At 42.7% G+C, this 102500-nt stretch overlaps 6 protein-coding genes and 1 long non-coding RNA gene across 7 annotated transcripts in view; 2 read left to right on the top strand and 5 right to left on the bottom strand.

The window, feature by feature from the left end:
- Positions 1-3693: 3693 nt before the first annotated feature.
- LOC140951216 (uncharacterized) lies at positions 3694-6691 on the bottom strand. The gene is made up of 3 exons (XR_012167265.1): positions 6578-6691; positions 4788-5009; positions 3694-3788 (listed from the first exon to the last, which is right to left on the bottom strand). It is a non-coding gene; the product is annotated as an uncharacterized lncRNA (long non-coding RNA).
- Positions 6692-9628: 2937 nt separating this feature from the next.
- Positions 9629-12433, bottom strand: LOC140949585 (uncharacterized). The gene has a single exon (XM_073398744.1). The coding sequence runs from the start codon at positions 12431-12433 to the stop codon at positions 9629-9631; it is 2805 nt and encodes a 934-aa protein (XP_073254845.1).
- Positions 12434-12439: 6 nt separating this feature from the next.
- LOC140949584 (uncharacterized) lies at positions 12440-15238 on the bottom strand. The gene has a single exon (XM_073398742.1). It carries the CDS (start codon positions 15236-15238, stop codon positions 12440-12442), a length of 2799 nt encoding a protein of 932 aa, XP_073254843.1.
- A 4270-nt stretch (positions 15239-19508) lies between these two features.
- Positions 19509-50152, bottom strand: LOC140950392 (BOS complex subunit NOMO3-like). Its single transcript, XM_073399608.1, has 38 exons — positions 49968-50152; positions 47065-47154; positions 46596-46641; positions 46240-46340; positions 46050-46113; positions 45840-45879; positions 45005-45077; positions 44597-44674; positions 44262-44336; positions 43506-43652; positions 42854-42943; positions 42047-42100; positions 41409-41522; positions 39718-39803; positions 39547-39601; positions 38079-38204; positions 36821-36962; positions 35982-36055; positions 35288-35339; positions 33866-34002; positions 33494-33578; positions 32795-32858; positions 32208-32306; positions 30812-30952; positions 30348-30427; positions 29901-30063; positions 29373-29409; positions 28625-28714; positions 27886-27999; positions 27720-27782; positions 26630-26694; positions 25522-25579; positions 25344-25427; positions 24045-24131; positions 23228-23338; positions 22379-22600; positions 20652-20744; positions 19509-20211 (listed from the first exon to the last, which is right to left on the bottom strand). The coding sequence occupies exons 1-38, from the start codon at positions 50106-50108 to the stop codon at positions 20089-20091; spliced, it is 3564 nt and encodes a 1187-aa protein (XP_073255709.1). The 5' UTR covers positions 50109-50152; the 3' UTR covers positions 19509-20088.
- Positions 50153-66408: 16256 nt separating this feature from the next.
- LOC140951047 (uncharacterized) lies at positions 66409-66996 on the top strand. Its single transcript, XM_073400268.1, has one exon. It carries the CDS (start codon positions 66409-66411, stop codon positions 66994-66996), a length of 588 nt encoding a protein of 195 aa, XP_073256369.1.
- An 11775-nt stretch (positions 66997-78771) lies between these two features.
- LOC140949583 (uncharacterized protein F54H12.2-like) lies at positions 78772-80148 on the top strand. The gene has a single exon (XM_073398741.1). The coding sequence runs from the start codon at positions 78772-78774 to the stop codon at positions 80146-80148; it is 1377 nt and encodes a 458-aa protein (XP_073254842.1).
- Positions 80149-98440: 18292 nt separating this feature from the next.
- Positions 98441-102500, bottom strand: part of LOC140950128 (histone H4 transcription factor-like) — a 12926-nt gene continuing 8866 nt past the window's right edge. Inside the window, exons 3-7 of the mRNA XM_073399309.1 lie at positions 102263-102340; positions 101925-102045; positions 101076-101214; positions 99526-99650; positions 98441-99106 (exon numbers count right to left, since the gene is read on the bottom strand). Of these exons, the coding sequence (XP_073255410.1) occupies positions 98674-99106; positions 99526-99650; positions 101076-101214; positions 101925-102045; positions 102263-102340 (896 nt within the window). The 3' untranslated portion in view covers positions 98441-98673. The remainder of the gene's footprint in view (positions 99107-99525; positions 99651-101075; positions 101215-101924; positions 102046-102262; positions 102341-102500) is intronic.

Raw genomic sequence — 102500 nt, 5'->3', positions numbered from 1 at the left:
AGGAAATTACATGCAGTTACTTTTCTGAAATTCGGTAAATAGCTTTGGTAAGTCTACTATAATTACAGGCTTACGCAATTTTTGTTCATCGATACTTGGCGCTCGTGTTGACTACTGATACTTTACATTTCTTTCTCTATGACCCAGATCTTATGTGCATCAAATTAAATAGCGCTGCGTTCAAGCATAGCATGGATAAAACAAAATAACACTGGGTCCTGTTTTGATTTCACAAAATAAAAATCCCTGTAACAAAACACTAAGGTCTAGGAACTCACCAGTAAGTTGTAAATTCGGCGTGGCCGGCCGTGTTCACGCAGAGACTCACTGCAAGATCCAAAACTGAAATAAACTCTGAATTTACTTAAGGTGTTGCTCAAGTTATGACCGGTTATTAATTCCCTTTATGACAGTAAAGAAAAGACGTCAAGCGCAAAAGCATCCTCGGAAACACAGGGGCAGTCAGTCGGGCCGGGTGAAAAGGCGCGACGAAAGTTTTCAAGTACAGGCGGAAAAGCCCCTGGGTACCGACTCTCACCGGACCATTTCCAAACGGTCAAGCGAATGCTGGCTCCTGATTTGGCACAAAAAAGGCTTTGTATTATTGTGCCCAATCGGCGAACAGCATCTCCTGAGTTCTTTTCGTGAGTTCGTACACGACTGCTATTGACTCGATCACAACTTGTTTACGTCCTTCACAAAACCTGAAATTAGGCATTTTCACGTGGTAGTCGTGCAGTGACGGCCAAGAAATATATGCAAAGAAGCGTGATGCACGTGCAAAGTTGTTGTTTTCAGTGTGTTTTGCCTTGTCAAGCTATTGCTTTTTTTACTTTCTCGTCGCCGCTTCATCTTAAACTTCCTGTTATTTACGATACATTGTGATCCGTCAGAAACTGAATTTTCTCAGTGCAAATCGGCTCCTGCTGATAGCATCTGAAACGTTTTTCGACTCATCGGTAGTTCCTTCGTTTCAGGTGAACGAACCGGGCAACTGTGGCGAGATAATAACCGTCGTGTACGAACTCACGAAATGAACTCATGAGATGCTGTTCGCCGATTGGGCACAATAATACAAAGCATTTTTTGTGCCCAATCAGGAGCCAGCATTCTCTTGATTGTTTGGAAATGGTCCGGTGAGAGACGGTACCCAGGGGCTCTTCCGCCCATGCTTAAAAACTTTCGTCGCGCCTTTTAACCCGCCCCGACTGACTGCCCCTGGGTCTCCGAGGATGGCGCAAAAGAAAACAAACATTAAAAAGAGCCTTAAGTCCATGTAAACATTCAACTGGGTATGACGTTTATGGTATGAACGATATTCCATTTTCAATGATGATGTATTGATTTCGGGTTTGCAGTGTTTGAATTTGACATGTCCAAAGGATTAGGATGTCACATATCTCTTATTTATATCCAAATATCATATAAAGGCTAACAAATTTTCGTTTAGTCACTAACCTTATTGAGACCTGGGGCTTCAAACCGTTAAAGCTAAGACATGACCGCCAAACTTATCGACTTAAAATTTATCGGGGAGCATTTTCAAGTCGTCATGACATGTACTTCAACATTGATCTTACCATGGCAACCAAGTTTTAACATCCACGTTTTTCCCAATTCGCATTTTATTGTATGAAAAATAAATAAATAAATAAATGAAAAAAATGACCAAACGACAGATGCTGGGTTTAATTTTCAACAGTGTTTATTATTCTCGAAATTTCACAACTTGAAGATTTCTTTGTTTCCCAAGCATCCATGTATCCACAGATCAAAGGTCATTGACCTCGATTTACTGTATACGGGTCTCAAGTAAAATAGAATACATTATTTAATTCAAAATGGCAGATCTAAGATGGCGGATGGTTCCAATTCCCCCTCCTTCTTTAATAACAAATGACGTCATCATGACATCACTGCTATTGTTAAAGAGTATATTTTATATGTTAGTCAACTTAATAATTCTATCAGACACCTAACAGTTGAGGTATTTTGAGTACTGGTTTATTTGCACTGGTACATGTTCAAGGATTTCATGCACACTTAAAGATAACAACAAAATTGTGCGGTGTACTAAACTGTACTACAGTAAAGTACTGCCCATCCACAGAAACGTCTTTCTATAATACACTAAACGGACCTACAGAGGAAAAGCGAAGGCAAGCGCGAAGCACACGTGGAGCGCGAGACATGCGTGAGGGGGGAAGGCACGCCTTCAACCGTCATGCGTGTTTCACGCTCCACGCCCTCTAAGTGCTCTCTGAAAAACGCTAAAAATACTGCTTGTTCTGCAGGCTACCAGAAACTTTCACAATAACTGACGATCTGGCCTTCTAGGCAGGCGCGAACTTCCAAAACAACAAACAAGCAAATGGCGTCAATGTAAGAACAATACATTCTACTGTGGAGATCATGTTCACTTTCATTTACTTGCTACAGATAGTTTGTATCAGCAATTCCGAGGAGTATCCCGCACGGTTGCGGGGATGTCACTCGGTTTTCCAAATCCTGACCCTATTTCAGACCAGACATACATTTTCCACACCCGTTTTAAGACATGCCCTCTAAGGCGCTGTTTCCACGTGGGGAATAAGACCTTGACGGCAGGAAGATCCTTAGTTCAGTATCCAGTTTACATGCAAAGAGTTGTAGTTATCCCTAGTGCTAGGATCTTCCTAGCTGAGAGGTAGGAAGATCCTTTCATGAGGAAGATCCTAACACCATGTAAACTGCTTTCGCTTGGATTAGATCCTAGTACTAGGGACAAACCAGACAAATATAGCGACGGGTCATTCAGTGGTAATTGAGGAAATAAAGGCCGTTTGGCGTTACTACAAGCTGATTATAGATAGTTTTCATATGACGTCACGGCGCCATATTTGTAAAACTAAACCTCACTAGGTCCTATTACAATTATTAACTACTTAACGACATCTTGATGCAAAAAGAATGCAGGACTATCAATCCATCATGCACCTAGTTTTTCATGATGGTCCCCACTAATTTCTATTGGTGTGGTGGTTCATGCATCCGAACTTTTCATCTTAAGTCATAGCTCCGAGTTCTGTTTGGCGAACTTGATCTCTTTAAATGATAAGTTTATAGCAATGGATCAATACAAAATTCTGAGAAGGTGTCCACCAGCCCCTCCCCTAACCAACATTTTTCCGTAAGTGAGAAATAACTGATAATATTGGTCTAGGGGAGGGGTAGGTACGGAGGGGAATTTCCCAGAATCTTATACTCCATCCAGAGCAGTGATGTTTCACATTAAACAGCTAAGTTTCTTTAAAAATAAGGTTATGTATAGATCAATTTTACTTGTTACCATCCCCCGTAGGGTAACCCCCAGAACAACGTGCTGCCACTGTGACACGGGTGGGGGAAATTGAATTGCTTTACGTGTTCTTGTCTCGGGGGTAAGGGGATGGGGAAATAAAAAACACAACTGTTCAGTGTGTAGTGTTCTAGCGTAAAATCACTTATAAAAACATGGCGCCTGGCTGCGCGGTCTGCGAACTTTTGTGGATGTCTCGAAATCTAAAACAGATGCATTTAAATCGGCGATAGACCCCAAAATGAGAAAAAAATAAAATAAAATAATCATAAAAAAAAGGAAAAAAGGGAAATCTTTGGCAGTGTGACCGGGGGATTGGTAAAAAATAGAATCGGAGCATACGTCAATAATGTCATACCTTATTATGATTCACCACTAGTAAAATGAGAACGACAAGCAGGGGTAAGGTGAGGAAAGATCCTTGGGAGGGTTCCGGTTCAGCTTTACGTGGCTGAGGAAAAAAAAAAAGGATTAAATTTAGAAACATTTTTTAATTCCCCAAAGGCTCAAAACCTAACTTGAGCATACCACTGGAAACAGTCGTCGAAGAGAACAATATCAGTAAAGGCAAGCTGCCTACGTGTACCCCAAATTCCATTGTACCATTTTAACTAATACCACTTGAATAAGTACGTCCAAGAAAGGCCGAACTCGCACAGTTAACCGCAGCAGGATTAGCTCAGTCGGTAGATCGTTTGACTGCAGAGCATGAGGTTGCGGGCTCGATTCCCGGGGTCGAACCAAAACTAACGGTCTTGAAATAGCTGAGAAATGAAGGTACTCCCATTTACTCTGCAAGTGGCTAGACCTTCGCATGGCTTGAAGGACCACGTAAAATGGCGGTCCAGTCTCCAATTGGAGAAGGAAAAACAGGGCGCTCTCCATTCAACCCAAAATTCCGGAAATTTCGGTTGGTACATCAAATGGAACGGATCATTTCGGTTTGGTCCGACCGGAATATTCGAGACCAGCTTTGAGGGCGGTCCACTTTGACTGGTCCGGTTATCTCGGTCGGTAGGACCAAAATGTCCCTTTCCATTTGACAAAATTGTTGTTCCCAGTACCACTCATTTTGCTCTATCCTACTTACAACAAAAATAACCAAAAACGCGGTGGCTTGGGTCGCGTCTGTGCAACCGGAATGTACAGCTCCATTGGGCACGTGGAATTTACGAAATTTCAAACCGTAATTTTTGTTGAATGGAAAGCGCCCACAGTGTCTCTTAATACAACTTTCTTGCTAAATACATTGACACTCAATGAAGTGCATTTTTTCAAGAGTACTGGCATTTTTAGAAGGGATCATTATACACTTTTAGGAAACTGCCCACCTACCCTTCCCCTAAGCCAGCATTTTTCCCTGAGTGAGAAGTATGTGTTAATGTTGGCTTAGGAGAGGGGTAGGTGGGCATTTCCCCAAAAACGTATAATGACCAGTGAACTATCTTACCTGGGGCTCGAAGTTAAACGGAACATGGGCGCGCACTCCTGTAGCAGTGACAGTGGACTCGGGCCGAGTGTACTGGTAGTTCACGGTTGACAGAGACGAAACCAAGCGAACAATGTAAACCATGCCGTCATTTGGGATAGGGGGGAACTGGAAATAACTGGACACACCCACGGGTGTGGTGAACACCGGGGTGTCCGGGTTGTTTTCTGGGGAAAGAGTAACCTAAGGAAAGAAAACAAATATGTGGTCTAGTACCGCCATCCGGGATTTCCCTCTTTCCTTTGTTGCCCGCAATAGTGGGAGTTCATTAGGGAGTGTTCATTATTTATCCTTATAATCATGGGACGGGATGGGGGGGGGGGGGGGAAGAAAAGTTTGAGGTGCTTCCTTGGGGAGGGGGAAATTACAGTTTCCAGATAGTTAGTGGGGGGAGACATGAAAGCTTTCTCATGTCACGTGGACCCAGGTGCTAATATATAGATTCAGCCAGTGCTAAAGTAAAGCTCACTTTAATATACTCATAGTTTACTCAAACAAATAAAAATATAATCGTGTAATGCAAAACGGCGACAGCGACGAAAAAACTTTGCACGTGTAGCACACTTTTTTGTACATTTCTTCAACGTTGTTTTTTCACGACTACAACGTGAAACTTCCTAGTTACAAGTTTTGGCAAAGACATGTCGAATGTCTCCCTGTTCACTTTGTTCTTTTCACTGCCGCTCATTTTCACCTTGGTAGCTGTTAGCATTTCTCATTCTCTCACCGTCGATATAAAATTTTCATGTTTTTCTTCCACCGAAATTCGTCTCCTTTGTTTTTTTACTTTCGCTTGCTTTAGCTATTTCTCTGTTATCAATGTCGGGGGTAGTAACTAAAATTTTGCCAAAAAAAAAAACCTCGGCTATGGCGGCTGTCAATTCATCTTCATATAGATGGGGTGTATAATTGACAGGTTATTATCTAGCGTTACCTCTGTTAAAGGGACAGGGGAAAGGGACACCTTCTCTGGCTCAAGAAAGCCGGGTTTAACCTCCATTCAGAGATCCTTAGCACTCAAAAGTGACTGACCACAAAAAGCGTTGATACGTTTGAGTGTTCACCAGTAACAATGACCTACAGCATTCAGAACATGAACTAGATGTACTGCGCTTGTTGGAATTTAAAGGAACAGGTTCACGGTTCAGCGCATGCTCATCTATCAAAATGCTGTTTTTCTGCCGGGACATGCTGTATCGTCTATGCAAGCAATATGATCATGTCATAATGTTGTCAAAGAACCAATCTGCACACTCCCCTGGCAGTCACTTGCGCTTGATCAACTTAAATAAATAAATATTATATTCAACGTTGGTAGCGTTGGCATGATCCACTAGTTTTGTCTGCGACTTTAGTTCTCCTCCATCCTACTTCAGGTTACTCTAAAATACTGTGAAATACACTCTGAGATCGCTGAGATACATGTGAGCGGGATTATTAACCGATAGAATTAATAACAAATTGAGAAATAGTAATTTAATTAATGAGCATTCGCTTAACCGTGAACCTGTCCCTTAAACACACAATCGCAGGGTTGAGTTTATCATGATTCTTTACACATTATCTGGCTGCATGAAAAAACGACTGCAGCAGATTCCGAGGCAGAATAAAAGAAAAATATTTTTAATGTTGGTTAAGTATCAACAAACCCCAGCCCATCCTCCATTTAGGGGACACTTGCCTTGATTCCGAGGGTGTGCCCTGAACAGAGGTTTCACTGTACAAGGAAATCAGGGTTTAGGCCAACTTACCTTTAGTGTTGAAAGAAATTACCTGTCAGTAACAACATTTCCCGTGATCTCAAACTGATTGACGTGACGAAAAGCGATCATGTTTACATTTCTCAGGTCGGAGGCAGACACCTGCCAAAAAAAAATAAAAGTTTCACGCATTAGTTAGTTTCAGTAGTTAGCCTGAGTGTACAACCGACATCGTCTTCTAAAAAACGTTACATCTTCATGCGTATAAGGTATCGGCGTCTGCTTCACCCTTTTTTCCGCTGAAGGACACGAAACGCCTTCTAAAAAACGCCACATCTTGATAAGTGCTGTCACGTTTTCTTCGAATGGCCTCTAAATGCAGTACTTTGCAAAAACTGAGCCCCCGATCGTTTCGTAGAAAATACTGCACCATCAAAGATGGCGCCCAAACTTACGATTTCATCGCTGACAAAAGCTGGTTATTCTCCATTATGCTAAAAGTTTTAAGTGGATGAGGAGTAATCAGAACACAGGAAAAGTGTATAAAATCATATAAGAATTTTTGGAAAGATTTTGTGGTGGAGCAAAACCTCACTCGTACGAGATTGTAGTCGTCTGGGACGACTGGGCGACTGGGAATATGGATCCCTGTTCAACAAATCAAATTTCCCACGCGGCACGACCGATCAGAAGCACTACCCAGATCTGGATAGTGATACGCCATCGGCTATTTTGTCAGGCTACGTATAAGTTAGAAAAGCAGAAGCATGATGAATTAACAGATTTAAGGGCCCGTTCGATTGACCGTATTTCAGAACAAGAACGCATGGAATAAATACTAAAAAGCACTTGCTTCGGATTTTTTTTTTTGCAAGAAAAAATCTAAAAGACTCATGCAGAGAAATGAAAATGAATACAACATTCCAATCACACAAAAATTTGCGGTCGAAGAGTTTTGTCTAGTTAATCGAACGCACCCTATAAAAGCAAAGTAACACGTGTGTCCTTCAGTTCCCCTGATCAATGAATTGAAAACAATAGAGTAGTTCAAGTAGTTTATAACACTCTACAAGGGTACTATTAACTGTGACCTTGGAAATGAAAGGTACTGAACAGTACTTAAGCGTGATACTTATCGGTATGCCGTACAAACACCCATTACCTGTATGTCGATAAACGACGGCGAGGCGCGTTCAATATGTAGATTACTATCCCCAGTCTTCTCTAGGACTCTATAGATGCAGCCAGGCTGAAAAAAGTAAGATAGTGACATTTAAAACCAGGTTTCGTGTGAACGACTGAAACTGTCACTGGGTGCAAGAAAATGAATCTCTGCCTTTTTACCTTAAATTTTGAGAAGCAATTTCGCCATGACGTGATAACAAGACACCCATAATGGGGGTTTACTAGGCTGCCGCCTGCGCGATGCAGAGGTTTAAAATTCTGGGAAGTATAGACTATGATTGCACTTTTTACCAGCTTTAGTGTATAGCTACTCAAATCCCGTGGAATGGGATAGAGATAAATTATATATACTGTCATTTGAAGTTGTATGATCGTCTAGGTTAAATTAGTCTTGAGTATTCATGAGTAGTTACAAGAGAGAATATAAAATATAAACTAAAATGTAAACTTCATGCAGCAAGGGTGTTTTCGCTGCAAGTCTCTTCGCAAGATATTAGTTTAAGAAATACGTTTCGCTCTTGAGTCGGGGATGTATAGTAACTTATACCACTATAGATAAAAATAGGCAAGTTAGCCTTTTGAAACAAGAAACGATTTGCACTATGTTTAACTGGGGTATTTCCACAGCGCACCAACTCCCCAATCCCTCTGCCCCCAAATATAGCATGACAGTATAAGGACCTGAAAATACTTTATTTAATCGTACTTAATTTATGGATTTGTTGAGAGCTCCCACCCAGGTATAATTATTCTATGATCATTCTGTAACCAGTCTGAGAAAAACAATGCTAATAATAATAATAATAATAATAATAATAATAATAATATTTTTTTTTTTACTGGAAAAGAATCTTTATTACAAAACCTCAATTAAAATCCTATTTACAATCAACCTGCTGTTACAAAAAATCTAATTAATTCATCAAAACACTATCTACAATTCCATCCGTTACAAAAGAAACCCCTCGTCCTTCATCATCATCATCATAATAATAATAATAATAATAATGATAATAATTTGAGGAGGACTCGGACAAAAAATCCGAGTCCCAGATGGGATTTGAACCCACGACCCTCCGTGATCTAGTCGGATGCTCTAACCACTTGAGCTACTGGAGACTCTATGGTGAGCAAGGGCCAATTTGTGGGTCTCGACTGGAACCGCATCACGCGGCTACACAGCCAAGTAATGATAGGCACACAAGAAGTGAAGAACTCACTAACAGCATCGCGCTGTCACCTTAAAGCATATCAAAGATGCGGCCAACCAACCTCCAAAGTGAGTATATTAAAGATGAAACAACAACAACATGATATTAATTTGAGGAGGACTCGGAAAAAAAAATCCCATCTGGGACTCGGATTTTTTTTCCGAGTCCTCCTCAAATTAATATCACGTTGTTGTTGTTTCATCTTTAATAATGATAATAATAATAATGTTTCGCTAGCTGCAATCCACTATGTTCGTTACCGTTCTCAAAGATGCATTACAACGCCTTCGAAACCTAAAGTAGAATTAAAGTACAAATATCACTACGAGAACGCATAAGAGAACGCGTTCGATCCATTGAGTCCTCTCAAATCCACTCTTGCAATCCACTCTCCACTCTTTTCCATTGATCCATTGAGTCCTCTCAAATCCACTCTTGCAATCCACTCTCCACTCTTTTCCACGACGAATCTACTCTTGCAAGTTACAACTCATGTCTTTGAATTAATTACAATTTCGCTTTACTGAAAGGTACGATTTATGAATACTAAATATTAAGGGCTTCAACGAGCACGTGCATATGGAATGTCACGAACTTTCGCACGTATCAGCGAAACACTCCCCCCACAAAACCGCTTGGGGAAGTTTATGTCGTCACCGTTATACTTGCTCTCTCTCCTCTGCGCTCGGACAACTGATATTCCTTCTTACTGCTCAGCGGAGATTCCCTCGGTATCGTCCACTGGAACTAACACGATTAATCTGTGCACAGCTCTCTGCACGGTGACGTAGCCCCTGCCTTCGTATTTGTCGACGGGTTCACCTGGTCTGGGGTTTTTGTATTCCACGTCCACTTTCCTTACTCTGGCATCATCTCCAGGGTAAACCTTGGACACTTTACCGAGCTTCCAGTTACCTCGCACCTGATTTGAATCTTGGATCAGCACTACATCACTTACCCTCACGTTGCGCTTCTTTGTATGCCACTTCTGCTGCACAATCAGACTTGGGAAGAAATCTCTAATCCACTTTCTCCAGAAAGCGTCTACAATCTGCTGAATGAACTCAAAGCGGTGATTTGGGTTTCTCGTCTCTCTAAAGGGACCACTAGGAACCCTAGAGGTGGATCGGCCTAAAAGGAGATCGTTAGGGCACAGGTAAGTCCCATCTTCGGGTGACGTCGGATGCCTACCAATTGGCCTTTCGTTAACTAGGTTTGCTGCCTCATAGCAGACTGTTTGCAACTCAGAGAAGGTCATCACACTCTCACCGACCGCTACCGTAATTGCCTTCTTCACAGACTTCACAAGAGCCTCTGAGGCCCCGTTCTGCCAAGGCGCGTCGGCCGGAACAAATTTCCATTCCATTCCCTTTGTGGCTCCGAACGCGGCCAGCTCATCCCAGTCCCAAGATGCCACAACGTTCTTGAGCTCCTCGTTTGCCGCTGTTAACTGAGTACCATTATCTGAAATCATTTGCGCTGGGTAACCTCTCAGTGACACAAATCGCCTTAAGACCATCAAGAATTTCTCAGTGCTGTAATTAGGCGCCAAATCTACATGGACTGCTCGCGTGCTAAGGCAGTTGAAGATGACGCCATATGCTTTGCCTGTGGTTCGCTTCTGGACTTCACCTCTAATCCTGAAGGGGCCAAATAAATCAACTGCCGTACAATTCCACGCAGGTGCTGGCTTAAGCCTTTCCTGGGGGAGCCGTCCCATCAGTTGCGTCGTAGTCTTCTTGTCCAGCTTCTTGCAAGTTACACAGTTGTATCTAATTGACTTTACTATCCTAGGCAGCCCGATGACCCAGAACCTTGATCTCACTTTGCTTGTCGTAGCAGATACTCCCTGATGGCCTTCTTCGTGTATATGTTTCGCGTACAAGCGGGATAACTCATGCCTAAACGGTAGAAGTGGAACTTCGCGCTGATTGTAGCTCATCTCCAGCCATTTCTCTGCACGTCCTCCTACGACAATTATCCCATCCTCTCGAACTCTTGGACACAGGCGTCTAAATCGTCCACGTTTCATGTCACTTAACATAGTTTCTTGGGCTTGGAGAATCCAGAATCGCTCCGCTTTAGTAACATCCGCCGGCTCAAGGACTCTGGCAGCATTTCTGAAGCTCGGCTTATAATCGGTTCGGAACATGGCAAGCACTCTAGCCGTCACTCTAACCAGCCTCGTATAATCCGAATATCTACTTATGTCAATCCTGACCGCTAGGGAGTCTTTGGGCTTGGTGTTAGCTATCATAACGACCCTAGGTTCCTGTGGAAGCTCTTGTATGGCACAGATCCTACTAATAGGCCACTCAGACTCTGGCAACTTCAAGAAATCTGGACCCTTCTGCCACGCGCTGTTTAAGTCGATTTCGTTTGGCTCCTTGCCTTGAGTGAGCCAGTCGGCTATGTTCTGCTCGCTAACTACCCAGCACCAGTCTTCAGGATTAGTAACGCTTTGAATCTCTCCAATGCGTGTTGCAGCAAACGTGTTGTACCCGTATGACTCCTTTTGGACCATGGCGTGTACTATCTGTGAGTCAACAATGTGCAAGCACGTGGTAAATCGATATCTCGTCTCTCTCTCCAGGAGCTCTTTAAGACGCTTGCTCAGCACGGCTCCGCACAGCTCAATCCGGTCAATGGACATTGCCTTAACTGGCGCGAGTCGGTTCTTAGAGATGGCTAATCTGCTTTCAAACCCTCCACCGTTCAGTGCCCAACGGACGTACGCACACGCACCATAAGCACTATTTGATCCGTCACTGAAGATCACCAGCATTGGGTCACCAACCGCATTTGTGGGCTTAAGGCATCTACCGAACTTGATGTTGTTCATGATAAATAAATCTGAAAAAAATGTATTCCACTCTGCTCTGCATTCGTCTGACACTGGATCGTCCCAGTCAAGCCGCTCCGCTTCACTCATCCACAATTTTCTCATCATGATTTTCGCTCTAACGGTAAATGGACCTGCCAACCCAAGTGGATCATAGATGCTATTGATCTGGGAGAGAATCATTCGCTTTGTCAACTTCGCAGGAAACCTCTCTTCTAGTTGATGGGATTCTATATCCGGCTCGGTATGCAGCTTTCTCTTTCGTCGGGAGAAATTCAACGTCACCTTGAAGCAAAACAGGTCCTCGACGGGTCTCCAACAAACTCCCAAGACTTTCTCTGCGGGTGCATACGTTTCACTGGGTATCTCCTTCTCATTTAGGCTGTCAGAGCTGCCCGAGATGGTCCAGCCTTTAATCTTGAATCCCCCTATGTCGACCAGCTTCTCTATGTTCCGTGTTACGCTTTCGGCTCTCTCCCTATCACCAACACTTTCAATGATGTCGTCCATGTAGGTGTTGTCTCTAATGATTTTGGCCTCTTGAGGGTACTTCTCTTGCGCCATTTCGGCCGTTTTTCTCAATGCTACCGTTGCGATGGTTCCCGACGGTCTATCGCCAAATGAGACTCTCTGTATGACGTACGTGTCTGGCTCTTTCCTGGCGTCCATGTCTCTTCATAGAAACCGATGCGTGTGCTGTTCGAGCTGGGTGGTTCCCACGGAATGGTACATTTTCTTTATATCGCCAATTAACGCCACCTCGTTCTCTCTAAACCTTATCAGCACACCCAGAAGGCTGTTCAGAAGGTCCGGTCCCTTGGCCCAATATTCATTCAACGCGTGACCCATGTATTTGGCACTGGTGTTGAAGACTATTCGTACTGGCGTGGACTTTGAATCCGGACGTACAACTTCATGATGCGAAACATAATGAATGGGCCCATCGTAGGCTTCTAATTCGCTCTTCGTTAGCTTTCGGGCAACGCCCCTGTCTATCATATCTTGTATCTGCTCCTGATATACTCTTGCGTGGTCAGTATTCTTGGCGAGTCTCTTTTCCGTAGACAATAGCATTCCGTATGCGGCCTTTCTATTGTCTGGAAGATCAGCCGGGTCTCTTATCCATGGATATTGAGTCATCCATCTATGCTCAAGATTATTGAAGTGCAGATTTCTCTCAATCAATTGTAGCTCTTTCTCTTCCTTTAGACTGTAATTCTTCGCGCCGAGCGCACATTTTCCACATTTGCAACCCCCACAGCGAGGCGTACACTCCACCCCCAGGTTCTCGATATTGTAGAAGTCTTCGATCTTTACTTCGGCTACGTGGTGCACGAGGGCATTCTGCATTGCGTGATTTGCATCCTTTAACTCCGCGTGAGTGCCGCCGAGGCATCTTCCGAATCGGTTTCTTAGCAACAGCAAATGACCCGATTTTTGTTCTGGTACAGGGTGGTATCCGGCGTATCCATATCCTATTAGCACGTCCACACTTCCGGTTGGTCTTCTTATCTCTTCCAGTGTAACATCCTTAAAAAGATGTACTACGTTATTGACGCTCACACTTTGAATGTCCGCCGTTATTACATCAATACCATAAACTTCGAACGGTACGACTTGCCCCTGAGAGTCGATCAGCGGGAGAAGGTACCTGTTAGACATTATTGTTTCACTCGTGCCTCCAACTTTGACGATAGATATTTCTACTCTCGTGCCGTGTAACATTTCCGCTTTGGCCTTGCTGTTGGTGATGAAACTTAATGATGCTGCATTGTCCCACATAACGTTGGCCCAGCCTTTTCCTGTTCTAACTCTTTGAAGTAGAAGAAGACATGTGTCGCTCAAAGGATCATCGCAAGAACTTGCTGTTACAGAAACGCTGGCTTCCCGATTTTCCTCGTGTAATGTTCTGTGATGCGTCCTTGTGCAACCATTTTCACCACAAGCTTTCCTGCTTCTGCAATCACGTAGACGATGTCCAATCTTCAAACAGGACCAGCATGCACCCCTTTCTCTAAGCATGTCCATTCGCTCACCACGAGTCTTGGATAAGTATAACTGGCATTCATCGGTTCCGTGGCTGGCACTATTGTGAAACAGGCACGCACTGCTACTCTTGCTTTCAAAAGGCTGCTGCTTGTTTTCTTTAAGATCTTCAGCCACTGCATCAGCACAATGAACAGACTGTTGGCCCGCTTGACTTCCGGGACTTCCGGACGCTCGCAGATCTGATAAATCATACTCGATTGCCCTTTTCTGGTTGAGCAAAAACTTGAGGAGGCCTGGAAATTTGTTTTTCTTATCGACGCTACTCGAGTCTGAGCTGACGAGCCTCGCCCACTCTCTTCTAATATCAGCTGGTAGCCTTTTTTCAATTATGCTTACGGAGCTTGTGGTTGTTATCTCTTTCTCTAGTCCGAGCCTCAACAAGTCTCGATAACCACTTTCAATAACTTCGACAAACTCGACGAATCTCTTATCTTCTCCCTCTTTTATGGCTTTAACTCGCTGTATGCTATTGATAATCACATCTGTTATCTTGGCTGGATCACCATACTTCTCGTCCAAGCGTCGCCACATTTCATCAATGTCATCGTCGACCCCCCTCACGACCGCCAGTGGCCCCTCGCAGAGGCAGGAACGTAAAGTGTAAGGCGCAGTGCTGCTGTTTAAACTTCGCATAACTTGAATTTCAAAGTCTTTTCTAAACCTCGGGTACTCTCTCAGCTCTCCGCTAAACCGGGGCATCTTTATTTTTTCAAGGCGAAGGTTAGTAGCTTTCGCTTCAAGATTTTTCAGGCCCACTTCCACCTTTGTTTGATTGGCAATGACTGATTCAATCCTGTCCACAACTTGATTGTATCGTTTCTGCACGACCAAAATCCATCCCACCTCAGTCGAGGCCTCTTCTCTGCTCAAAAATTCCAAATATTTGTCATTCGCCACTTTGCAACCAGCTAACGAAGCTTCTAACGCCTGCTGAACTTTCCTGAGAGCAGGAACTACATCCTTGTCGGCTTCGCACGCTTCCAGCAATTTAAAGGCGTCCTCTAACAGCGCTCTAAAAACTGCTTCCTCCGTGTCTCGCTTTATGAAAGCTTGATCGATTAACTTTTGAATTTTTTCGTAGTCTTTTTTAGCCGCCTCTTGCTGACTGAGTACCTGTTTCTCTACCATCGCCTTAGCCGCCTTTGAGCCGATGTATTCAACCTGTTTCTCCATAGCTTCGCTAAATGAACTCTGTAACTCTGCTATCCACGTTTCGCTTTCTTCTACTTCGCTATCCTTTAAAAATGTTGTGTACATATCATGCTTGGCTTCCACATTTCTCCATGCCTCGTTCAGCTGCTCGAAGTTCACTCCCACTATTTCTGATCCTTTGTCCTCCTCGATTGACTTCGTTAACTCAGCTAGTTTTCTTGTAAATCGTCCTTTCGCAGCGCGTCTCTGGTTTTTGGCGTCTTGATCAGCCATCATTGATGTCACGCTTCGGGTTTCGAATGTTTCGCTAGCTGCAATCCACTATGTTCGTTACCGTTCTCAAAGATGCATTACAACGCCTTCGAAACCTAAAGTAGAATTAAAGTACAAATATCACTACGAGAACGCATAAATAAAATAATATAACGAATGTCAGATCAATGTTCCTCGATAGGTACCCGGTAGCATTTGTGTCCTGCAGCCGCGAATGTTCGATCCATTGAGTCCTCTCAAATCCACTCTTGCAATCCACTCTCCACTCTTTTCCACGACGAATCTACTCTTGCAAGTTACAACTCATGTCTTTGAATTAATTACAATTTCGCTTTACTGAAAGGTACGATTTATGAATACTAAATATTAAGGGCTTCAACGAGCACGTGCATATGGAATGTCACGAACTTTCGCACGTATCAGCGAAACAAATAATAATAATAATAATAATAATAATAATAAAACCATTTCAGTTTGTTGAAGTAAACACTTGGTCTTCCTTTCAGGAGGGGGCGAGTAAGGGGAGGTGCTTAGCTGAATTGCGCTAACAGACTATTAAAAAAAAAGTTCAATCATTTTGACTGTACTGACCTGAAGGCCTCGTAACCGATATTGTCCCTCGTCGTCTGATACTGTTTCTTCTTGAAACGATTCACAGCTTTCCAGTCCAATGGCCTGGTTAATACAAGAAAACAAAACGCAAAAAATTGCACAAAAGAACAAAAAGTCTGTTTTTTACTGACCAAATTAATAAAACATCAACAAACCTCGACAGCTATGCCTTTTTCCGGTTCGCCGTTTAGCGATGACACAAAACCAAAGCAGCTAAGAGGAGAAAAGACAGTCACGATGTTAGTAAAAAAAAGTAATTTCACATCCTGAAAGATCATAGACCGCGGCATGGCTGAACTGCATAGCGTAAGGTCACGGGTTCGATGTCCGAGACCGGTACAACACTCACAAAAACGGTGCAAACTGCTAGGCCTTTGCGCGGTTCGGATGGCCACGTGGAAATGGCGGTCCCGTTTCTAGTGGACACAAAATCAGTGTCCTCTTAGTACTTTTGTGCTAATATCACTAACATTTAAATAAAGTAGAGGTTCTTCACCGACATTTGCCGCAAATGCTTGAATTTCTTCAAAGGGGGGCTATATTAAAGCTGGACGATAATTCCATAAATAATAGTCTTTGTTAATTCAAAAGATAAAAAATACATATCTAATGCTACAAAACTTTCAATTTTGAACTAAGTTACATTGTAATAATTCCAGAGCTACATTATATTTTTTTTGAAAAAATCGACAAGTTATTCAGTAACTCATTTACAAAATATAAATTACAAAGCTACCATCTTGGACAGAAAAATGGGACAGCAAACCCTCACCTCCCAAGACAAGGATGAAGCCGCGCAAAAGCCAAAAAGCGCCAATTTCCCATCGATGATTTTGGGGAGAGGTTGCGGGGTGGGGGGGAGGGCAGGTATAAATTTGCCCAAGATTGTAGGTCATATTTAAGGATTAGGCGATTAAAATAGTTGTTCTTTACCCGATCCGTGCTACTCACAATTGTACGTCCCTTCTCCCGCCCCCAATAACCCCTCCACACCTGCCATCTATTACAGCAGCTATATAACTCGTGACTGCGAGTTAGAATATAATAACCGTACCTTGTCCTCCCCTCTATTTCACTCCCTTCCACTCAAACTCCTTATTAATGCTAACTTTTAGAAACAAATTATGAAGCTTCTTGAAGCGGCGCAAAGTGAGTATGGGTGTGTCTATTTGTGTGCCCGAAACAGCTCAAAAGCCCAAATGCAACAACTCAACAGTCCGATTTTCTTTCACAATTATTTCGTATCCCAATAGCTTACCTAAAGGCGACGCGTTTTCCTTTCACTTGCAACTGAACGGTGGAGCCTTCACCCACATCAATCACCTAACAGAAGAGTACAACCAAACATAAGAAACGCCTACACGTTTAATGCTTCTTAAAACTGGCCGGTCAATAAAATTCATACTTGACTCCGGGGCAGAGGGGAATGAGGAGACAAAAGAAATGAATTACCGTAAAATTCCGAAAATAAGCCCCTGGGCTTATATTTTTCAAAGGCCCTTTTTGAGGGGCCTATTTTTGGAGGGGCTTATATTCGGAGGGGCTTATCTACGGAGGGAAATTTGCGTTTCAAAATTTGACTCCCAAAGCACAAACTCAGCCAAAACGCTAAAAATCTTCAAGGTTTACTCAAGTCTGGGCTTATAAAAGATAACGTCACAGTTTTTCAATGACCATGAAATTCAGAGTCCGGGTAGTTAGTTAATCAATTGTGGCCCTGAAAAAATTTGAAGGAAAAAAAACTACGAATTTTTAAGAAAATGCTTTTTTCGTGAGAAGGACTCTTAAACGCCAACAAACGTCAACAAATAGCGAAAACTATAATTTCTATATGTTTGCTTTGCTCTAAATCGCGCGCAATTACAACGCCCTAAAGCGTTTTGCTGACTTGCAAGAACCCATCTGTTATAACGATGCACAAAATAAAAGGATGAATCTCATAGTTTATTACATATAATTGTGTAAAGATTGCTTATCATTTTTGCATAAATTCTGACCTAAATTTGGAAACCGCTGAATTTCTCGAATTGGGTCTTTGCGATTTTGGTGAAACTCTGTTCAGCGCAAGGCACTAATGCGCACTATGTGTAGCCGAGAGATTTTCACGAAAAAATGCCGGCAACGGCAGATTTTCGACTCAGACCTCAAAGGGGCGTGGCATTATAACCACGTGACATTTACTCCGATCGCCAAAAATTTTATGTTATATTATAGATTGATCTATATGTTATCCATTCTATGTGTTATACTTGCGGTAAAAGTAAAGGTGGGGAAACCAGAGAGCTTCAAAGTAGGATGGTACCCCCCCAAAAAAACTGGGTCCAGTCACCTTAAAGATAACAACAAAATTGTGCGGTGAACTAAACTGCACTACAGCAAAGTACTGCCCAGTATTTTTAAGATTTCATCCACAGAAACGTCTTGCTACAATACACTTAACAGAACTACAGGGGAAAAGCGAAGGAAAGCGCGAAGCACACGTGGAGCGCGAGACACGCGGGATGGAGGAGGGCGCGCCTTCAACCGTCATGTGAGTCTCTCGCTCCACGCCCTCTAAGTGCTCTCTGAAAAACGCTAAAAATAGCGCTTGTTCTGCAGGCTACCAAAAACTTTCACAATAACTGACGATCTGGCCTTCTACGCAGGCGCGAACTTCCAAAAAACAAACAAATAAATGGCCTCAATGCAAGAACAATACTAATAACCGCTTTGGTTGTTCATTCTACTGGGGAGATTATGTTTACTTTCATAAATCAATTTACTTGCTACAGGTGGTTTGTAACCGTGAGGGATACTCCTCGTACTGGCTGATGGGGGTATGTCACTCGCTACTCCAACTCCTAACCCTATTTCAGACCAGGCATACTATTTTCCACACCCATTTTTAGACATGCCCTCTAAGGCGCAGTTTGCATGGAGATAAGAAGACCTTAGCAGCAAGAAGATCCTAGAAGGTGGATTATCCCAGCGCCACATGTTTTAGTTCAGTATGTAGTTGTCCCTAGTGCTAGCATCTTCCTAGCTGAGAGGTTGGAAGATCCTTTCACGAGAAAGATCCTAACACCATGTAAACTGCTTTCGCTTGGATTAGATCCTAGTACTAGGAACAAACCGGACAACAATAGCGACGGGTTATTCAGTGGTGATCAAGGCAATAAAGGCCGACAATTACATTTGGCGTTACAACGAACTGATTATTGTGATTTTTCTAACCTCGAGACCAGTTCTGTTCCCAACATACAGTGTCAAACCGCAAGATAGAGTTCAAAGTGTCCAGAAAAGAAGCGAGTAATTGACACTCAATTGCTCAGGGTTCGAAAGCGAGTCAAATACATCCGGATGACACGACCGGGATCGCGAGAAAGAGGAGGCGAAATTTCTTTTCAGCATCCAACGAAGAAGAGAACCAGCAGTTTCTACAGTTTTTGCTGAAAGGTAGTTATTAGCGCTAGTTAAGAGAGCAGGTCGAAGAGCCCAAATTGTACGTCTGCTATTGTCGACCGCCATCTTTTCTTCACTCTCTATTTGGTGCTGTTTATTATGCTGTACAAGGTGGTCCTACTTTTCCGCCTATTTGTGAAGTCACAAAGTGTGACCACTCAAACCAAAGCCACCATGGAGTAGTTTACTAAGGTACTCTTTATTATGCTGTACAAGTTGGTTCTAACTGTTAAGTCTTTGGACAAAATTTGAAAGTGTGACCATTCAGATGAACGCTACTAAGAACGTGGGGGAATACTTTCCTGCAATGATGTTTATTACCCTGTACGAGCATGACCTAACTTTTAAGTAATCAGCTCTTATAATGTCTTCTTCACAAGTTGTCGAAAAGTAAGCCACTAACACCATGACAATCCTCGCCTCGTGCACAGACTTCCTTTTGCTTCGTCACTCAGTCCTCTCTGATTGTGTGACGAGCCAAAGGAAAGTCTGTGCACGAGGCTATAACAGTCGTACTCACGACTGCACTCAACCACGTGATCGTAAGCAACATCTTTCTAACATGATTACTGGATTTAAAAAGATTAACAATCTTAAGCTCGTGTATAAATTTAAAAAATGTTAGGCCATTTAGTTGCTGGCTTAGTACCTGTTTTCTAACAGTACACAGAACAGAATTTAGAGCTGTCTGTGCTTATGTTTTTCAAATTAGCTTTTAAATAAGGAACCTAGGAGTTAAAGACAATGATTTCCAAATTAATTTTTAAAATTCCTAATCCCTAGAGTTTTCTAGTTTGCTATCTCCTTCGTGTTGGTTGAGATTTCTTCTTGTTTCTTAGAGAGTCCTCAAGTTGAGCTTGCATTTGATCAGTAGAAACTCCTTGTATCATTTGGGGCACTTGCTGAAGAACAGGAATAACCTGGAATAAAAATGATACAATCACGTGATATGCGGTATTACAGATATCAAATTATACTCAGGATATCTACCGATGTTTGACCTCCAATTTGGTACCAAGTTTTGATAAAATTATCGATTCATAAACGTAATAAGTTGAATTGCTTTACGTGTTCTTGTCTCGGGGGTAGGGGGATGGGGAAATAAAAAACACAACTGTTCAGTGTGCAGTGTTCTAGCGTAAAATCAGTTATAAAAACATGGCGCCTGGCTGCGCGGTCTGCGAACTTTTGTGGATGTCTCGAAATCTAAAACAGATGTGTTTGAATCGGCGATAGACCCCAAAATGAGAAAAAAATAAAATAAAATAATCATAAAAAAAAGGAAAAAAGGGAAATCTTTGGCAGTGTGACCGGGGTATGGTAAAAAATAGAATCGGAGCATACGTCAATAATGTCATACCTTATTATGATTCACCACTAGTAAAATGAGAACGACAAGCAGGGGTAAGGTGAGGAAAGATCCTTGGGAGGGTTCCGGTTCAGCTTTACGTGGCTGAGGAAAAAAAAAGGATCAATTTTAGAAACATTTTTTAATTCCCAAAAGGCTCAAAACCTAACTTGAGCATACCACTGGAAACAGTAAGGGTAAAGCATCTGTTTGATGCTAGGACATTACAACGGGTTATAAATGCCTTAGTGTTTAGCAAGTTATACTACTGTTCTCCGGTGTGGTCTAATACTTCAAAGAAAAATATCTCGAAGCTGCAGAAAGTTCAGAATTTTGCTTGTAGAATTATCACTGGAAAGCGGAAATTTGATCATATAACACCGGCATTAAGAGAGCTAAGGTGGCTCCCCGTGACCAGTTTTCTTAAATATACACTTGGAGTTTTAGCATTTAAATGTGTTAAGGGGTTAGCCCCTAGCTACCTTTGTCATAGATTTAAGACACGTGATTGCGTTCATGACCTTAATACTAGATATAAGAATAACTTGAATATCCCAGCTTATAAGTCAGCTTTTGGGCAACACACATTTTTATACCGTGCAACGAGTTTCTGGAATTCTCTTCCAAGTGAAATAAGAGGATGTGATAATTTGCCAATCTTCAAGAGACATTTAAAGGAATTTCTCAGTAGTTTTTAATAGTAATGTGATATATTTTAGCATCTATTAGAATTTTAGATTTTTAATTTTAATGTATTTAGTACTGATTGTAATTAGTTTTTAAAACCCATTTAGTGGAAAACTAATAAACACATTCACATTCATTAACAGTCGTCGAAGAGAACACTATCAATAAAGGCAAGCTGCCTACGTGTACCCCAAATTCCAATGTACCATTTTAACAAATACCACTTGAACAAGTACGTCCAAGAAAGGCCGAACTCGCACAGTTAACCGCAGCAGGATTAGCTCAGTCGGTAGATCGTTTGACCGCAGAGCATGAGGTTGCGGGCTCGATTCCCGGGATCGAACCAAAACTAACGGTCTTGAAATAGCTGAGAAATGAAGGTACTCCCTTTGCACTGCAAGTGGCTAGACCTTCGCATGGCTTGAAGGACCACGTAAAATGGCGGTCCAGTCTCCAACTGGAGAAGGAAAAACAGGGCGCTCTCCATTCAACCCAAAATTCCGGAAATTTCGGTTGGTACATCAAATAGAACGGATCATTTCGGTTTGGTCCGACCGGAATATTCGAGACCAGCTTTGAGGGCGGTCCACTTTGACTGGTCTGGTTATCTCGGTCGGTAGGACCAAAATGTCCCTTTCCATTTGACAAAATTGTTGTTCCCAGTTTCGCTCATTTTGCTCTATCCTACTTACAACAAAAATAACCAAAAACGCGGTGGCTTGGGTCGCGTCTGTGCAACCGGAATGTACAGCTCCATTGGGCACGTGGAATTTCCGAAATTTCAAACCGTAATTTTTGTTGAATGGAAAGCGCCCACAGTGTCTCTTAATACAACTTTCTTGCTAAATACATTGACACTCAATGAAGTGCATTTTTTCAAGAGTACTGGCATTTTTAGAAGGGATCATTATACACTTTTAGGAAACTGCCCACCTACCCTTCCCCTAAGCCAGCATTTTTCCCTGAGTGAGAAGTATGTGTTAATGTTGGCTTAGGAGAGGGGTAGGTGGGCATTTCCCCAAAAACGTATAATGACCAGTGAACTATCTTACCTGGGGCTCGAAGTTAAACGGAACATGGGCGCGGACTCCTGTAGCAGTGACAGTGGACTCGGGCCGAGTGTACTGGTAGTTCACGGTTGACAGAGACGAAACCAAGCGAACAATGTAAACCATGCCGTCATTTGGGATAGGGGGGAACTGGAAATAACTGGACACACCCACGGGTGTGGTGAACATCGGGGTGTCCGGGTTGTTTTCTGGGGAAAGAGTAACCTAAGGAAAACAAATATGTAGTCTAGTACCGCCATACGGGACTTTCCTCTGTCCTTTGTTGCCCGCAATAGTGGGAGTTCATTAGGAAGTCTGTTTGTTTTTTATCTCCGCTTGCTTTAGCTAATTCTATGTTATCAATGTCAGGGGTAGTCACTAAAATTTTGTCCAAAATTAATAAAAAAAACTCGTCGTTGGAGGCTGTCAATTCGTCTTCATATGGATGACGTGTATAACTGACAGGTTATTATCTAGTGTTACCTCTATTGAAGGGACAGGGGGAAAAGTCACCTTTTCTGGCTCTAGACCACAAAAAGAGTCAATAAGTTTGAGTGTTCACCAGTAACAATGACGACGGCACAACATGAACTAGATGTACTGCAGTTGTGGGAATTTAACACATAATACCGCAGAGATAAGTTAATCATGATTTTTTATACTTTGTCTACCTGCTTGGAAAAACGACTGCAGCAGATTCCGAGGTAGAATAAAAGAAAAATATTTTTAATGTTGGTTAAGTGTTAATAAACCCCAGCCCATCCTCCATTCTGGGGACACTTCCCTTGATTCCGAGGGTGCCCTCTCAATAGAGGTTTCACTGTACAAGGAAATCAGGATTTAGCAACTTACCTTTAGTGTTGAAAGAAATTGCCTGTCAGTAAAAACATTTCCCGTAATCTCAAATTGATTGACGTGACGAAAGGCGATCATGTTTACATTTCTCAGGTCGGACCCAGACACCTGCCCCAAAAAATTGAAGTTTCACGCATTAGTTAGCCTGAATACACAACCGACATTTCACGACGCCACAACTGGTTTCCACGCGAAATGACGTCTGAGAAACGAGCGAAGAAATTCCATACTGAAGACGTGTCACTACCCAGATCTGACTAGAGCTCCTAATTGGTCGTGCCGCGTGGGAAATTTGCTTCAACAAATCAAAAGCACCAGCAAGATCTGGATAGTGATACGTCATCAGTATGGAATTTCTGCGCTCGTTTCTCAAACGTCATTTCGCGGGGAAACCAGTGCCGGGTGGCTCGCGTTTTGTTTTCTCACGCTACGCATTAGTTAGAAAAGCAGAAGCATGATCAATTACCCGATTTAAGGGCCCGTTCGATTGACCGTATTTCAGAATAAGAATGCATGGAAAAAAACACTAAAAAGCACTCGCTTCGGCTTTTTTTTGGCAAGAAAAAAGCTAAAAGACTCATGGAAATGTACAAAAAATTGCCGGGCGAAGAGATTTGTCTAAAATAATCGAACGCACCCTATAAAAGCAAAGTAACAAGTGTGTCATTCAATTCTTTTGATCAATGAATAGCGTAGTTCAAGTAGTTTATAACGGCTGTACAAGGGTACTATTAAACTGTGACCTTGGAAATGAAAGGTACTGAACAGTACTTAAGCGTGATACTTATCGGTATGCCGTACAAACAGCCATTACCTGTATGTCGATAAACGACGGCGAGGCTCTTTCAATGTGTGGATTACTATCCCCAGTCTTCACTCGGACTCTATAGATGCAGCCAGGCTGAAAAAAATAAGATAGGGACATTTAAGACCAGGTTTCGTGTTAACGACTGAAACTGGCTCTTGGTGCGAGAAAATAAATCTCTGTCTTTTTACCTTAAATTTTGAGAAGTAACTTGGCCGTCACGTGATAACAAGATCCCCATAATGGAGGTTTATTAGGCTGCCGCCTGAGCGATGGAGAGGTTTAAAATTTTGGGAAATATAGATTATAATTACACTTTTTTCCAGCTTTAGGGTATAGCTACTCAAATCCCGTGGAATGGAATAGAGATAAATTATTTATACTGTCATTTGAAGTTGTACGATCGTCTAGGTTAAATTAGTCTTGAGCATTCATGAGTAGTGACAAGAGAGAATATAAAATATAAACTAAAATATAAACTCCACGCAACCATGGTGTTTTCGCTGCAAGTCTGTTTGCAAGATATTAGTTTAAGAAATACGCTTCGCTCTTAAGACGGGGATGTATAGTAACTTATACCACTATAGATAAAAATAGGCAAGTTAGCCTTTTGAAACAAGGAAACGATTGGCACTATTTTTAACTGGGGTATTTCCACAGCGCACCAACTCCCCAATCCCTCTGCCCCCAAATATAGCATGACAGTATAAGGACCTGAAAATACTTTATTTAATCGTACTTAATTTATGGATTTGTTGAGAGCTCCCACCCAGGTATAATACTATTCTATGATCATTCTGTAACCAGTCTGAGAAAAACAATGCTAATAATAATAATAATAATAATAATAATAACAACAACAACAACAACAACAACAATAATAATAATAACAATAATAATAATAACAATAATAATAATAAAAAGCTGGCAGGCCACTTGGAGCAACTAGGAATTAAAAACCGAACAAGAACGATGCAAAAGTCGGCACTCCTCGGATCGGCACATATCCTCAGAAAGGTGCTGGAAGTCTGAGGTCTCGGGATGAGACTTGACTGGATATTTGTCCCCAGGGAAAATCCCTGTGCTAAATTTTACATAATTATAATAATAATAATAATAATAATAATAATAATAATAATAATAATAATAATAATAATAATAATAACAATAATAAAACCATTTCAGTTAATTGTTGAAGTAAACACTCGGTCTTCCTTTCAGGAAGAGGCGAGTAAGGGAAGGTGCTTAGCTGAATTGCGCTAGCAGACTATTAAAAAAAAAAAGTTCAATCATTTTGACTGTACTGACCTGAAGGCCTCGTAACCGATATTGTCCCTCGTCGTCTGACACTGTTTCTTCTTGAAAGGATTCGCAGCTTTCCAGTCCAATGGCCTGGTTAATACAAGAAAACAAAACGCAAAAAATTGCTCAAAAGAACAAAAAGTCTTTTTTTTTTACTGACGAAATTAATAAAACATCAACAAACCTCGACAGCTATGCCTTTTTCTGGTTCGCCGTTTAGCGATGACACAAAACCAAAGCAGCTAAGAGGAGAAAAGACAGTCACGATGTTAGTATAAAAAGTAATTTCACATCCTGAAGGATCATAGACCGCAGCATGGCTGAACTGCACAGCGTAAGGTCACGGGTTCGATGTCCAAGACCGGTACAACACTCACAAAAACGGTGCAAATTGCTAGGCCTTTGCGTGGTTCGGATGGCCACGTAAAAATGGCGGTCCCGTTTCTGGTGGACACAAAATCAGTGTCCTCTTAGTACTTTTGTGCTAATATCACTAACACTTAAATAAAGTAGAGGTTCTTCACCAACATTTGGCGCAAATGCTTGAATTACTTTAAAGGGGGGGGGGGGGGGGGGGGTATTAAAGCTGGACGATAATTCCATAAACGATAGTCTTTATTAATTCAAAAGATAAAAACTATATATCCGATGTTACAAAACTTTCAATTTTGAACTAAGTTACATTGTAACAATTACAGAGCTACATTATATTTTTTTGAAAAATTCGAAACGTTATTAACTCATTTACAAAATATAAATTACAAAGCTACCATCTTGGACAGAATAAAATGAGACAGCAAACCCTCATCTCCCCCAAACAAAGATGAAGCCGCGCAAAAGCCAAAAAGGGCAAATTTCCCATCGTTGATTTTGAGGAGAGGTTGGGGGTGGAGAGGGGGGAAGGGGGGGGTGTATAAATTTGTCATCTATTTTGTCCAAGACTGTAGGTCATATTTAAGGATTAGGTGATTAAAATAGTAGTTCTTTACTCGATCCGTGTTACTCACACTTGTACGCCCCTTCTCCCGCCCCCTATAACCCCTCCACACCTACCATCTATTCCAGCAGCTATATGACTCGTGACTGGGAGTTAGAGTATAATAAACGTACCTTGTCCTCCCATCTACTTCACTCCCTTCCACTCCAACTCCTTATTAGTGCTAACTTTCAGAAATAAATCATGAAGCTTGTTGAAGCGGTACAGGGTGAGTATGGGTGTGGCTATTTGTGTGCTCGAAACAGCTCAACAGCCCGATTTTCTTTCACAATTATTTCGTATCCCAATAGCTTACCTAAAGGCGACGCGTTTTCCTTTCACTTGCAGCTGGACGGTGGAACCTTCACCCACATCAATCACCTAACAGAAGAGTACAACCAAACATAAGAAAGGCCTACATGTTTAATGTTTCTTAAAATTGGCCGGTCAATAAAATTCATACTTGACTCCGGGGCAGAGGGGAATAAGACAAAAGAAATGAATTATTCATCCATGAATCTCAATGCGGTTCCCTTGATACTCAATCAGTATTCAGCAAACCCGAGACGCTCCTTCCACTTTAAAGCACTTAGTCTCGGCAGTCTAGTCGATTGTTTTAGCTACGTCAAGTCAATAACTCGCCTTCATTCGCCGTAGAGCGTAATGTTCAGAGCAAACAAATTACTTCTATATACAAAATCACACCTTCAGTTCATAACAAACAGTTACGTTTCCCACACCCAATTACGAGTAACAAATAAGAGGGAGGCATATTGAAAAATCATAGGCTAAACAGTTTTGATAATTCTTTCTGAAAAATAACCCCCATACAATTGCAACCCTTCTTCAATGTTTCCCATCCGTGCAATTATCTGTATTTGCTGTGTCATTTAAATGTTCTTTCACTGTTTTAAGCTTATATTTTAATATTTTTGGCCCTTTGCAGCCAGTAATTAATGACTGAATGTGGCTTAATTGGTCGACACAGCTCCAGGTATTTCTTTAAGCATTATTGGAGAGATTAAGATTCACATTTACGCCACACAGCAAACGTGAATTTGTACCACGTGACCACGTTTTTCCCTTAATTGTCGTTAACTGCTTATTACTTCTACTCAAAAATAAGTAGTTTCACGTCAGTTTCATGCATAAGAATTGTTCTGGACAGTTTTGATCTGCTTATTTTCTATTTTGAGAAATTCTCAACTTGAAACTGACGTTTGCCGTTTGCCGTAAACGCGACTCTTAATCTCTCTATTCTTTTCTACAGTTTCATTCCCAGTTCAAGTTATAGCCCCAACTTTTAAATCCGTTTCGTTACCATTCAAACAAAAACTCCTTGGCAGACCTTTTGCAAAAAATGTTATTTTTATGAATATTGTACACCGGCAAAAGAGTAAACAAACCTGTGAAGCAGGCGAGAAGACATACTCTTTCAGCATCGGTCGGAAAAAATACTGGCCAGGACCCTAGAAAGACAACACATGATGCACAAAATTTAAGAACGTTTCGGAAACTGAAAGAACCATTCCAGCGCAGCAGTTTGAGCAAGATACAGCGTGACAAACCCACCAAGTTAGCAAAAACCATGGTGCCATTTTCCAATGAAAAATTGTTACTTCGGAACTGACTGGCACTTAGAGACAATAGGACTGCTGGTAAGGGCTGATCATTCTCATCTGTAACCTGTGGTGGATAAAGTGAAGAAAGAGTACAATTGAAAAAGTACCCGAACGTTGTCCGATTAACTAAAAACCGTAAATATGAACTCTATTAAGCGGTCTTTCTCTGAGAGCAACCAGTATCCAATTAAATGTTACTTAATCACATGTTAAGGTCATCAGAATAAAGGAATTATTCAACAACTAAAAAATGGTCTTGATCTTAAATAGAACCGTGATTTGCATTTCTGAGTTGTCATCTTTGTCTGCTTTGCGAGCGTAATTTTTGTTCAGGAAACACTTTGCCTTGTCAAACCAAAAATAAAAATAAAAAATAAAGATAAAAAACAAAAAACAAAACAAACAAACAAACAATCGTCGACATAATTGTGTCGCGGTCAAATAGGATTTATTTCGAAAAAAAAGCAATGTTTTTACCCCAAACAAAGCAAGCTTGTTTGAACTGTGGCACAATATTGTACATGAGGAGTGGGAAAAAGGAACGCTTCAGTGCTATTTTTTTCCCTTGAAGTAGATGGTGTTGTTCATAAAGCGTAAGAAATGTCGTTGTCGACAAATTCTCAACTAATCATGTCGCAGATTGTAGCTTCTTTAGCGTCGCGTGCTCTAGCATTTGGTCCTCTTCTTACCTGTATGTCAATTCTTCCCAGTTTTAAAGCTTGAAAATCTCCCTTTTTCTCGGTCAGAGGACTGAGAGCATAGCCTGCTTTACTTGCGGTCTAAAAAATCGAAACATTGTGTCTTCTTTGTCACAGATATAAGTAACTCGATTATAAATAAGTAAATAAATAAAGAAAAATGAGAGTTCTCCCAACAGTCGAACCTGTCGTCTTCTGGTTACTGGACCAGATATCATACCATTGAGCTACGGGAGATACGTGGAAGCCTCTTTTTTCTTCTACTTGAGCTTTTTATAAAGATTCCAAACAGGATGCAAGTCTTGTATCAGAGCTATCTAGCTATTTCCCACGATAGTCAGAAAATGAATCATCTACGAAACTAAGCCAAAAGCACTCACATTCTACAAATGATCTTGTTGCACAAATTCAAATTTTACGTGTCAGTACTCTTATTGATGATAAAAAAAAAAAGTTCGCCAAAAAGCACGCGAGAAATAACTCAGGTATTGTAAAAATTCGAATTTACCACGTCAATTTATTAACAACGACAACAACACAAAAACATAAGACAGCTAGCATTTTGAGCGCGACTACTTTGTAAGGTCCAATCGTTGAAACGGCAATAAAAGTAGTTTACTTCAGCCAAACGCTTCTACTTAGTTCATGTCCATCCTACTGGGGTGGTCAATAAAAGCAAGGTGTTCACAAGGCGACAATTGACTGTACTTTTACATTAAAGCGATAACTATTCCGTTACCAAAGAATATTCAATGCCACCATGAAGGGGACCCACTCTGCGAAAAAATAAAATAAAATAAAATAAAATAAATAATAATGTAAGGAAAACACTACGGAGACATAGTATGAAACATTTGGCTCTAATTTTTGACTACACAGATGAAACCCTTATTAAGTGTGATCATACAACTGATGGTGCTTTATCCTAAAATCCTTTAGCGTGACTGTTCAAATGAAAGCGACTTAAAACTACTTTATTGTGGTTCTGTTTATTATGCTGTGCAAGATAGCACTAACTTTTGAGTCTGTGGGTGAAATACTTAAGTGTGACCAATCAGATGAAAGCTACTGAGCAGTACTTTCCGGTGGTACTGTATATGACGCTAAAATACGCAGTTTGTTCTTGAATTTACGGATAAAAACTTTGAGCATTGAATTGAAAGAAAAACTTTCGAGGTTTTTCAGCTTATCACTCAATTATTGGTGATTTCCGTGTGAAAATTATATCGATTTTTTGTTTACTAAACACATAAAATGAAGCACTAACCTATATTTTCCTTTATTATCCGTTTGAACTTTTATGTTCGGCATAGCTCTATCGCCTGCTGATGAAATAACAATTTCAACACCGCTCAGGGGTGGGGTGACTTGTCCTTCAATAAACACTCCCTGACGTCCTTCAAACTCGGCCCATGCCGCTGGACAATCATCTAAGGACAACAAAAACAGACATAAGAAAACATCATCTTATAACTTTGGCTTCCTGTGCAAATACTTTTTATATCTTATTGTCGAGTACTGAACGGGGAGCGCTGTGCACCTAAGCGTATATCTTCAAACATTTTCTCTAAACTGAACGAAGGCTCTAATCACAAAGAGAAGCCCATGTATACGCTATGGCAGCATCTTGTTTTGTTAATCTGCTCTCCTTACGGCGCCAATCCCACCCTTACTAAGCGGTATCTGCCCATGAACACAAGAGTTCAACACTTACCGGAAACGGTTACAACTCTACTTGGAGGATAAAACAAAAGCTCAGACGAGGTAGGATTGACTTCAAATTCCTCACCACGCCTAAAATAAAAATACGAATCACTTAGTTTTTTTTAACATGGCTAGCGTAATATATACATGCACGTCGTCCCTGTTAGAGCACTCATCAGGGTCTTTTTAGACCACTAAGCACGTAAACGAACCTCTTAGCTCGATGTTTAACGAGCTAAGCCGTTTAAAAGGCCTCCGAGGAGTCCCTTGGTAAGGACGAAGACATACGTCGCCCTAACTATTTAATTATGAGTTGTGTCCTCCTTCCCCATTCTCCTTTTTTTAAATAAAACGTTTTTACATCACACTTGTACCCATAACTAATGAAGCGTTGTGGTCAATCAAAGAACACATCATAAACCATAAACAATTAATGAGATCAATAAAATTTTAATAATGAAATGGAATAACTACCTTCCCCAGTGTGAAAAGTTGTAGAGCAGCTCCTGTTTCACATCTTTCTGTTTCCTTTTGCTTGGATCTCCTCCTTGTTCCTGTTTCTGTGTTTCCAATTTTAATGGTCCAATAGTTGTCACTTCCTTAGACTTTAGGGACCTGTTGATAACAAAGCATTCACGTTATAAGGCACATTAATCATTTTCAATCACTGAATAGAAAATTTTACGTGACGTCACTTGCAATATTAGGGACCTTGCGGAGCTACAAGTGCAACGAAAACGAAGACGCCAAAAAAGCAGTAGGTTTGATATCAGGTCAAAAAATCTGCACGAGCATCACGCTTTTCTACCAATTTCTTTGCCGTTCCTGCACCAGTATGGCGTAAAACGACCAAATTTTAAGTTCTCTTTAGAACGTGACGGGCAAGGCGAACAATTCTACTGTATCTCTCTGAGCTCGGGCGCAGTCTTCTCCCTTCACCTCAAACCTAATTTCCTAACTTTTTAAAAAAGGACTGAACGAGTTGGAATAAGCGACACGAATAAGGACACGAGTCAGTAGTTTGGTGAGGTTTTGACTAGCATCTTCGTTGTCAGTTCGACAGGGTCTTATTGGTGTAGCACGTGAGATTGCGTCGGTGTTGGGACTGTATGTCCCTTAGCTTAGTTGGAAGAGTGCTGGTCTGCTGATCGGGAAGCCGTGGGCTCAAACCCCGCCTGGACCATCAACTCAGTTCAGATGATCGCGTCATTGGGCGGTGACGTTAAGACGTTGGTCTTGTCTCCTTCATCCATACATATCAGTTGGAAGGAGACGTTATAGAAACGTGTGATATTGTTCAAAAAGAGTAGGGGAGTATCTGCCGTTACTGGTCGGGGTGGGTGAGCTGATATCAAACATGGACTAAAGCAGCAGCATAGTGCGCCTTTACATGCTGACGTCCGATGTCACCTCTCTGGTTCCTCTGCAATTCAGCCATTGGCGGCAAGTGAGGAAAGTTGTCACCCCCGTTATTATGATTATGATTATGATGATATGGCAGCCATATTGGTGTTCCAAAACAATGAAAAGGCGGCCATGTTGGTGTTCTAAACCAGTTCTGTGCGAGCTGAACCTCCTTCATATGTAAAAACTTTCTTTGGTTCCAATAAATTTGTACAGCTGCGGGTCACTCAATCTCACGTTATTCAAACCTCTGAAAATTACTTTTGCTAAGGATTTAGCTGCAACTTCGTTCCCAGGGTCATCTTCTACTCGTCCTCCGGAGCGAGAGAGGGGACGGGGGAAGAGTAGGTGAGGACCATGGGAACGAGGTTGATATAGCTGGTGTCCGTATTATTGGGGTGTGCGGAACATCCAGCGAAAATTGCTAGGTGAGAGTTGACTGAATATATGTAAATTTAAATCTGACCTGATGTTAACTGTGATGTCGTTTGTTTCAGTCAGGGTCTTGATAACTCCAGACAGCAAATGTTTTACAGCAGTCAGTGTAAGAACTGATGGGGCCGAGCTAAAAAAGAGAAAATTGGTTAACCAAAATCGTTTACAGGTAGTGGTACCGATAATTGATACGGGATAAAGGAAAGTAACAGTGGAGATCACAATTTTTCTTTTTTTCCCTTTTTTCGTTTATCGCATCCTGAAACAGCCAACTTCCGTGAAAAAGGCAATATTTTGAAGACGGGCACTTAGAGGTTAGCATGTCTTGACCTAGGAAATATTTTGAATGAATAATAATTATCGGATTTGACTTTTGTTACGTAGCCTCGCCCAATAACTGCTACGTATCCACTTCTGTCCCAAAAGGGTAATGAATCACACGAAAATTATACTTAACTTTAACTTATTAAACCCTCTTTCAAGGTGAATAGAGAAACTATCACACCTATCCACAAAGATGAGTTGTCTAAATGGCCGTGCAAAAAAAGCAAGATCTACGAGTTGTAGATAAATACTTCTTGATCAAACTGGTGATATGAACGAGAAAGCAAGACTTACGTGTTGTAGATAAATACTTCTTGATCAAACTGGTGACATGAACGAGGGATGAGATTGTATACACCTACCAATCACGGTCAGAAAACAAATCAAACTATTATTTTTTTTTTTTTTTGCATTTATCATCAGAGCACTGAAAAAATGAGATTGTGGTACCCGGGACGGAGGTAGGGTGGAGGGGGAAGGGAGGGGGGGAGGGGGGTAACAAGGTGTGTGACTTATGTGAGGTCACCTGTCAAGCTTGTCGGAAGAATTCGCCTGGAACTTGCGCTACAGTGCGCTCGGCTCCAAGCCTCTTTCATTCACCCACGAATTGGCCCATGGACGAGGCCAACCCCCTGTTTTTCAAGCCTGAATAGGGCAATGGACAAAATACATAGGCAAAATAAAGACGGGCGCCTCCTTCCCCTTTTGACCCTGGCAGGATTAGTTCGGCCTGCAGAGCGGGAGGTCCCGGCTTCGATTCTCGCGACCGGACCAACCATCAGGTTCTTAAATTAACTGAGAATTGAAGGTACTGCCCGTCCCTCGCACGCCCTTGCGAGCTAAAATCAACATTGACATAAAGGAAGTCCTCTTTTGCCGGAGAGTAGAAGAGGTAAGTCGTTGAGGGATGTGTTACTAGATGTGGCCATCTCACGTTGGCTGAACTTTGATATCAAACCAAAATAGCTTCATAATGATTATGATCGAGTTTACCTGGTTCTTTCAAACAAAATGTATTGGTGCCTTTTTGAAGGTCGAAGAAGTCCTTGTTGTCCTTACCAGATCCCTGCGAGAAGAACTAAGACCGAAACAAAGAAAAGTTATCTTTGCACATCTTCCATTGCACATCTCCGATCTGTTGAGGGTTGGTGTGGAATGTTAAATAATTTAGCAAATTTATGTTTGTTATGCTGCCGCAACTAATTGAGGGAACGTCAGTAGCGGCATTTTTGTGTCCGGGTTCATTTCTTACAATGACTTTATGGGATTTTCAAAAGTACTGTATATCATTCCTGTCTCGCGATGCTTCAAGCATCACATTAAGCTAATCTTTGTAGCCATTTTAAACTATACAGCGTAACATACCAATGTGATGTTGTGTGACAGGATACATTTCAGTATATATCCTGACTGGACGAACTGTAGATCACTGGTATCTGTTTCTGAGACTTGGAGCTCTAGAGTTTCGTTTTGCCAGCACCAGGACTCTTCCAGGACCGTTGCTGCGATAAGAAAAGTGCCGTTGTTAGAATGCCTCTTATCACATAAAAATGTAGAGGGGAAATTCTTCAAACAATTCTTTTTTACTGCAAACATTTGTATATTACAGTGGGAGCACCGATATAACGAACCCCTAAATAACAAGATCCCGCAATTTCGAACACCTCGGTACGGCAAACCCCTTTACAGCAAATAAACCCGCTACAACAAACCCCAAAATAACGAACACCCCAATATAGCGTCGACCCGTATAACTAATGACTTTTTCAGTGCCGTATCGATTCGTTTATATATCGGAGTTGGAACGTTCTTATCAAGAACTAGAAGTCAATGATTATGAAATGCTTTGGTCTGTACGTAGCAGAGTTGATCCTTGAGTTTAATTAAAGGCAACTGGCTGACTAAGCTCAGCATTTAGCGTGGGATCGGGACATTCAGAGTTGGAGACAGAGTGACCTGTAGGACAAATATTCATTTTACGCGAGGTGTTGGGTTGTGATCGACGTAATTACAGGCCATTTCCAATTTCCAGAAACCCTCACTTTCAACATGAGGCCGCGCGCAAACTTTTTCATATGCACACGAATTGTATCATCCTCGGAGACCCAGGGGCAGATAGTGGGGACGAGGGAAAGTCTAAATGGGCGGAAAAATGTGGCGCCAAGAAAAGGCGAAGAAAAGTAAAGAACGGCGAGAAGAGCCCCTCGGGACAATGTCTTACCAGACCAGTTCCAAACGGTCGCCGCCGTTCTGGCTTCTGATTGGTGCCAGAAAACTTGTGTTTATCTGGCACCATCTGGTACCCAGGGGCTCTTCTCGTCGTTCTTTACTTTTCTTCGTTCCATATATATTTTTCCGCCCGTTTAGACTTTCCCTCGCCCCCTTTATCTTCCCCTGGGTCTCCGAGGATGGAATTGTATTTGAATGGGAAAAGAAACCCTTTCAATTTTGATGTCAAAGATTTCGCACCTACCCTCGTTTAAGAAAAGAAACTAGGATATGGTCTTCAAGATGCCACTGAAGTGGTACACGAACAGCAAGGACGACGAAAACCGCAGTGTCACCGCTAAGTAACCCAGTACAACCAACAGATCAGAATGCGTTCTCCTACGTCAAACGCAATAGTGGCCCAATAATACCTTACTTTAAAAGTAAATAAGTTTATCCAGATCTCTGTGGTTGTATTTTGAATGTATGACAAAGACTACACACTAGTTTTCAGTAATGTTGCTTATCAACACATAGTATGGTGTTGGTATAGAGGCCCACAGTGGCTGTAGTTCGTACCTTTATAATGTCCAGGGAAAACATCTTTGAAGACGAAGGAACCACCAGAAACCTAAAAATTTGCGAAAAAAGCATGCAATGGCAATGACGATTATGAGTTATGAGGCAAACGTTCGCAATAAAAAAGGATGTAAAATGGCCTTAGAAAAATTAAGGCTTTTGAAGGTGCGATCCCTTAACCAAACTTTAAGATTTCGGTCCTTTCTAAATGGACAAGTTAAAATTGAAATTCAAAAAGTCCACTTTTGAAAGTGAACAGTTTTTCCGTCTTCTCGGAAATTTAATACTCCATTTATTTTGACTATTCCGATTTCCATTTCAAATTATCCAAAAATTAAGTCCATACCTGAATAGATTGTTTCGGTCTAACTGACTAAAAATTTCAGAAATTTAATTTTTTGAACCAAACTGAAACAACACGATTTAAAAGGGAAGGTAGCCGACTGGTTCAATCATCGCCTTTCAATCATCGCAATTCTTGGATTTTTTTGGAGGGAGGGGGCCGGGGGGGGGGGGGGGGGTGCGTAACCTGAGATCAGGCTCAATTTTCGTTTCGCTTTGTAAATAACATTCCTTAGCGGTAGCCGTTAAAGAGAATGTATGAGAACCGCTAAAACTAGGCCTGACCTCAGGTTAGGGGTGGGGCTCTTGTTTCATCTTTTTGGTAAAACAAATTAGTATTTTAGCTCAATACCTTGGTGTCTAGTTTTGGTAAACTTGGATTAGACACTGATTGAAGTGACACAGAGACACCGGCACACGACCCGCCTAAAACAAGAAAGAAACATGAGAGAGAGAGCGCTAAACCTGTTTTGCATAGTGAACGTGACTTTGTTGCATAAGCCATATAATATTAAATGAATTCTAGATAAAACGGTACAAACGTAAAGAATGACGAATTTGGAGACAACGGTTATTAATCTTTGCAAATGACAAAGCATTACGAAAAAAAATGAATAAGAAATAGACATGAGAAGGATTACGCCATCTGCTTGGTCACCACAAGTGCCATTTTCTCAACCAGGGAATGGAAGTACTCCGGGCTCGCTTACCGAGAAAGGTCCATTAGTTCTAATTCAGTATTCAAATTTTAATCCACAATTGTTTTTATCTTACTATAGACAGCATCATTTTTTGCTATCATAACTGGATCTCAGAATGAAGGCCTATCCGATAAGGTTTTAGAGAAGGAACGAAGCCGTCAGGTATTAACTCGAAATTTTTGGGACGGAGTGTACCTCTATACCAGACGAAGTTTAATTTTCTTACACAATTCTAGGTCAGACACCAAGAATCCCTACCCTATCCCAGATTAATTGTGAACAGGAGAATGCAACTCTTCTTACGTTGTGTTGTACCATAGATCAACTTGCTATAAAGGATACCTATTCTCGACCAAAATAATCTGATTTCCTTTCCCTATCCTACGATAAGCCGCTCGAAAACCCTACCCTTCACAGCGGCGCAAATCTATAAATGGGCAGGGCCCCCCGCGGGTATAAGAGGAACCAACAGTTATGACGTGTAACCTACCAATACACTTGACACTTCCTGTAACGGTAGCCCTAAACTGTGAGAAGGTTATGCCAAGCACGGGACCGGAAGTCACTGTTACTACTTGCTCTTTAGGTGTTAACGCCAGACCCGCATTGACTTCTTGTAATGTTATTATAGGCTGAAAGATTCCAACCACATGCATACACACAAAATGTAATTTCTGACGATTGCGACACGTGGAAGCGAAGTACTCAAATAAAAAGGTTGTAGTTCGAAACAAAATTCAGGTCCATGAATTTAACCACAATTGGCTCTGACTCTTAATTTCCTTTGTCTCCTAACCCTTAATTAATCATGATTTTGACCAGTTACGGTTTTTGACCCGAATTCCATTTCGAACTCCAACGTTAGTTTCTGTGTTATTCGCTTCCTTACCTCTTATAAGTCATCTGGCATTAGCGTTAAAGCAGAAACTCTTTTTTTTTTCTCATTTAGCTTCTTTTCTGGATCTGGTGCCGGGGAGCACAAGTTTTACGTGTACCGTATAGCGCCGCCGCCGAAAAAGCGCCGAGATCGAATAAGCGCTGCATTTGGAAAAAAAAAAGTTAATAAGCACCGCGGCCCTGATATGATCAAAATCAAAAGACGTCAATTCCGCTCCTTTAATACGGAAAATAATAGTAACGTAGTTAAAACAATTGTTTGCCGCGTCCAACCTTCAAATTAACGCCGCCCTCAAATAAGCGCAGCATTTGAGATGTGAAAGATTTAATAAGCACCGCGGCGCTTACACACTGCAATAGACGACTGACTAATCCTCAAAAAACTATTCAAATTGAATGCCTTGTCTTCGTTGGGCAGGTACATGGATGTAATATGAATGGATTATCTCTTTCAACTCGCCTTTATAAAGCAAAGAGTAGGAAAAGTGGACAGCGGTTTCAAAAGAGAGTACCGTGAGGATACTATTGCTTGCGGTGCTAAAATTGTGCAATTTTTGGAAACTGCAACTACAAGATTTGGCTGCAAAATAGGGCGAATTTCGCGAGCAAAAATTATTGCAGCAACTAAAGTTTGCGATTTGCTGAACAGTCGCAAAAAACGCAAAATTTCGTTCCTGCAAATAAGAGCAGCCTTAACTTCTATAAAAAAGTTTATCATTTTGCATCTGAAGACACTTGCACATTTAATATATTTTTATTATTGTTTCGTCTAATTTTACGAGCTTTATCACTTACAACTTCAAATTAATGCAGTGTAAATAAAAATATTGGTGACAAGAAGATTTGACTACCTGAATGGAATGAACTCCCGCTGCAACTTTAAAGCAAAAGGCACCGTTTGCATCAACTGAAGTCGACATTGATCGTGTTGCTATTGATGCTCCCTCTGTCTGCAGAATCATCTTGCGACCCTTTAACTGTGAAAAAATAGAAACAAGTTATTATGGTATGCTGATAGCAAAGAGATAGGCTTGCATGAAGGACGAAAAAATACAGAAAGGTACATCGTAACAGTGTGTTAGATTGGACTTTCGAATAAGTTTATGAAGAGAAAACAACTTTGCGAACAAGCTTCTCAAACTCATTAATAATTCATAAACAAAATACAAAGGAAATTAAAGTGTAATGAGTGTTTGGAAATCAAGTGAAAAACTGCTCATTTTTACATCCTTAATTTTGTTTGAGAAGTAATATCAAGCATTCAACACAGCGTTTCAACACCAGATGAAACACCCCGAAGTTCGTCAAAAATACTGCGCTCTGCGTCGTATTTTCAACTCTTTTCTCAGTGCTTCATCTGGTGATGAAACACTGCGTCTCATGCTTAATATATTACTTCACAAAGTCAATACGCACACAAAGACAGAGTAATATCCACTACTAACTAGACTATGAAGGAGTTCCAAAAGGCGAAGTCAAAATTTAGCAAGCCATTGCATCGCTAAATGGAGGTTGGATGCCTGAAGTATCCGGAGACTTACAATATTGGCAGCCAGCTTCTAGATTGAGTAACGCCCCCATGGCTGACGCAACCAGGCCATGGGCCCGACCAGAAAAGGAAACAAGAAAGGCGCCCGTCATACTGGAGAAAGAACAAGAGGAAGGGGAGGGGAGGGACTGGCAGAAAGAAACCTTGTGGCAGAAACAACGCAGCACGTAGGAAACTCCTCACGCCACTGAATAACGTAAAGAATGTAGCGAACAAGCGGGCATGCGCATACCGACCGACCGCGGACCACTAGCCCTGAAGAAACTCCTAGTTGTTCAATTTAAATGGATCAAAATTTTTAATTTCATTTTATAAATGTTAATAAAAGACAAAAGTACCATGTGAAATTACTGCCGAGGAGGTTTCGGAATTTGAAGGATCTCGTTCACAGACTTAAAGAAGTAAAAGCAACCTTACACTCACTCAGGGAGCAAAAGAGTTCATGTATCAAAGTAATCATATTGCATAGAAATGGTTGACTGACTGAACAGTTCTACAGTAGAAATTTTTGCAACCAGAAAATAACCCGCGCAGCTTGTGTTCTAGGAATTGAAGTAAACAACACTTGGTTGCACCGTGTGTTTATGGGTATTAAAGGTCGTGTGCTTAATTTTTGAGATTCGTCGGTGACATTTTTTGAAAATTGCTGAAAAACACGAAAAAGAAATTCCGGGAAAAGAAGTACATTGTAACAATATGATAACTTTAAACATGTAAAAAAGTAAGCTACATAGAAACAATCCCTCCCTCCCCTTAAAAAAACACTTTACCTGAGTAACTCCTGGTGGAAACACATCGAACTTAAGTTTTCCACATAAGTGGTACCTAAAACATTGAAAATTAAGATAAGCAGATCGAGTTTTTTGTTTTTAAAGTTTGAGTTTAAACTCAAGAAATAGTTAAGTAACGGATGCAGTCAAAATTATATGTCTTCTACTTACGCAAAAGGTGAGATGACTGGCAGTCTGGGAGTATTAGGAGTAACTTGGACTTTTATTGGATTGAAGAAGTAGTTCTCTTTATTTGCCTAAAACAAAATAAAAATATAGAAATATAATATTGCTTACAGCTTTTTTAGATAACAAGCGACCTGCAATGTCAAAAAGCGTTTAGAATTTTGGGTTTTCCTGCGAAAATTCCTGCGACGTCAATCAAAACCTTGTTTACCATGGCAGCAATTTTGATTTCTACCCTAACCATCATTGAATTTCTCCGGCATGACGAAGGCTTTTGCGAAATCTTTGACGAGATGGTGGAATGTATTCTTGATTGACGTGGAAGAAAAACCCGAAATCCTAAAACGTTTTAGACAAGGCAGGTCGCATGTTCTCCGAAACCGACAGCTGTATTGGGATTATAACAAAGGCACAGTAGAAATAAGATTGCTATTTAGACCTCAGCACTTAACCCTTAATAACCTATGAGTGATCAGCATCAAATTTCTCCTTGTAATATCAATGCTTTGTAAAACAGAGTGGTCATAAGAATTACGGACATGATCACACAAGATGAATTTTCTTGAAATTTTATCAACGTCTTCCCACTACTTCTGTAGGAAAAGAATAGGGGCAAGAAATGAGAATTCAAATTTTGATATTAAGGTTTAAAGGGTTAACAGAGCTTTAGCCTCCTCATGCCATGCCAACCTTTACCATTTCGTCTAATCCTTACTTCTCAAATGCTTTCAGGTTTTGAAAGCAAGCAGCAATTTTGATTTCTGCCCTAGCCTTTGTCGAATTTCTCCGGCATGACGAGAGGCTTTTGCGAAATCTTTGAGATGGATTGTTGTATTTTTGATTGACGTGGCAGAAAAACCCAAAATCCTAACAAGTTTTAGACAACGCAGGTCGCGTGTTTTCCGAAACCAGCAGCTGTATGGGAGGGGTACATGCTTACCATTTACACAACCCATCCGGGTGAAAATAAAACTATAAAATTTGACGTGGTGGGAAAACGACCCGCTACAAATTATACCCAAATCTGCTAAACGGACTAAAGAGTAAAAAACCGCATAGTATCAAAACGAAGCCCATGTTTTCTGAAACTTTCCAAACGGAAGGGTGCGAGCCATTTGATTTTCCACCAAGGATTTTCGGTTATCCTATGTACACTGTAAATGGTAAGTAACCCAGATTTCGATTTAGAACTTAACACTTTACAGAGATTTTAATTAGCCTCTTCACGCCATGGAAACCTATTTTGACGGGGGCACCCAACGGGAAATTTTGACAAAAAGACCTAAAAACAACAACAAAGCGTGAACAAAGTTTTCTGAGACTATTTTAAGCATTTTGGGAGATTGCTGGAAAAAAATTATCTGTTCCTCACTCCCAGCAAGACTGATGGAAGAGTTCCCAGCCAGCAAACTTACAACCTCCAACCCGACTTACTGGGAACTTTCATAGGGCACAATTCAGATCTTGAGTGGTAAGTAACCCATACAAGTAACCCGTAGCAGCTATTCTAGACTTCGAATCCCCTCTCACACCCTGAATTATCTTTTTCCCAGCAACACTTTCCTTCCAAGGACTATTATTTCTTCCACATCTCCCAGCCAGCAAAAATGTGCCTGAAGAACAGATATTTTGAGGAACAGATCCATTGCGTGCCCCTGTTTTGAGAATATTCTTACCTGAATTGTGTATCCTCCAGCTGTGACGTTGTTTAACACATAAACACCTTCTGCAGTTGTTGTCGCAGTCAATCCCTCCCCTGCAGAAATGCTGACATCTCCAATACCTTGGCCCTAAAATGACGTAACATATAGATGATTTGGCTCAATTTTATCCTTGGCTCAAAGTCTATTTGCCATTGCTTCATTGGGGAGCTAGGGATGGCGCAGTGGTGAGAGCGCCCGCCTCCCAACAATGTAGCCCGGGTTCAAATCCCGGCGTCGAGGCCATATGTGGGTTGAGTTTGTTGTTGGTTGTCTCCTTTGCTCCGAGAGGTTTTTCTTTGGGTACTCCGGTTTTCCCCTCTCCTCAAAAACCAACATTTCCAAATTCCAATTCGACGAGAAATCAGGTAGACGAAGAACCACTTTGTAGATGTGCTACCTCCAAATCGTTATTTATTTATTTATTTATTTATTATTTAATTATTAGACACTGCCATACGTACCTAAAAACAACAGCAAATATAAATTAACCCATCCGCCCCTGAGCCGCGCGCCCGTAACCGCCCGTGCGGATACCGCTTGTGACGTCATCAGTTTTAATTGTCAAGGACAACTTTGTCCACTACTGTAACTTTACCTACATATTATTTTACCTCAGGTGTAAGAATATGGCCAGTGACTGAAAATCCATGGACTTGAAAAGGAGTCTATGAAAAACAAATTAATTGTCCTGTGACAACAAACTTACACACGTAAAAAGAAATGGCTATGCTGTATAAGCCAAATACCCTTCTTTACCTACACTATCGCCAGAAAATTACATGTGCATGTAAGGTGAAGGAACATCTTAGAAGTATGCAGCAGGTAGACAGGAGGCATTATCAACAGCACCGTGAACTGCCTGTCAGCAACTTAGTTAATAGTATATTATTATTATAGGTGAACCCAACACATGGCAGATAAAATTACTTGAAACTCCACTTATGAAGGGCCAGGCCGGAAACGTTTGGAGACTAAACTAATATCACCAGACGGCACTTTTGTTGATTACTATTTTTTTTTTGTATTGAACTTTCCTTTACTTAAAATTCTGGATGACCCGCAAAGAAGCAGAGGCAGAGTCTAGCAAAGAGCTCGCTAGTCAGGTGGCTGATCAGGAAGTATGACACATACATGTAAGACACCACGCCCATCTCAAACCCTGAGCATGAGTTGATACAGTGTAAGTGATGATGAGGAGGATGGTAAAGATTAATTATATTTACTTAACTATTTCTTAAAATTCTTATACATAAGACACATTATACTTGCTGAACTAAACTATAGTTCTGGAAAATTTGGCTCTAACATTACATGATTGCACAAGTACAAAATACGCTTTTTAACAGCAGAGATACACATTGCCGATCAGCTCACTTTGCAGTAATGATTCATGGTGAATTATATTATCTCTTACTTGCCTTGAGTACAACACTTTTGTAATTGACCGAAAATGTCAGTTTGGAAGGAACCACATCAAATGTAATAAGCTCCCCTTGATAATATGGAACCTGGAACAAACAAAAGGGAAATAAAGTAGTTAAAATATAATAGGAAATTACCGCTACATGAAATTAACATGAATTTCAAAAATTCATCTAAATGTAACTTGCGTTAATTTCTTGAAAATTAATTTCCGCACCATAAATTTATAAGTGGAACGTTGATTCATGCGACCTTTATTTCCATTTGGGTACATTCTGACATTCTTGACACCTAAGAAAGAGGAGTATTAAGGGTGGAGATCGGCCAGTAACAGGGAAACTGTAAAGAAGCCTCAGAGTGGCCAGAGTTTTAGCTTCATGTCCTTCACATGTTAGGGAAGGCACCACAAATGAAGTTTCCATTTCAGATTATACGTTTAACTTTGTCTCTGTTTGACAGAGTGAAGATTCGGCAGTTGGGTTACATTACAGAGAAAATAATGAGGCTGGAAAATTGTTCCATAAATTGGGATAAGGTTGTAGCCCTGATCACGGTTCATTTCGCATTTTGTTCATTTCTGTCTCAACCGCTTTTGTTTCTTTGTGGGTGTGACATGTTAATTTCCTGAAAGAAAGGTCAAATACTCACCAATGTGTACTCGCCACTTGGTACGCTTGGAAATACAAACAATCCATCCACTCCTGACTTGACGCGACACAAGGGTGTATCAATGTCTGTTTTCTTCCTGATGTTTTCTATTACATCACTGGGAATTTCTTCACAACCTGGCAAGTTCTTCAAGTTGACAAGAAGTGAAACAAGGAGTCTAAAGTACTATTATGTTGTGGCTCAAAAAATTCTTGGTTTCAATGTTATTTTCCTTTGTGTTTAGGTAAGGAAATAAATTATGATGAGACTGAAATTTGAACCAAGGATAAAATTGAACCACAGCAAATTAATACAAACACACAAAATACACATATGTGCTTAAATGGACACTACAGCAGTTAACAATGTTCATAAGTAATGTTATACAACCACGAATTTATTAAACTTTCAAGTAGTGTGTATTTAGTACAGGTTGTACTTAGTAACAATCAATAGCACAATATTTCTGATAGGAATACACCCCAGCCTTTAACTACTAAATAAATTCTTCTTTTTTTATTACTAAAATAATCTATTTGTCCCCTGTCTTTAATTAAATACATTATTGGACAAGGCTGAGTGTGATATGAAGAAATAATGCAGATCAAGGAGGGTGTTGTCTGCCAAAGCTGAGAAGTGCTTCCCCACCAAAGGTAAGAATGAGACAGACAAAACCTTCATCATTCATAAGATGTAGATTTATATTATTTAACATGTACATGTGGCAGTCCTTTGCTTTCACTGACGTTAACATACCTTCTGAGTGACGGTTTTGGAAAACAACAGGAAGCCCACATCTTGGATAGGTTCACCATCACTTAAAACATGGCCCTGAGTTAAACGTAAAAATACAATTTTGGTGATGCCCAAAAAATTAATTATACAGTAGGCACATTTCTTTGTCAATTTGTCTCGAAAAACTTTGCAGATAATACACAATTCAGTATGCAGAAAAAGCAATCTGTGTAGAATAATAATAATTATATTATATTGTGTGATCTAAGTGGAAACAGATGAGTGGGGTAGGCAGATTGCGAAAAGGGAGTACAATAAATGAAAGTGACGGATCAACAGATTGAGTTCTGACCAACCTTGACATCATACCCTGAGACTATCATCTTGTCAACAACATTGACATTGCCAGACTTCACTACAACTTCTGTTTCAGCCTATGAAAATACAAGCAATTGTGAGCTGAACATGGTACATGTAATACAAGGAGAATAATCACACCATTATTCTTAATGGGTTACCATTATTAATAATAATATTATATTGGTAGCAGTGAACCAAGATCACCCAGATAATGGTACATCAAATGAACCGATGAATCCTTTCCTAGGGTGGATTCATTGGTTCTTTAGATGTGCTACATGTATGATCCAAGTGATCACAGAGATTTAGATCATCCTACAATGTTAATATACATGTAATAATATCTTGTTTAAATATTGATACCATGATTTTACTCCTTTGCCAATATATAAAAATAAACTCACATTTTCAAAACTCCAAGAGGCATGAGAGGCTTTCACTTGGTATTTTCCAGGCATGACACGGGCAAAACTGAAACTGTCAAGAAAAACAACAGCAGAACTAAGAGTTTATTGCGAATCATTGGATAGGTGTAATTAGTGCTTGGACTCTTCAATATGTTATTATTACAATGAAACTTCACTTGCCCTGGCAGTATGAAAAGCCTAGTAGGGCCAGGAAATTCACTGATTGAAATTACATAGAATGATTAATATTATTCATAAACACATAAATTAATTATTCTTCATTTTAAATTATAATGTAAATATATAACATCTATCCTATACTGTATCTGGCAGGGGGCAACTGGTAAGCTATTTACAAACGTACCAGTATAAGTAAGACCAAGAATTTAAACTCAGGCTCAGAGAGACAAAAATACAGCCAGCAGTTAGGGTGGGACTTGGAGCCTCCAATTGGCAAGTCCAACATGCTAAATGCACCTAACTGCTTGGCCATGCTACTGGCAAGCCTAATAGCCATATGCTTGGTGCAGAAAGCTCAGTTATGATCATTGGATTTTGTTATGTATGCTTTCACTCAAAAACCCAGTTTGACAAGAAAAAACAAGATCAACTAGTCCATAAGTCTGACCACCTCAAAAGCTTGATGCAATTCAGGCAGAGCCTCCGTTTCTCATCCTCAGTCAAGGTGTAGTCAAAAGGATCAGGTTCTGCCTGCAGGCTGCTTTTTGTGTGCCTAGATACGTATCTGATGAAAACATTGTCTGTACCTCGGGTTTGAATAATCACTTGCCTCAAAAACAGTTTTACTACTGTTTATTATTTCTTTACTTACAATCCTCCATCAGTTGTAACAGTCTTTCTTTCCTTGTCACCTAAAAAGGACAAGAAAGTTCAAGCTGGCCTTTAACTTTTAGGTTTGTAAGGTGAAAACTGCCACATGCTACAATGTACACTGTTAAAGTGTAGACCTGTAGACCAAAATGAGGCTATTGTATGAAATCTAGATTAATCAAATTCAATTACAAAATTTCTTTTATCAAACCTGAAGTTACATGAAGAGAAATTTCTACTCCTGCTGGGCCAATTTCTCTTCCTTTACTGATTACCTGGTTCAAAAAAAAATTGAGAAAATCAACTTAAGAATATAATTCATGGTTGCAAGTAATAGTTTTAGTTTATTACATAATGATGGGAAGAAAAGAGCTACCTTTTTTGAAAGGGACAAAACTTACCTTTCCAGACAGCGTGAACCCAGTAAAAATAAAGTTGATGTCTTCTCCTTTGCTGCACTTGTCTGTGCTACCATCAATGTTCAACTCAACACTGCTTGGATCTGCACAGAAAAAAAATCAAATCATTAACAAAAAAAGCATCAAATGAGGTTTCTGGATAACCGACCACCTACCCCTCCTCTAAGTCAACATGAACACTTACTTCTCACTTGTGGAAAAATTGAGACTTAGGGGAGGGGTAGGTGGTGAGATACTCAGCAACCTCAATTGCTAAAAAAACAGTTTCAAAACCACTTTGTCCTAAAGTATCATATCAGAATTATACGATCATGAAATCTTTATTTATTTTTTCCTACCAAAACTCCATCCAACTGGGGGTTCAATCTTTAGAACAAATGTCCCCTAAAACAATGATAATAAAACGATGTAAATTAGAACTTTAAATAAATAAAAAACAAATAAATAAATAACAATTTGCAGGTAGTACATCCACATAGTGGTTCTTCGTCTACCTGATTACTGGTCGAATTGGAATTTGGAAATGTTGGTTTTTGAGGAGAGAGGAAAACTGGAGTACCCGAAGAAAAACCTCTCGGAGCAAAGGAGAGAACCAACAACAAACTCAACCCACACATGGTGTCGATGCCGGGATTTGAACCTGGGCCACATTGGTGGGAGGCGAGTGCTCTCACCACTGCGCCACCCTTGCTCCCCAAATTCATACTACGTAGTTTTGTATTGGCTTATGTTATAAGAGACCATTTACTGTATACCCAGTAAACAAACTAAAGTAACAAAATTTTGACATACATCACACATCAGTACCTTATCATAAAGTGGAATAAGGAAGTATCCATTATTTGGGGCACATTCGGTCTGAGACTTGATTATACCTTGCTTGGTAAGCAGCTTCATCTGTTTATACAACAAAATTAATTTTAAGGTGAATGATGCTGTCCAATATTAAATATAGTTTGAAAAAGATAACTTACAGCTTCAGAAAGACTCAGTGTTTTTTTTAGCCTATGTAGAATTAATAACTTGTATTATTGCCAATTACCATTTTCATGTATCGTAAATCCTCTATTTAGCCCCTGTCTCAAATAAGCCCCCCCCCTCCTTTTCAGAGGAGGAAAGTTTGGAAGCCCCTCACTCTGTTAACCCCCCCTCCCCTCCATCCTTATTCTCCAAACAATTAATGTAAACTGATCAGTTATGGTTTATTCCGGTTGAAAGTTCATATTGTTTTCGGTCTTTCGCTGCATGACCTCCAGCTTCATGTGCTTAACTTTTTAAAATTTATGATCTAGTTCTCTGTGGAGAATTGTTACCATTTTCTTATTGTTAGAAAAAGCAGTATAACACCCGAGAACCAGAAGTCCGTCCTTGAGAAACTTTGCTCCCGTTGGTGAAAATTCTAAGCTGCAACCTTCACAAGATAAAAATTTTAATACACAGCAGGAATGATAATTTTATAGGCAAATGTCCAACTAGCTCTTGATCCTGAGAGCTCCTGGCAAACAGACAGTTAATGTCAACTGAAAATTCATCAAACGGCTTCGCTTCTTCTATTGTATCACGCTTGCACATGAGTTTTTCACGGACTACTGGCTTCCAGACTTTTTTATAAAGTTAACGTGATGACCACAAGCAACAGATTCGAACTCGCAATAGTAGAGTTGGACAAAGGATATTCCCTGAACTTGTTTCGCCAATAAGCCCCCCTCTCTGTTAAGCCCCCCCCCCCACTCCCCTCAAAATTGCTTGAAAAAATAAAGACAGAATATTTTAAAAGATTTAATACATGTACTAAACAGACCACTAATGTGCCTGATGGTCTTTCTTTAAATCTTTATTCTGCAGTGCAAAAAAATCTGAACGGGCCTCCTAAAAAAAAATTTTGAATGATAGCTTGTCCTTTGGGCAAGCAACTCTCACATTTTCCTTATCTGTGGCCACTTTTTTCTCATTGTAGGCAACAAGAGGAGCCCAAAATTCTAATCCGATGGTTGTTATTACGCATGCGCCGCATGTACATGTATGTAGCCAGCATTTGTTTGGACTTCCACTAAGTATGAATGGAATGCACAAAAGGCAATTTCTTCACTTCTACCCCTCCTACTCTGATCACGCATGTTTTGATCTTTGGTCACCTGAAACTTACGGAAAGCACAGCATTGGAACAATAACCTTTGGTTATTACTAGTCTTACGTTTATAATAATGATTTAGTTAGAAGATGACTTGTTTAACCCTAGTCCACTAGGCAAGTGAGCTCTAAAAGTTACTTGCCTGACAAGAAACTTTTTTTCTGGGATAAGACTTTATTCAAGGCCTACTGTAGTGCATAAAGTTCACAATGCACTTTTTAAGTCATTTTCTTTTCTGCACAGTCATCCTTCACAGGTATATTATTACAAATCTGCAGGATCAAACCAGCTACCAGTTGAGCTGGATAGATTAGTAAGTTAAACAGCTGTGCCAGTCACAGATAGTAGTGCCATATCCAGTTCAAGCCTGAATTCTTGTCATACTTTATCACAGTGACCAAAATGTTTACAGTGAACTTCAATGTAACGAAGAGCCAAAGGACTGGAAATATATGTTGTAGTTATTTTTTTTTCAGGTAATTTTTCTTTTTCTTTTGTTTCAACTACATTAACATATATATATACATTACCATGCCCAAAAACAAAAGAAGAACAAAAATTACCTGAGGGGAAAAATTAACTACAACTCGTATATATTCACTATAACGAGGTTTCACTGTACAGTGTATATAACTCTGGCCTTTCTACATGTATTATTAACAAGATTTATGCTTCAAATGTAATTGGGCCCCTCTATTTAAAATCTGCAACCCTCTCCCAGAAATTATCAAAAATCAAAGTGTCCCCCTTCAGAAAAAAGGAGATGTCTTAAAGAGAACAAAGGTACCAACTTGGCTGCCCCCTATATAAAAATCTCTGAAGTCCCCCAATCCCAGAATTTCCTACATTGTAAATCTTCAAAGGGGGGTCTTTGAATGCTAATGTTGTAAACGTTGGAAAAATTATATATCAAATGGACCATACATGTTTTCTTACACGGTGTTTAATAAAATGCCAAATTAAGATCAAGTGATGAAAAGCAATCGGAATCCATCACATACAATAAGACAAGACAAATTAGTTTAAATTTAATAAAGACGAAATTGGCATTGGCAACATTTGTTTGCTATATATCCGTTGGGGTAGCTTGGCAGCTCGGCTCGGTAGTCCTGACTGACAAGCCACTAAGCTGTCTAGCCACTAAACTATATAACCCGACTGAAGAGCCACCAAGCGGCCAAGCCACTAAAATATATACCTTTCTGGTTCTTTAAGATGCTAAACTCGACTAACAAGCCTTCGAGCCACCGAGCCACAAAAATACATACCTTTACTTGTTCTTTAAATTTTGCATTTTTACGTCTTTTTTTATGTCTGTCTTATAGTTAAGCTTATAAGTCTTATAACTTTCTCGTTCTTCAAACGCTTGTCATGCAAGACTGGCAAGCCCCCGAGCCACTTCTGTTTAAAATTTTACTCCTTAAAATATGGCCCTGTATTCTGTGGTTGCTTCGGTTTCGTTATATCGAGGTTCTTTTTCAAATAGTTTCGTAAATTTACTCTTACTGGGGTAAAAAAAATCGTCCCTTATACCCAAGGACTTCGTTTTTGAGAGGTTCGTTTTTATGCGATATTTTACCTGCACGAGGGAGTAGTTGATTTCAACTTCAGACTGCACAAAACCACCACAACCAACCACATCATCAGCTCGTGCCAAGAATCGATGACTAAAGGCTAAAGAAAGAAAGTACAGGGCTATCTGGATGGAAAACATGTCCATTTCAGTGGAAGAACGCTGTCTCACGCGAGTTGAATGGAACTTGTGATTCCCAAGCGGAGATAAAGGCCTGGCTACCAAGGAGGATATATTAATTCTCCTTACATGTCAGGGTAAGTTGAATGAGCGCTGCTAAATGGCTGGGGTACTGGGGTACAGCTCGGACTGTCAATATGAAAGAGAAAACGCGACTTCGCGACAAGTTACAGTGACTGCGTTTTGTAAGTATTTGATCGCTATTTGCATCTACAATCGGCGACAAAATTGTTGACACATTGTACTTAAATAGGGGGACTTCGGAGAACAAAAGAATCCGCACCCCTCCCCTGTCCCCTCCATTCAAAGTTGGGGTGTTTGTTGTTTTCTATAGGTAGCTAGAACAAGGGCACAACATTGCACGGAGGGGATGGGGGAGGAAAGCTATATTTCCTCCTTTTGAAGTTCATAAAACGTAAAAAAGCCCACTTTTGGGCGAAGTGTCTCAACTCATTTTGTCGCCGATTGTAGACATTCAGGGTTATTTTGCCACTATTTTTAATACTTGCTGTACTGATACTGAATCAAAGCTGTACGCAAGGTTGGTTTCCATATATATCGTTGCGATCCAATTGCTAAAGAATGAGTTGTGTGCCTATGACTTTCCGTTTCCACTTGATCATCACGATCGCTACGGAGTATATAATGCCCTAGATGTTTATCTAGATCATTACATTCTGACATATTTTTCATCACAGCAAATCACCCTTCAACCTTATGGGTCGAAACCAGCCTTCAGTTTGACGCTTTAATGCACCCTTGTATTGTTCGTATCCAAACTGGCCATTTATTAATTGCTAACCTGGAGGACTTTCAACACAACCAGCTGAGACTCGGCTTTTGTCGGATATCATAGCGTATTCTAAGGAATAATTTACACTTCGGCTTTTTACCGTAACTTAAAACTGCATCGAATAATACAATCACCTCATTGTTATAGAACAGGAGGTAGTTTTGTATTACATGGCAACGAAGTCAAAACTTGTTAAATCTCACATGATTTGACTTTAGAAAAATTCCCCCTCCTGTCCTATTTTGTAGCGAGATTTCTAGGACTTGAATTGAATTTGAAGACTGACAAGGCAGCTCACAAGAAACTGAAATATGAGGTATCAGACATCAGTATTGAAATTAGATTCCATACTTATTCATTTCAAACTTCCGTTAGGTCAAAACAACACACAATTTATGTCTACCCTTCGGGATTAACTCCAGTTTATCTCCATACTTTCCTTTAAATTTTTGTTCTGAAACGTTCATCTTCCTTGAACTGATTCAAGTTCAAAACAACGGATTCAAAATAACTGTGTTTGAATTAGGGGGGTGGGAGGGGGGGTCCAAATTAGTCTCTTTCGCAGCCGTGCGTTATTAGTGGGGAGAAATGTTGCGTGACTCTGATAACGGCTGCGAAGAAGACTACATCCAACTGTATATATTTATACATGCGTAGAAAATTCAGCCAATCAGAATACCGGAAGGTCATTGTGTATGGGAGGGTATTACAACCAACCTTCCAGTCATGCGCTGTGCGTATATTGCATTAATTGTGTCAGCCACGGTATCACCCTCGTACCCAGCGTCTTCGTTCCCCTTGACCAGCGGTCGGGAACGAACGCTCGGTAGGTACTTCATATATGATTATTATTATGTACCGTAATATACTTATTATTATATTATTGTACTTTATACAACACCATATATACCCCTAATCAACACCATATACTCCTATACATCACCATACACCCTATATATCCCCATATACCCCTATACAATACCATATACCCCTATATACCCCTATACAACACCGTATACCCCCATATACCCCTAAACATCACCATATACCCCTATATACCCCTATACAACACCATATACCCCTATATACCCCTATACAACACCATATACCCCTATATACCCCTATACAACACCATATACCCCTATACAACAACAACAACATAAGCTTTATTTGCATGACTATAATTATGTAGTTACAGTATTGCAAAAGCTTTAACATAAAAAAACGAACAAACAAACAAACAAATCATAACAATGATAATGCAATGCAATGATTACTATAGACAATCAAGTATCATCAGCATGATTTGATAACAAATTATTACGTAAATCATTACATAATGAGACAAATTTCAACAAATGTGAATTTACGGAAAAATTCTGTGTATTCATCAATTTAATTATTAATTCTGTGTAAGATAGCGGATTAAAGTCGACAAAATTTTGTTGGATTTGATTGTAGAATTTCTCCCTTGGGATTGAGTATTTTGGACAATGGAATAGAAAATGAAATTCGTCTTCAATTATATTAGAGTTACAAATAGGACAGAATCTATCGTTGCGGGAAGTTTGATTATATCTTCCAGTTTCAATCATGAGTTTGTGGTTACTTATACGAATTTTCACTAAATCTTTCCAATTAGCAGAATTTCTAATTAAGTCTAGATAGCTTGAAATTTTATAATCATGTTTAAATAAGCTGTAAAATTGTAGCTTCTTAGAATGATGGATTGTATGTTGCCAATATGCAATATATTTTTGTTTTATTATATCTATATAGTGTTTGATCTTAGCTTCACTTAAATTATTAGGATCAAAATCAGGGAGGTCATAGTATTCAAATATTTTCATAAGATTATGGTAAAAGCTATTTTTACCATAACAGTGAAGTTCTAGCGAAGTACGAAAGGCTTGTTTAACAATAGTATCCTCGTTTTTACGCAGAAGATACAATATGTAATAAAGGATGTTTTTATAAATATTAATAATTAATGGAAACCGTCCTAATTCACTTCTACTTGCAACATTTGAAGCTTTATTGCTTATTTCTAGGTAACGCTTGCAAAATTTCAAGTGGGTTTTTTCAATTGGGGTAGTGTCCCAAGCTTTAAAATCATGTTTTACATATACACCCCAAATTTCGCTATTATATGATAATATTGGGGAAATCATCGTTTCAAATATTTTGCAAGCAAGAGAAGGTTTTAATTTGCTAAAGTTTGTGTGTTTTCTTAAACTAAAAAGAGCATGAAGAGCCTTCTCTTTCAAGTGTTCGAGTGAGATATTATAATTACCGGTTGAGGAGATACGGGTTCCTAAATATGTATATTCATGGACAATATCAATGGTTTCTTTACCTATATGGAATGCTAGATTGGAGTTTTTCTTCGCTCGTTTTTGAAAGACCATAACTTTGGTCTTTTTGGAGTTTATATCTAACATCCAAGAGTGGCAAAAAGTGGATAATGCGTTGAGACAGTTCTGTAATCCTATTTTAGATCGTGATATAATGATTAAATCATCAGCATATAAAAGCGAATTTAATTTGGTACCATTTGGAAGGACGATAGGGTCTGATAAAGTATTTTGAAATGCGGACGGTAAGTCATTAACGTATAAATTGAAAAGTAAGGGGCTTAAAATACAGCCCTGGCGTACGCCTCGTGAATAGCTAAAAGATTTTGTTTGACTCGTACCTATTTTCAATGCACACGAAGAGTTTGAATATAGGTTTTGGATTAACTTATAGAAACATCCCCCTACACCAATTTGTAATAATTTATATAAAAGTCCGTCATGCCAGACTGAGTCAAAGGCTTTTCTAAAGTCAACAAAACAAGCGTATACTTTCTCACCGTGACAGTGTACGTACTTGTCTATAAGAGTTCGTAATGTTAGGAGGTGGTCTGATGTTCGATTTTTAGGTAAGAAGCCGATTTGAGACTTGTGGAGTATGTTCCGCGAAGTGACGTGTTCAAGAAGTCTTTGGTTTAAAATTGAAAAGAACAACTTTCCTAGACAACTAGAAACACAAATCCCGCGGTAATTTGATGGGTCATTTCTTACGCCAGATTTAAATATGGGAGTTATAAGACCGTTGCACCAATTTTTAGGCACTGTTCCTAAGTTAAGAACAATATTAAAAAGTTTATGGTAAACAGGTAGCAGTGTTGGTAAGCTAGCTTTAATCATTTCGTTTCTTATTTTGTCGGAGTATGCAGATTTGTTATTCTTTAATTTTCTTGCTGCCTTGCTTATTTCAGCTTCTGTTATGAAGTAGTCTAGAGGTCGTGATTGCATTAAGACGTCTTCTCGTGTTCTTAACTCATTGACAACTCTCTGTTGCTCAGAAGTAAGTGGCTTATTAGAATGTAGACACTGGAAATAATTCATCCAATTCTCTTCTGCAATTGGTGGAGCGTCTTTGTATTTTATAGTGTCATCCATTGATTTTAAGCAATTCCAAATATTTTTAGTATCCAAATTGTACGTTATATCCTCTAATTCTGAGAGTTTATTGTTGTAATATTCATTTCTTTTATGTGCGGGTAATTTCTTATACTGCTGTAAAACAATATGATATTTTTCACGTAGAGTGGTATTTAAGGGATCTCTGTGTTTTTCATTTGACAATTTCCTTAATTCGTATCTTTTTAAGCGACATTCCTTATCAAACCATTTTTTATTTGAGCGTGAATAGGTGCGTTTACGTCGTCTCGTCGTTATTATCTTTAGACACCGTTTTGCCGTTGTGATAAGAATATTTTCTACCTGTTCCGCGGAGGTGTTAACAACATACACCATACAACACCATACACCATACACCATACACCATACACCATACACCCCCATACATAACCATATACCACCTATACATCACCATACACCCTATACATCACCATATACCCCTATACAACACCATACACCCCCATACATAACCATACACCACCTATACATCACCAAATACCCCTATATACCCCTATACAACACCATATACCCCTATATACCCCTATACATCACCATACACCCCTACACATCACCATACATCCCTACACATCACCATACACCCCTACACATCACCATACACCCCTACACATCACCATACATTCCTACACATCACCATACACCCCTATACATCACCATACATCCCTATACATTCCCATACACTACTATACATCACCATGCACCCCTAGACATCACCGTACACCCCTATACATCACCATACATCCCTACACATCACCATACACCCCTACACATCACCATACACACCCCCATGCATACCCATACACCCCTATACATCACCATACACCCCTATACATCACCATACACCCCTATACATCACCATACATCCCTATACATCACAATACACCCCTATACATCACCATACATTCCTATACATTCCCATACACTACTATACATCACCATACACCCCTACACATCACAATACACCCCTATACATCACCATACATTCCTATACATTCCCATACACTACTATACATCACCATACACCCCTACACATCACAATACACCCCTATACATCACCATACATTCCTATACATTCCCATACACTACTATACACCACCATACACCCCTACACATCACCATACATCCCTATACATCACCACACACCCCCATACATAACCATACACCCCCCATACATAACCATACACCCCTATACATCACCATACACCCCTACACATCACCATACATTCCTACACATCACCATACACCCCTAGACATCACCGTACACCCCTATACATCACCATACATCCCTACACATCACCATACACCCCTACACATCACCATACACCCCCATGCATACCCATACACCCCTATACATCACCATACACCCCTATACATCACCATACATTCCTATACATTCCCATACACTACTATACATCACCATACACCCCTACACATCACAATACACCCCTATACATCACCATACATTCCTATACATTCCCATACACTACTATACACCACCATACACCCCTACACATCACCATACATCCCTATACATCACCACACACCCCCATACATAACCATACACCCCCCATACATAACCATACACCCCTATACATCACCATACACCCCTACACATCACCATACATTCCTACACATCACCATACACCCCTAGACATCACCGTACACCCCTATACATCACCATACATCCCTACACATCACCATACACCCCTACACATCACCATACACCCCCATGCATACCCATACACCCCTATACATCACCATACACCCCTATACATCACCATACATTCCTATACATTCCCATACACTACTATACACCACCATACACCCCTACACATCACCATACATCCCTATACATCACCATACACCCCCATACATAACCATACACCCCCCATACATAACCATACACCCCTATACATCACCATACACCCCTATACATCACCATACATTCCTACACATCACCATACACCCCTATACAACACCATATACTCCTATACAACACCATATACCCTTATACAACACCATATACCCCATTCAACACCATATACCCCTATATACCCCTATACAACACCATACACCCCTATACATCACCATACACCCCTATACATCACCATACATCCCTATACATCACAATACACCCCTATACATCACCATACATTCCTATACATTCCCATACACTACTATACATCACCATACACCCCTACACATCACAATACACCCCTATACATCACCATACATTCCTATACATTCCCATACACTACTATACATCACCATACACCCCTACACATCACCATACATCCCTATACATCACCATACACCCCCATACATAACCATACACCCCCATACATAACCATACACCCCTATACATCACCATACACCCCTATACATCACCATACATTCCTACACATCACCATACACCCCTATACAACACCATATACCCCTATACAACACCATATACCCCTATACAACACCATATACTCCTATATACCCCTATACATCACCATACACCCCTATACATCACAATACACCCTTATACATCACCATACATCCCTATACATTTCCATACACTACTATACATCACCATACACCCCTACACATAACTGTACACCCCTATACATAACCGTACACCCCTATACATCACCATACATCCCTATACATCACCATACACCCTTATACATCACCATACATCACTATACATTCCCATTCACTACTATACATCACCATACACCCCTACACATCAACATACATCCCTATACATCACCATATACCCCTTTACATCACCATACACCTCCATACATAACCATATACCCCTATACATCACCATATATTCCTATACAACACCATACCCCTATACATCACCATACACCTCCATATATAACCATACACCCCTATACATCACCATACACCTCCATGCATAACCATACACCCCTATACATCCCCATACACCCCTATAAATCACCATACACCCCTATACATTCCCATACACCCCCATACATCACCATACACCCCTATACATCACCATACACCTCCATACATAACCATACACCCCTATACATCACCATACACCTCCATGCATACCCATACACCCCTATACATCCCCATACACCCCTATAAATCACCATACACCCCTATGCATTCCCATACACTCCTATACATCACCATACACCCCTATACATCACCATATACCCCTATACATCACCATACACCCCTATACATCACCATACACCTCCATACATAACCATACACCCCTATACATCACCATACACCCCTATACATCACCATACACCCCTATACATCACCATACACCCGTATACGTTCCCATACACCCAAATACATCACCATACACCCCTATACATAACCATACACTCCATACACTCCATACATAACCATACACCCCTATACATCACCATACACCTCTATACGCGAAGGAAGGATTAACGTATGGGTTTTGAATAACAGTATCTATTCCCGGGGGGGGGTACTCCCATATATGGGCTGTATAGGTACGTGCGGCGCAATAGGGTATGGTTTTTGAAGTTTTCGGTCCTTAAATAGGGTATCTTTTTTGACCCTTTTGTTTCTGTGTCCCTTTTGTGGTCCTTAGATAGGGTAGGTTAATTGTATTATCTAATACTGGAGTGTGAAAATGCGCGCCTAAACGAACGGTTTTTTTTTAACTTGATGTATCCTTTTAAGTATGAACAAAATGATTTTGCAATAGAGGTTTAATAGCCGTTAAGCGGGTAAATACACGTAACGCCTCTTCAAGCCACATGTTTGTTTTTTCCTTGAATAGGGTGTCATTTTTCGGCTTTGGGCCTTAAAAAGTGTATCAGTTTTCGCTTTCTTAGTCCTTAACTAGAGTTAGGGTTTACGAAGCTTCGCGGCACACCCCTATCCGAAATTCGCGGGAGTATCCCCCCCCCCCCCGGGATCTATGCCTATTCTTTGGTGTTTGCTCATTTATAACACTAATTCAAAATAAGATCATGAGGCTACAGAATCCATGTGGCATTTCAATTATCGATGCTTTTACAGCTGTTTATTGGATAATACCCGACCTGCGATGCCAAAAACGTCTTTGGATTTTGTTTTTCTGCGACGTAAATCACAATCTGAAAAAGCGACGCTTTCTTCGCTTTCTTGCCTTTACATTTTAGCGAACCTCCTGGGAAACGAAAGCCCGTGGTTTGTGATTGGTGGATTTCGATCCGTTTTGTGTATTTATGTGTTTCAAGGCTCGTTGCTTTGTTTTTGAAAAGCACCGTAAGTTTTACCTTAGTTCTAGGTTCTTTTAACTTCTTTATGCTGAAACGTGGCAAGTTTAGATTTCAAAGGTGAAATTGTTCCTAAAGAGCTTCCAAATCCAGAGGAAACACAGATACGGAAGGGTGAAAACGAACTGGTTATTAGTTCCCGCTAACATTTACATTTGCTGACAAACACAGTGGATGCTACGGTAACGGTTTGATTGACGTCGCAGAATAATTTGAATTTGGAGCATGCTCAATTTTGTCCAAGATGTCGGCAGACATTCTCGACCCCAGTGCTTACGGGTGAGGTTCCTTCCTCTTCCCGACTTATCTAGGAAGATCGAAGGAGACTCTGTTCGCAGGGTACTAATGTCGTTATTCATGTCGTTATACACGGCATTCATTGAAAACATACTGGTCTTGTTTGGTGTAGTTATAAGTAATATACACTGTATATCTAGCCGATTTTTTGAAATCCAGCCTAAGAAATTTCCAGTCAAGTGAGTGAAAAGGCGTCAAAAGGCAGGTTTCTTTATGATAAGCCCGAGAAGCTCCAAACTCAGAGTAACGAAGAAATAGGTAAGGAGAAAAAAAAAGAGGGAGTTTTTATAATAGTTCCTTTGTCAGGGGCGCGGCCAGCTTTTCGACTATAGTTGTAGGCCTGCGCTGACCTCACCAACACTTTGACCTCTTAAGCGTTTTAGATCACCCCAATAACGCATAGTTTATTATAAGCGGTAGAGTGATCTAACCAAAAATTTGTAAGCCCGGAGATAGTTTTTGGCCGAAAAAAAAAAGGACGCAAAAAGCTCCAATTGACGATAGCAAGAGAGGCCTCAAAAATCCGGCTAGATATAGAAGAAGCTTTTTAGATACGTATATATTGTCAGTTAGAAATTGTTATGTTGTTTTATTTCATATTGTACCAACCTGATGAATTTTTACCGTGTTAAAATAAAGATTTGAGATTCATTTCACCCATCCATTGTTCTATATCCTCAATCCTTTGCCTTATTGTGCCTATCATTTCTGTTGAGGCCATATAATGTCCTTTTATCCTTTTATGTGCTTCTGAATTTTTTGCTCCAGAAAGCTCTATTGTCATTTCACTTTACATCATCGTATCTTACTTGCCATAATTCATTTTCGTTTTTGATCAGAGACTGACCAAAACTTAAAATTCCTTCCCTGGGCGTCAATTTTTACTGGGAATTTTCATGTCTTCGCCCTGCGCGCATTATTAATGTCAAGTCTTAGACCAGATAACTTGTTCTACTGCTAAGTACAGGGCCCAGTTGTTCGAACGCCGGTAAGCGCTAACCTAAGGTTAAATTTTAATCCGGGTTTCTTTTTCTTGTTATCAAAAGCACTTTCTCGGATAAGTTTCTTTATTCTTTTTAGAATATCCAATCATCAAATTGTAGGCAGAGAGAATTAAACCGAATTTGCTTTTTAAGCTTTCAAATTTGAGTTCAAATTTCGCACTAACCCTGGGTTATCTTAACCCAGCTTCGAACAACCCGGCCCAGGAGTCGTGCGTTGTCCGCCGCCAACCAAGTTTAGGGATTCGGAAGGGGAGGAATTGCCCCAAAATGTAGGGAGGAGATTTACCTTGACCTACCTCTCCTCTCCCTATGATCAATGATCAAATAATTTGAATTTAAAATAATGACTTTTTATCTAACCAAAAGTTCCGCTCATGATATCAGCATCACGGCTTCAAATGAATGAGGGGGGGGGGGGGGGGGGAAGGCCTAAAAGAGAGAGGGTGAGGCTTACTAATTTTCTTCCCCTAAAATTAAAAGAAGGAAGGGGGGGTTAATAGCAGATTAACGGTAGTTTCTGGACTCTCGATATATCTCTCCTTTATATACTAATTTTACTACAATAGTTTAGGTCAACCGTGGCTCTCATTCGTTGCGCCTCGATCCTATTACCACTATAAATTTCTAATAACAATTTATACTTTAGAGCATCATACTCCCCCTATACACACCTTTGCATGTGCTGACCTAAACGTGCCCCTGGTGCGACCCTCGATCAAGGATCGCAGTTGCTAAATTAATAAGACAGGTGAAGTATTTTTTTTGTTAAGTGGAATACTACTCAGTCCTCTTTCGCAACTTTGTCAAGATTGTTGGCTTGACTATGATTTCTACAGTTAAAAAAATGATATTAATCGAGGATTAAAACCATCAAGTGAAATAGACCTGTAACCTGGAAATACTGTACACTCCCCGAGTGAACTCCAAGCGCATATCGATTGTGTGACTCGTGGTTGCACCCCGGGGATGTCAACCAATCAGAAAGCCCAAAAACACCAAGCCTGAGTGGATATATACTAAATAAATTTTAGTTACCGACGATTGCAATGTATTTAGCAAATATACCCATCGGCTATTTGTGAATTAGATTTTGAGTGAAAAGCTCAACAGAGTACGGTATCTCCAGCCAGTACATATAATTATAATTCAATATCGTTTTTATTGGTGAACTTGAAATTTGAAGGTCATATACCAATAATGAAAATAAATAAATAGATAAATGAAATAAATAATGTTTTCTCTACTGACCTTGGAGCTAGTAGCCGAATTGCGGAGGAACTGCGGAAATCAGACTCATTTGCATTCGCTTCAGTCCATTGTTTAATCTCACCGCCCCCTCCCCCCTCCACCCCCCAGTCCCACAACGGCACAAGTCGGCCGGCTTACTCTTCGAACGAAGAAACGACGAAAACGAAGCCAACGAGAACGCCCCAAAAACAATAAGAATATGCTTGGATTAGCAAAACACTACGACTTTACTTTGCCGTTGCGCGACTGCGACGTGATGTTAGATTGACCTTTTTAAGCCACTATCAGTTTGGAATTTAAGCAATTAAAGGACTTTTTGCAGACAGCTATTACCACCACGGGGGCAGCCATGCTATGCAGGCACACCACTAGTAGCGAGCTTTGACAAGAATTAATGCTACATATGCTTTGCTGAATGTAAGGCATCTAGAAATAAAATGGGACAATGACACACATAAAAAACTATATAGGGTTTTATGGTGATGTGTAGAGACGCGTATGGGAATGTATACGGGTGTATGGGGACGTATAGGGGTGTATGGGGATGTATTGGAGTATATGGTGTTGTATAAGGGTGTATGGTGCTGTATACGTGGTGTATGGTGATCTATAGAGGTATATGGCGATGTATATCGGTGTATGGGAATGTATGGGGTGTATGGTGATGTATAGGGATGTATGGTGTTGTATAGGGGTGTATTTTGATGTATAAGGGTGTATGGGAATGTATAGGGGTGTATGGGAATGTATAGGAGTATATAGTGATGTATAGGGGTATATGGCCATGTATAGGGGTGTGTGGTGATGTATAGGGGTGTATGGTGATGTATAGGGGTGTATGGGAATGTATAGGGGTGTATGGGGATGTATAGGAGTATATAGTGATGTATAGGGGTATATGGCGATGTATAGGGATGTGTGGTGATGTATAGGGGTGTATGGTGTTGTATAGGGGTGTATGGGAATGTATAGGGGTGTATGGGAATGTATAGGGTGTATGGGGATGTATAGGAGTATCTAGTGATGTATAGGGGTATATGGCGATGTATAGGGGTGTGTGGTGATGTATAGTGGTGTATGGTGATGTATTGGGGTGTATGGGAACGTATTGGGGTGTATGGAGATGTATAAGAGTATATAGTGTTGTATAGGGGTATATGGCGATGTATATGGGTATATGGTGCTGTATAGGGGTGAATGGTGATGTATAGGGGTGTATGGTGCTGTATAGGGGTGAATGGAGATGTATTGGGGTGTATGGGAATGTATAGGGGTGTACGGGGATGTATAGGAGTATATACTGTTGTATAGGGGTATATGACGATGTATAGGGGTGTATGGTGATGTATAGGGGTGTATGGGAATGTATAGGGGTGTATGGGGATGTATAGGAGTATATAGTGATGTATAGGGGTATATGGCGATGTATAGGGATGTGTGGTGATGTATAGGGGTGTATGGTGTTGTATAGGGGTGTATGGGAATGTATAGGGGTGTATGGGAATGTATAGGGTGTATGGGGATGTATAGGAGTATCTAGTGATGTATAGGGGTATATGGCGATGTATAGGGGTGTGTGGTGATGTATAGTGGTGTATGGTGATGTATTGGGGTGTATGGGAACGTATTGGGGTGTATGGAGATGTATAAGAGTATATAGTGTTGTATAGGGGTATATGGCGATGTATATGGGTATATGGTGCTGTATAGGGGTGAATGGTGATGTATAGGGGTGTATGGTGCTGTATAGGGGTGAATGGAGATGTATTGGGGTGTATGGGAATGTATAGGGGTGTACGGGGATGTATAGGAGTATATACTGTTGTATAGGGGTATATGACGATGTATAGGGGTGTATGGTGATGTATGGGGTGTATGGTGATGTATAGGAGCATATGGTGTTGTATATGGGTATACGGTGTTGTATAGGGATATATGGTGATGTATAGGGGTATATGGTGATGTATAGGGGTGTATGGTGATGTGTATGGGTGTATGGTGATGTAAAGGAGTATATGGTGTTGTATAGGGGTATATGACATATGTATAGGGGTGTATGGTGATGTATAGGGATGTATGGTGATGTGTATGGGTGTATGGTGATGTATAGGAGTTATGTATAGGGGTGTGTGGTGATGTATAGGGGTGTATGGTGATGTATAGGGGTATATGGTGATGTATAGGGGTATATGGTGATGTATAGGGGTGTATGGTTATGTATAGGAGTATATGGTGTTGTATAGGAGCATATGGTGTCGTATATGGGTATACGGTGTTGTATAGGGATATATGGTGATGTATAGGGGTATATGGTGATGTATAGGGGTGTATGGTTATGTACGGGGGTGTATGGTGATGTATAGGAGCATATGGTGTCGTATATGGGTATACGGTGTTGTATAGGGATATATGGTGATGTATAGGGGTATATGGTGATGTATAGGGGTGTATGGTTATGTACGGGGTGTATGGTGATGTATAGGAGCATATGGTGTCTTATATGGGTATACGGTGTTGTATAGGGATATATGGTGATGTATAGGGGTATATGGTGATGTATAGGGGTGTATGGTTATGTATAGGAGTATATGGTGTTGTATAGGGGTATATGACATATGTATAGGGGTGTATGGTGATGTATGGGGTGTATGGTGATGTATAGGAGCATATGGTGTTGTATATGGGTATACGGTGTTGTATAGGGATATATAGTGTAATAATAATAATATATAACAAGATACAATAAGTATATTACGGTACATAATAATAATCATATATGAAGTACCTACCGAACGCTCGTTTCGTCAAGCTAGCATACGCAGTAAGGAACGAAGACTCGAGGTGTGAGATTGCCACTGTATTTTCTACGACATTATTCCACGAGCGCGTGTTGTAGTATGTGATGATAGATAGCTAACGAGGGGCTTTGCGCCAAGTTGGTTGTAATCATCTCATATCCAACAAGCACAAGTGGAATAATTGTTTTATTAAAAATGCCCCCAAAACATAGAATTCAAAATTATGAGCCATCATACCATGCTCTGCAAATATGGCAAGAGTATGCGTGAATTTTGGGGGCTCTTTTACCAGTCACTACATGCTAATGAACCGGAGATTAGCTCTGACCTGAGGACCACAGCTTGTATGCAGACTTTCCCTTGACCTCATTCTACTGTACGGCCTGCTGAAATTTGAAGCTGTTTTTGTCGACAATGTGCTTGATGATTGCCAAGTTCTCTTTAACACCAAGTTCTCTTAAACGTTCATGACAACTTGTAATATCCAGTCCAGCATTCCAACAATTCCAGTATAGTCAGTTTTGCACCTGCGCATAAGCATCGCTTTACAGTGCCACGTTGTCAGATGTAGTCGGCAAAGTGTTTATTAAATGGCATTTATCTAGAGAAAGACTCGCAGTTGTTACACAACTAAACGTGTAAAACGGTTTTTGTTTGTTAAAATTTGAGGACATGTATTAGGACGTGCTAAGGACTTTGTTCTATTTCAGGCAAATTGACTTGTTTTGATTTTCAAGAAGGCGAAGTAGGTCAATCATTTAAAGCCATTTCACATGACTTAAAATGTTACTGTAAGTTAGTGCAGGCCACCAGCTGTGTTAGTAAGAGGTAGATATCTCTGAGGGGGGGGGGGGGGGGGGGTAAGGGGGGTCCGAAAACCACGTAGAAAAACGTAAAAATCCGTAATGAGTACCGCATACTAGAAATTTACCAAAATACCGAAACCAAAGTTACAAATTTGCTACTGATGCCGTGGACAATACTTCAGGTTGCCATGCCATTAGAAATACAACCTCACTTATTTAGCCAATGAAAAAACCTTCAACGCAGCAAACATCTCAAATGTTGTACAAAACATACTTTCAGTGATTTTATTTATTTATTTTTTTTTGTGAAAATTCGTCAAGATGCTAGTTTTCAAGCTCAAACATCCTGAACATGAGCTCGGAACACCCATTTTTTTGGGTCGCAACTCGAGCCAATAAGGAATAAATTATGAAAACTGCAAACCGCTTAGTCTTATAAAACCAAAACACTGAATGTTAAATAAAAATGTCCGCAAAACCGTACGAAAAATAAGGCAAAACCGCATTACCGTAAACGCTTACATCCCCCTCCTTTAAGTTGTTTCATAATCAGTTATACAATGACTCTCACCCAGTAAGCTTGGGATACCTTTGTCAAATTTGGCACAACTGAAATAATCTGACCACCCTCTACAACTCGTAACTTGCTATCGCAATAGGCCATATTCGTACTCACGGTATTGGACTGGAACTAGCTTGCAATTGAGGCTAACGCGGGGAGTCTTTTCAAATGCAAATGTCAAAAATCTCTCTTTAATGATATTCCCCCGCATGAGTATCCATTGCACGCTAGTTCCAGTCCACTACCAAGAATACGAATATGGTCTATTCACAAGTAAAAAATTAGAAAGTGGTACAATGAGTAATCTTATTATATGGCTAGCTCCATGAACGGGCAAGATAAATCAAATCCTGTGCTGTGATTGGCTATCCAAGTGGACAAGATGCAAGGCTTGCATAGCAGCCATTTCCTTTCCTTTTCCAGGTGGATAGATCGAACAAATGAGCGAGCAAGCGGGCGAGTGAGGGAGCGCGCCTGGGATGAGAAAAATATGGGGAGAAGTGGGGAGGGGGTGGGGAGAAACAGATCCTTATTTTTCGCACTTGCTTGCAGTTTCATTCCTTTTTTTTTTTTTGGAAATGCCTATTATGTAGGCTACACAAGATGGCACTGTCTTAACCAGTCAATCGGGACTACCCACTGCGTTCTGCAAGGAAATTTTCCCCGATAGGCATATAATAAATCCTTTGTATATAGTGACCAAGCTTGTACGGTCAAGATGGCCAGATATTGACCTTGTTCTGTTTTTGCGAGTTTGTGGACCTCAACTCCTTCTCGGTCCATTAAAACATGCTACCTCGTTCCCAGCGCCTTTTTCCTGGCTTGGGGGTTGGCTTGGGCACCCCCAAGCCAGGGAAAGGCCTAGGGAACGAGATTGCGTGTTTATGGACTGAGACGGAGTCAAGGTCCATAAACTTGCAATATCTTGACCTCACGCTTGCTCAATAACCTATATTTATGTCTTTAGATTGGTCTTGGATGTGTTTTGTTGAAGGAGAAAATGGAAGACCAAGTTGGTGATTTCAAAATAAGTAAGAGACAAATCATTCACACTTTTGAATTCAATAATGATTATGACAATGTTGAATTCACTCATGTCATGACGACTGACATCTACCGCCGAGGGAGACCTTACAAACTGTTCAATTCTAGTGGCCAAAGCCAGGTGCAGATCACTTTTGATCTGCCAGAGGATGTTAAGAAACCAACACGTCTCCATATGACCGTCACGGAAGGTTGCTGGAGTGGAATGATGGATTTTTTCTTGAATGATACTCTTTGGATTGAGCAACATGAGAGTGCTGGGCCCAATTTCCAAACTCGTGAGATAACTTTGGAAGTGGATAGGACACGGTTACCCCCCAGGAACAATTCTATTACCATGAAGCTCCGTGAAGATGCTGAATGTGTCTACTGGTTAGCAGACGCTATCATAGAAGTGACGTATGCTCTTCCATCTACACTCACTGACATCACTGCCAATGCTGTTGCGAGAATGATCAGGAATGGACAAATTAGGGCAGAAGTAATTAACAATGAAGAAAATCTTCCCAAAGGGGTTGCTGAAATTGTTTATGAGTGGATGTAACATAATTGGTTATTTTGCATTTATTTTTTTTCAAAAGGAACGTTTCTTAAGTTTTGTTTTACATAACAGCCTCTTTGAGCGGTTTCACCTGAGTGTCAAAAGTAGTTCATACTATTGATCCCAAAAGTCCTTTGAAATGGCTTTTTTCTAGGCCATTTGTTGCCAGGGATGGCACTAGGATTTTTCAATCTGGGTCCTCGTACCCACCTGTCTGGTCAAATTGGGGTCCCAAGCATTTTGGGTGGGTCTCAAAATTTTAGTGACCCTCCCCTAAGAAATTCTTTGTGTTGTTATGAGACAGAGTGACTGGCAAATTACTGTCATACTGTTAACTAAGCTTTGTCTTTTTTTTTTCGCTTGAAAACATTAACTTTAGACAATAAAAATACAATGTATTCTTAATTGTATTTCGACCAGGGAATCATCACTCACTTTGCTAGCATTACTGTAGCATTGTCACTTGCAGCTTTGAAATGTTTTTGCCGAACTTGTCCTCCTGACTCATGTGACGAACAAGCACCGATCTTTGGAAATTTTTGCATCCACTCGTGAACGCGAGCCTCTTGTTTGCAGCCATCCAAACTCTTTCAGCCATTTGTCTAAAAGGTGATTATGTCTAACAACGAACAAACATGGTGGGAGGAGGTGGAAGCTCATTCCAGTTATCGTCTCCAGTCCCCTTTGCGTAGTTATATCCAATATGGCAGCCACGATGTGAAGTCGCTTTGTTCAAAATTTTTTACTTCACTCAAACAACAAAAACTATTCAAGGTTCAAAGTAAGTGGAGTGAGTTCTTCAAGTAAACAGTTATATCCAATATGGCAGCCACGATGTGAAGTCGCTTTGTTCAAAAATTTTTTGCTTCACTCAAACAACAAAAACTATTCAAGATTCAAAGTAAGTGGAGTGAGTTCTTCAAGTAAACATCTTACGTCCTGGGACGCATTAAAATTTTGATGATGCATTTTTAGCATTTTTTTTGCATAAAAATGCACGATTTCTGCGTTAACGCGATCCCTGGTTGTACCGTTGGTTTCATTCATGTGATTCCAAAAAAGTGATCACATGATCATAAACATTTCTGGTATATACTTCATATACACCGAATGCAAATATGACGGATCTCTCGGTCGGCCCGGGTCTAGTTGCGCGAAAGCGAGGCTAGTGAGAGTTTGACTAATAGTCGCGGGTCGCGGGTCGCGGGTCCAAAGTCGCGGTCGCGGGTCCAATGTCGCGGTCGCGGGTCCAAAGTCGCGGTCGCGGGTCCAATGTCGCGGTCGCGAGTCCAAAGTCGCGGTCGCGGGTCCAATGTCGCGGCAGGGGAAAATGATTTGGAGTTCGAGGTAACTGAGTGAAAACGAGTGATATGAAAAAAATATAAAGGGAAAAAAAATCGTTTTTATGCATGATACTCTACGTTAACCAATTTACAGGTTACGGATGTTAGAGTCAACAAAATAATGTCTGAAGAAAAGACCTTAAAGAAAAAGCTGGCCGACTTTTGTGTTCACTGCAACTTCATTTTGTTTTCTTTCTATCGGGCCCAGTAATATATAAATTCAGCTTTGAATGTACTTATGCGTAGCGGTTTCTGATAAAAAATGTTACCATGAGTTACCATTGTTTTCTTCTTGTCTATTAATTGCTCACAAATGCTTAGGGGTGAATAATGTGCGATACTCTTCATAGACTATAAATTATAAACGTTACAACAACTTATAAAAACCTTTTTTAAAAAAGGCTAACTCGGGCTCGAAAAGCTACGAATCTGTCGGTAGAAGAAACGAGAACTATTTCAATTTTAACAAATGTTTTCGGCAAAAATAAAGAAAACGCTTGTTGAGAAACTTCCTGGTCGCAAACTCCCAAAATAAACTCTTTGCACAAGTAACTGGAAAGAGGAGGAGAGACGTTGGGCTTGAAGTGCCAGTAAAGTACATTCAAGCGGGTATTCAAGGCATGAATTTAATATAGAAACAAGTAATAATCCACAGCAACATGGGATAAAGCTCGAACTTTATCCTCTCTTGTCCACAGAAAGGAGTTTGTTTCCGCTAACGATTGAAATCCGGATTCCAAGTTCTACCAAGAGAGAATAGTAGTAATAGGGTCTCCAATAGGTCCCGACCAATCACAGCGCAGCAGAAATTTTCTCGACCAATCAGCATCGAGTATTTAGCCCATGTGACTTGATTGACGTCACAATGCCCATATTTGGGCATAAAAATCACGTGACCCCACACAAGAGGTGGATCCGCATGCTTGGCATAGTTTTAAAGGACCGCGTAGAACCTGGGTACAAGTGGGACGCTCAAAACGAAGCCCCAGTCCCCTCGCATCCCCGGAAGTCCATAAAAAAACACACACTGTATAAAGATCCACATCATTTTTAATACAAATATCGACAATGCCCTAAATGACATCCGGGACGTGTGTGACGCCCGAATGACGTCACGCCCATTGTTTTACATCAATACGCACAATAAAGATAGGGTGTTTGCTTCCTGGCTGAAGGAGTCATACAATGCGGATGAGGCCATGGAATATAATGGTTGAATCCTAGCAATGACCAAGGTTTGATCAAAAACAAATTGACATGAAAAAAAATACCTACAAAAAATGAAATGACATTGTTTAGAGCCAAGAAGCAAACTGAATAAGAAACACTCGACCATTGGTATGCACGAGGCGGTGTCTTACTGTCCAATGAATAACTAGAAAAACAAAAAAGACTTGTTTACAAAGTGGGACGTGTGTGACGCCCTCGTGGTGTCACGCCCGGAAAAGATTGTATACAAAACAATTCTATTAAAATCCAGTCTTGGTTGAAATTAAAATGCTCTAGGATCCAAAGCGTTTCTGGGAAAAAATTAACGTCTTAGTTTGAACAAATGGAGTAAGCTGGCCTGTCCTTGATAATTGATGATACAAAGTTTGTGAGGGATGATGCATTTGAAAATCATCACCACTTGGATAATCCAATGGGAATCTAATTAAAAAAATAATCATGAACATCCAGCAGGGGTGGCGCCACCATGCAGACCTCCCCCTGCCGGGTGTTCAAAATTCCCATTCCATGCTGTCCATCATGGCACAGCCCCGGCAGGGTTCATGGAGTTCGGACACGTGCCGTAAATAAATCCAGCACCGTTTACACACAAAATACAATTTCCCAGTCAAATTTTGGAGGGACCTTGAATGCTGGTTCATCACCTGGGCAATGGCTGAAAAAGGAATGGGAGATAAATGGCTCGTATGACAAAACGAGAATCTGAAAAAAATAAAAACATGTTTTTAAGGACGGGGTGGGTAGCCCATGCCTTGCAACATCTCGCACCAATAACAGGGCACGTGTAAGTCGCCGGCAAAACGAAAATTCAAATAACAACGACAACAGAGTAATTTAATGGGTCTCGGAAATGGAAGATGAATCCCCGATCCAGTGTACCACTGCACGATACTGCCGAGGAAACACCATGCAGCGGAAGTACCATGAACCCTGTGGGTACTGAGAATGGTAAGCGAATCTACGAGAAAATGAATCATTATTACTCTTGTGAGCCCATGAGTAAATAAACAAGACGGTCTCGCATCCAGCCTCTGTACCCATAGATTTCAATCATGGTCATCACATCTGAAACGTTTCATGAAGACTAATTACACATCGAACAGTACTATAATGACATCGCAATTGCACGGGTCTAATCCAACTTCCATACTGGTTTAACGTATAATGAAAGCCTACAAAGAGGTGGAAAGTCGAATCAAGATGGGAATACTGGTACGAAAGAAACCGGATTGCAAAGGGCGGATCCATTGCGTATGATGACGCAACAAGCAATGCATGGCTGTAAAAAAAAAATTAATCTAAAATTAATCCTCTAAAAACCCTAAGGCAGCCAAATCCGGTTCACCCACAGGACCCTGGCGCCGGAGAAACGAATTGATCCTAAACGTCATTCGCAGTGGAAAATCGTCCCAGTCTCGATGGTTGGGGTCCCCACTCTGTACATAGTCCACGATTTCATCTTCAGTGAGAGACCCCTCCCGGTTGCCAGCAATCACATCATCTAAGGTCAAACCGTCCATCATACGTTCACAATGGTTACACACCCCGCCATGAGTGGGATGGGCGACCCACTGATAAATATGACAGACAGGCTGATTCTCCACATGGTCCCAAGAATCTAATAAAAAAATGAAAATCAACACGAACAGGTTGGGACCCAGAACCGCGCGGCCCAATTGAGTCGAGCTCGTCGAGGGCAAAGACACAGGTGGACAGGCCACAGCACGGTGCGTAGAAATTCAAACCCCTTGAACACATCTAGGAATCAAAAAGGGAAATGAGGAAAAAAAGGACCCACACCCGAAAAAAAGGAAAGCCATGACACTTACCAGCCATGCGACGACGATGGACCTCGTGATCCAACTTACGGGCAACAGGGTGGTCCCACGGCAGTGTCTTGGCCCAATCCCGCAGTTCTTCGTGGGTGCAGCGTCGGAAAAAGGCGCGCAGGCATTCCTTGCCTATCGGGAGGCGATCCAACATTTTCAGGGCTTCGAATAACATGGCGATCGGCATAGTATACAACACAATAGACGACAGCGAGCTCACCATCTTGACCAGCACAACTGAACAAACTGGAATGAACCCACACAGGGCACGCAACGTGATTTAGAGACTCCACGAGCGAATCAGATGGGTGGAGAGCCATCACGTGGGGTGTCTAGGAACGAGAGGAGACTCTAGGGGGTACCCCCCATGGGTACACCTTTTCATCCCTGACCTAGGGGGTCTAGCGCGAGTGTGTGATTGGTGGAGACCGGAGGATAAACAAGGGAACACCACGGTGAGAGGTCAGTTGCCTGAGTTTTGCACTGTCAAGATGGACTGCCGAGGGTTAGTCGATCCCCACAACAAACCGTTTGGCCGCGTGCTCCCGTTGGAAGTCCAAATTAAGATTATGTTTTGGGTCCATTGCTTTTACACGATGGACAAGCGGAAGAAGGTGGTGCAAGAGTTCAAGGGTCTACCCAAATGCGACCTGACCGGTTTCCCCCAACATTTGGGCGAAGACCGTTGGTGGAACCAAGTGGTGGTGCGGTTGCACGCCCCCAGAAAAAATGGCTGCCACCACTGCCACCGTCTCATGGATCACCGGTTATCGGTGAGTAAAAATGTGGTTTGACTCTTCTTCTTCTCATGACCTTGACTTTGAGAATTTTTTTTTCTGGGTTTTAGATTGGCATGATGGTGGAGATGGCGCGTCAACCCCCCAATCTCGACTACTTGATGAATGAGGGCATTGTGTTCATCATTGACACGTTCAAGCATCGGATCTCCGATGTCCCCCTTGGAAAACACCCCGTCAGGATTGGCAGGAGGAAGGCTTCCTACGATACGGTGGACAAAGTGATGAGGAGACTGGACTTGATTATGAATGTCATGTCAGCCATGAATTTTATTGTCCTTGATATACATTGAGATTAAAAAAACATGTGTTCTATATCAGTGTCTTTTTTATTGGTGTTTGAATAAACGTTCCAGGGTGGGATAAATGGTTGGGTCTTCTTCCCGCGTGCCTACAATAGCGGTCTTGTCTTGGAGGGTGGGTAGGGCAATGTAGTCCTCGGTCATGCCTTCACATTGTTGATATTGACCTTGGGTGGGATTCCACCATAACCATTCTTCCCGATCCACATCAAAGACATAGACGGGTTTGCCTAAGAGCTGGGCCATGACCACACTCCAGCCTGTCCCACCCAATAGATGCTTGCGCAACTCGTCAAAATAGCCCACGGCCAAGACTAAGGACGCCGGCTGGATCACGTGAACATTGCGCTGGATATACTGGAGGCTGATGGGATGATGCACTTGTCGACCCAATCGAAACGCGGCCTGGGTCACGGTGGGGGTGACGGCATCCAACTCCGATTGGGTCAAGGGCGCGAGAGACTTGGCTCGAGGGTGACAGGGTGGGATGACGACCACACACGCATGCCCATACAACTGACATAATCGTTCCACATGCGTGTCCACGCCTTTGGCGCCGCCCGTGTAAATGGTCAATGGCATGTTCTGTGAAAAATTAAAAACAGTGTTTAGGGCGAGATAATGGAGTCCACGCCCATAGGGTATGCGGTTCATCATCAGCGTACAGCAAGGGGGTTTGCCATTCCCGACACGTGACCGTTTGTTCGAAAATACGTCGGGCATGGCGACAGTTGGAGCAATTATCGGGAATCCAATCCAGGCCTTGCCCTTGAGCGAACGCCTTGTCTTTGTCGTCCTTACAAAGGTTGCATAAGATCACATCCAACAGACGATCGCATCGTTTTTGCCACAAGACGCGTTGGGCATTGACTTGGTACAGGGTGGGTAAGACATGGGAGTGGCGACGTAACCACCCACTCATTTGACAAGCTCGGACGTGCGCGCAATGATCGTGCCAGACCCCACTCTCACGAGCTCCGTCGGTATGGTCCATGCACCAATTGCGCCCCTGATCGTTGGTGGCCATCACATTGGCGGTGGCAATGGGAAGAGAGGCCAAGTCCGGACACCCCTGCCCTTCCAAGACCACGAGGGGGTACGACCTCTCTTGGAACAGTCGATACAGACCATTGAGGGTGAACACCCCGAGTCGATTCCGTTGGGGGGTAAGGTACTGTTGACACCAACGGGTGAGATCATCCTGGATCTGATGGTAGGGATGAAAGTCCTGGCGGTTGTACACCGTGGACGGTTCAAAAGGCAACCCATGCACTGTCTGGGTCTGACGATCGACACGCGTTTTAGCCTTCTTGGATAATTGATGATACGACACGCCTGGCGGTAACAGGTATTTGAACAACACATGATGATGCCCTGTCCAATCACACAAGGCCAGTTCTCGAATAATATACTCGTCTCGGGAAAGGGCAAACCCCTGACTGTACGCCAAGAGACCCACTTGGTTCAACGACATGTTTTGCTTACCGTCAAGAAGAGAGGACCGCAACGACTGAAAACGGGCGTCGAACCACCCCGGGTTTTATAACAGAATGCGTGGGCTCTGATTGGCGGAGCGTCCGATCACACCACCCTCACGAGTTTCAAGGGCTGAGACCGGATTGGTGGACACAAGATCGTATGAGGATCACGAGATGCAGGGACATGGGCTATAAAAGGCAGGCCACACATGCACCCAAATCATTCCGCCCAGACATGGAACGTCAAGCCACTCAACCTGCCGCGGTGCCCTCAGGACGCAAACGACGCCGAGTGAGTAGTAGTAAGAAACCCAAGGGGGAAAAAGAAGACATGAAAGCTACCCGTGAACGCGAGATGACTTTGATCGGGTTGCCCCGAGCTGAAGCGGAGGCATATCAAGCTGTAGAGAGGAAAGTGGAACCGACCCCCACCAGTGAACTCGTGTTGGCCCTGAACGCCCTACCCCGAGCAGACCCACCACCCACACCTTCCCCCATCGTCTCACCCGTCCCCTCCGTGAACGACTTGATGGAGGGCACCCTGAAAGACTATGAGGAAGAGTGTCTAGAGGAAGGGACCTGTCAGACGGATCCTGCCCAGGAAGAACAGGACCTCGATCAGATGGACACCCAATTGAACGAGCTCTTGTATGAAACGTGCCCCTTTCATCCTGGTGAATACATCTATTGCGTCAACCCCCAGACCCAATTTGGCCAGTTAAGGTTCAAGTGCCCCCAAGAAGGATGTCCTGTGTATTTGTTTGAAGATAGTCGAGAGGTGATGATGGAGACATTGAAAAAAGACACACACCCTCAAGTCCGGGCCCGAGTGCAACGAGGGGAGCTCAAATGCAAATGTGGGTTGGTCCCTAGGATGAAATTGAGCCGAACCAGCAAGAATTTCCAGAAAGTGTTTTTTAGTTGTGGGAGCTTTCTCACCGGCCAAGACCCCTGTGGCTACTTTCAATGGCTCCATGGCCCACTGTGGTGCCCCCGAGAGCCAGCGCAACCCACACTGAGACGATGGGTGAAAGACACACCCTCTGAGGTCCATGACTATGAGAAGGCGTCCGTAAGACCATGGGGCATGCCTGCCGTCCCCCTTTTGAAAGGAAAAGGTCATGAGATGGAGACATCCCCACCCTGGGAGATGAACTTTATCGAGAGGCATAGGCCGTGGGCCAATCAGTTTAAGGAAGCAGCCCAAGCCCAGGAGCGAGAGTATGAGAGAAGGCGCCATTTGCATAAGAACTTTGGTAGCTCGGTATTGTTTTGAAAAAAATCATGTAGGTGTGTGAAAAAACTATTAAAGACAGAGATGGGCTAGAAGGAGGTGTCAGTGTCTTGATGTCGTTGCCACGCGCTTACGAAGATCCCCAAGCACCCGGGGCTTTGGGCGGGGTCCAACCCTTTGCCCAAGCTCATAAATTGAAAACCCCGCAAGCCCAAAAGATTCTCCAATCGGTGTTGAGTTATACCCTCCACAAACCCCGACGGACACGGTTTCCCACCGCGCCCACGTTGGTCTTTGACCGAGACGAACAATGGCAGATGGATTTGGTCGACATGCAAAAACTCCGTCGATGGAATCAGGGGAACAACTATTTGTTGACGGTGATCGACGTCCTGTCCAAATATGCCTGGGCCGTCCCCATCAAATCCAAAAGCAGCACGGACATGATCCGAGGGTTGGACAAGATTCGTCGACAAGCCTCGCCGCGACGACCGCTCCGCGTGCAGACGGATCAAGGCAAAGAATTTTTAAATAAAAAAGTGCAAGCCTGGTTCAAGCAACAGGGGTGGCATCATTTTTACACGTTTGGGGATAGCAAGGCCTCCGTGGTGGAACGATGGCATCGCACGTTGAAACAACGCATGTACCGGTATTTTACCGCCCACAATACGTTACGGTACGTGGACGTGTTACAACCCTTGATTCATACCTACAATCACACCCAGCATCGCAGTATTGGGCTGGCCCCGCATCAAGTCACCCCCAAAACGGTCCCGGAGGTGTGGGACCGACTCTACGGCTCGCGATTGGAGCAAACGACCCCACCGCCCCAATGTCGCGTCGGGGATCGAGTGCGTCTCAATAAGAAACATCGTCCCTTCAAAAAAGGGTATTTGCCCGGGTGGACGGAAGAAGTGTTTGTGGTCACGCACGTTCGTCGTCATCCGATCGTCACGTATCGACTCAGTGAATGGGACGGCACACCTATAAAAGGCACGTTTTACGAACCCGATGTTCAAAAAGTGCAAGTGTCGGACGACTCGTTATTTCGGGTCGAAAAAGTCTTGAAACGCCAAGGACGCCGGGTGTTGGTCCGGTGGAAAGGGTGGCCGGCCAAGTACGATAGTTGGATTCCCGCGCAGCATGGTCCGCGTCAAAATCACGCCTCGAAAAAGAAAAAAGCGGGTGCGGTTTCTCGATGAGGTACAGGCGGATTCCAGCCGACCGCGCGCCAGTTATACCCCCACGCCCACCAGCGACGCCGACGTGCTGAAATTCATTCAGAAGAAAGCGGCCGAACAACGGCAAGCCCAACCGTGGTGGGAAAAGTTGGCCAGTCCGACCAAGCAGCAATGGGCGTACGCCAATGCCTACCATCGAGCCGAAGCGTATGCCAAGAAACGAGGGGCCTTGCGGTCCCCCTCCAAGAAAAAACAACAACGCCGACGCGCGGGTCGTCATCCACCGATGCGCAAGAAGAAACCCCCCAAACCCAAGACGTGCATGACCCTGATGGAATTGGCCCGGGCCTTTCCCAACATTGCCCAGCAAGTGTGTTTTCATCCCAAACAATCGACCTTCAATTCCGTGGTAGGACGCGTCCCTCGCAGCAAACAGAAAGTGGCCCAATGGCTATAAAAGGACCCTGCCCCCATTGTGATGTTACAACTTCTCATCATGAGTGAGATGAAACGCCTGACGCTGGTCAGCGATCCCACCAACGAGTTTCCCAACAATGCCAACAACAGTTTCAAGGTGCGATTGCCCGAACGGCTGGTGTTACCGGGCGCGGGGTGGCATGCCTCCTTGATGTCCCTGACGGTCCCGGATCAAGGCCAGAGCAATGCCATCATTGCCGCGGATCCTCATACCAAAGTGGTTCGATTCAAGTACCCACAAATCATCCGTAAATGGACAGACACAGGCAACCCATCGACCTCAGGGTATCTGCGTGTAGAGGCCCCTTTACTCAATGGCCAAATCGAATTGGAAGATGTCCTGAATGCCAATCAAATCGTGGCCACAGGGACGGATTTTTGGAAACGCGTGAGTCAAGAAGTGCATAACTTTACCATGAAAACTCTGGTGGCACAACAAAATAATCTGATGATCAATGATCGCGATTCCAAACCGATCGTGAGCATCAAAAAACACGCGATGCCCCGACTGACGTGGAAAGAGGATGCCCTGGTGATTCATGGGGTGGCCCAAAAAGATTTGATTAACGTAGGCCAAGTCAACGTGGTGGAATTTTACATCAACTTGGACATTGCCCTGAAGTTTGGCTTGTTAACCAGAAAGACAGGCAAAACAGCCAATGTCACAGGTTCCTTTGACATTGGTCCCAATTTGCAATTCACGGCACCTGCAGGCAACTATAATGAGACCACCAGTCCAGTGGGCAGTCAACAGCGGCGGTTTTACAATTGGGAAGGTGAGCAGTACATGGGGGTGAGACAGACCAGCCGAGCCTTTACGATCACGACCATGGATAATGTGGTATGGATGAGATTGTACATGGGCTTCGAATGGCAGATCAACAACCTGAATGCCTCGTTTGAAAAGATTGTGGGGACCCGTAAACGCACCGTCATGGTCTATTCGGATCTAGTGGAATCCACGGTGGTGGGCAGTGGCAAGTTTCCCCTGTTGCGGGAAGTGCAATTGTTGAGAACCGGCGATGGGGAAAGTACAGCGGAACCCCTGCACCATCAATGGATCAAAGTGCGAGGACAACAATTGGATATTTTGGAAGTGGAGATTGCCAGTACGAGTGGACCCCTGGCCATCTTACCCCCGGGCAAAACCTTGGTGACCATCGGTCTCAAACAGCTATAAAAAGCCATTCACGCCACGCGAGGGACCAAACAGCACCTCGACGTGAACCGACCAAAATGCGCGGAGGCAGTTTAACACGGTACCACACGCCCGTGGTCACCTCACAAGAGGGCCGGGGGTTAGCCGAAGACTTGATCAAACTGGCGGGACCCCTGGTCCTACAGCAAGCTCAAGCGGGACTGCGAGATATTCAACGAGGCAAGAGTGCCGCGGAGACGTGGGCGGATCGACGTGGGCAATTGAGCCGCGGGTTGAAACGGAAAGCCCCCGCCATGGTGTGGGCGGGCGGCAAACACCAAGCCAAAAAAACCTATAAAAGAGCCACGCAACGTATACGGGACATCTTTGGACGTTAAACATGGTACGCGTGGGTGGTTTTCTCAAAACGCAAAATCGCATTCGACGGCAACGTGCCCGTGGACGGTTCATCTCGCCGTAGCAACTCGGGGGCACGATCCTTGGCAAGTCGACGACGGCGCGCTATCCCTTGATGCATACCTCCTCCCGCCTGTTGGACCCCCTCTCCATGGAAAAGAGGATGCTTCGACAAGTTCGCCGGATGAAAGGGGGCACGATTTTTGGCTTGTCCACTCGCATGCGCATGGGGGATCCCAGGCAGGTGTTGTGGGCCAACCAAGAAAAAGCCAGGAGGCAACGCTGGCTCCAGCAACGAATGCGAAAGGGTATAAAAAGGGGACGACGTTGAACCCCAGGGTCAGACCGCATCATGTCGCTCCAACTGTTTGACGTGCCCGATGTGGATTATCGGTACGAAGCCTCACGGGAGGTGGAGTTTCAACCCGCCTTGACAGGCATCCAACCCATCACGTTCTCCATCCCGGGCTCCGACGATTATTACGATACCGATTCCCTCCGATTCAAAGTCAAAGTCCGTCTGACCGATCCAGCCGCTGGGTATACAGGCTTGAATGCAGGGCTGCTCATCTCCGATGCCAACGAATCGAGACATGTGTATTGCGTCAACAATTTTGGACACTCCATCTTTCGAGACATCACTCTGAGCATGAATGGGGTCCTCATGACGGAACAGAGCAACACCTACCATTACAGAGCCTACCTAGAAACCCTCCTGAACTACAACCGAGAAGAAGGCGCCACCAAGTTAGCCCCTCAAGGATGGGTTAATCAGCTCAATGTGGCGAATACCATAGGAGCCACCGCTGTCAATTCGGATGTCCCCACCAATGCGAATTGGAGTGGCAATGCAGACTTGAGAACCTTGACCAGCAAATTACTGGAACAACATTGGCACACCTTCCTCATCCGCCCCCATTTGCCACCCCTCAAGACAGGCAAATTATTGGTCCCCAATGTCCAGATGGACTTTGAACTCTTCCTCAACCCCAACACCGTCTACTTGCTAGGTACCCCCAACAAAGGCACCTTGGTGACGAAGAAAATTCCAGCCATTCACCCAGAAGACATTAAAGTCACCTTGCTGATGAGAAAAGTGACCTTGAATGCCAGCGTCTATGTCAGACTGCAGAAAGAAAGACAGCTGGGCAAACAAATTGCCCGCTACCCCGTGGTGCGGAGCGAAATCCGTACCTTTTCCTTTGATGGACGAACCACCCAATGGGAACAAGACAATGTGTTTGTGGGTCGATTTCCTGACCGAGTGATGGTCGGGTTACTGCATTCGGATGCCTTCAATGGAAACCTACAACGCTACCCCTTTGCCTTTGAAAAGTTTGGGGTCACCCAGATACGTCAGACCTTGAATGGAGAAGAATACCCTTACAGAACCCTGCAACTGACTGGAGATCAAGCCTATGAAGATCTACTGGGGTACGATCGATTTCTACAAGCCATGGGTGCCTACAAGGAAGACAAGATTCCCCTCCTGCTGCCTGGGGATTGGGGCCAAGGCAAGAACTGCACGTTGTTGCTCTTCAACAATGTGCCCAGTGGAAAAGCCGATGATCCTCAGTATCGCAACCCCCGTCAATCGGGCAATGTGCGACTGATCATTGATATTGCTGCCGCTGTCGGTCACAACATCACCGTGTTGGTCTGGAGCGAGTATGAAAACATGTATGAGATCAATCATATGGGAGGTATAAAGTACAACATCAACGGCTGAGATGCATTCAGAAGACAGAAGACACCGGGCATGGAGTTTGTGGCGCTCAGTGATAGGGTGTTGCGAGCGTTGGCCCTAGAAGATCCCACGTTGCGACGTGTGTTTCACGGGGTGTACCCCTCCGACCAGTTACCCCGTTCACCTCCCAAGAGTGTCCGTCAAGCCTACATTGTCAACACCGATCCGGCGGGAGAACCGGGACAACATTGGTTGGGCCTGTGGACGGAACAGAACAAGTGCGAGATCTTTGACAGTTATGGACTGCCCCTGCACGTGTACACCCACCCGGACCTGCACCAATGGTGGAGTCAATGGAAGCACCTGATCCGCAGTGACCAGACGTTGCAAGCCCTGGATAGTCAGACCTGTGGCCATTATGCGTTATTTTTTTTAAAAGCCCGAGCCCAAGGCCAATCCTATCAAGACTTTTTGGGGCAATGGAGTTGCGACAATTTAGTGTTGAACGATCAGAAAGTGGCCGAGCAGTTGAAACGGGTGATTAAACAAGAAGTCCAAGATGAAGTCGATGCCCGCCCAGAGGAGGGAGGCCAAAAGAATGTGAGCCGCCAGGCCTTTATGCTTTGTAATCCTTGTGAGTGTTGAAATAAAAAACACCATAAAACGAGATGTGCTGTGAAAGAGTGGTCATTTGAAATCTCATCATGATTACGCGAGGGGATGTCCAGCGGGTGATTGACGCCTTCGTGATAGAAGAAACCTTGTATTGGTGGTCCCACCCCATTGAACGGGTGAACACCGTCCAAGGGGTGGATGCCTGGGATGGGTATCATTGGTTGGTGGCCCGCCAACTGGCCCAAGACCAAGACTGGGTCGCTCTCAAACAGTACATGGACACCATGAAAGAAACGCATTTAAGGGAGATGATGGAAGGGTTGATTCAATACGAGTCGCCACGCCTCTACCACGAGTATTGGACAGCATGCCCAGCCCCAGACAACAACGACGCGCTTCCTCCCGACTCCTGCGAAGATTGGATAGCCTGCCCAGCCACAGACGACGACGGCAGCGCGCCTCCTCTCGACGACCCCGTTTTCGTCAAAACGGGCGAGGCATCATGAGCGTGTTGGCCAAAGCGGCCAACATCGGCTATAAATTGGGACGTAGCAAACGGTATAAACGTATGGGCGCCAAAGGGGCCACGGGTCATTATCGACGACTGCCTCGACCGTGGGAAGGATGATTCGACAGCCCAGTAGTGTGATTATCGCTGGCCCATCGGGCAGTGGCAAGAGCGAGTTAGTGGAACAATGGTTACGGGACCTCAACGTGTTTCAAGTCAAACCCCACAAGATCGTCTATGCGTACGACCGATGGCAACCCCGGTTTGATCGTATGCAAAAAAAAGAGGGGATTCAGTTTCATCGCGGGTTACCGGACCCCCGTCATTTAACCCAATGGTTTGGCCGGACGCGCGGCGGAGTGCTGGTGTTGGACGATTTGATGGAAGAAGGGGGACAGGACAAACGCGTGTTGGATTTATTCACCAAAGATTCCCATCATCGCAACATCACCGTCTTGTATTTGACGCAAGATTTATTCCCACCGGGTAAATTTGCCAAGACCATTAATCGCAACGCGCATTACATTGTGGCCTTCAAGAATCCCCGGGATCAAACGGGCATACGCACCATTTTACTGCAAGCCTTTCCCGACCGATGGCGTCAAGTCTTGCGCCTATTTAAACGCATCACGTCCCGTCCCTTTGGCTATTTGATGTTGGATGTGCATCCGGCGTCGGATGATCGGTACCGCTTGTGGAGTCATTTAACGCGCCGAGAAGGCAAGGCGCAAGTCCATACCCTGCCCGTGGATGTCCCTGCCGTTCGAAAACGAACTGCAACGAGAACTCGCCAGGGTCCGTCGGCAAAGAGAAGGCGGACAACAACGTGACTTATCGGTCCGCATGGACACGCCGACGTTCTCGCCCGCTGGGGTGGGGTCGCCCACCGCCCCTCCCCCAGATCTCAGTACCATGACGGACATGGTCGCGGCATTGACCCAACCCGTGGATCGAGCCCAATTGGATCAAGAGATTGAGGATTTTAATTTGACCTACCCGGTCAATGTGGACGATGCCTTGAATGCCTTTACGTTACCCCCTGTGGCAGGCACAGGCACGGCCCCCACGGCACCACCACCACCACCCACCATCACCACCGCTCCTACCACGACAGCCACCCAAACCCGTCCCACCACGTCCACCCGCACACGTCCCACGGCCACCACCACTAGCTCCAGACGACCCAGACCACGCTCTGTCACCACCGCCACGACCACCACGGCTCCCTCCCGCCCCTCCACTGCCCGTCGCAGTGCTGGAGCCGGCACCAGGACCACCACCTCCACGGTGACGACCCCGACGGACCGTCCCACTGTGGCCGCCAAACAACCGCGACGACGTCCCCGCGTGCCCTCTCCACCGTCCCCTGGTTCCTCCCCTCCGTCGGAGGACGAGGATGAAGATGATGATGACGAGGATCGACGACGAGGCTTAAGGCGACGGTTGGATTTGCTGAACGAAGATGCCCAAGAACGGGCGCGAGGGAGACGCATTCGCAATATCACGCATACCAATACCGTCACCACCGTGTATGAAGAGGGAGGGCGACCGTCGGTACGTCGCACGTCGACGCGAACTTCCATTCCAAGTCCACCCCCTGCACCACCCCGCCGAGGCCGTGGCCGTGGCCGTGGCCGAGCCCGTGGACGGGGTCGACGCCCGTGAAGATATAAAACCAGGATCCTTCCTTCCACTGTCCCAAAACCATGTGTGGTCGTTGTCGAAGTGGAATGGCCCCTAGACGCAAACGCAAACGCACCACGACTCAGCGTCGCCGACCTGCCAAACGACGAAGGGGTCAAGTAGGGGGTGTCGGGCCCGGCCTGCCTCTCGGGATTCTCAAAGCCGGCTATGGGATCACCAAAGCCATCGGGGATCATCAAACCAAGCGTGCCATCGCCATTGGCGAAAAACGCCGACGAGAAGTGGCATCCGGCAAACGAAAACGCTATGCGGGGGAATCGTTTAATTGTTCCATTATGTGAAAAAATAGTATAAAAGACAAGAGGCGTGTCTTTGGTTGGACAGACAAGGAATGATCATGCCTTGTGGTCGACGACGCCGACAGCAACGAGGGGGTATTCTCCCGCTCCTCCTCCCTATTGCCGTCGGGGCAGCCATCGCCTTGAAAAAAAAGAAAAAGAAAAAAGTGGGCAAGATCAGTGCCAAGCAACAGGCCTTCCTTCAACGACGGGTTCAGCGGATGTTAGGTCGAACGGGGTGGGGCGGATTTAAAACACTGAGAAAGCTATAAAAGACACGCTGGGTAGGGACCCAGACATTATTGGAGGATGGTCCGTGGACCCAATGGACGCCGACACCGTTATGTCCCCCGAAAACGACGCCGTCGACGTGGTCTGCAACGCGGAGGTAGGCTACCGTTGTTGGCAATGGCTCTCTCGCCTTTGTGGCTCCGAAAATACAAACCCAGGGTCCGTCTTCGTCGACCGGACTAGACCCCCTCGTAAGGCCATCACGTTGACGTTAGAGTGGACGGAGGAGATCGAGGCCGCGTTGTGTCAACGATGTCGACGCCATATGCAACGGCATTATCATGGGGAACTGTGTCGTTCATGTGGGGCCCAATTTACCATAAATAGAGCGGGGTCGTGGCAATTCCTCAACCTTCGGCATGGCGTGGCGCATGGAACGTCAAGCCCCGTTCTTGAAAAGTGTCTTACAAGAAGCCAATCAACATAAACGACAAGAATTGTTGCGGATGGCCAATGCGGATCAGATTAATGCCATCAGTGAATTGGTGATGAACACGCTCCGTGGCACGGTGCCCCGTTCTTGACATACCATCACGTTGCTCAAACCTCATGCCCAGAGTTTACGCGCCATGGCCAAACCCGCGCATTCGGTGAAACGACGGCGCGCCATCATGATGGCTCAAACAGGCGGCGCTCTCTGGCCTGAACTCTACCGATGTTATAAACGTTGCATGCGCTAAAGGAGACACGTCAGTTGCATCATGGAACCCGAGATGGTGAGCACCACGGTGGACAACGCCCCTGCTTTTTTACAATTAAAAGAAAAGTATAAACAAGAATTGGTGGAAGACACCCGCTTGAGTAAAGCCGCGGATTTGGCGGCCAGACAACATGTCCTCCTGACCAGCGAGGTCCCCGATGCCTGGAAACGACCGCAACTCAAAGCCGTGAGCCGTCAATTACGCCATTGGACCAAAAAAGTGCGTCAACCCTTTGGAGCGCCCGCGGGGGGTGTGCGCGCCGCAGGGGCTGCCACGCCCGGCGAGGATGATGATTTTGAGGCGGGGCCGATGCAAGCGTGGTTCACGCAATTGGTCAAGGCCACCAAAGGTATAAAACAAGGGTCCACGCCGGCAGGATCCAGAAAACCACCTGTCCCGCCTAAACCGAACATCACCCCCAGTGCCAAAAAGAAACTCAAGTTTACGCCTCAAGTGAGCAGTGCCGACTTGGCCGAAGGGTTGCCTGGAACCTCGAAATCGTCCTCGGTGTCTTCCACGCTCTCTCCAGCGATTAAGAAACATCTTAGACAGAAAGCAAAGGCAGTGGCCAAAAAGAAAGGCATCGGTCTGGCTAAGAAAGCCTTGGATTGGAAATCGTGGAAAACCCCGTGATGGGACGGAGACGTCGTGTGACGGCTACCTCCCGTGCCCGATCGAGGCGACGACCGCGACGATCGCAACGCGGGGGCAAGTTATTTGATGTGCAAAACCTCCTCAACAAGACGGGCATCGAATTTCATTGGCCCGGCTATCAGTATATGGGCCCTGGCACCCATTTGAAAAAACGTTTGGCCCGTGGGGATCCCGGCATCAACCGGTTAGACAGGATTGCGAAAGTGCATGACATGGACTATGATAAAGCCAAGACCTTGAAAGATAAATGGGTGGCGGATCAAAAGATGATTGCCAAGATTGATCAACTCCCTGGTCGCAAAACCCTAACGGAGCGGATTGTGAGACGCATTATGAAAACCAAACTTCGATTGGGCATGTGAACTACTTAACATTTAACAATAATAAGACACCATGATGGAATGATCTAATCACATGTTTTAATAAAACTCACATTGTTCTTACAAATATTGTTGCAATTGTTGTAATCCGTTGGAACGAGTCGATTGTACAGGGTCCTCGTCAGGTTCGGAGTCGGACCAGTCTAACGGCAACCACGGGAGGGGAAAAGGATGCTCTAATTGTTCGTCCAACCATTGCCATCGTTGACGCCGAATGGACTCCATCCGTTGCTCGTATTTTTTTGATTGCAAGGCTTTCCACCCCTCTTCACCCAAGACTCGCTTTTTCTCTGCTTGCAACGCCCGCCGCCGTTCATTGAGCCGATGTTTGTAGGCCTCGTAGGTCCCCTCTTCTTTCATTTTCGCCGTCCAGTTTTTTTGGGCTTGCGCGTTCCTCCGTTTCACTTCATTCCGTCGCTCCTCGGACAGGGCATAGTAGCGCTTCATCCCATACTCTACCTTTTTTTTTTGAAGGCCTCGTATTCCCCGTTGGCTTTCATGCGTGCCATGCGCTCGTGGTAGCGTCGACGGTTGAGGGCCTTTGTATTCTCGATGCCGTTGACCGCCGCATACTGACGTTGCCGATACCGTTTTTGTTGAAGCTTATTTTTCTCGGGGTCCCGTTTTTTTCGGTAGGATTTGGGTGTATCCATGCTCTATTTCCAGTAATCGGGCGGCACACACGTCCGCCAAGGCACGTAACTTTCGAAAGGGACTCTCTTTGATTTGACGATCCCTGGCACGACGGTCCCGTTGCTGTTGTGTAATCTGTTCGCGGTGACGGTGATAATAGTCTCGATTCAATAGACGCACGTAGGCCGCGTTTTTGGTTCTGTAGCGCAGACAGGCCAGTCGGTTGGCTTCTCGGGCTTGCGCTTCTTGTTCGGGGGTCGGAGCGGGTTTAGGCGGTTTGGGGGGTTTCACCTTTTTCTGGGCCGCCCGCCGTTCACGTTTCTGTTTCAACAATCTTTCCTCATTCCTGACGTACCATTCGTGTTTCAAGCGTTTCTGTTCTTCAGGATCTTTGTTAGGCATTCTCGAACGCAACTGACGTCTGTTCTGAACGACAGACTTTATCTAGGGGATTCTCCACCAATCACGGATCTCGGTCCAGGCCTAGAGGAGATGGAAGGAGTCTGTACCCATGGGGGGGACCACCCCTGATCTTCTTCCTGTCAATCAAACCCCCTCACCTGACTCTCACCTGAGCTGGGTCCACCAATCCCAGTGCAGGAGAGATCACGTGAGAAGGTCTATAAAAGTCCACGTCCAGCGCGGGAAAACTCAAATTGTTGCCGCTGTCATGGCGGAGGCGTATCCTTTCAGTGACGATGACGAAGCGGATGCTCTATTGGACCGCGCCTATGATCGGTGGGAACAGTTGGGAGGGGCTGCCGCCCGTGGCCCTCTCTTTCAATTCACCATGCAACCCATTGGTCGACGACGCCGCTGGCGTGATGTGGTGGAGCGGGCGCAATTCAATGCGCAATTACGACAATTGCGAGATCCTGTCCCTGGAGACAATATTGGGTTGGCGTTGACCGAAGCACTCCATCAAGCCATTGAAACAGAACTGGGCCGCGAGCAGCGACCTGCCCATCATTTTGTCAATTTTGCCATCACGGCGCATGGGTTTACGCATGCTTACCAAACAGCCAATTTTACCGTGGGGGAGTTTTTACACCGTACTGCCCGTTTGGATGAGATGTTAGCCACCTTGGCCGGCAAGTTGAACAGTAATGAAGCCTTCAACCCCGATCGTGGGTTCCAAGTCGATGTGGTGTTTGTCTCTATGCCTGGCCCAGGAACAGGCCATTCTAAAAAACGCAATGTAGGACGTCTATGCCTGGATCGAGAAAACAAAAAAAAACGTTGTATCGTCACCATCCGAAACAGAGATGCTTTATGTTGTGCCCGCGCTATTGTCACCATGCGTGCCCACTGCCATAAAGATCAAGGGGTGGACGGGTTTCGCGACTGGGACAATCTCAAACGGGGGCGTCCTGTGCAGCAACGTCAAGCCCAGGCCCTCCATCAGCAAGCAGGAGTCGCGGAGGGTCCCTGTGGGTTACCCGAGCTGCGTCAATTTCAGCAAGCATTGGGGTCTCAATATCAACTTTTGGTGATGACCCGGATGAAACCGTTTTTTCTGATCTTTAAAGGCCCTGACGCGCCTCATCCGATTCGTTTACTCAAATCCAATGATCATTTTGATGGTTGTACGTCTTTTCCGGCGTTTGTGAACCGATCCTATTATTGCCTGGACTGTGAACGGGGGTTCAACACCAACGATCAGACCCATCACGCTTGTCAAGGGAAACGCTGCCGTGCTTGTGGGCGCTTTGATTGTCCAGATTATGTGCGTGGCACCCGCCCCACGGACTATTGCCCCTTATGTCACCGCAAGTTTTATGGTGAGCAATGCAAGCGTCATCATGTGGATAGCCGACAATGTCAATCCATCAAAACCTGTCTCAAGTGCCAGGCCCAGTATACGGTCGTCCCTAACCAACGTCACCAGTGTGGGTATGCCAAGTGTCCCGTGTGTCACGAATGGGTGTCCATCCAATACCACAAGTGCTATATTCAACCCGTGGTCGAGAATGAGGAAGAGACTGAACCCACAGAGGAGGGGGGAGGTAGCATGGTGGCGCCACCCCCTCCCCTGTTTGTTTACGCCGATTTTGAAGCCATGCAGAATGCAGAAGGTGTGTTTGTGGCCAATTTGTTATGTTATTCGTCTAGTGAAGAAACGACTATTCATGTGTTGGACGGAGAGGACTGTGCCCTCCAATTTTTGCACGATTTGGATGATCTCATGGACCTCCCAGATCATGAGGGCGAGCGGGAGATTCTCGTGGTGTTTCATAATTTGAAAGGATTTGACGGCATGTTTATTTTGCATGAACTGTACCAGCAACAACGCGAGGTGGTGGATCAATTGACGGTGGGTGCTAAAGTGTTGTCCTTCAGGAGTGGACCCCTCAAATTCATTGACTCGTTATGTTTCCTGCCCATGCCGCTGGCCTCCTTTCCCAGCACCTTCAATTTGACCGAATTGAAGAAGGGCTTCTTTCCGCATTTGTTTAATACCCCGGATCATCAACAGTACGTGGGTCGGATCCCTGATTTGGAATTTTACGATTCTGAGGGCATGATGGCCAAAAAGAAAGACGAACTGACGCGTTGGCATGCGGAGCAAGTCCGTCGTAATGTGCGTTTTGATTTCCGTCAAGACATGATCGAGTATTGCAAATCAGATGTGGCGCTGTTGAAAGCGGGGTGTGAAGCCTTTCAGCAAGAATTTGAACAGCAAGCTGGTTTCAATCCCATGGCTAAATGCATCACCATCGCCAGTGCCTGCAATCTCTATTGGCGCAAGCACCATTTGACCCCCGACACCATTGCCGTTGAACCGCTCAGGGGGTGGCGAGGGGCCCAAGTCAACCAATCCCTCAAGGCCCTACAATGGCTGTATTATCAGGAACATCAAATTCCCAAAGAGGGGGCTAGTGCCGATCGCATTCGTCATGTCCGAAATGGGGGCGAGCAGTTTGTCCGGACCCTCGTGAACGGTTATTTCGTCGATGGGTACGATCCGCTGACCCGCACTGTTTATGAATTTCATGGGTGTCTCTACCATGGCTGTCCCACTTGTTATCCCATGAGAAACGCCAAACATTATGCCACACCAGATCGAACCGTGGAGGAACTCTATCAAGCCACGCTCTCCAAACGCATGGCTCTGCTCCGAGGGGGTTACACGGTGATTGAAATGTGGGAATGTGACTGGGACAAGTTGGTGGACACCAATGAAGCCGTCCAACGTTTCCTGACGTCGTTTGATTTGGTCGCGCCCCTGGAACCCCGTGACGCTTTTTTGGGGGGTCGCACCGGTGCCGTGGCGTTGCATGCCGTGGCTGGGGAGAATGAAGAGATACGTTATGTGGATGTGACCTCCTTGTACCCGTGGGTGAATAAGAACTGCCCTTACCCTATCGGTCATCCCAAGATCATTACCCAGCCCGCCGACCAGTCCCTGGCGTCCTATTTTGGTATGGCTACGGTGGACATTCTGCCCCCGGCTGGCCTATTCCACCCCGTCTTGCCTGTACGCTGTGGCCAAAAACTCACGTTTCCTCTCTGCCGCGCCTGTGTCCAGACAGAGCAAGCCCAACCCATGTTGACCCGAACCCAGTATTGCCCTCATTCGGATGCGGATCGTACACTACGTGGGACCTGGTGCACGCCCGAGCTGATCAGAGCCGTGGAAAAGGGGTACACCCTGATCAAGATCCATGAAGTCTGGCATTTTCCCCCCGAGCAACGCCAAACGGGTCTTTTCGCCAATTACGTGAACACTTGGTTGAAGTTGAAACAAGAATCGGCGGGATGGCCCAGTTGGTGTCAGACCCTCGAGCAAAAACGCGAGTACATTCTTCGCTACCAGGAACGGGAAGGCATCCGACTGGACATTGCCAGCATTGCCAAAAACCCTGGTCGCAAAGCCACCGCCAAACTCATGTTGAACAGTTTCTGGGGTAAGTTTGGCGAGCGCATCAACAAACCCACCACCGTCACCGTCCAAAACCCCGCCCATTTGTTCAGCCTCGTTTCTGACGCTGCCCTCGATCTCAGTACGCTCCGTCTCTGTACCGACGACATCTTGGAGGCCGTCTACACCAGTGTCCAAGACAATGCCGTCAAAGGCACCAAGACCAACATCTTTGTGGCGGCGTTTACCATGTGTCATGCTAGATTGAAACTCTACGAGTCCCTGGACATCTTGCAACAGCAAGTGCTTTATTATGATACTGACAGTGTGGTGTACAAGTGGCGTCCCGGTCAACCCTCTATCACTACAGGTGATTTTCTGGGGGACATGACGGATGAATTGGATGGGGACGTCATCACCGAGTTTGTTTCGGGGGGCGCTAAGAATTATGGGTACACGACCCGTGGAGGTAAAGTGGTGTGCAAGGTCCGTGGTTTCACGCTGAACGTCCGGGGGTCGGCCATCCTCAATTTTCATACCATGAAAGAGAACATTCTCTCGGAATTAGACTCGCCTCAGGACACTCGCCGAAATTTGAACATTGTCAACCCCTATCATTTCACACGAGATTTGGAAAAGAAACACATTCAAGTGGTTCCGCGCGTGAAGCAGTATGGGTTGGTGTTCGACAAGCGCGTCATCCAGGTGGCTACCCGATCCAGCTATCCTTATGGCTACGAGAGGATCGGGGACGAATTGGATCTTCTATTAGATTTGTAAAAAAGGGCGTGACGTCATTCGGGCGTCACACACGTCCCGGATGTCATTTAGGGCATTGTCGATATTTGTATTAAAAATGATGTGGATCTTTATACAGTGTGTGTTTTTTTATGGACTTCCGGGGATGCGAGGGGACTGGGGCTTCGTTTTGAGCGTCCCACTTGTACCCAGGTTCTACGCGGTCCTTTAAAACTATGCCAAGCATGCGGATCCACCTCTTGTGTGGGGTCACGTGATTTTTATGCCCAAATATGGGCATTGTGACGTCAATCAAGTCACATGGGCTAAATACTCGATGCTGATTGGTCGAGAAAATTTCTGCTGCGCTGTGATTGGTCGGGACCTATTGGAGACCCTATTACTACTGAGAATAGATCATAGTCTCTTGGTTCTACTGAGACTTGAATCCAGTACCTGGAATCTGGAATTACTTACCTAATCTATTGTCTTTTCTTAGCTCTGGTGGAGTTGATAACTTACCCTTTTCAGTGTCTGGTTTACTTTCTTTTTCAGCTTCATGATATCGGGCGTTATTATTTCCTTACACACTTACTCACTTAATTACGATGCATGTTTTCAAGATTTGACTGAGACGCACATTGAATAGCTTCCTATTGTCAGGTTGTCCTGGTTGCCATTCAGGTGAAGAGAACAAGAAGTTATATTGAACACTCTGGGTTGCCGTCTCAGTGGTAAAAATAAAAGCATTAAGCGAAAATCTTGCTTCGAGAAACAGACTCCTTTCTGTGGATTATTACTTGTTTCCATATTAAATTCATGTCTTGAATACCGCTTGAATGAAGTTTCATGCGCCTATTTACATTTTCTTTCAGTTTTGCCGAAAACATTTGTTAAATATAAGAGTTCTCGTTTCTTCTACCGACAGACTCGTAGCTTTTTGAGCCCGAGTTCGCTTTTTTAAAAAAAAGGGTTTAAGTTGTTGTAACGTTTATAATCTGTAGTCTATGAAGTGTATCGCATATTTTTCAGTAAATGAACTCCTAAGCATTTGTGAGCAATTCATAGACAAGAAAAAAGTAATGGTAACTTATGGTAACTTTTTTATCAGATACTGTTATGCATAAGTATATTCAAAGCTTAATTTACACATATCTGGGCCCGATAGAGAGAAAACAAAATGAACTTGCGGTGAACACAAAAGTCGGCCAGCTTTTTCTTTTAGGTCTTTTCTTCAGACATTATTTTGTTGACTCTAACATCCGTAACCTGTAAATTGGTTAACGTAGAGTATCATGCATAAAAACGATTTTTTTCCCTTTATATTTTTTTCATATCACTCGTTTTCACTCATTTAGGGGTGGACCATTTGATTTTTGATGGGGGGGTGGCAGGATCTTTAGACTGCTAGATATTTTTTTTTATTGCTCCAGCCCTGCAGGACTTTTTTTTTAATCTCCCTGTCCTTGCATGATATTTTTTTTAATGGAAATTTAAAACACAAATTTTGAAGTTTAATATTAAAAACTTGACCATCACCAGCCACTCAAAATTCACCCTTTAGGCTATTAAAAACCACCTTTACACGCAATGCATTTTTAAGTTTACATCTTTCTTTCAAAGTAATAAAGAGTTTCATCTTTATTCAGTGTACAAAGAAATGCATCTCCACTAACCTGCAGCTAGCTGATTTCCCTGTCAGGCTAGTGGATGTTATATGCATCACTCTCTGTACTTGCCCAACAGATCACTTACCCACTGAACAAGTGAACGTTTTTTTCTTTCTAATTACGTAATGCTACTGAGAAAAGCTTTCAAACTTGCGTGTAATGGTTCCAACTTGTCCAAAGGGCGTGCTGGAAATTGCATCTTATTTGAATCCTGTTTTTTGCTTTCAAAGCAAGAGAGAGGGACTTCAAAGAAGGAGAAATTGCACAGTAATCTGGCTTCTCAATATACGAACTCTGCAAAAACACGAATGACCCAGAGGGAAAATATGCTCTTCCATCTATTTGATCGTCTTTTGTCTCGTGCACATATCCAGCGCATCCGTTTCACATTCTTTGTATATTTTGAACCCTGCATCAATTCAATGTGGCCTGCCTTTACTCTTGTTTGTCCCATTTCCTTTTCTATAAAGTCAATCTTATTTTGTTACAAAAATACCTGCACGTGACAACTGTCAGGGTGGGAATCTGAATGCATGAATATCTTTGAATCATAATATCCTTCTAGATCAGAGGGTTCACTTTAATAGGAAATCTAATTGGTAAATCATGCGTCGCGCTTGCAAAATACTAATTCACGCATCAAAAAATGTGATGCCCAGTCCTGTATCATGTGACTCACAGCTACTTTTGGGCCATCACGCATCACGCAAAATCCTTTGCCACGCCCAGGTTAAGGCTGCTCGATTTTTTTTTTCCTTCTTAAGAATTCTGCAAGAAATTTTTTTTTAACCAGAAACATATGCTCGATATTTTTTTTGGGATTTGCACAACCCCCCCATCAAAAATCAAATGGTCCACCCCTTACCTCGAACTCCAAATCATTTTCCCCTGCCGCGACATTGGACCCGCGACCGCGACTTTGGACCCGCGACCGCGACATTGGACCCGCGACCGCGACTTTGGACCCGCGACCCGCGACCCGCGACTATTAGTCAAACTCGGCTAGTGAGGCCTCGATAGTTTTGTTTTGACTGATTCAGGGCCTCTTCACATGAGCCCGGTTGACCGGGCTGGCCCGGTTTCCGAGATCTCGCGTTACCTCTAAATCCTTTGTAAAATTTTCGATGTGTTCATATGAGAGGGCAGGCTGACTCGGTTCCCGAGATCTCGGTTTTTCCAACCGAGATCTCGGTAAGCGGGCTGGAAATTTTGCCATATGAACACTTCATCCCGGTTACCGGGATGAACGGCGGGGTAAATTCTCGTGGTCCAGATGGCATCGTCTTTCATTGCCTGCTGTATTTTACACATCATAAGCATCCCATTTAACTGCAGTGATACAGCTTTAAGAGTTACCGAAGCCCGAAAGTAAAAAATTTTCTCTTTCTCCAAGTTTGCTTTGTTTCCCAAATTTGGCGCCAAAACTCGTCCCCAGGATCTTTGACCTTTTTTCATCTTGGAAACCGGGCTGAAATTTCTCATATGAACCCAAGGCAAAATTCATCCCGGTAACCGAGCCAGCCCGGTCAACCGGGCTCATGTGAAGAGGCCCTCAGTCGATGAATATGGTTCCCTTCCAGTTGTTACGTGCTTAAGAGCCATCAAATAGGAGATTTAACCCCAGCAGAGACGAAAGTTGATTATCTTCGCTGTGCCAAAGTTCTTTACGAACAAAGAAATGGATTCAAGCGATTCGGCGCGGCGAATGGAAGCACTCTACTATCACGGGTATCACGGAGTTATTTTTTAAAAGAACGAAAGTGTGCTCGCTTCACTTCAGAAGAGAAGACTCACGAAACTATTAGAATGGGTAAACTAGAAGTAATCATAGATTTATGAGTGCGTTCGAATTTTCTTAGCTCCAGATTAGCTTTTGTGTCGTCAAGCATTATTTCAAAATCATGGAAGAGATCATGAATTAAAAGGTAAACATTCTTTTCTTAAGAAATGCTCTTCGCGTATACGGCTTCAAAATATCTCACTCATTAACTCTTTACTCCTGTCTTATTCTCCCTCAAGCATGGTCGATAAAAATGTAAAATGGATCGTAAAAAGTTCTATGTTGTTAAAAAGATAAACATGTCACTACAAACTTCGAAAAAATGGTAGCCTCGAAGGTTAAAAAGTCCTGGCTTCTTGCGTGACACAACTTGAAGTGAAAACAATGATCATAGGAGCGACGGAAACATATTAGGAGGGGGGCGTAAGGGGGGTCCGAAAACCGCAAAACCGCACAGAAATACGCCAAAAAACCGCAAACCGCATCGGATTTTTTCCAGAATACCGAAACCGCGCGTACATGTAGGCCACAACATAAAAGCTGACGTCAGCAAGACTTGTGATATATTCTGTTAACATTAGTATTAAACATACCATCATAACGCTAACGATATATTGTACTACACTATTATACTCTATTTACTACCAACCAAATGCCAAGTATCACCTGCAAGTATGCTGGTCACGTACTTGAAGGAGTATTGATATCTCCCTTGACTTTGAAAAACTCTGTCACTCAGAGATCCTGTACGTCTTACATTGGGTGACTGATTAATTTGGACGACATAGTTGTGGAACGCGGAATAAATGTTTGTTCTGGAATTGTGACCTTCTTGTCTCGTAAAGAGTTCACGTTCAGTGGAGAAGACGATTGTTAAAATGTACAGCTCTTCTGAAATTCTCCCCTTCCTTTCCTTCTTCATAGAAGATTGCCACGCAATTAATTAGTACGTCCTGTTCGCTTTCAGTTGCGAATCGACGACCTCAGTTGCCATTGTCGCGCATTGAATCAAAGCAACGAGAACACGAGGCTGTACGGCTGTACGAGCTAACATCCGGCGTGGAATTTCACGAAGTCGACGCATCATTAGCCAAAACGGTTAATCACATTGAGTATTAACTGGAAAAGGCCGTAATTGCAAACCACAGAGTTAAATTGTAAGCTGATATAATGAACCCTGATGCGTTGTAAAACAAAACACTTGGCTCGCGCTTGCAAAACAACCGGATGCCGAGCGTTCTAAAGAGTGTTAATTATCACCGCAGACACTTTTTTTTCACCGAAAACCGCGGCTTAAAGGTTGTAATAACCGCAAACCGCTTAGTGTTTTGAAACCGCAATACCGCGAGTTAAAATAAAAATTACCGCAAAACCGCACCAAAAATAACGCAAAACCGCATCACCGCAAACCCTTACGCCCCCCTCTATTAGGTTTTCGCTAGATTACTGATGTCAGAGAACAGGACAGAATCTTTTGCCATTGTGCAAACTTTTCATCTCATGATTATTTTAAGTTCATGTAGGTCAGTTTAACATATTTAAAACTTAGCTTGCTTCAGCGAGCGAGATACTTATCATGCAAGATGGCTCGCGTAGATATATCAGACGTGAATGAAGCATTACAGTTGTAACAACAGCTTACTTTATCTCAGAATATATTTCGTGCGTAAAGAGGTAAAAACTACAAATATATAAATAGACTCAAACGCACGGGTAAACTTCTCATGGCACAAATGTTACCTGGTCTTTATTTGTGTGTTTCTACGAAGTTCCAGCTCGATTTGAAGGGCATTGACCGAAAAAGGTGTAGCAGAATCATCAGTTCAGCGATAAAACCCGCTTAGAAAACAACTCCACAGTTCATTCTTTAGCCGAACTCAAATATTCCCGTGTAATCATCTTGCTGGTTGACCTTGATAGAACCAGTGATGCACGTGACTGCCATATGACAATTGCTTATGACGTAAATAAAGCTTGAACCTTCCAACACGTCCGACAAACAGCGAAGCACGAGGCAGAATGCTTTGCGCAACGAAATTGTGACGTCATTCAAAATGGCGCCGAAAAGGTGAACCATGGAACGAAAAAACACGGGTCAGCTTTCGCTTGCGTGCACAGGCAACCTACGCGATAACAGGCAACCCAGAAGATTAGGAAACGTTCTTCCTTCGTCGAACGCAATAACTGACAGATTCATGGTTCTGTTTCAAGTTTGCTTTGTCCGTTCTCTTACCAAGGAAAGGTAAATATCCTCGAGGACGAGTGAATCAGCCGTCGCGACTTACCAATCTTTAGGCGCTCTCAGGGACACAACGACAAACAACAAGGGCGAATGTTTTTTCACAGTCTTCACGATCCTGTGTTTAAGAGTTTGAGCAGTGCCATAAAAGAAGCAATTTTTGGAAAATCGCTGTTAGTTTATCTCGAAACTATTCGACAAGTTGCTAAAATAGATCACGCGCAAGGTCAAATACTATGCTCGAATACTTGCACGCTCTTTTTCTTCCAGAACCTTTTTTCTTCTTCTTACTTTCTTAGTTGGCAACGGTTCCTCCGTTAGTTTTTTCAGTGTATTTTGGTCAACGACTGTTCTTGAAATATGTCGCTTTCTTCTGGTTCTTACATAGTTTCACAGGCCACGCTTGTAGGATTAACAGGCGATTGTTATTGTTGTTGTTATATTTTAATGCAGCTGTTTACAGCGGGAAATCTAAAAGATCTTACGGTCCACCGCGGATGCTCCCGTTCTCGAGAATGTTCACCTTTTGTTGGATAAATAACAGACCATGCAAACATCTTGGAACAGCACCATCTCTTGTGAAAATTATTTCATTCAACTACTTTCGTGAGTCTTCTCATCTAAAGCAAGTGAACGAGCACAGTTTCGCTGTAAAAAGCTTTCCATCGCCGCGCCGAATCGCATGAATCCTTAAGTTTCTTTGTGAAAAGATCTCGGGAAAGTAAAGGCTATTCCAGCTAGAGTAAAATCTTCTTTTTGGGCCGATCCTTATACCCAGGGCTTTGTTATATCGGGGTTCCGGGAAAAAAATGTTTGCAGAGTCTGTAATTGATTACAGAAATATATAGGCAATCAAAATCAGTTTTGGCAATATTTTATCCATGATGGAGTATAATTTATTGTTATTGTCAACAGAAAAAAAATAGCAAAGGTGAAGACAAGAGATGAACATTATTTCACAGCAGAAATGTATTAGTTCCTCAACTTTTTTAGGGGAGGGGTCTTAACAGCCTTTGGACAATAACAGATGGCAGGTTATATATGGGGGTGATGATTTTCTTGTTTGTTTGTTCTTCTTCTCTTTTTTTTTTTTTAAATAACCCAGTACCAGTAATTCAAGGGCTTGTGAAAGGCCAATGGGGGTGACTACTCAACAAAGTTTTTATGGGAGGCTCGGCCCTAACGTTCAATGATATGCCTAATCCTTTTAAATACCATTTTATGAACCCTTTCGATCTCTTTACCTTCCATTTAAAAATGAAAATAGTATCCCTTTCTCATATGTACTTACGAACGCTGCTTACCATTTCTAAAAACTTTGGAATGAAGATAATGAAGGATACCTAAATGACAGATACCCTTGCACTTTCATAAACTTCGACTCATGAAATCCCTACACTACTATGAGCCTGAAGCTTGAAAAAGGTTCCCTTTTGGTAGGAGCCTCCCCATGTAGTAATTTATAGGGGTACTCCCCCCCCCCACCCCCCGGGCCTATGTATCAGTCAATGACTTGAATACCAACAGACAAAAGAATTTAATTTTTCTTCAACAACTTCATACAAACACATTAAGATTGCCGGTGAGATTTTACAACAAGTATAATTTTTCCAGTTAAAGAAAACTCTACAAAATGTGAGATTTCATCAAATTACATTAATAAACATCCATTAAGTAAAGTTTAAGTTATAAACTCTGGGCAAGAAACCAAGGACAGTGAATTAAAACAGCAGGGACAAAGATAAAAACCTATTTATTTTAAGAATAAAGGTGTGCTGTCATAATATTTTAAATAAAAATACTTAACCATTTAAATTTATTCTATAACAATATTGAAGAGCTCCATGAAACACATCCCCTCTAAAAAGGAATTGATGGGGCCGGGGAATGTTTTGACATGGAGGCTTTCAGTTTAATAATAAAGTGATCTTTGGAATAAAATCTTTTACTATTTACTATTTTCTATTTAAAAAGCTAACCATGGGGAGAGGTGTGGGGTTTAATTTGCTTTCAAACTACAATAATATAGTGTAGCATTACACAGGAATGTGCTGCATACATAGAGACTGTTCTCAACTAGATAGTGTCACAGACAGGGTTTTAGCATATACAATAAACCAGTGGCAGATCCAGGGGAGGGGCCCACCCCCCCCCCCTTACTTTTAGACCAAAAAAAATTTTTGTTGGAGGCCGCCCATCTTGTATCGCCCACAAAATACAATGGTACAAACTGCCCTGTAAAACAAATCACACTGTTTGTCGCAAATCAAAGACGCAAACATCAATAATTATTATTGTCTTGAAAAGGGCAGAAACATGGCAAGGTTTTATCTTCATTCAGGCAGTTGTGGTTTGACAATCTACACATCACATCCCTACACAACCTTGAGTAAAAGTACTCCTGATGCTGTTCACGTGAAAGCCAAGATAAACAGAAACAACTATGCCTTGTGGGAATCCATTTTAAAAATTTTACATTTGATATGAAATTGATACTTTCTGTGCCAAAAAGTATCAATTTGCATGTTCGGCATTTGCAAGCCTGATTGCAGCCTCGTGTAGATCAAGCAACGCTTGAGGCAGATCAAGCTCTGGTGAGTCAGGCCGTTCATAGGGGTGTACCATAGTTGGCTTTCTCTTTGGTGAGTGTCTAATAGGACCTGCGCAGCTGTCTGGCTTTCTAACTAGCGTTTCACTGCCATTGTCACTCAGCCCATATTGTTCGAGGAGATCTTGAAAACGCTGATCTTCAAGTGGGTCTTCTACATTCGAACACGGAGACCCTACTGCAGATGTTTCTGGAGATCCCCCTGAAGTTGCTGGAGAGCTGGCATTATCCACAGGAGAGTTAGTTTGACCCTCTTGCTCATTTAATAACTGTGAGAGATGGAGGCTTTCAAAGCGCACAGTTTGTAAGCGGCATATGCCATCATCGCACTCCTTGTACCTGTGTGGAGACAATAGGCAAAATCGTCATCATCATCATCAACATCATCATTATCATCATCAACAACAACATTATCATAACCATCACAAAAACAGCAATGGTGCAAAAATGAGTGCAGCTGTTTGATGGGCTGTTTGACTGTCCGTGGCTAGTGGTGGACATTTACCTTTCTGCCTCGCGGCTTGCTAAATTTCCACCACTAACCACCTCCACTTCAGAGAATAACTGTTTTTTATTCAAGGCAATTCAAATAATTTTATATTGGCAAATTTTACAGTAGTCACCAAGACTAAATGAAAATTTTTTCATGAAACTGCATAGCAAAATCAAGGATGCATGATGAAATATGTACAGCCAGAGAAAGCCTGGCACTTTGACAATGGAAACCAGTAAAGAGAATGTGCATGTTGATGTCCAACCTGAAGCGTGGATGACCAGCCGGCCAACTGAATTTGTGTTTCTTCTTTAGATGGTTTGTTAGTCCTGATCCTCGAGTGTATCGCTGCCCACACACATGACACTCATAACGATATAAATCAATACCCTAAAAAAAATAAAAGATAATAGACCCGATGCATAATACTGTTTTTTTATTTTTGTTTGTTTGTTTGTTGTAATTTGTTTTTTCAAATTCTATTTCACTTCACTGGAATTGCCACTGAACCTGACTGTGGCTTCAGTGTGATGGGTCCCAGGCCCCAGGACATGTTCACAGACAGAGCGCTTACAGGGTTGTCACCAAGATTTCAAGTTGCCGGATAAATCCAACAAGTAGGTGGGGAATCAAACAGCTAGGAATTTCTTTTGGTTCTATTTTTCTTCTATTTTCCTATGAAAGCAGCCGGGGACCATGTTCGTAGTAGCCAGGGGAAATCCCCGGTCCCCGCCTCTTAATGAGAGCCCTGGCACTTATGAGACAATCAATCAGGCTGATAAATTAAACCATAGGTCTCATAGATAAAAATCAAGATTAGATTATTATTTTTTAAAAATCTAGGTGGATTCTCAACTTTTTTTACCTTCTAGCTCTAATATTACGAACTGAATTAGGGCTAAAAGACAAAGGAAATTGAGAATCAAACAAGGTTAAAAAAAATTCTCTTTAAGTCCCACGAGTGACCAACATCAATTTTTGTCGCACAATATTCACACATAATCAAGTACAATGCAGAAAAGGTTCAATCCAAGAATTAACAATTAATGATCACCAGGAGGAATTGCTTTGATCTCCTAATTTTTCAAGAGCATTCTTTTACAAAGAATTTTGTTTAGCATACACTGTATTGGATCAAAAATTAAAAATTCTCTTTAAGTGCGAAGAGTGACCAATATCAAATTTTGTCGCACAATATTCACACATAATCAAGTACAATGTAGAAAAGGTTTAATCCAAGAATTAACAATTAATGATCACCAAGAGGAATTGCTTTGATCTCCTCATTTTTCACGAGCACTTTTTTAACAAAGAATTTTGTTTGGCATACACTGTATTGAATCAAAAATTAAAACTGGCAAATAAAGACAAAAGAGAGACATAGCAGTATTAAAGTCAACCCTGTTAAGTTAATACTTAATACAGACACTAAGGGGGGGCAAAGAAAGTGTCTGCAATTAACAGGGTGTCCATATAGTCCAGTTTCACTATTAAAAATTACCACTGCATACAAACATTATCGACACGTTCAAACAGGGTTAACATAAAGTAAAAACTTAGCAAATTCCAGCAAGTAAGTGTTTAAAATGTGAAGAATTCAATAGACAGAGTAATAAACAGGTCTTCTTCTTTTACAAATATGTGAATATATTTATTCACATTGAGGCTAAGCCTGTAAAAAATGTGTCTTCATTTCTTTTATTTAGTAGTCATAGCGAACTCAAAACTGGACTATTATGCGGGTCTGTAATAATGTCCATAAACTGTGCGTAATAATGAGGAGTCCCTAAAGTGGAGTTTGACTGTTGTTCTAACCTGGTGTTCTACTTTCTGATGTCTCTTTACAGTTTGCATGGATCTGGCAGAAAAATTACAGCCCTCCACATCACAGTGGTATGCTAAAACTGCATTGTGGAATTCTCGATGGCGTGCCAGATCTGAAGGCATCTTGCACCTGAAGAGAAAATAGCTATTAAGTTGAATTCTTACCCAAACTTTAAAAATAATCACATTTAAAATTGTAGTAAATCATGTTAAATATGTGGTGGAGTGCAGGTATCAGGGGGCTAACAGGCTTTTATTTTACCTTCCATCTAGACATAGTCTAATCTATGTAAAGTATGATTTGTGAACGAAGGTTTTGTGTACATGTTTAGAGTTCTACTTTAATAAAGGTCTGTCTTACAACCGAGTTAGAATGGGGAGCAAGCAAGGGGAGGCTCGGATTATTGCTACCATAGGTTATTCCCATTTAAATAAATTACCCGAAGAGTATCATTTAGCCTTTTGTGATTTTTTATGTTGAAAGTACATCCAATAGTCTTGCTTTACCTTTGAAAATCTTACATTGTTCAAAATTGCTGTCTGATTGGTTGCAAGACAAAACTAGTGGCATTTTCAGACATCTCAACTCCTCCATTTCAAAATATGAATGTTGGCCTGTTCAATTGTTTAATCAAAGGATATAATATTTTACATATAATTAGAAAATATTCTACTATAATATTATGTACATGGTCAAAAGTATAAAAGGATTTTGTTACTGCTATTTTTTACTGTACTTGATAAAAATTGTTAGCCATCGAATGCAGAAAAGACAAGGATTTTTTTTAATTAAATGAATTGTTATTGACAGCAATTTAATATCAGTGACCCACAACTTACGTGTAACTGCATACATCACATTTGAAGGGTCTTTCATCTGAATGTCTGAATTTCACATGTTGCTTAAGAGCAGAAGCATTTGGGCAGGTCATGTCACAAAACTGACACTTCACATTGTTAACTACAAGAGAAAAACGTGAAAAGAAAAACGCTGTCAGTATTTTTAATCATTACTTTGAGAATTGGTATATTGGTTTTCCCCTGTTGTAATATACTAGAATTTCCAAATTCGAATTTGATCAAGGATATTGTTAGACAAAGAACAATCAACTGGATGTGCTATGGCAATTACAGAATCATCACTTGTTTTTATTTATTGAGATAATTTTGTTACATACCATGGTGCCGCATGTGATCTCGTAATATGCGTTCTGAGCCGCAATGCTTTAAACAGTGTGAGCACTGGAAACTTTCATCTTCAAGAAAAGAAAACAATGTAGCATTATGGCATCATATCATGTTGTGATTTAACTTTATCCTTCTTTTTTTCAATTTTATTTTGCTTTAAGTTATTTTAATGAATATTAAGGAGTTATAACCAAACGATACATAAAATGTGAACCGTTGAAAGACAAC

Source organism: Porites lutea, chromosome 10 (assembly GCF_958299795.1).
Source record: "Porites lutea chromosome 10, jaPorLute2.1, whole genome shotgun sequence".
Classification (NCBI taxonomy): Eukaryota; Metazoa; Cnidaria; class Anthozoa; order Scleractinia; family Poritidae; genus Porites; species Porites lutea.
Note: the sequence above shows the minus strand (reverse complement) of the source record. Positions and strands in the feature narration are given on the sequence as shown.

Bases quoted from the DNA above. Each gene is read 5' to 3' on its own strand.
- LOC140949585 (XM_073398744.1), bottom strand. From the start codon at position 12,433: ATGGACGCCAGGAAAGAGCCAGACACGTACGTCATACAGAGAGTCTCA.
- LOC140949584 (XM_073398742.1), bottom strand. From the start codon at position 15,238: ATGGCTGATCAAGACGCCAAAAACCAGAGACGCGCTGCGAAAGGACGA.
- LOC140950392 (XM_073399608.1), bottom strand. From the start codon at position 50,108: ATGGACATGTTTTCCATCCAGATAGCCCTGTACTTTCTTTCTTTAGCC. The intron at 46,114-46,239 runs GTAAGTTTTGTC...TTTTTGAACCAG, and splicing joins GGTTCACGCTGTCTGGAAAG to GTAATCAGTAAAGGAAGAGA. The intron at 41,523-42,046 runs GTAAAATAATAT...ACGTCATTTTAG, and splicing joins GCCATATTCTTACACCTGAG to GGCCAAGGTATTGGAGATGT.
- LOC140951047 (XM_073400268.1), top strand. From the start codon at position 66,409: ATGGAAGACCAAGTTGGTGATTTCAAAATAAGTAAGAGACAAATCATT.
- LOC140949583 (XM_073398741.1), top strand. From the start codon at position 78,772: ATGTCGCTCCAACTGTTTGACGTGCCCGATGTGGATTATCGGTACGAA.